Source organism: Gallinula chloropus (assembly GCF_964237585.1).
Source record: "Gallinula chloropus genome assembly, chromosome: 12".
Lineage (NCBI taxonomy): Eukaryota > Metazoa > Chordata > Aves > Gruiformes > Rallidae > Gallinula > Gallinula chloropus.
The window spans coordinates 7,735,446-7,877,258 of NC_140097.1; the positions used below are offsets into that span (position 1 = coordinate 7,735,446).

A 141,813-nucleotide genomic window follows, 5' to 3' on the forward strand; every position below is an offset into this window, starting at 1 on the left:
CTCCCTCCCCCTCCCCACCCAAAATGAGACAGTTAAACTGCTGGTTAAAACCGTGTTTAAAACCCTTGGCATTGTATTAAATAAGAGTTATCAGTGGGATTGTTCTGACACATGGTGATCTAATTAAAAGATTTTACAAAAAAAGTTACCAGCATCATTAGCTTTCTTTTGTCAACCCATCTCGTTAATTCCAGCAAATTCTATCTATGTATATGTATGTGCACATATATACACACACACCCATACATATACATACGCAGAGAGGTGGAAAAAGCAAGCTCCAACATTTCAACTGAACATTCAAGTCTTTTAAGGAGAAGCTGTCTGAACAGTCCAAGCTTAAAACTAGTTATATCAGGCACTTTCAGTTTTTTCCGTTAGTTTTAAACCACGTGAGACCCACACAGATGCGCACGCACACACACGCACACAAACACTAATAAAACAGAAAATACCCCCCCCCCCCTCCAAAAAAAACAAAAGAGAAGCAGTGTGTCACTTAACTAAACATAGTCTTCTGGGAATCAGGCAACTGATAAGCAATGCCGTTATCCACCACTCCAGCCCCGATCCTGCGCTCGGATCCCAGCAGCAGAACCCGAGCGCAGGATGCAGGCGACAGGTTCCGTGTGTATCCACTCCCGAGACGTGAAAAGGGACACAGCTTTTATTTCTCACAAAACAGAGGCATCCCTTAAGTTGCAAAGTAGGCATGTTAGCTATTGGCTTGGCAGTGAACCACTTCAAATTATAAAAAGGTATTTGCTTTTTTTTTTTTTAATTAATTAATAAATAAATACTAGATGATCTCAATTGTACCAAAACTGGATATAAGAAAAAAAGACCTGTGCAAAAATACATATTTAAATATGTACAATCAATTAACAAAATATGTCTTCTGAAATAGGGATACTTCAATATTTATAATAGAACAAGAAATTCCAAAATAAAGATACAAAAGTATGTTTTTTTTTTTCCTTGTATAATTCTTTGTTCATCATTGCAGCAATTTTTTAGGTTAAGAAAACTGCAGGAGTCATAACGAGAAGTTGGAAAGACTATAAAAACTGTATCTCTTAAATTAATACCAAAATCTGTCTAGAAACAACCCAGCCACTGCAAATTCAATTTTGCGAGGAAAATTAATTTTAAGCTTCCTTAATATTTACAGTAAGAACTACGCGACGGTAAAAGCTTCAGGAACGATGCTCTGCCTAGGACCAGGATCTAAGGAGTAGTAGTACTGAAGCGGGTCTACGCTCGAGGGCAGACAGAACTGAGGATGCTCTAACTCTTTACTCCCCGTGGCTTACAACCACTGCGCAGGACACCGCGGGTGCCGGCTCTGTATGAGCAGCGGTCGGGAAGTCACTTTTTAAGCCCGAGGGAGCACGGGTTTGCCATTTATGCTTTCAGGTCAACAGAACCTCGTTCGATCCTGCCCGATTTTTCTTTCCTTTTAACCTTTGTGTCTACCAAGAGTCAAATTGCACTTGTGGCTGACGCTATCCCGGAGTGGAAGCTCTGCCCCGGGGACTTCATCGGAGCGCGGGTTTCCCTCCGAGCGTGCAGGACCTCGTACGCTTTGATTGCTCTTTGTGGCATTTCACTTTGGTTCCTTTTACGTTAAAACCAATGGCAGTTCTAACAATCCTTTCAACAGGGCATCTTATTAAATACGAATCCTTTTGTTCCTGAAAAGTTGTCTTTTTTTTTTTCCTTTTTTCTTTTTAAAATGACATTTAAAGTTTGCATAATAAGTGTCTCTAGTACGTTGCTTTCTCAACGAGATCTTTCGTATCGACTCAAAGCTAAAGTGTCTGCATAGAGGCTTCTTGTTGTTTTGCTGTAGAACAACGATTACGTAGCAAGTTCAGGTTAAACTGAAAGCATCGGTAGGTAAACAACTAAGCAACTGCTACTCAGAGTGGCTTTGGATTCCCTGATGTACAACTTGCCACCAGAACTGGGGAGAAGGCTGGGCTACGCAAACAGTTGGACAGGCTCAGATTGTCTCTTCTCAGCAATAGCTGGTGCCCCTTTAAGGCAGAAAATAAATCCTATCTTCTTGGTTAGGAATTGGTTTTCCTTTGCTTTGCCCCTTAATAAAAGTTTAGTCAGTTTTGAGGCTTTACCTGATGTTTAAAAACTTAACAAAAACATCCAGACAAATCAAACCCTAGTACAACGAGCCCTTTAGCAGAATTCACCTCTGAGGTGTTTTCAAGCAGGACAAAATATTTCATAAAAATTGACTGGACTATATATAAAACTGTGTAAAGCTCCCATTATTCATAAAGCCTGGATGGGTGTGGGACAACTATGATGCACATATCTGTGCTTCATGGTGAACTCTGCTGTCCAATTGGTGTTTATTCCAGAATTTAAGAAAAATAACTTATCTTACTGAGCTGTTGGAAGTGTAACATCTTAACAATTTAGTTATACAAACAAGGCATAAAGAAATTGAATTTTAGGGTTGTTTTTTTTTTTTAAGAAATAATTTAAATACTTAGCTTTAAAAAGGCTATTTTTAAAGCCTTACCTGCTGGAAGGCAAATCCAGCCTAATTTAACCAATACAGTTATTTATTTTTAAATAACAGAGGCCTATGGTACACAGCACAGGGCAATAAATACGTTCTTTGGGTGTAGAGATTTAGAGGTTATTTGCCTTTTCTGTTTGATGTCCTTGAATTTTTAAAAATAACAAAAGTAACTTTGCTTCTGCAATCAAATCTCTTTCAAAAGAATAGAAAACAGGCTTTGTATCATGCAAGTACAACATTTTTATACTTGTTTTCTGAGCGATGGCCTCAAACAAGTTTTTTCTGGGTTTTTTTTTTTGTCGGGTTTGTTTTGTTGTTTATTTTTTAAACTCCTGATAGCTTCTTATCCCAAATTACTTGCAAAAGGCTGGGCAAAATACAGACTGATTTTTTTTTTTTTTTTGAATTGTGCTATTTTTATATTCCATTAAAGGAACATTGCTATAAAAACACTAAAGCCATATTTCCCTTCTTGAGGGCTTCTTTCCATTGTGCCTCACACATTTTTTTTCCCCCCTCGTCGCGGGGTCCTCTCCATTGAGGGTGTCTGTCTGGTTAGCTATCACCTACAAAAGACACCATCAGTATAAAAATAAGTCCACAGTAACGTTTATTTCCCCCCCCAAGAAAACATTCGTTTGCCCAGCCAATCTATGTCAGATAGTGGCAAGATGATGTACTCCTGTGAGGAAAATCTCACAGGTTCGTAGCGAACAGTCCAGACCACCGTTAACACTGATAAAGAGCAATTATGTGGCTGAACTTCATCCAGTGTCCATTTCTAGTATATTCACTGCTACAGACATGGCTTCAGGGAAATTCCTTGTTTAAGTGACAGTCCAGTAGATTTCCACACCTGAGGACCATGGGAAGTTGGGAAAAACTCAAGGCATCTTGGAGTCCAGAAATCCAGATGGAGGTTTTGCTTGTAGTGAAAATTGTCCAGTTCGTTTCTCACCGTGGTGCATTCAGCCATCAGGGACGTGCCTTTGGCTTTTGAGCAAGTGAAAGAAAGAGAAGGATGAGTGAGCCAGGCTGCTAGAACAGAAACCCTTAGAAGACATTTTCTGGATAACAAGGGGGTATTCTGGGGAAATCAGCAGGCACAACGTGACACTGCTAACATGAGGTTGGCTTCTCCAAGCCTCAACAATTCTCAAGCTAAAGCTCTCTAAAGTTATTTTAGACAATATTTTCTTCTTCTTAATTCACTCACTTGTATTTCTCCAATATTTACATTGCTTAGTTGAAATAACTAAGAAATTGAAAATTAAGAAGCCATTCTGGAAAAGCTCTTCCCGATCTCCCAGCTCTCCAGGTACACAGATTTCAGGTTATTAACACCACAGGAAACAAAAAGTTTCTTGGATTTTCCATCTTGAAAAAAATCTAGTTCTAAAGCTGTTCTCTATACTCTCATTGAGCTGCAGTAAATTATTTTTACCCCTCCAAGTCAATTTGCACAGTATAATTAAGGAGTCTGAGCTACCAGTCTCTAAATTATCACTCTCATTAACTTACCAAGAACTTTTGATGCTGACACACTACTTGTCCAGTGCAATTTATTAAAAAAAACCAAAACCCCAAACTAATTTTTAAAATGCTATCTGCTTCCTTTATATTAAATCTGTTTGCTTTACCAGCTAAAAAGGTTTATATCTTATTTATTTAATCTCATTATTACTTAGAAGTTAGTCAATGGCACCTTGGGATAATAGGCTTATTTTATCACGGTATCACAGGTCTGTTATCAGCATCGTATGTTCCACTTTGTAGAATGCTTACTACTGACACAGAAACAAGAAGTCAGGCTCAGACATACAGCTCAGTTCTGTGGCTGGCTGAAGGATTAGTTTAAATGTGAGGTCTGAATTTCATTTGAGAGCAATTCACTGGCAACACCTGGGGAACTCACAACGTCATATTTAAGGTTACTTTTTTAAACAAAGAGATTGTTTCTAAAAACCTTGTGTAAATATACTGTAAAAACACTCAAAGTGAGTAACAGACAAATAAGAGAACTGTCTTTTACCTGAACTGCATCTGGAATTGGCTAGCAAATAATAAAGAGAACACAGGTAACACAAGCATGTGAAGAGACACGTTCCTGTTGGCTTAGTTTGAGATAAAATTTCGTACCTGATGAAACAGCGAGTTGTTCATCAGCCCTTGTGTCCCTGGGATTGCACCAGTGTGTTTTGCATGAACATTGTTCACCGATGTCAATTTGGCAACTTTGTTTGATTTGCTGCTGCTGCTGCTGCTGTTGATGCTGCTTGAACCAGGTGAGCACTTTCTTTTCTTTCCTATTAATTTGTCAAGGGACGTATGCGAATGGGAAAACCCGCTGTGGGAATTCACAGTCAGCTCGCTGGACTGATGAACAAAGGGCCCTAAGGAGAGCGTGGAGTCGCTGCTGTTCATCATCACACTCATTCTCTTTATCGATTCTGCAGGGCTTCCAGTCGGAGGACCCCTCCCTGATTGGTCATGTTTGAGGCTAACAGAGTTAGCTTTGCTAGTCATACAGTTGAGGCCAACGCTGTGGGACGAAGCTGTCACCGACGGATGATAGGAGGTCCCAGAGTTTCCAGAGTTAACCACACAGTTTTTCCTAAAGGACTCTGTGGAATGAGAAGGTGCTAGCAGTGCGGAACTGTTTTTACGCTTCTTTCCTGAGCCGCCGCTGCTACTGACGCCGCCGGTGCTGTTACAGGTGCCACTGCCAGCAGAAGATTCCTTGGGTTTAAAAGATTTGCTGGATTTCATTTTCTGAGGTTTGCTGGGCATAGGTGAAGGTACAGAGGAAAGCACTGTAGGTGTTGAAGGGGATGAAGACACTTGTCTCGATTGCATACTGCAGACAGGATCCACTGCACCCAGAGTAGCAGGATTGGCATTTAGTGTCGTTCCATGTGATGGTACCGATTTGTTATTCAGGGACACGCAGGAAGGAGACACCAACGCTGGCGATGACATAACCATGGTGGTTAAGGGGAAACCTGCTGCACTGACGCCGTACTGCGAAGCAGGCATTGAGTTTGTCCGATGCGGTGCACGAACTGATGCTGTGCTACTAGATGCTGGAGGAATTTTCCTGCAGGTGAACAGAAAGACAAAACAAAACCCTACATACCTCCCATTCTTCAGAATAACACCCGCGCTCGTAACGCTATGTTGAAGCGATTATCTTGAGGGTGATTAATGCCACTAAAATGTTTTAGTCAATCAACAGTTAATTGTTGTAAACAAACTTAAAAGCATAGACTACTGACTTTGGATCCAACTACTCTGAACACAAGATTCCCGTTCTTTAACTTGACTCACACGCTTCATGTATTTCCACAAACACCATGAATAAGAACTCTGGCTTCTACTCACTTCCACATCTGTGAGTTAAGATGCTTCTCCAACATGAAGTCAAGTGCACATCGAATATGGTTCCATCGCTTGTCAAACACGTAATAACCTCTTCCAATTTGCCGACTACCAAATGTGCAAAACTGAAAAGACAGATTTTTACTGGTGTTTATACTGGTATTTATAAATAAACACTGCAAAATTAACAGGCCTTTAGGTTTTAAATCAATGATAAAAAACCCCAGAATGTTTATTTCTATGGTCTAAGTACTACTTTAAACTTTGGGCCTTGGTATATTGGAATCATTGTCTTCCCATCTGATACTGCCCTACTTATTGCCAAAAGCAGCAGCCACATTTAAAATCCTGCAATTAAACAGGGAAGGACAACAGTGCACATGTGTATATAAAAAAACCTATATATGTGTATGTTCATATATACATATTTGTAACGTACTTCTGAGGAGCTGTGAGCTATCCATTCAGAGTCTTCTTTAAAAAAAAAAAGAGAAATTTCATCTACAGGCTAGGCAATAAGGCTTGTGCTTTTTTGTTAGCCTAAATCTGTAAATCTTGACAAAAGGAAGACAACATATCACTGCTACTTTTGCTGTGATGATTTGCACTCAAGTGAAAAAAAGATTTCATATATGTAAGAGAAAGTGAAATGACAAAATTTCATCCAAAAGGCACTGTTTACATGTCCTTATTCTGAAACCACAGCCCTTCAGAGTAGGTACCGATTTCATCTTCTGTATTTTGGCATTTTGATTGGGGAAGTGAGCTCCAAACCAATTACTTTAGCACCTTTACTCTGCAACTACAATTAAACCTTCACTGCCTACTAGGCAACAAAACAATTATCTTAAAATCTAGGAGAAATAAACACCCAAAGCCACATACCCAATAGGAAATCACCCCTAAACCCCCCCCCCCCCCCCAAGTAATTTGTTTCCCAGTTCAGAGCCAGAGAGAGACCAAGGTTAACCTTTACTTAGAACGTACAGCGGCTGGTTGAGGATGATGACCTGAATAATGACAATCCAGTTTTTCAACAGGCTCTTCTTTTTCGTCACATTCTCCCTCATCGCTGGATAACCGAGATGCTGGCTCAGCTGCAGGCAAGGGAGGGTGCGGAGACTCGTGGACAGAAGGAGTCTCGCTAGGGGCATTTCCACTGTGCTGGGCTGGACAGCCTGGAGGCCTGGGCAAGGCAAGGGGTAAAGCTGTTATTCAACTATGTCTGCTTACAAAGCTTAACTTACTGACAGAAGGAAATCCACATTAGCAGATTTCTGGTATTTTCCATAGTCTGGTAACACATCTGCTGAGAGGAAGGATGGGAGGTCTGGTTTCCCTGGAAAAGGAGCGTTGCCTAATCGTTGCCAAACTGCTTTCATTGCTGCCAGTCAGCTTTTAGTGCTTCAAACACCAAGCCCTCCTCACTAGGAATTACAGCTCGGCACGTAACTGCTAATTGCAGACAGTCAGTCACCAGGCCTAGAGCAAAACTACTGCCCCATCCAACAGATCCATATCGCTCTTAAAACCCACCCCATGAAGCTACCAGTAATAAATCCATACCACTGGATCTGTAGATTTTCCTTTACCTTGGAAGACTGGGGGGATGAGGTTTGGGTTTATTAGGTAATAAAGGCTTTGATTCTGTAAGAGTAACTCCATGAGAATTTTGGTGCAGCTCCTGGGAAGTTTTAGTAGGTGAGGGATGTGGTTCCCTGAGAGGGGGCATCTGCTGATGATGATCCGAATGTCGAAGAAGTTCCTTTTCCCTGGTTTTGCTTTTGTGCTCAGCTAGTAACACATCAAATCGTTTTCTTCGACCCTGTACAGCCCTCCGCTGGGTTAAGGAATGTGTCTGCAACACCAAGAATAGATCATTAATCCCAGGCTATCAGATTTGTGGAAATCAAACGCTCAAAACACGTCCAGAGCTCTAAAACAGGGAAAATCATCACCACATTCACAGTTAGTAGACAAATGGATGACTGAGAAAAACTTTTCGACCCATTGGTGGATGATTATATCCCTGTCTGACACAAAATAACAAAACACAGAAACTGAGTAAAAGGCATCTTTCAAATTTCTTACTTAAAAAGAAACTGCCAAAGTTATTATAAGGTTAAGACTAGAATTAAAAAAAATCTTCTTGACATCACTATTTGAGTTGCCAACTAGTGCACAACCAAAAATACTAAATATTTTATTTCAATTATGAAAATATTTATCACAAGGATGTTTAAAATCAGACTTATAATGGGAGACACGAAAATATTTATAAATACTGCGTTGCTTCTTTCTGTAAACTAGTATCTGCCTTGAAAACTCGTGTAATCAAAGAGATATTAACAAATGCAAAAAACCCAGCAGAATCCAGTCAGAGACAACTCAGTTCTTTGAGCATCCTGAACGCTACACGTAGCAAGATGTACACATGTACATATGGCACAAATTCTAGGTACAGTGAAACAGATGGATATTGTTTTTCTGAATTGTTAAAGTTGCATACCAGACCTTTTTGCATGTGGCATAGAAGGTTTGACTGGCTTCATTTTAGTAGGTAAAAGTTTCTATCACATAATTCAGACAAATAGCAACTAAAAAAATTATTTTGTAAGTAGGTATGATATAAGGAATTGATGAGAAACATTTCTTTCTCTTTTTCACTTTTGATTTGCCTAGTTGTCTTGTAAAATCTTGAAGCTTTTCCCTCCTCTATTAGCAAAACAATTGCCTCCCCCCTTTAATTCCAAAAGGGCAATATGTTCAAGTTCAGTTCCCTTGGGTCATTAGTATCAGCTTCATTTACCTTTGTTCTGTAGGTGGTTTATTTACCAGATGCTTCCCCTACCGACAGTTCAGCTCTTTGCAAGGAAGTAGCTAAATATTACACAATTGCAGGGGATCTGGATTTTTGGTTCCTTGGAACTAAGCGATACCCCTGTGTCCACCAATATGTTTGAGCCAGAGAATACATTTCATCTGACTAAAAGTTTTTAAAGACTGTTTAATTTAGAGTTTGACATATGGTTTTTTTTCAGAAGACTTATTTTTGAGTTGGCCACAGCTGTGCATCAAGCAGCATATCCACCGATACCTCCTAGGTACCTGCTGCAGGCTGCTGCAGGGAAAGGTGGGGCTGTGAGAGGGGAGCAGCTTGATTTACTGAAATCCTGTATCAACAAATAATACTTTTAATGCTTATTAGGGATTTTAAAATTCATGATCCGTGACCCAAAGATTATCTCCCAAAAGATGAACACGCTGGCCCCCTGCTACCTACATGAGGAGTAACACAATCCGTTCCATCATGTTTAAAGGGCTTATACAAAAACACAAATCTCCAGGTTACTTTAAGAAATATGGTTTTGAATAAATAATTGACTGAACTTTGAAAACAATTCCTTTCCTGGTTCTAGGCAACATGTTTTGAGAGGTACCATTTACAGCAGTAAAAATCTGCAGTTTTGTTTTCCATCATATACCTCAGTAAGATGAATTAAAATTTAGAGAATCTTATTCTGATTAAGATACCTTACCTTGCATGTCAAAGACCTAGTACAAGGTTTCCTGGTTTCCACATCAATGACACCACAGTATATATCAGGATCAAATTCTCTCTCTGTCAAAAGGTACACATAGTGTTGACAAGTTATCAAGAGACATCTTGAAATACAAAAGTTTATTTTAATTATAAAAATTAACCATATTAGAGACTGTTTTCAACTGCTACTCTGGCAAATGTACAGATAGAAACACACAAGAACATTGTACAAATAAAAATTGTCTACGCTCTCAGCAAGCTTATGGGTGTGCTGAAATACAGATCTTAAGTCTACACACAGAATGGAGACATTTTGAGCTGTAAGGGACCCCGAAGAAGGAGCAGATCCTGCACATTAGGATTAAAAGTCACCATCAACAGGAACCGTGACAAACAAATGACGCCTTTTGCTGTTGGTTTTGATGTAAAGAACTTTTATACCATTATACACAGTAACTTTGTTAGGAGAAAAAGCATGAAGAGCAGACTAGATTTACATTTTTGAGTTTATGAGGTGCTGGTTGTTCCATTTTCTATGCCTATTTGGACCTTCTATACAGAAGGAAGGAAAATAAAATCTTTAAAGGCAGCAAAAGTGCATACATTTAAAACAGTAAGAACTGACAGCCTTTGATGTCTGGATGGCTTCTGAGAGCAATAGCCATGTTCCAAGGTGTCTGCATCCTTTAAGACTATGTCAAGCTATAGATTTAAATTCTAGTACATAAAACCTACCTAACTATGAGTTACAGTGTGAAAAAAGTGTTTAATTTACTTCTGAAACTTATTTTTATATATTCTATATATGTATTTCTATAGATACACTAAGAGGAATACAGCAAACAGTAATGAAAAACAATTACCTGACAATCTTTTATGTAAAAATTTCCTATTATTTGTATTTTCTTCAGATTTCTTTTCCAAAAATGGAGGCACAGAGAGACCTTTACCATTCAGTATCTGTCCAGGGGAAGGCAAGGGTGGCTTTGGTATTGAGGGACAATTAAGGCCAGTCTTTATTGAGGAACTCACAGTAGTAGAACAAGTTGGACCAACAGCAGCTTTCAGTTGGGCACCATCTATCTTTGGATGAATCTTTTCCACTTTGACAGATGGAGTCATACTATTATTTATGAAAAACAAAGGGGGGGAGGAATTGAAAATTATAGTCATAAATTGTAAGTAGTACTTAAAATGTTATTATTCAGCAACAGTCTCCTCTATTCACAATGCAAATGTAGACCTTCCTCTTTATTACCAGTTTTCTTTTTTTCATAATTTTTATGATGCCCATAATCTCTCCTGTCCTCTCTTCCCCTTTTCCTTCACAGTATTTCAGAGAATCATCAGGGACTGCAGAAGCTGCTATTTGTATTTGCAGGCACAGCCTATCACCAAAACAACTGGAATGGGCCTGTTCTATCCAGTGAGAAATTCCCAGCTCTGTGCCAGTAAACTGTATTATTTAAGGTGCAGCTTTACAAGAGTTCTTGTTTAACACAGTCATGAGTAGTGTCTGTAATCTTCGACTAGGCTGCTGGAAAAGATCTGAAGGAGTTTAAACTGATTATCTCTTAAACCAAAACCCCTCTGAAACAAAAGAAAATTCTACTGGTACAGTGGTGTCAATGTAAGTAAATAACATGAATTCTTTGTCAGAACAATACTCACATTTTATCATGGGGAACTTTGCTATGCTGTACCGAATGCATTAACCTGTTGTTTCCGCTGATCTGCAGCTTGTCTTTGGGTGATTTCAACAACTTGGAATTTGATGATGATGCACTAGTACCTCCACTGGATGAACGATTGCTCCCACTTCCACTGCTACCTTTGTTTTTTGAAGGGAAAGATGAAATGAGGGAAAATACTGAAGAGGAAGGTGGAGTCAAAGGCGGCTTGCTGGAGGAGCTGTGTCTTCTTTCTGAAAAGGAGGGAAGAAAAAGAGGTTTTAAGCTCCCACATAGGAAAAATTCTTAAATACTACATGTTGTCAGGTACTTGGTTAAACATTTTTCCTTTATTGGCATGGGAAGTCCCTTGCCACACGCCGAGCTAAAGGGTACAAGCTCCACTGTAATCCATGAGGCTCCACTCATTGCTGGTCCCCAGTTCATTACTGGAGTTTCAAATACAAGCTTAGGTTTTAGAAACACTCCCCTCTCTGTCCACCTCCAAGAACAAGAAAGTGAGATTCAGACCCAGACCTCAGACCAAGCAGAGACCCCCTAAGCTCAGGCCAAGCAAGCTTAAATATCCTATTTTCTCAAAGGCTAACAATTACCTGTATGTATGGCTCCTAATGGTCAAAATTGTATTGGAGTCAACACTTTAACTTTCTCTTCATAACAATCTTCAGGTATGGCCTACACCAGAAGTCTACTACCTCAACATGGAATGCCTCTGAGAACAGCAGCTCGAGTATGGACCCACACTGTTTTTTGGGGTGTTGTGGGACTTCGTTTTGTTTTGTTTTCCACTAATTTACTCTATAGGAATTTTATTTAGGAACAACATCAAAAGGGACAACAGCTATTCTTCAAAAAAACCCACCCCAAAACCCAAAAAACGAAACCGAAAGAAACCCCACCCCAGAACATTTTAACTGAGTATTCCAAGTTCTGTCCATGAATGTGTTGGCAAAAATGATTTGATTAACATGAAACCATTAATGGGAATACATTGTTAGAACCATTTCAGTTCAAACAGCATATATTTCAAAGGATAGTTTTTTTGAACAGTGAATTCTCTGTCACAAAACACCCACCAGCTTCAGGGTGTACCCAGCACTGCCTACACACGGACACGTTACTTGACCGTTTGCTGGACTGATACTTGGACACCTGTGGTTCCTCGATGATCGGTGTAATCAACACCTGCTTCAGAGACATGTCTGGCAATCAAGTGCACACAAACCACAGATTTAAGAGAGGAGGAAGAATGAGCAGGTTTTTCAGGGAGCGGAAAGGCACCTTCCTCCTCCACAGTGGTAACACTCTTTCTCAGCCAAGTATTGCTAAAGGTGCCCAAATCCACCACTGACCAACCCCAGGATCAGCTTACAGATTTCGACTTAGGTACTTAAACTGTGAAAGATGCAGGCTACTCATGAAGTTACCAAATCTACAGCCAAGAGTGAAAGTCAAGTCCAGTGTGCAGCCTGTAACGCTCTGCAAAGTGTAAATTAATACATCCATGTTCTCCTTATATGACCTATTCTCACCCCAACCCTAAATACAGCAGTCATATGTCATTCAGATGATGACCAACCAGGACTCCATTCATAGCTGGAAGCTGTCAAACAAGATGGCACCAAACCTGCATGGATGTCATCAGGCACGTCACATTGTCAGGCATGGCTCCTGCAAGCAAGCCTGTAACATCCTGCAGCAGCAATAACCCAGGGAAAAACCTCACACTGCTCCAGCAGTGCAAGAGAAAGGCACAGGAGTCTAACACCTGGCAGGCTGAATTCTTATAGAGGTGGGGAAGCTGCATTTTAAATACATTAATTAGCTCAGGAGGAAAAAAAAAAACACAACTATACCAAAACCCAAACAACCCAAAAGATAATGAAAAGGCATAGAGATTAGACTAGGAAGCTCCAAGCAAGAACTTATATCTGACACTGAACCAAGTGATGTGTGTTTCTCTGTTTAACAAAATGGGTACCTAATGAACCTTCTGCAAAAGAGTCATCGCTTATTTTTACCAAAAAGCTCTGAGATATATGGTGAAATGCCCAACAGGAGCACGTGATGAACGCAGTAATTAATGACCCAGCTCAAGAAACAGCTGCTTTAAAAATGGGGTATTTAGAACAACTAGTTATCTGTGATGTTCAAATCCACCTATTTCACTTTCTAGAACCAGATGCCATCGAAGAGTTTGTAAGTGAAGTATGTTGGTGTATTTATGTTCTAGTAAGCGGCTGTGCTTCTAAGATGACATACTGCTTATTGCCAAATGTCTTTTTATAGCAATGGCAAGAACCCCCGAGCAGCTCTGATAAGTCACTATTTGAGGGCCATTAGTTCAGCAATGCTACACCCTGTGAGATTACCCTGCGAGATAGGAAGAAAAATTGCTCAATCCTCTTCCACCTTCTGTATATTTAGAAAATTCAAAGTCCAAGTTCTTATCACAGTTGCATATAATCTCTAATAAACCAGCAGGTGACTAATGCAGTCTTTGGGAGTTTGTTTTGATTTATTATTTTGAAGGAAGAGTGGGTGTTACTTCCTTGGAGAAACCCTGGCAGAGGAGAAGAGAAAGGGACGAGAAGAAGACTGAGTACTTTCTCGCATCACATGATGAGGAATAAACTAAACAAACTCTGAATCTGAGCTATCAATCCAAATGATATGAACACTCCTTTTCTGGTAACTTAAACTGGTACTGTACTGGTGCTGAACAGAGATGTCGCTGACTATTATTTGCACGATTGTTTCATAGCAGCAGTCCCAATACCAGTGAGGTAATATAATGTGTGTTAAACACCTGATAATAATAAAAGAAATAGAAGGAAGGTTAATGGCTGATCACACACCAACATCTCCGTCTACCTGTCAGAGAGATATATGATTTGGAAATCACAAAAAAAAGCCAAACAAGCTTTTTCTAGAATTTTGGGACAATTTCTGAAAGAGATATTCTAACACTAGAAGTCTGTGAAACCTTTACTCACTCCATGTGTAAGTAAACATGACTTGTATAGTTTATTAACAAAATGAGATGACTTTCCAGCTAACTTTTTGTAACCTGCCTGGACCTGTTTTGTGGTGACTTATGTACAAGTAGAGGTAGGGCTGCTACTTGGACTTGCTCCTAGGATTTTGCTTAATGCCTCTGTCTTTTTGTAAATTCATGATTTTAAGTGAAATCTGCTTAAAGGTCTGTTCTGCAAAGAACATGAAGACTACCAATGGTCTCCTCTTCTTGGAGAAAGCTAATATAATTTTTGAAACAAGGTATGTGTTCAGCATGGCATACTTTAACAAACTTATTTACTGACAGACTGCATAGCCTTCTAATGGAAAAATTACTACACAAACTATCACCAAATAATCAGGACAGCCATGCTTACTATGTGTATTATAATGACAGATTCTACTAATCATCTCCCAATCTAACAAGGTTCCCATTTTGCCATTAACTCTGACTTGGCTTGAAAACATTTTAAAATATAATTACCTCCAGGTGTTCAGTTTTCAAATGATAAAAGTTCATACTCACATCCCATCCCATAACTCTCCGAACTGTTGTTTTGTGTCGTGATTGCTTCTATAACACATCAGTGTAGTACTGCAAACCCTGCCCCTGTGTAACACAGTTCTGAACTCTAGAATTTTGGGGAGGATTTTGTTTGTCTGTTTGGGGTTCTTTGTGTTGTTTGGCTCTTGGGGTTTTGGTTTGTTTGGTTGTTGTTGGTTGGTTGGGGTTTTTTATACCCTGGAAAGTTTTTAGCTTTGGCCCAAGGAACCACTGGGTAGAATCTGACCTCAAATGAAAACTGCTTTCAGTGCTGAACCTGAACAGAAAAAACTCCTTAAATATCTTTGCATTTATGTAGCAGCTTTGTGACCCCCTAAGAGAAAAGCTGTACAGAGTTAGAAAGCAGCATCCCAGCAAAGGCTGTTTCTGCTCGGTGACCAGGGTATCTGTTAATTATCAATTTGGAAAAATACAGTGATAGTTTGTGTGCTACCAGACTTAGGTTGAGCAAGAATTACATCCGCATGCTGCCAAAGCACACAAGACTTCCTGATAAAATAGATATTGATAACTTAAATCTCTTCAAGAGCTTTAAAAAAAAAGGATTAAACAGCATCACTTGGCCTTTTAGTCTGACTGCCAATTTTCTTGGGTTTAATAAAAAAAAATATGTAAAAATAATCTTGGTTTTGATTGTATAATTCCTACTAAACAAACAGTAATTTCTGACAAAATGCAGAAAAGTAGTCTGGAAAGAAAAAAGGGGAAAGAATGGAAGAGCTTCTCACCATGTTTGGCTTCTTATTCCTCAATCAATGGGTAAATGTGATTTATACCCTTATTTCTGTATTAAAATATACATTTTTTTAGAAAAAAACACCCTGTTTTTCATTAAATGCTACATTCTTTGCTGTATGCTTAACAAAAAAAAAAGTTAAGAGCAACAATACTCCTAAGTTTCTTCAAAATGTTCCTCCCAAGTCTATGCTTAGTTCTGAAAATTTAGGAAGTGGTTTATGCTGTTCACTCTCTGTGGGCATCAATTAATAGCTTCAGGCATCAAACACAAGATGTACAGCTCAAATTTCATAAACCCTTTTTTTTAATACTGACTTCTTACGTAAGAGCTGGGCAAAAAGTCAAACTGACCTGTGTCAGTGCTAGCAGAGCTGTCAGCAGAAGTGAAGCACATCCACTGGAACACACCAAGTTTATGTTACCACCTCAGTTACCATTAAAACCAGCAGTTTTAACACAGGTTGGCCTAGGCATAAGCATTGTGATTGGACCTCAGAATGTGTATACTGAAGCAAAGCATGAAGGTAAGTGTATGTGTAAGAAATTATTATTTCATATATCTATCTCACTGAAACTGTAAGCACAATAGAAGAGCTACGTAAACCAAACTCACCTTTTTTTCCAATCACACTGTGCTACTGTTTGACTTGTCATTTGAGAAATGCTTTAGTACAGCCATATTAAACCAAACATCTTTTACCTGAGGAGAAAATTTATTTTCTCTTGGAATGAGTATTGCATTTCTGGTTTACTTGGTCTTCTAATTTTTCCATAAGGATCAGACCTGTGACAGGACACTGCTCTGGAAGGACATCTCACTGTAACTATAGGCTTTACTCAGCAGCAACCAACTAAAATCCCTTTTGGAGCTCTCACCCAAATGCCTGTGTTGGTGTCTCATCCACCATCACTCTGACCTCCCCACGACAAAGAAAAAGGTTAGATCCGTGAGGATTTTGTAGGGGAAACTGAGCAGCTAAAAAAATCATGGGCATAGCAGGCAAATTACTCTTCCTGCGATGTCACCCTGGAGCGGTGCAGCTGCTTGGGAGGGATGTCCTGTGCGGGATCCTGACCTGCTGCTCACTCACTCATTGCTGCTTGATTATCCCGCTCTAATCACGGGACCCAGATACCAAGGATCCCGCCTTAATCTTCCACTGATGTCCCTTTAATCACCCCATCAGTTCTGCTTGTGCTGTAAGTCGGGAAGAGGTCACTCCGTCTTCCATTGTGTGGTGTTTAAACTTACACTGTGAGCTGAACAGACAGCATCTAAACAACCATGCATTTCTCACTCCAGCAAGAAAGTTACAGGGAAAAAGTATTTCTGGAGTCCAAGTTATCAGCATGACAGACGGCCAAGGCCTGACTGACCCTGGTACAATCTGTCATGTCTCTACAGAGATTTCTTCTTGCTATTTCATAATAAAAAAAACCAAATTGCTTTGCAACCAGCAGATGATATTCTTGTTTATCACTCAGTGTTAGCAAAGCCCTGAAGAGAATCTGACTGATATATGTGCGTGCTTACAGCACTCCACAGAAAAACACCACTTTGGGAGAAAGAAAGAAAGAAAGAAAGGAAAGGCTTAAAATTAAGATTGCAGCATACCAAATGCAAGGCAGGGCAGCACACACCTAAGTGTTACGTTGCTTTATGCATTTACATCACTTACTAAAATGGTTTTCCTTATCTTGACCAGAGTTAAACAATATTATAAATAAATGGCCATAGGTACAAACTATTTATCTCACAGGTTTATGTAATATCTTCTCTGGCCAGGGTAGCAATACTGATGTAACTGCACGTCCTGCACTTCATCACTTCGCAAACATTCAGCACATTTGCAGTACAGAATGTTTCTGCTGCCTGTGTAGAACCCACCACTAAAGAGGCAGTTAAGCTACAATGATAAAACTTTACTTAATATTAGTTTCTTCTCAAGAATCCACTAAAAAGCAACACCTAGCCCATTTTGAAGAGTGCATTTTAGAACCCAGAGAAGTTGAGATGTCTATCCCATTTGCTTTGCCTAGCAGAGAATTAAAACGTGACGCTTCATACTTTTGCATTACACCTTTGCCACTGTTCAAAGACAGTCTTGCACTTCCACTAAGAAGGTTGATACCCAAAATAAGAAAATTACCCTCTCAGGGGCAAAATCCAGAATTTAAATCGAGGTCATACGTTACAGAGCAAAACACTACAGAGATCAATGATTTTTTAAAATCCCTTAAAAAACGTTCTTTCACATTAAAGCAATCTGTGGAGGCTTCAGCTTGGCAAGCACTATGTTCTCCCACAATGAGAACTCAGAAAATGACCTTCCTCTCAGAAAATCCTTTGCTGAAACCAACAGACAAATAAAGGAAACACATCAAGACCTTTCTATCTGCTGACTGGGTATGCTGCAAAATTGTATGTCAGTTCCTAGGACATTTGTACTGCTCAGATGAGGGCCGTATTGCCACTAAGTATTACATCTGCTTTCTGCATCTTTGTTTAATGGCAGAGTTGGTGTATTAAATGTCCCGCTCTGCTGCCCAGCGGTCCTCATCATGGCAAAGGTCCCACTCACTCTTCCAGGTACGAATTCCTGCACCATTCCCTCGGCCATGACCTCCAATACACACACTAGAGGTTCCATAAAAAGCATATAAAATCTGGCTGTGCTTTAACTAGGGTGCACTGATTTATTAACAATACTCATAATTTTTCCTAAGATACGCTTTGGTTACAAATGCTCAATTCAGAACCCAAAGCTCTCACATACACCAGTATTGAGTTTAAGTGCAACGTTCCAGCTCCAAAACCCCCTCCACAGTGATTCACACTGATCAAAGACATCAATAAAACACACCCAATGATGGCCCAGCACACTTAGCTAAGCTTCCTCATGAAACCCAACTTCCAATGCAACCAGACGCCACTGACCATTTGGGGCGACGCATTTGTAACAGGCAACTTTAACTGAAGATTTCACATAAGCTACATCCTGTGAGTGGCCCAGAGTGACAGATTTTAGCTGAACCCTTACTGTGGTTTGTAGAAAAGCAGGTTTACCCCAGCACTTGACATAGGAAATGTGAACAAAGTTGGGAATTGGAAAATGTTTGCTGAGAAGCATTCTGGTTTTTGTCTTCACTGCTCTGCATTGTGCCACTTCAACCCTCTGAAGCTTGCCAACATTTAAATTTGAATATATATGCTCAACTCCCAAGAGGTGTTATGGGGGGGTTAGGTTAACCACATCCGTTTGAACAGAAGCAGAACCCAATCATTAGCTGTCGTTATTTACGGCAGCCAAAGAGAAGCGCTGGCTACTTTTAAAACTGTACAGCAAATTATTCGACTTCTGATTTCTAAATAGGTGTGTTCATTATGTTCCTAGATATTTACTTTAGAGAACTGAAATCCACTCACAAGCAATCACCGTGCAAAACCTGTTAAATAAAGGAGTGTGAAATTCAGGGTAAGCAGGGTCACAGTTTTGCTGCTGCCACAGGAGGAAAGGGGGAAGAGTGGAAAGAGGTAATTTTCACTGTCAGGATTCTGAATTCCAACTTCTATACTTTCAAATTGTGTTTCAGAACGGGTATGATCCTGTAACTATGATTTAGGGTGTCTAAATGATGCTTTTCAAAACGGTACGACCACAGCACAGTCAGCACGGTGTTGTAATTCTCTAATAGCCTAACACGAATTGGGCAGGAATAGCCACTCCAGTAACTGCTGCAGACAGCCCCAGACACAGCACACCTCCCTTATCTCTCAAGATTACCACCCTGGAAAGGGGAGCAAGGAGCAGACTGCAAACACAGTTAAGAAAGTAACAAAAACCCATAAAATAGCAACACTAACAAGTATTTAAATAACCTTCAAGTAATTCCCTTTCCCCACTGCTGCCTCTCAACAACCCTCTGGACATCACTAAAGCTAGTTTTTCTGTATCTTTTACTAATCCTTTCAAAACCCATTGTATTCAGCACACAGGAGTAGTTTTGCAATCAATTTCCACAGGATTTAACATTCCTGTTTAAAAGCACACGGTGTCTGCCCCCCAAGAGATGTAAAATAACCTTTGAAGCACCCAGCAATACACACTGTCACCTCAAGCCTGTAGACAGACCAGCATTTCACTGTGCTGTGCAGCAGCAAACTGGAATTAGGGATGTTCCCATCAGGTTTGTTTCATCTGTTGAGATCCCTGTGAAGCCCAGTAAAACTCTCAAGAGCAGCATGGGAAGAACTGTCAGAGGCAGGACATTAAATTACTCATGGAGCAGAACCACAAGCAAAGTGGAGCCAGGGGGACCAACTGTTGTTCCCCTTGTCACCCAGAGGAGGATGCTTCCCATATCTTTCTCCATCCCCTTCTTTTCCCCAGTGAACACAAATGCAAGGGCTTTAACATCTCAGGAAGATTCCAGCATCATATCCAAGACCAGACACCTGGTACACACTTTTCCAACCCGCTTGCCAAGAGGTGAAGGGCGCTTTTCTCACCGGGGAACTGGTCCCAGACCTTTTGGTCAGTAGCTGTCTTGTATTCCAGCACCTGACTGAGTTATAAATTGCCATGTTATTACAGAAGGACAGTAGAGTGTCTGAGATGGTAATCGGGCCACGGAGAGATTATAACATCCACATTATGAGCACTAATCTCTGTGTAGCCTGTTGATGACATGTCAGTACCTGCACTGCCTGATTAAAAAGCAGGTATTGTATAAATCATTTTTTTGCTATTAAAAAAGTCATTATTTGGGAAAAAAAAATTTGGAGAAACCACAGTGATGAAAAACAAAGGTAACGGGTACAGATGAGCAGCGTGCCAAGATGCACCCTCTGTCAGCTTCCTCAAAAATACAACTGGAAAACTGTTGTCTCATACAGGCTTGCCCTGAATGACATTAAAGAAACATTTCCATTTTTCAAAAGAAGCATAAAGCAAATTAAAAAAAAAACCCACAAACATTATACCAAAGTTTAATAAAAAGTTGAGTAAACTTAATAGTGAACTATGCATTGAAAGCAAGGGAATAACGAATTAAGGGAGGAATCACCACCTGATCTTCTCACTCTCTGCCCATTTTCTCCCCAGAAATTGGGTTTACACATTTAATACCATGTTCTTCCCCTTCAGCATCAAAATTACTCCGTACAAGACCATATCACATAACAACACTGCAATGTATTCAGATGAGATCACATATCCAAGTGCCTGTCTAGCTTTCATCTTGCTAACATTTTTATTCACGCCATAATCAGGAATTTTAATGTCTTCCCCTGTAGCTATTTCTTTTACACATAACAAACTTTAATTGTTGTACCTTGACTGTCAGACTCGACTCTGCTACAAAAAACTCCAAATGCTGCTGATGAAAACTTGCTTAAAAGCACATGGGGTTATGGCCTAACTGGTGAAGTTTTGGAGATGAAAGTTAAAAAAAAAAAGCACCTTGAAATTAAAAGATCTCAGTATTGATAGACATCAAGAAGAGTGAATTGACTTTGTTTTGAGCAGGAGAGTAAGAGGAAATACCACAGGATATACAAAAATAGCGGTGTCAGCGAAGTAAATCACAGTCTTTGATTTTGTCATTAAGAAACGACAGGATAAAAAGACGTTGAGCACATATCTTACGTGCTGCACGATTAACTAGTGACATCCACAGCCACACGATACGAAGGCTTTGTAAGATTAACAAGAGATAAACGTGTACAGGGCTACTTAAAATTAGCCACAGCAGAGAAACGAGAGCGGTGTGAGGGATCCGGGCTGGGGTTCTGCCTGTGTGGCTAACACCCTGTTTCCTGTCCAAGTCTCTCAACACTGAAATGTTCAACTTTTTTCAGCATGGAAAATGAAGATGAGAAGCAAAACCTGTGGTGGGGTGAATTACAGTATTTTTAGAAGATGTTTCAAGAGTCAAATAACTTCCCAAAATTTGAAATCTTTTGGAACATAAAACAACTCAATCTGCAACATCAATGGAAAACAGAAAATACTTTGGTTTCTTTTACTCCAAGATTTAAGGATTTTAGGCATTAGTAATTTTCAAGTTATAGAAGAAAACTCATTACAGCTTATTTTATTAGCACTGGTCAATCACAATTGGCATGAAACAACCATTTCCATGTTTAAAAACACTGACCACGTTAACTATACACTAATTAAAATTTTACAGCAGTGTTAGCACAGCAAAGTCTCCCAGAAATCACTAATGCAGTCAAACAAGGGCATGAACCTACCCTGCTTGCACAGTAATGTCTTTCAAATTAAATAAACCAGCCTTTACACATTTCACTTGCAAAGAACCAAGCAATGCCATAATTAGGATGCGCTAACTAGAATGTTTGTGCAAGTTTAACCTTTTAAATAAAAACACAACTACACTTGACACATCCAGGCTGTCTTTGCATTTCCTACGTCCTCCAAAACAGAGACATAACAACACAGAACATCCTGCCCACAGCCAGCCACAAAGCCGTACCAAGGAATGTATCTGCCCTCTGATTTAGAAATTACACGGATGAGCACACTCAGGAAAACAAGCTAAAATCAACACGCTCTTAATACTTTCTTTCTTTAATTAACACTTTGATTAACAGCCACCAATTTATCCAGAAGCCTGACAGCTATGCTTTTACCCCTGTAGCTTCTGAGCACTTTGAGGGGGATTTTCATTTCTGCAGGGAAACAACTGGGGAGCAGAGGCTGCTCCTGCGGCCTCCCCAGCAGGTACTGCCTCTGCTCGGGAGGGAGAGCCCTCAGCAGGGAATGTGCAGCACAGAGCAGAGCTCATGGCTTTCCCTCCGCTCCTGGTAAACTCACAACTCGCTTGCTTTTGGAGCTGGGCCAGCCTGCTCCGGTGACATTTCAGAAGGGCTCACGCCGGCTGCTTGCAGCGCGGAATCCCCGGCTGGGAGATTATCCGCCTCGCTCGTCAAACTCTGTCAAGGCCCCGCGACACCCATGGGCAATGTCACCATCCACACCCGGCTGCTTTACCACTGCTGCTGGGGCTCCAGGCAGGCATCCTGTGGCAAACAGCTGCCCTGGGGCTTCTGGCCAGCCTCAGCTTTACCTACCAGCCTCCTGCTGACCACAGGAGCCACCGAGGTGGCATTGGTGCTGGTCGGATATGGCCATAGCAGCAGGCCGCATGGATGGAGGTTAATCCTCTCCATGATTCCTGTGGCAAGCTGCCAGGCCTGGCAGCACTAGGAGGGTTCCTCTGGTGAACATGCTTGTCACCCGCTGCCCCATGTTGGGATGGTTCCCCTGCAGCTGCACTGCCCAGCCTGGGGCACCCTGCACCCCCAGAGCTGCAGCACCCTTGGCTGTTGGTGGCCCTGAGGGACACGGACCCTGCTGCCCCAGCAGAGTGCTGAGGCCACTGGTGTGCTACTCCTGCAGTGCAAATTCACTACAGTATTTACTATTTACTCTCCTGAACTTTCAGATAGGTCTCAACATCCTAAATTTCCATATTCTAAGATGTCAGGGTCTGATTTCCATCCAAAGTCAGCACGTGGACTCTAAAATCTTACTTTTATTAAATTGCTAATTTCTGGACCATTTCTTAAGTATTCGCTCAAAAATTACAGTGTATCTGTTGACAAAAAGAGAGTAGTAAAAAACAGCTTGTGGCTTTTGCTCTTGCTCTGGATTACCATTATCAAAGCTGAAATTCCTGGCCTTTCCTCACCTATCAAATTCCTTTTAAGAAACAAGTAATGTTTTCACTATAATAAAAAGTTTGCCAAGAGGAGACAGTTGGCTTGTACAAGTATTGTGTATTACTATCAGTTAGCTTATTACTTTCTTTTCATTAAGAACCATTTCAGCAGACTGGGTTTTGTGTGGGTTGGGAGGTTTTTCTTTCTGTTTTTAAAGGAACATATAGAAATCTGGAGACTACTGCTCCTGTTAACAAGCTCACAAACGAACACTAAATCCTAAACCACAAATGCTAAATATAAACTTTCCTGTGTCTGTGCTCTCATAATGCAAGACAGCAACCAGTTCCTCTTTTGCTCTCTTGTTGAATTTCATGAGAAGTTGACAGCTCTTGTCACCTACTCATTAATTGTTAAGGACTCAGGAATACAAAGACATTTCCTTGGATTATGCTGTTTTTAAAACACATCTCCTTCCATCGCTAAAATTAGTACCAGGGGCACGCATGCTTTTGGAAGACTTGTTTCTATTGTACACTCTTCTACTTGACACCCGTAATTAAAACTGGGTAAGTCTCCAACAGATTTTAGTGGTTCAGAAAATTCTTTACTTTAAACTACTACGTGGGGAACCAGCACTGATGTATTTCTCTTCTTAAAAACTAGAATTTATCCTTCTTTAGTCTTTGATTTGGCCTCCTCTCATTTTAGGACCAAGAGGGCACGTAATTTCTATTTTGTTGCTTGTTCCACAAATAAACTGACCAAGACCAGGCAATTTAATGCCCATGTGGAACAATACAGAGAGCTGTCTTCCTTCTAAGTAGGAGAGAGGACAAAGAACCCAACCCCTCAGAAACCTCGGCAGCTGGGCATCAAGGCAGGAGCTGGAATGGAAGGGAGAGGCATGACAGCACATTCACCCAGGGAGAAAACAGCAACGGCCCATGGGAAGACACACAATGGCCAGGAGAGAATGCCACAGGATTTTATGCTTGCTTACAACAGCATGTTTATCAAGTGCTTCAATCTCTGCCTTTGTTTTTATTTACTATTTTCTAATGACTAAAGGCTTCCAACTAACTTTATACAGTAAATATTCACCTTGAAATGAATTGATGCATGTGCCACAGTTAAATCACATGCTGCCAGTATACTGACAAATGCAGAAACAATTTTACTTGAAATAGTAAGAACAACCTCTTACATAAGGCAAAGAAATTCTGAAGTTCTTTTCCTGGTACTAAATATCGCAACAAGATTTATTTCCTATCAACATTACTTAAAAGTAATTTTTACACTCCCCCGCAAATGTCCAACAGTGTTAGATTGAATAAAACAACCTATATCCTCAGTAAATACCTGAGTTGAGATGCCAAAACTAGCTCTGCAAGCACGGGTAGAGCAGATGGGTGAGCAGCAGTTCAATACACATCCCTGTGTCAAAGACTATCCAAAAAGGACAACTTGAATCGCGTTGAAACCACTGTAATGGAAGAAAGTGTGCTTCCCACTACTCAAGATAACGTAAAGAACAGTATCAACCCCTTCCTTTGTTCATTTCCTGACTGAATGCCTGCAACATGAAAAGGTATTTATATCATGTGTGATGCTATCGGTACGCACACACGTACAGTAGCACCCCAGCATGAATGAGTACTGCAGAACATTACAAAACGCAAAAAAACACCCTCACCAAAACAAAAATCCCCACACTGTTCTCCAACCTGAAGTATTTGGCATGTTTTGCATTGCAGAGAGAATTGGTTTTAAGATTAGCTGGAGAATTTTTACTCTTTGATTTACATTATGTTTCCCTGTCTGGTTTTGTGAAGAGAGATGAACGCAGCTCTACCATGTCTCCCTCCATCTGTCTACATTTTAGTGTTGCATATTTTGAAACAGCAGGTTAATTTTAAGTAAGCATGAGAGCTGGATTTGAGGTGGAGGGCCCTCCTGCCCCCCAACAGAGGTCCTGAAGATACCAGGGTTTATCTTTAGCATTAAAATCAGCATTCAGACAGCAAAGGTAGGACCTCTCAGTGCTCTTATGGAAGGCAGGCAGGAGGATCTTCACAGGCCAGTCAACACACACACACTCCAGCCTAGCTGTGGCATGTGGATGTCTTATTAAACTTGCAGGGAGAAAAAAAAACAAAAAAAAGGGCAAAAAATGATCTGAAACCTGAAACTACATATATGCACAGAGCGGAAGGCGCTGCAATGGGAGGGCGGTGGCAAAGCGCGCAGAATGAAGCCACAACCAACCACAGTACAGTATCTCCACGTTACATGAAACAACTTATTTATCCTTTCTCGAAATCCAACAATCTCAGGCACCTATTTCACAATCCCTTTAAGCTGGCTGGTGCGAGCTCACATTGCCACAGCAAAGAGCATTCCTGCCCTCTCCCCCAATCCTGACCGCCCCGTTCGAGCCCTCGCGCCATCTGCTCTCTCTGTAACAAAGAGCAAAACCGTCCCTTCAAAGACCTGACAGTCTCACAAACCACAAGCCTTCTCCTGCTAAAGCCAGCAATTAACAAAGCCAGGCCTAGGAAGAATTAATGTGTGACTCGATCCCGGGGAACAGGCTGGAGACCTAAGCAACTGGGGATGACAAAGACCTGGGTTGTGAGCTGCAGTAATGCTTCGTTTGCCAGTTCTTAGATGTTCTGAGGGGTACATAAAAAAAATTGAGGCTTCCAAGGAATTTAATCTGATTGGTATCAACACTACATAAACTGGGCTTGCTTACACTGCAGCCTGCTTATGTTTACATTTAGTACTGTCTAAAATGATTTTGTTGTAAATATTTTGCTTTAAAGAGATTGTTTGGTTACTGGCTACTATTATTATTCTTCCTGGAAGGAAGAGAATGATGGGCCATGAGCCAACACCAAACTTCTTAAAGTTGATCAATCATGAACTCCAGCGTGGCCACTTGGAAAGCTGACTTTGCTGCTTTGGGGGTGCACAGACACAACCCTGCCATGTGCTGTGATACCACAAAACCAGCCTTAGTGAAGGGAGCAGCAAAATCATATAAAAAGCAGCACTACTGACTTGTGTTTAAAGCCTTGTGTGTCTTTTTCTGCTCCCCAAAACTGGAAATCAGTGCCCCAAAGTACCATCCTGAATGAAATTCCCAAAACCTCCAGAACCACAGGGCAGTGGAATTTTAAATCGGTGGATTTTCCTCTCCAGCAGCTGGCAGTCTGGAGAGTTATGTGCTACAGAAAGCACAAATATATCAGGCAGGATTTCTGGTTTTGGTGTTTTCTTTTCCAAGCTGGCACACTTAGAAGCTCCTCGGGTTTCAGAAAAGTAAAGAGTATCCAAAACAAAATGGATGGCTGAGACCAGAGGAACAACTTGACAGGCTTGCTGGTGCACAATCAAGTGACAGCACTGAATGCCATAGTATCTACTCCACTTACCCAACGTGCTTGTTTATACTAGCACTTATAAGACTAGCTTGTTTATACAGTTATATACAAAATATAACTGCTACCCATATACAACCAGAGAGCCAAGGCCATGTGGACTCCTGCCATTTTCAGGGACTACAATCAGAAAAAGACATTTAGCACATTAGATTTCAAGCGTACCAGCACAGCTATTGTGGACCACTGCCACCTGGACAACTGGGACACGCAGAGGAAATAGCAAGCTGGCCAGGAGCTCGTCAGGGCTTTCAGCACGTCCTAACTACCTAGCAAGCTTCCAGCCTCCCTGGGTACATTCTTGTGATCACAGGAAAAGGTGATGGGTTTGCTCCTGGAGCTCAGTACCCATCCTCACTCTGAACGCCCATCGATGAGTGGGCTGGACTGAGAAAGGAACCAGCCACAATCAGAATTAAATGACACTAGCTGTCATTCTGAATCTGTGACAAGATGTGAGCATCAAGCCTTGCAATACCATGCATGTATATAAGTTTATATCATTTCTAAGGCTATCGAAGGAGTCACAGGTATTTTTAGAAGCTGGCTGGTGGGACCCACATGGTGACCTTTGGTCAAAAAGTACATGGCACTATGACGGGGAGGGGACTGGACTGTGGCAGTTAAAAAACCTTTCCTTTGACCTTAGAGGCCAGGAGAGGGCTGTCATGGCGTGCTTCCAGGCACATACATGGTTGCATGTGGCTTGTCAGTGGCTGTAAGCCAAAATGAAACCGAAGAAAATGAGTGCTAGCTAGCCCCATGCCAATGACAAGAAGGGCCAGAGTCTTACAGAGTACTGTAAGCCTTCTCATTGTGAGCTAGAAGGGTGAAAGAAATGAAAACAGTGACTTAGCTAAGTGCACCCAAAACAGCAGAACACCAAAATGCTTAGCCTGCAAACTCAAATAAGGCTTCAGCCATGTAGTAACAAAGGACACACAGCCAATTTTCCTCTTAGCAAGAAGAGGAGCCATGAATTCCATGTGAATATGGACAATAACAAACAGCTCTTAAAACTACCAAAGTTTATCACACAGAACTTCTGATCAGCTCGAATCCAGCTCTACAAATAATCCACAAACATCTGAATATTTCAGGCTCAAAGGTTGAAGGGAGCATGGAAAAAGGGGTACACTTTTACCTAACCCAGGGAATTAGCTGCAATGCACCACAGAAACCAGGGCTTCCCCACTGCCAGACATGACAAACAGGTTCTCTGCAACCCGCCGGGTCACACACAAGAGGACACGGCACAATATGGTCCCTGCTCAGCCAAGGAAGAAAATCCTATGGGGTAAAAACATAAGAAGGCTAAAAGTGAAGGCTTCCTTTTGAAAAGCTACTCTATATAGAATTGTGAGTTAAAGATTTTCTTACAATCTTGCCAAACAACAAGGCAAAACTTGGTTCTGTAGGACCTGCTTCAACTCTCCAGGAGCCGAGTCTAATTGCATCCTTTCCAAACCAGTATAAAGACTGCGAGTTTCATACCAACACGGGTAACTCATTATTTGGGGAACAGAGAACAGAAAAGAGAACAAGATTCTCTTGATGATGGCTCTTCTTTCTCTAATACAACCCGAGGGAACAAGCTCAAATGTAATTGCAACCTTTGTGGGCAGCAGCGCTCTTGGGTTGTATGAGGCAGCAGAATAGACAAAGATTATTAGTTTACATATCAGGCACACTGATGGCTTCTTCTCCTACATCATTTTGCTATTGTTCAAGGATTAACCTGTTGCCCTACTGCACGACAACTGGAGGAACATCTACTACATTCCTAAAAATACTGATTTTCTATACAAGCACTATATTATGGTTTTGTTTCAGCAACAGCAACTAATAGGGTTTGGAAGTTTTTTGCCTGAGATATAGCTAATGGCGGCCTATTTAGTCAGTATCACAGACTTATGCAAAATTTCGTATCCTATTTATCTAATTGTTTGCCATTTTCCACATTTTTAAAAGATATTTGTAATTGCTTTCAAGTTTCACACTGTTATAGGTACTGCTGGGTATTGCAGGAGCTAATCCAGGACTGGTATTGAAAAGCCGTTTGAATTTTTGTTAAGGTCAATGCAACATTTAAGAATCTGAATTGACTTCAAGGCCATTTACATTACTTGGATGTAATTATTTAGTGTTCAACTGAATTAAGCCTAATAATCTTAACAAGCTGGCATTAATTGTGCTCTTTTGAAAGTGACTTTCATCCTGTATTTATTCCTTTTTTCTTTTCAACTTACTGAAGTGTATCATGCAGTTACTGATTGCTATTCATCAATAAACTTAAAGGTTTGGTTGCATACAAAGTGTTATACACTCCCTCTTCTGGCAATATCTTAAAAACACAGTTTCTAGACTTTCTGTGTAGCAAATGTTAAATTTGAAATGTATTGCCTGGGAGAAAAAAAAAATAAGAACAGAAAAACAACAAAACATTTTCATGTCAGTGCCTGGAAGTTTGCTTTTAAAAAGGCAGCAAACAGACCATCAAAAATTACTAATTAACAGGTGAAAATTACTTGACATGATGCCTCAGTAGGAAGCAGCTTACCTACTTTGTAGCTGTGCTGAAAAACAAACTGTTAATTTTTATGAGAACAGTGTCATCTCGAGTTTTCCCAAAAGCATGACCTGAGGTCACCACGGGATGCACTACTGCTGCCAGTGAGAATCCAGCGTTCAGAGCACTGCCTGCTTTTCCTGAGGCAGCAGATGCTGAAGTTCCTATAAAACACGGTTTCTATGTAGGTCCAGCGTGGGTAACTTTTCTCCATCTAGTACACTGCCTCCTTTCCTCTCCATTTGCAGAGAACTGGTGGGCATTTATCTTCCTGCTCTGCTGCAAAAGCTGTGTGCACATCCTATGCATGTCCTAGCCTCTAAAAAAAGAACAACCCCAAAACTATTTAGAGCACTGAAAATGAGGAATTTTAAACTAAAGATGTCCAGAAAGAAACAGTAGAGGGGATGTACAGGAAAACAGAAGATGACCTATTGGTATGTGCACTCGCACGCACGTGCTGATCTCTTTCTCTATCAGTGCCTGATAAAGCTGGCAGAGGTGTCTCTAGGACACCCTGCTGTTCCCCTCCACCCCCCATCAAAATGTGCAAGACCTAGGAACGCCATGACCTTATACAAACCACACTAACAGCATTGCTGGGAAAACATTAAGAGAGGAAGAACTAAGGAAAAAGCTTTTGTTTGCTTTGCCCTATTAAACCTCTCCTCCTTTCTTTCACTTTTCTCCCTCAACACAGAGCAATAAAAACCAGACCCATACCTACTTCATTCTCCCTCCTGCAAGGTCGTTTTCTCCTGCCTTCCTTATTTAGCTTCCTCCTCAGCATCTTCATCTATTTCTTTTTAAAATGTATTTCACTTACATTCTTTCTTTTTGGTTTCCCTTTTTAGCTATTCCCCCCTCCCACCCGTGCCCTCTCTTTCCCCTCCTCGGACACATACCCGCCCAGACTGCCAACCACTCAACTCTGGCTGCGCTGAGCCAGCCCTGCCAAAGCTGCCATTCTCCTGCCTGCACTGGCTGGCTGCTGCTGCCCCAGCTGGGTGGTGCACAGCTCTGCAACAGGTATCTTTGGCAAAAAAAAATCATGGAATTGATGGTTACCGATGAGATTTCCTATCTTCCCTCTGTGGTTGTCCTCACAGAGAGAGACGATGTGCATAGCCTCTCTCTTCTGAATGCATCAGTTGTTCAAAGAGTTGGTTGACAGGATGAGAGCAACTTGAAACTATGGGCTTCCATGAAAAAAATACCCCAAAACACCAAATCCACAAAATCTGAAACACAGCAGAAAAACACCCGAACTCTTTTATTCCTAACAGTTCATTAGTCAACACAATTTTACAAGCTTCCCAGAAGACCTCTCCCTGGAATCACAAGGAGCTGTGATGTTTGAGGTTTGCATTTCTTGGAACAATCTGCAGAGTTCATGAGAACACACATTTCTCCCCCCAAAAATAAATGAGGAAGTCCTTAGAAATAATTGATCTGCGTGTGGTTAGCTTTGGAAATTATTTCTAACCCCACCCTCTGATGCTCACTGACACATTCCCAGCTCTCCTCTACGACAGCAGAAATCCTGCCCTTTTTTTTTTTCCCTACTCTGATTCAGGCTTCTCCCACCTCCCCAGCTCTTAAACAGGTTGCAGCTTCATTCTTCCGCACTCAGCTCAGGGCTGCGTGCCAAGCCCGGCGTGCCCATGGCCTGCCCTCACAACGCGTGCCACCTCCTCTGGCCCAGCTCCAGCCAGAAGGAGTGGCTTAGTCATTAGAAAGAGCCCTTTTAGCTGGGAAGGAAAACTTCCAAGGATGTGGAGCATGTAGAACAGCCTTCCCTGAACCTGCAGAAAACCTGAAGCGATGGTTACGAGAGCTGTGAGCTGCTCCACGTGCCATTTCATCACTCAAGATGGATTTTGAGCAGTGAAACCCATCAGTGACTTTAGACTGGTTAGCGCTCACTTGTCAATCATTTTTAATCACAGACCTGATGCGACTCCTCCAGCTGGCTTCTTCCGAAGTGAAGCTGTAGTCAAATATAATCAACAGCCACTTTTTATCAGAACTACTACTTCTTTTTAGGTCTTACTTAAATCTGTTGATCAGCACACTAACTTTCTCCCTCTCACTGAACAGCTATTTCTGTAAGTGACAGTGAACGTGGCTCTGCTTCCTCTTTTCCCACAAAGATAAAAATCTTTGTTTTCTTTCTTTCCACTTGTTCTTCCCCCATTGATGCTGACTTCAAAAAGGGGGCTGCAGAACCCAGTCTCCAAATACCTTGCAAGGAGATCACTATAAAAGAAGAGAGGTTTCATGAACCCTTGCATAATTTTTTGTTAGCTGGGTTTCAAAGTACTTCAGCATTTTAGTAAGAATGGAATAAAAAATACCCCAAAACATATTCTCAATCCAGCTAGTAATAAATCACTACCAGGTAGGTCTTCTGCTGTGACAGAACAACACCAAATTCGATTCACACTAACCAAAGGTTAAAAGCATGTTAGTTTATATTATTTTAGCACACACACATGCTGTAGGTAGAGTAACATGAGTTACAGGATAAGCAGTAAACTGAACAGGTAATTTCTTTTTTAAATCTGAAGCCAAACATTGGTTAGCTTGACAAATCCATGTACCCACAAAAAAGGAGGAAGCTTTACTAGAGATCTGCCATCAGCTTCTCAGACTCCCTACACTTTCATGTAACAAAGACCACAGCCATGACTTTTACAAAAATAACCTCCTGCACGTGAAGCATTTGCAATGTGTGGTAGTTTGAGCCTGGCTGGAGGCCAGATGCCCACCAAAGTTGCTCTATCACTCCCCTTTTCAGCTGGACAGGGGGGAAAAATATATACTGAGAGGCTTAGGAGTCAAGATAAGGACAGGGAGAGATCATTCCACAACTGTCGCAGACAAAACAGACTCAACACAGAATAAAGGAAAGAAAACTCTCTAATTTATTACACTACACACAGTGAAACCAGCCAGATAATGAGAAGTGTGACCAGACCTTAAAACACCTCCCTCCATCCTTCCCTTCTTAGCAGACTTCAGTCATGATTTTGCTCCCTTCTTCCCCCGCATTGTGGCATGGGGAGGGGCAGAGAATGGGGGAATGGGGATTTGGGTCAGTTCCTTATGAGTTGTTTTCCTTCTTGGCAGGGAGGAGGGGCCATTCCTCACACCCTTCACCTGCTGCACCATGGGGTCCCACCCACAAGAGACAGTCCTTCATGAACTTCTTGAATGCGAGTCCTTTCCCATAGGGCTTCAGCTCTTCACCAGCTGCCCCAGTGTGAGTCACTTCTATGTGGTGCAGTCATAAATCACAGAATGTCTCTCAAGCCCAGACTGCTCCAGCCTGGTCCTCCATGGAGTTACAAGCCCCCCCCAGCATACCTGTTCCACTGTGCGTGTGTGTGTCTTCATCTCTCTCTGTCTCTCTCCACGGGATGTAGGTTTTCCCAGGAGCTTGCTCCAACATGGGTCCCAGCATCTTCCATGTGTCTCCACCTGCTTGCTCCTGCATGGGGTCTCCACACTGGCTGTAGATGGGATCTCTGCTGCCTGTCATCTGCCATGGGCTGCGAGCAGACAACTCACTCCACCATGGTTTTCTCCACAGGCTGCAGGAGAATCCTTCTCTCTGGTGCCTGGAGCACCTCCTGCCCATCCCACCCCTTCTTCACTGACCTCTGTGTCTGTGGAGTTTCTTACATCTCCTCACTCCCTTCTCTGGTAGCAAAAAGCAACCACTTGCTTTTTTTTTTTTTCCCCTCCAAAACGTGATTCCCAGAGGCCCTGTGACCATCGCTGATGGGCTTGGCCTTGGTCAGCAATGGGTCCAGCCTTAAGCCCAGCTGGTGTTTATTGTCAGGCCTGAGGGAAGCTTCTGGCTGCTTCTTGCAGAAGCCACCTCTGCAGCACCCCTCCTCCACCAGAACCCTGCCACACAAAACCACAACACGGCACCACCGATAACCACAGCACCTAACTACATCGCTCCTTAAAATGTGTGTGGCAGAACCTGCGACTTTAAATCCCAACAAGCACACTTAGGGTTCAGCTAGTGGCTTTGGGGTACACATTTCAAAGCGTAAAATACATTTAGAGCTGCATTCCAGGGGGTAATAGTTTCCTGTTTAATGATGCACCATTTAAACACAACTAAATAATCTGATTTTATTTTCTCCTTGTTTTTTTTTTTCCCTGAAGTGAATCCTGTGCCGACCTCTGAGCCCATTCCCTTCTGGGAATAAGCCAAGATGATTCTTGCAAAAGCTACAGAATTTCTCAACTCTCTGCCAAGAAGAAATTAAAACTAGCTGTTGTTGGACCGGACACTAAGATCCAACTGCTGGAATCTGGACTGTGCGAACTACGGCGAGAGGATGGTTTATTTAAACAGAAGCTGCTGAAGCTGCCAATGATAATTTGTTAAATCATATACATTAACTCGAGCCATAACATGCCAAATGCCACCTGTGCACATTTGGCAATAGGCTTGGCAGATTACTCCAGCACATCTGTGACACAACATAAAATATCCAAGTTTTATTTCTGTTATTAGACTACTACAGAAGATTACTGATACCCAGGAAAATTCCTGCAATTTATAGAAAAGGTTTTCATACTACTTTAGTGAATAGTGGACACTCAATTACTGAAACAAATTGCTTGCTGCGAGAAGTGTGCAGGCCATAATGAAGGCTTATTCCTGCAAAACACAGATGAGCTCGAGCAACCTCCTACAAGGAAAAAAAACCCCAAACCCCACCAAATAAAAAACCCCACCAAACAACACTCCCCTCCCCCTCCATCCTCAGGTCCAATGGCTTTGGAACAAGATTCAGTACATTCCTTTCTCTTCCTATCTGCTTCAAAAGCTGTCTTGTACAGACACTTTAACTTTGCAATTCATGCTAAGCACTTTATTCTGTTCTAAGCAAGCAATATCTGCAGAACTTTAAAAAAAACCCCAACAAACCCAAAGGCTCAAAAACTTAAAAACACTAACTACTGACGTCAGGTTTTCCAGAACAATTAGTTGCTGTCAAATTTGAGGTAACAGAAAGAGGGTAGGGCAAATTTATATTCAATTCGTACTATGTCAGAAGAAACTAAGCTGCAGGAGCTTAATACTTGAACTACAGATGATATCCAAAATACAACAGCATATTGTCAGGGATAGTTAACAGATCGTTTATCCCAATTAAAATCACAACAAGGATCACATGTTCTCTCCCAATCCAAGCACTTAACACCAACACCAAAACCCCCTTACGACCAGCCAAAGCAGTAAAGCTGCTAACTAGAGGTGGGCGTGAGAACTGGCTGAGGGAGGAAGGAGTAGGGTTTTACAATTAGGTGAAGGAGATTCACGAGAGACCTCCCACTGACTTGCAGGATGGACCCAAGTAAGTACCACAAGTGAACACGTCTCTCTACTGCCAGGATTTGCCCTCAGAGTCTCTCCAGGCTGAGGATAGGGTGGTGTGATGACATTCTCTACTCCAATCTGAAGCCTCAAAAAGCTGGAATATGTTAAAGCTATATTAATTAATTGTCTCTTAAGCTACTTTTATATCAATCTACTCAGCATTATTACACATCATTGAATCAAATCTCACAACCTCTGAGGAATCACAAAAGGTGGGTAAGTCCATAGCATTACCCCTGCTCTGCAGCTTACCCATCGGAAACCAAACCCCTTAAGCGATGCCCCACCTGCACTCAGAGCAGCAGCAAGCAAAGCTGACAGTACTGCTCACCTTTGCCACCCCATGCCAAACCGGTGGAAGTTAATCAAAACACTGGGCATAGCTTTTCAATGACTCAACAGTCTGACACACCATTATCATCTCTTTCCAATACCTACTGTATTAATGGTTTTCACAATTACCCCATGACTCACAAGCACCTCTCAGGTTACGTTTCACAGGTAGCCTTCCTTATTCCTGCTGAGAGTTTAACCCTACTCAATATTTACAGAAAACAAGGCACAGAGGAAACAACTCTGCAATGACCCTAGGAAAAATTGGAAGGAAGAAACCCCAACACCTCTACGCTGCTGCTACTTCCATTCTGCTGAGCTACCACCTCCCCTCCGAGCCACAGAGCAGCCCGGATGGTGCAGAGAAGCAGCTCTCCTCAGACAGGAGGCTGATAACCACAGGGAGATGCGATAAACCCGGGGTGGAAGGGCTGACACACCAGCAAAAGGTCGTACAGCCTGAAAACCACATCACTTCAGGGTTTCCACAAACAACCTGAAGTAACTGTCACAATGGCTTCCTCAAAACGCCTCGGTGCGGCACAGAACCGTACCTGGCACCTGGGGATGACACAGGCACAGCCTGCTGCCTGCGGAGGGGGCATTCTTGAGTAGCACAACTGTTAGCAATTTAACAGGCAGAAAAGTACTTTTTACTGTAAGAACTGACTTACTAAAGGGAGAAACTGTGCAGACACTTAAAAACTGTACCTGGTTTAAATACAGAGGGAGGGTCTACAAAGACTCTGGAGATGCTGTTACATGATCACCAAATACTTTGTATTCTCAGAAGAGGTCATCACAGTAAGCCATCTCAGGTGCTTCACCCATGAGGCTGAAGGCCTGAATGTTACACCTTTTTCCTGTTTTTCACCTCTGAATTGATCTTGAGCCATCCAAGAAAGATGCTGATACCATGCAAGTGTAACAATTCATAAACCAGCAACAATAATAATAGCAATAAAGGACTTAAATCCCTTGTCCAGCCCTACAAATGAAGCAGCTGAGATCTGACAGAGCACAGAGGGTTTATCCTGAAACAACTCCTATGCAGCTGGCCAGCCTGCTCCTGTGCCTCCAGAATCCCAGCATCACAGCTGCCCTACACCAATGGGTAACACCCTTCCAGTGTACTGACAGTCAGCTGCTGTACATAAGCCAAAGACCACAAGCAGACTTCAGATATCTCATTCTATCAGACTTTAAAATCTAACCCACACACAGTCTTGTGCATCACAAGCACGTCACCAACTTTTACAAGCCAGTGACAGTATATATACCAGCAATACAGAATAAATTATTAAAATGCTAATTCATATACCAAAGGGTTCTTAGATTGCCTCAGAAAGTAGGATTTAGTTTTGAATGTCTCTTCTAGTCAAACCCACGAAATACATCCATTACATACATCAGAAATATGTGATTTGTATCAATATTTTACTAAAAAGGTAAAACACTCTGAAGAAAAAGGTTACATTTTAATGATTTCTGACTACTTGCGGTCCAGGGGAAAAAAAAGCCAGGATGTATTCTGCAATGCACTTTCAGCCTACCTAGTTTATCACAAACATGCTTTGGAAGAAATTAATTAGCTCATTAGGTTTAGTTAATAGTTTGTTTGGCCTTCCTTTGACCAAAGTGACATTTTGAAAGAGAGCATTCTACTTCAGAAAACAAAATCCCACGTGGCAAATTTCAAAGAACACCAAGTACAAGCGACACACACCACCAGGAGTTGTACAGTATTTTAAGAGATCATTATTTCTCTGGCAACAATTAAAAATAACTTTAAAAGACCCTAAACACATCACAAAGGTACAGCTTCATAGATGCACTACAATTTCTCAGAACTTGAAGTAACCTCTCCTTTATCAGTCCCTGAAATAATGCTTCCTATAAAAGAGCTAATTCAAGGAAAACGGTGTTGAATCCAGAGTGTTTTATTTTCTTGTTATTGTGATGGCTTACTTTTTGTTTTAAAAGAACTGGATGTTTGAGGCAATTTCTTTCTCCCCAAGTATGCTGTGTTAAAAATAAGAACACACCATCGCCTGGTAATCAATCTCCTGCTATATTTATCAGCTTTCAGATTCAATTTGCTAAAATGAGGGAGAACGACATAAGGATTTCAAGAATGTGAAGGCTGATAAGCAGCGAGGAGAGCACTAGCTCTACACAAAATCACCCAGCCAGCCTTCTTACCTTTCTGAGGCTTGAGAAACTAAGGTCCTTTAATGACGTTCACCCCACCCAAGCCTGTTTTTCTCATCAGAATGTCCCCGCCTGTTTCCTCTGCACACTGCAGCGTCTTCATTGTTCAGAATGGGCTTAAGAAATACTAACAACCACCTCATCATTTCCATCCCCTCCTACATTTATCTCAAAGTATCAATCTGCCATTGATGTAAGGTTAAATTAAGAGAAAGCTTCATGTTTAGAGATCACACTCCTGCACTGTGATGCAGAATAGGAACACTTATTTTTAAAAATGCTTATTAAAGCACTTTTGAAAAGTGCTTATTTTTAAAAATGTTTTCCATACCTTCAGTCTGTAGTTCTCTCTTCAATCCATCCTTTTAGGTTGCAAGTAGTGCTTACAAAAGAGTCTGCATTAACTTCTCATAACACGTTTAGGTCTGGTACAAGCAGCATTACAACACCCCAGGTTTTCACGTCCACGGCCAAGAAGCAGCACCGTAACTATTCAGTTCTCCAATCACCCACCAGGCTGTCATGCCCACAGCTATGACACTGGTTCCTACAGTATGGATGCCCAGTTGTCAGACAGTATGTGAAGATCACCACCTACTTTTACAAAGGCAATCCAAGGTACCTGCAGATACCCACAGCTCTCCATCACCACCAACCTCAGTCAGTTCCCTATTACTGACCTTGGACAGGAGATTCAACATGCCAACACCCAGAACTGGGAACCATCCAGTCCTCCCACATAAATTTATTTTTAACTGTCAGAATCAATTTAACATGATATTTTAGAAGGACTTATTGGACATCCCAACCTGATACTCAGCGACAGGTGAGAAATCATGCTGGCAAGGGATGGACTTGCTCTCAGTTAATACAAAGGCAACCAGAGTAAGAAAAGCTGACACCCTTCTGCTCTCCTGCTTCCCTACAGCTCTGGAGATTTACGTCCACAAAACTGTGGAGTTTTAAAAATAATTATTACTACTGCCATCCACAGAATCACAACCAAGCCAGTAAGAACTATGTCACAAAACCTATGGGATTATTCTCCAAGACATTCTGTGTGACATGACTGCAGCAATCAAGCAGCACGGACAGGGGTATAATTCACAAGGCACTGTAACACCAAAAAAACCCAAACCCAAGTGAGAGGTGGAAAACATAAGAAGTTCACACTCTGCATGGTGCAGAAGACCCTTTCCTATTCTCAAGACAGCAGCAGAAGCAAGCATGCCATTTCTTGCCAAGGGGCTGGAATATTTAAGATGCAAGAAAAGTCATCCTTTGCTCTCAATGCTAGAAGAGCCTCCCCACCCATACCCTGCATTTTCTATCCTAAACACAGAGGCAGTTGGTAGGTGCACTGGGAAAAGAGGGAACAAATACAAACACACACACACAGCGGGAGGAACGAGTAGCACAGAAGATGCTTTGTCCATCTTTTATTGGCATTTGGTTAGAAAACACCTCCTGAATTTCTCAAGAAACAAGAAGTGGAACCCCCGAAACCTCCTATCCAAATATTGGCATGAAATTGTTTGAGATTAGTTTCTAGACCTGAGAGGAGTATGAAAAAGAAGAACTGCCAACCTCCCCCAGTTCGGTTTGTAGGAAGTAACTGAGGACTTGAACTTGCACAGCACTTCACATTTTCTCAGTCTTCTATCAACACTGGCTAACACCAACCAACACAACAAGAGCTTCCTAGCAGAGTTTATATACAAAACCATCGGACCAGTAAAACAAATACAAATTGATACTTCTGAAAATAAACAAATAAGCTTGCTTGCCAGTGGAAGGGAACTGTGTTTTACAACAGAATCTCTAAATTAATCTTTTAGCTCAACGTTACACTGTAACAGAATAATCTGTGTAAATACACAAGGAGAAATGACACACACAGACACAAACACACTACCCGAACCGTCTGTGAAAGACACTACAGAAATGTCATTTCAGAATTCAACTGTACGTATGCAGCATTATGAGAAGGCATTAAAATTTAAAAAGGAACAAGATCTTTACATAACTGCATTATAACATATATAAAATGATTAAACATTGGTTATAATCTTTGACATTATTTATAGTGTAATGATCTATGTACCATCAATTTAAAAAAAAAAAATTGCCAGGCTTAATCCTGATTTAACCTCACCCTTAATTATTAAAAATAGTTAAGCACTTACCATAATGTGATTGAAATGCCTGTGGTTTTACGACCTGATTACAGTGGTTACACATCACCAAATAGAAATCATCATGTGCCGGGCAAAGACCAAATATTGGCATATCTAAAAACAAAAAGACAAAATGGCATCTCTCAGCTGCTGACAATTATTGAAAAACAGTTTAATTACAGAGCCATGACACTAGTGCTGAATCATAATTTTAATACATTTGTATCAAATTTGAAAATGAGGAAAAAAAGAGCGTATAATGCAATAGATAATTTTGTGCTGGAGTATTACAAAAGCAAAAAAAATAATCTTCCTACACAGATAAATGTAAAATGAATGATTATGTTTAGAAAACATCTATTAGAAAACTGATTTAGGGCTGATTATCTTATACCAGATGCAAGAATGTAATAAAAAAAGACTGACTTCAAATGACAAACACAACAGAAGAGGGGACAGTTTATGCATTCTGGAAGGGGTTTGGATTTTATTCCAATTTCATTAAATGAATTTTTTAAATGAACATTATTTCCTATTTAATTTTTTTAAACCATTTTAAACACAGTCTTTTACCAGGCAGTATTACATGCCTAATGGTTTTATTTGTTTAACAGTGCATTATAGTTCAGCCATCTGCTGCCAGAGATCTGTGTAACAGCTATGTAAGAGAGAGAAATAGAGATAACACTATGTCAGAGCATGTGTGGATTTCAGAGATAACACACATACTTGCAGACTTTTACTAATAAAATTAGTTTCTACAATTTTGCTTCTAAGAATACAGTTTAAGAACATATTTTAACAGTTAAAACTGCATTCAGAGACCACTAGAGCATCAAATACAACATCTACTGTACAACTCAAAGATATATTGCATCTATATAACTAAAAACGTTATTCAGTCATTAAAGACATAAACCAGCAAACTGCAAACATAACAGTATAGATTCATTACTGCCCAACACGTGGCTAAGGGATCTAAAACTCTATTTAAAGGTTTAAAACTGATATAAGAAAACTTATTTTAAAAAACCCAAACTCAAGTAATAGTTTTATCTTTATGGTAACTTAGAAATGAAGTTAAACTTATTTACCTTTGTGCTAGAGCTGACCCCAGAGATTTGCTTTAAAGCTACTACTTTGCCTACATATATTTTTAACAACATCCATTATTTGTTCACTAGTGAAACACCAATTATGAAGCAAACTGAGGGGGCTGCATTTTAAGAGCGAACGTGATGTGACCCAAAGTACGGGGCAAAGTTGTCAGCCCTGTAGAGCCCCACAGACTCCACTTCGTTTCTCGCAGACAAAAGAACATATCCACACAAACAGCTTCCAGAGTAAAGGATCCTTCTGTAGTATCTTTATAATAAAAAATGAATTACCTTTCTTCTCAAAATAAGGTCTATGACATGTCTTCCAAAAACCTTATCAGTGCTATGTCAAGCAAGATACCTGCAGGAACAGCTGCAACTGGATTTTGCAGTTGGATGCAAATACCACAACCACAGACATCTGACATGGCTGTGACATCAGGGCTACACTTGTCTAAATCACAGGCACCTTTTCACAACTGAGGTTACATGAAATAAATAAATAAATTATAACCCGATTTGCACTTCATTAAGTAATGACTCTAGCATATTTATTTATTTATAGGCTGTTTATTAAAAAAGAAAATAAAAATGTATTAAGATCTCAGGCCCACGTAGCACAGCAAACAAGCAAAGCTGGGTAAACATGTTGGGGGGGGCGGGGTTCAGCTAGGAATAGTAAACTCCTATTTCTCAATATCTACTTTCTGTGACGGAATATTAAGCTAGTTAAGGAGAAAAGTACAAACTTAAACGTCTCTGCTAATATTTCATGCAGGAGCTCTTTGGGTATGGCTGCATAAAGAAAGTTTCCACACGGCAAGCAAATACTCCAGGGTCACTTCCATTTGACTACTAATACACCATGATGAATGGGACAATAACAGCGCACGCTGCCTGCTATTTACACTGTTAATAGCACACAGACAGGCTACTACTGTATAATGCCTAACGAACTGCAAATCCACACCCTGGAACCTGTTCTCATACCGTACCTTTCAGAGAACATTGGATTCACAGACTTTACACCAGCTTGTACAGAAAGCAAGGGGGGATCATTAGCAGGTGGAAAGGATTGCCTACTCCTCTACCTCATGCAAGACACTGGCCCAAGGCATCACTATCGCTCCATTTAAGTACCCTTTTATGAATATTTGCTGGCGATGCAGAGCTGCAATTTTAAATTACAAGTGAAACAAATTGGCAGAAATCAATGTAAACAAAAAGTAAGTTCCTATTCTAGCTTGGGAATCCCAAAAAACCTGAATAATTTACGAGCATCCTTTACACTGTGAAGCACATCTTGAGTTTTAAAACCGAAGCTCCGAGTGACAGGAGGCAATGCCAAAACACCAGGAAACAAACAAACTCAGAAAGAATCATTCTAAGAGCAAAACCAGCTGACACAGGGAAAAAAATAAAAAAAGATTCACTGGACACCCAAAATCACAACCATGATTCCAAAGGAAGTCACGCACAGGACTCCAGCCAGACCACACCAATGAGCGTAAGAGATCTAACAGAGAAGCACCTAAATGCAACCAGTGAAGGTCAGAGTCCTAAATGCGATTCCTTTTGTTGCCTCATATGAAATAAAAGCTATAACTTCATATTATCAAAGCCTTTATTTAAAATAGAAACAATCAAACCCTTTGTTAAGAGTAACCCACAGGGTCCCCAGGAAGATTGGAACCCAACTGTGCTGAGCACCACATGAGCACAGAGACCAGCCCAAAAGTGCCACAGACTAGATACCAGCAGGCAAAAAGTAATATCGATACTTTGCAGAGTCCTGAACTTCAGTTTTAATGACAGGTTTGAAGCTGCAGGGAGTGTGACCCAACCAAATCAGTTAAAACAACAGAAAGAGACCTGAATCCACACTTCCCAACCTGGGAAGAGCCCATCTTATTTCTGTGTTCCAGCAGGGCAAACCCTTATGCAGCACCACTATGAGAATGGGAGATCAGACCACGCAGGCGTTAAGGAACAACATACAGGACAGTTTAATAGAACTTACATAAGAAGTACGTACCAAGAGTAGGAGATGGATGTATAATTTTTCTCTTCCCCTCCCTCAAGCGCTTATGAAAGTTCACAAGTCTCGCAGCCGATATTCTAACGTCTAAACCTTTATACCTATTTCATTTAATGACATGCAAATGCTCAATTTAAAAGTCTAATGAAGTTTATAGTATTTCACCAGTGTCATTCCCAACGCACTGTTCCTCTGAGTTTAAAGATTACTTTCTGAAATACTTCAGTGCAAATGTAAAGCCCGTGCCTCTGAAGGAAGAGCCTAGCAACCGTGATTCATATGTTCCTCTTTCAAAGCTGCGCTCAGTTAACTCTCTCCATCTGGGAATGTTTTTCAAGGTCAAACTCAAAATTTAAACCAAGACCTCAAACTTACCATTTATTTGTTCCATAAATGCAGTATTTACAAGGTATCAGCGTACAAATGCTGTTGTAGGAGCTGCTAATTACATTAATTCCATTAGCACCAGAAATAAAACCAACTCCATTTTCCTCCACAGTATGAAACTTGGGACCATTGGGACCTCCAGAGCTGTTCTCCTCTCTCTCAAATGTAACTTAGTTGCAGCATTTTTAAAAAGGTAACTTTAACTGGTATATTGCTGTACTGTTCACCAAGACTAGAGCAAGCCTGTGATGTCTTAGCTGTATTTTTTCTTGAACATGTAATAAGAAAAATGTTTCTTATTCTGAGAAGACCTATATAACATCTTTTCTAATAAAAAAGGAAAAACAACAACGGACAATCTGGCCATACTGCACATCAAGAAACACGGAGCTCAGCACGTCTACCCTGAAAAACTTTCTTAAGCTGAGCTGCCATCTCCTCCGGAGGGATGTAGCAGCACATAAATCATCTAGCCATTTCTTAGTATTCCCAGCATTCTCCTTCAGGAGAATTCTCCTCATTCTCCTTCGTGCTTGCTGTCATCAAAAGTAACTGTGGCTGTGTCCTCTCAATTCTGTTATTTAACATCTGGGACAACAGAACAAATAAAAGTGGCTAAAAATCACGCAGACAGAGCACAGGGCAGCAGTTTGTTTTTACTGAGCCACTAGATTCAGTGACTGACACAGCTCCACTGCTTATTTTTATTGGATTTGGTGGGTTTTTTGACACAGTCCCCCAAATTTATCAAATTTCCTACAATTCTTCTTGTCCCTTTTCAGCCTGAGACCCCTGCACAGTCTGTCAAGACAACTTCCCTTCTAGAAACTAAGTATCACCAAAAAAAGTGAGGTCAAGATCTTCTCTGGGACAGCAAACTCTAGAGGAAGAGGGTAAAAGAAGACACGATCCTGACTGCTTGCAGAGACCAGAACACAAGTTTCCTATTTTTACAGAAGTCTGCTCACCGCAACTGAAAAAACAAGGAGAGTGAAAACTGAAACAGAGGAAGAGAAAGCAAAACTAGCAGTGGCAGAAGCGAAAGGGCAAAGAACAAACTCTATTAGAGGCAGGGGAAAAGAGTAAAAAAAACCTCATTAAATCAAGCGATAAGACTATGTGAAGTACTGCAGAAATGTTTTAAGCCAGAACACTGTAAATGCTCACTTCTTCCCTATCCCTTCTCAGCATAAGCATCTGCTTATTAAGGTTATTTTTAAAAGACTGATTTATCACAATAATGTTCATACTGCTCGCCATTTACTGTAATCTGACAATGGGCATTTCATGCTGATGCCCAACACGAGCAGTAAAATGTTTTGAGACCCCTCCAGCACAGTATAACATAGCATGCCTTCAGCACACCACCGACCTGACATATTCCATAATATTTTTAATCACTACAGTTAATATTAGAGGTGTTAAAACACAATGCTCTAGACTACTAATTTTACACTTGGAACAGATAAAACTTGCTGTTATCTTTACAACTCCATACACGGAGAATTTATTTATTTTTTTCCTGGGGCCTGATCCAAATCCACCCTAAGTAAATGTACCAACTTTTATCGATTCACTAGGCTTTCCATTAAAACATCAGGGAGCTGTTTTGGAGGCACTATATAAGGAAATTGTAAATACATCACATAATTCTGAAATAATGCCAACTCTGGATTATTTGAACTATTTACTTCTTGCAACAACTATGTTCAAATAGTGTCCACATGAGCTGTCTCGAAAACATTTGCTTCTTACCAGCAATGTTTTCTCTTCTCTTTAGAAAAGAATTAGTCTTGATCATACTAAGGTAAAAAATATGTGAGTACACCTTGTTTTAACTTGCAGTAGCTGGTAAATCTTTCTTTACAGGCATGCTTTTAGGAGAACTTTGCTTTAAGGTAACAGAACTCTTTGCTAACATCTGAAAAAAAAATTTGAAAAAGGGAAGAAAAAACACAGCTGCTGTAACTTCAAACCAGTTGACATCTTAAAGGAAAACACTTTGTGCCATCTCCAGTAATCTGCTTATAACACTTGTCCCATCTAATGTCAGATCCTGTTAATATTTCTATTTTTTTACCCTTATGGTTGTGGAAAACATGAATGTCATTTTACTACCTGAAAGTAGACAAAAACCCCCAAAACTACTATTTTTAAGAGCCTGTGATTTGGGGGGAGGAGGAAGGAGGTGCGAGGAGGAAGGAGGAAGGTGACTAACCAGCATTTAGGACCACATGAAACAGCCTGCACCAAACCCGGGCAGGTTGCAGGCAGAAAGCTGAGCTTGGTTACAACTCGACTAACGGCTCACAGGCAGCCCCAAAAGCTACAACTCTGACAAGAAAGCTGCACACCGAGCGAGACCTGCTGATCTATTGCTGACCAAAGTGTCAACAACAAGAATTTTCAGGAACAAGGATGATCTTAGATGTAAGCATGAGGAAGCAAGCTTTGCATCCAGCCTGTACTACAAGTTATCTTAGTTACCCTAAGCATAGTTCCCACCAAGAGTCACACAGACCCTTATTTTAATTGATGTGAGGTTGGGTGGCTTGGGTTATTTTTTTTTAAGTGTTTGGTCTAAGTTATCCTCTCAAAACTTACCTTTCATATACAAATACTTCACTTTCTGAAATGAAATTATTATTTTCTACACAATATTTTTCCAAATTATTTTCCAGAAAACCTCCAGTGCTTATCACTCATGAACACGTGTGTATTTTTGTATACTTATCAATGTTGAAATTAAACCACTGGCAAGTTGTACTGCCAAATTGCACTGTGCAAGATGATAATAATAATAGTAATAATAATAAAAAGAGTATTCCTAAACAGATATTGTGAAGAAAATAACTAAACCCACACAACATTCAAAATGTTCTGGTTTACACAAGTTTTAAATCAAAATACAGTAAAATACACATAGTTGGTAGTTTCCTGCAAAATCTCAAGTAACAAACACTTATTAATAGAACACAAGTATTTTACGAACCATGTGTGCAGGCATAACAAATCTGTGCCTGCAAAGAACATATGCATAACCCAACAAGCTGAACATGCAACAATCACATTTACATAGATAAACACTTAAAAATAATAATCTGCCCCACAAGGTTTGTGTTCACGTTGCCTCAGACACAAAAGAACTTTTTAACACAAAATAAAGCAAAACAAACGGACATTCCCATCCCTGAGACATTTCATTTAGGCTCAGAGGGAAGCACTGCTCAAATATTTTCTGCAAGGCTACCTGTTCCTTAAATTTCTTGCCAACTCTGCTCTGTACATTAAGCAACTTACTTCTTTTTTTGCACAGGCAGCTCTGAAAGCCCAGCTATTCGATGACACGTTCGAGAGGCGTAGCTCTCCTTGGGCTCTGAACACAAGTAAGTGCATGAACCTTGTTTCACCAGGCAGATGCTGATTGATTAGATGAAGGAAGGAACAGCTGAAGACTTGATTAAATGTTTATACTGCATTTTCCACTTTGGCAAACACAGCAATTACACAGCATTTTAATAAAGTCCTAAGAATACCTCCAAGTTTTGGCTCAGAGAAATTACTTTCACTTCAAGGCCAAATACCCCCCCCCCCAACCTAGTTTATCTAGGCACAGGCACTGCATTGCAAGATTTGATCGCTGTCCTAAATCTTTACTAGTGCTAGAACACTCTATCTGTACAAGCAGAGCCCTCTCTGTCCAGTCTGTTCTTCCAAAGAGACAATTCTGTAGTTTTCATTTCCTTTACCCAAATTCAAGGCAGAATCTTGCCCGGTGAAACCTGAAAGGGTGAAGGAGGACCTACCTCTCCCTGCTCATGTCTTCTGTGGGTTCAGCCATGCTGCATTTCCAAAAATCCCATTCCCTGCACCTCCAGCACAAAGGTTTCCCCCGTGCTGTGGGCAGTAACACTCCTCCACACATACCCAAGCAGCAAACCCAAACACCAGTCCTTCTGCAAGGCTACGAGCGTATGATCCCTCCAAGCCTCCCACAGCCTCTTCTCCTCCGCTCTGTGAGGATGCAGAACGCAACACTGACAGTTGCTACATCTCCTGTTCTCTGAAATTTAACAGTCTTGGGAAATTTCTGTGCCGTGCCCACCGCTAAGAACTGAGCAGCAGACACTGGAGGGAAGCGTGTCATGCACACGTGCACCTGCAGCCCAGCGTGCAGCTGGGAGAGCTAATTTTAGGCTCCCAAGATTTGAATGTTCCTGTAATTATATATCAAACACATATGAAAGCAGACATCGAAGTATTTAGTTAAATTCTTTGTATACCAATTCAGCTACACGCAATTAAATCTTTCAGAAAATGTAACACAAAACGTGTGTCAAATCGTTCATTCAAAGCTATTGAACAAGGGGTTTTTTTTTAAAGTTTATTATACAGAATAATACAAAATGTCAGTGAGCAAGTTGGTCGTTAGAAAGACTGATTAATGAATTTCTCAATGAAACACAAGTAGTCTATTTCAAGCTTTACACCAGATGAAAGAGACTCCCCACACACACTGTATTCCGTTACATCAGGTTTTCATCAACAACCTGAATGAAGTCAGTCATCTGCAAAAACTATTCCCATTTACTCATTCATTAGTTTTCAGAGCTGAAAATATTCTCAATTTCTCCAGCCAATTTTTATATTGCTATATAAATGCTGAACATACAATATGTCATATAAGAAATCTTTGAAGCCATGCATTATTTTTAGATGATATGATCTCATTGTGCCACTGCTGCATTTTAGCCAAAAAATTATTATTTCTGGTTTTCTGGCCACAAGCAACCCTATTTGTTACATACCTAATCCTAAAGTACCTTAAGGAACCCCAAACACTGAGTTTAATTTTGCTATTACAACACAAAAAAGAATTCAGGAAATAAATTCAGGGTTTACACAGTAGTATAAAAATCTAGTGTAATTTAATATGAAAGGGTAAACAGAAACACTGCAATTATTATGCAGAAAGACAGTCTACAGTAGGGAGGGGGTGTGTGAGGGGAAGTTTGGGCCAAGCAAGTAGTCACAATCCCACCCTCAATTAAAATTAACTATATCATCCAGAGGTTATTCTGGATTATATCTCAAATCACACACCCCAAAGCATGGGAGTGTTACGAATTGTTTTAACGGGTTTGGTACTTTTCTCCTCTTCCACACACAGCACCCTGCACTTTGCAGCAGCTGTACTTCTATAGTAGCAAAAAGGATGTTTGTTTTATTTAAACCTAAACTCAGGGTTTACACAACACTGCTCACGGCAGAAGTATTTTGATACATTGTGGCTGCACACAGTGAAAGTGTTCCAGACCCTTTCCCATCACTTATAGAGGCTTCTGAGGGGAAACTGACACATATAGTTCTTGCCACCTTTCCCTACCTAATCATCCCAATCACAGCAACACCACTGGGTGCTGGCTGTAGCCAAGAAAGTAGAGCAGTAGCAACTATTTGCTTTTAGATGTACACATTTCCTTACTACCTGAAAGCTGGAGGAATACAATGTACTGATGGCTATGTATCTTTTGCAATGGAAGAATAAACAAGATAACATTAAAAAAGAATGAAGAAAAAAAGACATCAGAACCACCACAGTCAATAGTCTTTAAAATGCTTCAAGTAGAACTGTAAGTAAGAACTTTTTCAAGTAGAAAGAACTAGAGACAGGCCTCTCCTGCAGGACAGCCTTACTGCAATCCTATTAAAAGCATCACAGGTTAGCACAAAATTTTCCTTGCTACACAGCACACACCTAATGCTCATCTCTGAACCTCTCCTACCCTCTTCCCCGCTGACCACAGCCCCAACTCCTGCGCAACAGCACTGCAACAGTGTTCTGTAGTTGTGCAAAGACGAAGCATCTTTGCACCAGGAGCACCCTGCAAACACTGAGCATCACGCACCTGGTACCCGAGGCAGCGAAGCAGCACACGCAAAAAAAATGAAGGAAAAATCCTAAGGGTGATCTGTCAACTGAATTCTATTGCAGTATTTTCTTTTATTAGGCAACCCAAGTACCTAAAACCACCCCACCCCTGCCACTCCCATCCTCCATGCACTGGAACATCCATTTAAAAAATAAGACTGTTTCAATCATGTCTAACATAGCTGTAAGGAAACATGCCTGTCCATTTCCACATACCAATTTACACTCTGCACCCCTCTCAATTTGGCAGGCACTCTTAGCTCTTCCATCAAAATTTACTTCCTTTGCTTTGCAGACTTACTAGCAGTTGATTTAATACAATAAAAAAAAACCCCAAACATTAAGTCATGCAGCAACTGGCATATAGATGTATTATAGCAAAAACCCCCTCCAAGAGTACTGTGATATTTAATGAGATTAAAAGATAAAGGGAAAAATAAAGCAATGGTTTTGTTGTCATGGTGCAGTAAAAAAACTAACCCACTTCTCATGTATTTGAACACACAAGTAGTGTCACCAAGCATTCTAAATTTGGCCACTGCATACCTTCAGACAAATAGATATTACTGAATATTTAAATTATATAGCTGAGGAACCAGCAAACCCAAAGTCTTTACTTCATACAAATGATATATCCCAGCACATACAGAGCTACTGTTGTCAGAGCTTCCTTCCAAGAGGGAATCTATCTATGCACACCAGTACTAGCTGTCCTCTGAGATGGTTATATTAACTAAATAGATAAGCACTGAAGAAAATCACACTACGTGCTCACAGTATTCAGTCAGTAATTCCACTGCTGGCTGTTTGTGACACAATACAAACCTGAAAACTCTTTACAGAAGTGCAATTTTTTTTTTCTTGCTATGGAATTTCAAATTTTTCTAAAGAAATTTCAGTTTTGCCTTTGTGTGTCATCTCCCTTTTAGAACAAGCCCATCACTATCCTCACTTCAAAACGTGTTTCTTCGCTGTTGTGAGCTATTTGCCTTATTTCATTATACATAAAACACACTGTGTCTGTTACAGAGTTAAAAACAACTCTGAAAACACTGGGTGAACAAATCCATACCCAGTATTATCCTTCCACATCCAGCACTTCTCTGCTACTGAAAGAGCCCGTTTCACTCTGAGAACAGAAGGAGGTTGGGAAGGACTGCAGCTTTTAATATTTTTAAATTTAAATATATTATATTAAAAAATTAAGATCACTGAAGAACATATTATCCATGCAGAAGATTCAAAAGAGCTGACATGCTTTAAAGTAATTTTTCTGCTCTTTCACGGTCTGGGCCTCTCTAACAGAACCAGAAGACCAGCCCACTTGTGATGCACATGGGAGGTAATATCTGTAACAAAAGGGAAGGAGAAAAGAATTTGCTCTGGCTACTTACTGGTGCTATGGTCTAACTCACATTTCTGACAGACACTTCTAAGACTAGTACTCTTCCACAGCTAACAGCACTTGTCACGCTGGGAAGATGATGCATGAATACACAGGGGGAGGGGGGAAAAAGGAACTTTCCTCCCTTTTGTAGGCCTGCTAGGAAGCAAAATGCTCTGCTCGTCAGGGGGTGAGGGGGTGGGGAGGGTGGGGGGAGTACTGAACCAAGCATAAATTTTAGGTTTTGGGCATCTCATGTCAAAAAGGACATAAGAATAAAACTAATTGCACAAGTGGCAAGACAGGAAGTCATCTTTACGCTGACAGAAGATGAGACATACTCTGTGTATGACTGTGCAATGACACACGGGCAAGTGGTGTCCTGCACCCCTGAGAACCCCACAAACCTCAAACAGTGGTCACAGAATCATAGGATGGTCTAGGTTGGAAGGGACCCCCAAGGATCAAAGAGTTCCACCCCCCCTGGCCATAGGCAGGGCCACCAACCTCTAGGCCTGGATCCAACAAGGTTGCCCAAGGCCCCATCCAACCTGGCCTTGAACACCTCCAGGGACAGGGCATCCACCACCTCTCTGGGCAGCCTGTTCCAGCCCCTCACCACTCTCTCTGTGAAAAACTTCCCCCTAATATCTAATTTAAAACCTTCCTTCCTTTAGCTTCAATCCATTCCCCCTTGTCCTGCCATTGTCTACCCTTTAAAATAATTGATTCCCCTCCTGTTTATAAGCTCCCTTCAGGTACTGGAAGGCTGCAATGATGTCCCCCTGCAGCTTTCTCTTCTCCAGGCTGAACAAGCCCAGCTCCCTCAGCCTCTCTTTGTAGGGGAATAAAGAGTGGAGAAGGCAGGCACATTGTGCGGGGTCCCGGCACAGCGTGACAGGACTAGGACTGTTCACAAGGGTCTGTAGAGGAGATGTCACAGAAGACATATGGAGTCAGTAGTAGGCAAGAGGCACTGCAAAGAACATACTGAGTTGGTATTTTAAAAAAAACACATGGAAGAGAACATTTCAGAGCACCAGTTAACTGTCCCTAGATGACTCAGGATGACAGCAGTAAGTACGACTAACTAGGTAACAGAAAATTGAAAGGTAAACAGAATCCTCTGATATTTTGACAAATTTGTACAGTTTACCACCCTCCAGCACACTGAAAACAAAGAGCACATCCACCTTCCTAAGGCAGACAAAAGAGAACTACTGCAAACACATCCAGGATAACAAAACTGTGGTTTACAACAGCAGCAGATCCTTCGCCAGCCGCAGCAGTTGCAGGCGCACGATGAATTTCAGGACCTGTGCTGAGGTCTTGGGTGCAAACCCGCCCCAAGACTAAGGCAATCTCTACTGGTGCCTATCCAGGGTAGGCAGGAAGCCAAAGCCACTGCTGCCAAACTTGTTGAGCCAGTCTTCCCAGTGCTGGCCCACAATGCACCGCTTTGTGTTTGGAAATTGCTCAAAAGCTTTTGCTTCCAGCAACAGTGCGGAGCACTTGGGGAAAGATGCCAGAGGAGTCCATGAAAGGGTATCACAGGGCCACCAGAACAGTACGGACAGCCCAAATGCTCCTGTCAGTTGGTGACATCAGCCTGAATCACTGTGATGACGAATGACACCGTGCTTCCTGTGAAGCCTTCATCTGACACCACCACTCACAAGAGTGCAGGGGAACTCTCAGCACGATTAAGCTATAAATAAACCCGCTGATGCTGCACCTTCCCATTTTACAATGCAGAGCACCACCTATCCAGACTGTGATTTTGGTCCTGGGGCCTTCCTTCACATGGCCAAGGTTATCCACGATGGCTCTTCATGGTGTCAGCAGGATGACAGAGAATTGCAGAGCTGCAGAGAACCCCTTTCTCATCCCAAGCAGTTGTAAACAAGCCTCAGATGAGACACACTGACAGCACACTGAAGATTTTACTCCTGTGCTCTACCTACTCCGCAGTTAAAAATAGCATTCTTATCTCTGAGACTATCAAGCCAACACTTCAGATCATTAAATTCAGGCCACAAAAACAACAGAAGAGCCTTGCAAGTTTTATTCTAGCAACGGCAGAGTGGTCTGTGCCCCTACATTTCAGGGCACAGGCTTGACAGACAGGCAGAATGAGAAGGATATTTCTGATGCATTTTGGATGACTTCTCCAAACACCCCATGGAAATAGCGGTGTAGTAACAGCCAGGCAAAGCAAACCAAGTCATCTGGCTATTAAAGCAAGTCCTACAGAAGGAATGACAGATAAGGAGAGGGCTCTGCCCAGCCTACAAACAAGACACAATCAAAGTGTATCAGGTATGGTTCAGACACCAGTGTTTCTCCCCAAGCCCCAGAACACAGCTGGTAGTAGAAGTTTTCCTTCAGTCGCTTTAGCCACAGAAAAAGAGAATTTAGGACAGAGTTTTGCAATCCATTACACAAGGATGTATCACACTAGCTTTGGTAGGCAACACAGACACATTGAATTTGGCTCAAAACTTTTCCTCTGTAAATTACAAGCGACAACATGGAACAGAAGCTCCTTAACAAGTGTGATTTCTAGACAGTCGCTTTGTGTAACACAACTTACACACAAATGAAACCCAAAATTCCTTTCTGGGATTCATCTTTAAGTACTTTTATGAACTAAATGCTGCCAATCAGGATATTCATTTAAGTCTTTCCTCTCAAACACTTCCATTTAGTACCAGTGAGAACAGGATGGCTGCCATCTCTTCTGAGCAGAACAGATGCATTCAAACAGAGATTATACATATTTAACAAACAGATGAAGGAGACACCCTAAAACCCCAAAGTATATTCCTCACAAACCAAAACCTTCCAGTTGTCAGAGGCAAGTTAAATTCCATTAGTACGTTTCTAGAGTCACCCTATTCAAACTGGAGTGAAACAGAATTTCAACATTTCCTGGGAAAGGTGTGAAAATTTATTATTTTGAAAGCTGCTTTCCAAATGATTTCACAGACCTGTCTCAATAACCCAACACCCCCAGCATCTGACTATTGGGAACAATTCTGCTCCTTTGAAACATCCAGCAAACACACAGCCAGGTAACCCAAATATTTTTTGCAGAGTTTGAGGCCTCTGGATATCCCACACTACTACAGATTTTTTTGTGAAGGGGTAAGAATAATATTTGGTATGGTTCACATTTAGGTATGCTGTATAGATGATGCCTCTTACTCCTTTTGGCATCATCTGCAACAGCCCCCAATAAGAGATAAAAATAAATTATGCTGTAACTCTTCCTCAGCAGCGTAAGCCAGATACAAATGGTGTTGTCTGCAGTTCACAGAGATACTGGGAACCACCTCAGGAATTTCAGTCAAACAAACTTTTCATTTTTATTACCTAGTTTTCTAACACAGCTAATTGCTGAAATTTTTAAATTAATATGTTAAAATATATAAACTAATTCTTACTTGCTGTTACCTTTCAATACACACTTACATATCATAACTGATTCTGACTTAAAACACAGTTGGTCATGGACATGATGTTTATAACACTCTCAGAATTAACCAAGATACAGGAGCTACTGTACCACACAATCACATCAGTAGCCATGTAAAAATCAGATCAGATTCATTCTCAATACATAAGCAAGCATGGCCCAATGGATCAAAGGGTTACCAGACCAAATACATACTGGAAATTTTGTTATCTTCTTTAAACCACCCTCACCTTGTTTTGAAAACAGCTTTGAAGTTAGAACGTGACCATTATTTCACAAATGTTTCCCTCAGCAGAGATGGAGGAGTTGCTTAATCCAGCATTACTGGGAGGAAGCAGAAAAGATCATAGAACCTCACCCTAGGTGTAAACCAATACAGATTTTCTTCTGCATTTTAGCCTGAAACAATAGCCACAGGGTGTCATTTAGGCTACACACACCTTGACAGAGCAATGGCTACAATATCTAGGGACCAACAAAATGCTTGTCTAGCACAACACTTTCCTGCAGGCTGTCTGATCACGGGGTTGGAGTGAGCCTGGCTGTCTCGCCCATGCAAACCCTCTCGCCTGAGCCCCATGACCTGGTCCTGTATCTTCCCGAGTCACCACCAAAACCCTCGTTGACTTGAGGCTCACGACAAGAATTCACATCCCCAGACACCACTTAATAAACTGGCAGAACTCCAATTTTCCCACTGACATCATCTACTACGTCATTTATGTGGTCAGTGAAAAAAAGCTGTAGGCAGAAAACTGAATTTATGAAGGGTAAAATACCACAGAATTTTACGTTAAAGCAAAACAAGCATCCAATTTACTGTGCATTCAGTGTATTATTTACTGTTCAAATTTAACTCATTAAAGCTCCTACACTTCATTTAAATGTAAGCTGCTCTAGGACTTTTAGGCAACTATATCAGCATGAAATTGTCCAACAAACTTCCTTGCAAATAAAACTGTGAGAGCTCTATATTTCAGAACAACCTCAAAGCTGGTCCCTATTGGATTCTAGCCCTTCAGCTGCTTTGTATACATTTTTTCAGTGTCAGTTGAGAACACTGCATTTTCTGTTACACTACAAACAGCTGATGAAAGATGCAAGTCCTGCTTAGCCCCAGAAAGCACATCAAGAACACTGCGTAAGTTTTCTGGCTCTGATGATCCTACCTGAAGAGTGGAAAGGCATAGCCAGTTACCCCTTTCACCTTTAATTTATTATCAGTGAAACTTGTCTATGGGCTCCATTGAAGCTATTGAAAGCTGAAATGAGGACAAGGGTGAGCTTGTAAATAAGCAATCGTTCTCATGGGAAAACAGGTTACCACAAAATGGCTTATTCTACAAGGGCTGACAAGCAGCGTTTATACACAAATAACCGTGTGTTTGAGTATTTATCATCTACTTGAGCCAATAACCTAAAATATTTATCCTCACAGTGACCACTTCCAAAGCTAGCAATCGTGACTCCCAGTGACGTGGGAGCAGCTGCGTGTGCAGTTTACTTTGATGAAGTCATACCCTGTAGCATCTGGGGTTACCACGAGTATCTGACTGACCACGAGAGTCAGCTTGAGAGCCACAGCACCACCGGTCCTGGCTCGCAGCTGCACACAGCCTGCACAAGCAGGGAGACCTTCTGACTGTGCAAAGCCTTCTAACAACAGCAACACCAATTACAGCAAATTCGTTGCCCCCTGACAACTGCTTTTACAGGCATGCTGCTCTGCTCCCTTACACTTTCAATTCCCTTTGCCAGAGTTTAACACTTGCTGCTGAAAACTTAAGGTGTAAGTACAAAGCTGTACTCATCTCTGTCTTGTTACCTACACTGCAAGAATGTCTACGAAATAACGTGGAGTATCTCATATACAGGCAACTTCCACAGCAGTGGTAATTTTCTTCATTAACAGGGAAAAGAAAGAGCAATTTTTAAGCATCTTACAGACTATTTAGAATACTTTACAAATGAAATATTCTAATGATTTGGGAAAGAAGAAATCCTCTCTGTCTTGTAAGTGATATCAGATCACATGTATCCCAGCCAGCCTTTGGCAGGTACAGCCACAGGCTAGGCATAGCCAGTCGAGGTGCAAGAACTGTGTGCTGCTTCTTTTATAGCCCCACTGCAATAGAAGAAATAGCTTTTAAAATAGTTACCTCAGAGAAAGTAATCTGCATCCTCTTAACCCAATTTATTTGAAAGTACCCTTCACTAAGCCGTCTTCTCTTTCCTGCTCTATTTAGATGATAGTGTTATCAACTCATGTGAAAGGCATATTTCTACATCATTTTTACTGCATTGTTATTCTCCTACTGAGCATTTGTTCTTAAATGTGGAACAGAAACTACAAAAAAAGCAGTATTTAATCAAGTATTATCAAGACATCACCTCTTCTGCACAGGGATAACCTAGCTAATCATACATACCACTTAAGAAGCATTAGGTAACAGTGAATTCCTGACTGCTATGTATGTGTATAGACAAATATTTAAAAGGTTCTTGTCAAAAAAACCCCAAACAACCCACAAATCCTATTTCCTCATCTATTATAGATTGAATTTTGGGACTGCAGTTCCAGTGAAGTCCCAAAGGCCTTGCAATATCACACTAATAATACAATAACATCCAAAACGTGTAAAGTATCTTTAAAGCATAAAAGATGACAGTTCTAACTCACAGTCTAACATCACAATATTCTATTTATAACATGTGACTCATCTCTCCAGAAATAATTAAATATTGTAAACAGAACTTGGATTTAAAGGGGAAAAAAAAATAACAAGAAGAAAATGAGGGCTACTCACTGCAGATAATCTCAGAAGTAGCTTGAAAAACATCCAGTTTGAAAGGATGCTCTCTCATATAATCTCCACAGTTTTCTTAAAACAGTTCAACACACTTAAAAGTCTCCTTGTAATTGTTTTATGATAACCAGTCCACAAATCCTTAAAACACTCTGTGTAAATAGCCAATTAAAATGCAATGAAACGAAGAGGAGATTCATCTGATAAGACTGAGAATAGCTATGCAGAATGTCAAAAAAGAAGCATGGCACTCTGTGCTGCTACCTTAAATATTTATTTCATTCTATTAAAAATTCTCACAGAGTACTTGCAAGGCAGTCTAGGACTATAGAACCCTCTGAGCATCTTTGACATGATTTAACACAATGAAAATCAACTCAATTGAGCACCTCCCAAGGCTGAATAAAAACAAATTTAAATTTGAAATAAGATGCTGTCTCTTACTTGTATTTACAACTTAATATTGGAACAAATGTTTCAGCGATGCTTTAATTATTTATTGAACCTGCTGCTGGAAAAATTCTAGACCTTAGGTCTATGGACTTGGCTGCTCAACCCTGCCTAGCACGGGATCAAGAAGGTTTCATGGCATAGCTCTCAGTATGCTCAGTGCTCCGATAACTTCTATTAATAACAACTAATATAATTAAATCTCAAAGATTCTGCTGATTGCCCCAAGAGCTTCATGGAGTCTCCTTTTTCCACACACCCCCCCTACCCCAAGGACATGCTAACTCTCCAAGACCAGAAGTTCAGCTGCTATCAGGTGACACGGTGCTGAACGGAATTTGCTCCCACCTGCTCTCCTGATAGATTCCTACGGTCATAAAGTCACTGGCAGACTGTAGGGATGCTGTAAAGGTGGCAGAGACCTCCTTTTAGCCAAGATTCAATAATCTTGATCAACAACAATTGATCAAATTGAGCTGGAGGCTCAGGTTACAAATGTTCTGCCTTCTGTCTATATTTTGTTGCCAGTTAGCTATAAACTACGGTGACAGAACTAGTGAAGTGCTTGAAACAGGCAGTACCAGGGGATTCACCTCTCAGAGGATCCAACACACACCAAAAAAAAAAAGCTGCACATGTAACTAAAAAGATGAGATGCTCAAGCAAAGACACCCCATGGTTTCAGCACGCTCTCAAGCTATCAAACCCAAATATTCAAGCAATTTTAAGCTGTCAAACCAAATCTCTCTATTCCCCACACTTTTATTTGTCATTCTGAGATGCAACAGATTCCTTTGCATATTATTACACATATTTGAAAATTATTATTTCTTGAGTCAATATAAGAATCTAACAGACTTTCACCCCAACCACATCAAAAGGCTTGCACACATTAACAAGCATTACTGCATGTAAGGATGATCTTTGTTAAGAGCAGATAGGCTCTTTCTCACCAGTACAGCCCTGGGAGTCGTGGTGGTGTATCTGGTAACAACTAGCAATTTACTATGGTGAGAATCACAGTTTCTAGGAGGTGACGGAGGGTCAAACCCCAAATTCCAGTGAAGAGTTTAGGGCCTCATCATTTCTACTCTGAGCATTTCTACTCAAGAACTTGTCTGCTCTTGCAGAGAGAGAAACAAGCTGACCTGTTGTCTAATTTTGTAAGAAGCAAAAGTTACTATGAACGAACTCTACGCTTACAAGCACAGTTCTGTTTAGAGATCATCACCAACAATAATGGGCTAGAAAGGTTTTTAAAAGCAAACCAAATTCAACACAGGTTAGCTAGAATCACCTAAAAAATGAACTTATTTGCCAAAATGTTTCCAGGAACTGATTACAAAGTTTGACACTAAGAATTATTTTCTTCAAATGAAAATGATACTACAGACACATCAACCTCCTTCCCAGACCTACTGCATGAACTGAGTGTAGGTGAGAACACTGGCTGTATCTGCTGAAACACACTCCCACTATCACACAAACAAGTTGGAAAGATGCATTTCAGCAAAGTTTCGTTTTAAAATATAAGAAAAACGCTTCTTATACAGGGAGGACTAGATTTTTTCCCTTGCTGTTTTAGAAGGCATTTACAGATTTTAATGCAATATGCTACACTTGCTTCATCACAGCAAAAGCCGTGTGGCAGGGGAATTGCTCCTTTTGCTGGTTCACAAGCAATACACAATTAAGTGACTCTGTGAGCTAAAAGATTCTGTCATATGAACTACATATGAAGAGAACCACCTCAACTGCTTGTAACATGCTCTGACATTGATATTGCTCGTCACAAGAAGACTTCAATGTACCCAGTGGATTTTAAAGGGTACTTTATTTTAGAGTCTTCCCATGGTGAAGGATGCGCCTTTCTCATTTCCATCTGTCAGGGATTTTCCGTACCAAAAGTGAGCCAAGTCCACTGGGCTTGTACCTTATTCCTGCAGCTCGAATTTCTACATCAAAGCTCAGCACGGACTGTTAGTGCCTCAAAAAGCCACATGCAGGAAAACATCCAGCGAGACTCTCGCTGTGGTGAAGGTCTGCGAGGATCCCAGCAGGAACGATTGCACATTATGGATTAGCAGAATAGAAAGCTTATAAGAACAGTAAAAAAGAAACAGGGAAGTATGAGACACAAACACTGGGGGTTTGGGAAGCCCATATTCAATTTCTAGTTCTTAACTTTGATGTGAGCTTGCTCGTGTCAAGAAGGGTTAGATACTGAGAAAAGTGTTTGAGACTACGAACTAATTTTAGTTTCCTGATCCCTACATGGAACTAGCATCACTGACAGGTATTAAGGACTCATCAGGCTTCACAACCACCAGCGTGCTCAGAGAGGAGCTGCCTGATCAGCAAATAGGAAGTGCCTGTGACAAAGGTGTGTCTGAAATCCTGCCTCTCTCCCCAGCTTCCAAATGTTGTCCTGAATCATACATTTATGTCCTTTATTTCTTTAAGGGAGCAATAGGCATCACTCTTTTCCTTTAAAGCATAACAAAGGGCAAAGTTGGTCATATTAAGTCCCTTTTTAACAGTGTTACAGCAATGGGAATGCTTGCTCTTCATTCAGGAGACGCAGACTCTAGTGTCTGCAAGTCTCTCAACACCAGGCAGGCTGATGATGAAGCAGCTATTCCCACTAGAAGCCACAGAGAAACAGCATCTGGGAAAGGAAAGAACTACAACCCAGAACCCAGTGGGTAAGGGGCTGTGGGAGCCTGACCTCACAACTGACAAATAAAGAAAACAGTTTTTGATTTTGAACCCAGTTCTATTAAGTGGGCTGTAAAGTCACGTTTCCTCCTTCGCTCCCTCTCCAGGCCATGAATATTTAATTCTTTTATGCAAACTGGAAGAGTTGCAATGCAAGGTTAAATTAGCTTAAATAACCTTGAAATCCTTTTGTGGAGTTCGGCCTCTCAGTCAACTCCCAGTCTGTAGAGAAAGAACTGTCTTACATGACCAGTTTGGCTGTTATCTGTGTTTGAAGTACTGTGTGGTATCATAACAAAAATCTTGAGGTTCAAGTTGATTTGACACAATTTCTATCTATGGTTCACCTTTCTGTGATAAGTTCCACGGTTTAGACAGTCCAATTATCTAATAAACATTTGGTCCCCAGTTTTGAATGCAAAATTCTTCCTGGGAAAAGGTATCAGTTACACTGTTCTCCAAATCTTATTTGATAACACAGAAATACATCCTGGCATGTTTTGCTACTCTCCTTGTTCTTTAAGTGCAAACTTAATTAACACCACTTTTTCTTTTGGTCCCTTTTGCAGAAGGCTGAGCTCCCTACAGAACAGCTACAGGTACATGTGAAGTCACCATCTCATCCATATGTCATAAAGCAACTAAAATAAATAAACCTCTGGAAGCCTGAGAGAGCTACTAACTTTCACTTTTAATTTGCAGTGTTTTATGAACTTCCTTCAACTCATAACCCTATAAATCATTCACATAGTTGGGAGTTGGTGCAGAGAAGCTGTGTTTCAGTGGTCAGCCCATGCAAAAAAAAAAAAGAGAGTTTCATGATCTCTCTCCCGAGGAAAAAGAAAAAAAGAGATTATTCTCACCCTGCCAGCTAATCTTTAAAATCTGGAAACTTTAGATGCTTGCCTTTTAAGAGGTAGACATAAGAAAGAATGTTTGAAAATCCTTATTAGTAAAATCTTTACTGGAATAATGTGTATGCTTATTGTTAGAAATACTGTTTTAGCCCATGAATCATTTGCCTACTCAGAAATATATCAAACACACAACTATTAGATTGGAACTTGGCAATGAAGTAATGAAGTGATTTTTCAAATTCCTAAATTAATACATACACGCTGAAGATGCCAAAATGGCACAAGTGATTCTGAGCACCCCAGCATCACTGCCTATCACATCTTTCTGATAGGTCAGTGACCGCCAACTCTGGTCCTAGAAATTGATTTTTTTCCCAACTTTTCCCAACACTGGGAATCCCACAATAAATATATGTTTTGGTTCCACCTCAACATGGATCACTGCCTTCCAGTCTTACTCCCCGTGCCACCCCTGCTTTAGGTTTCATTTGCTGTTCACAGCTGAGTAGGTAAGAGCTGAATCAGATCATCTTGTAAGGTCCTGGCAAGTCCTGCCTGCTGTGATTGTAAACTAAGTTTACAAACTCAGTCTTGTCAAATAAATTACTCAGGTCTAGCTGATGCAGTATTTAAAACAAGGCCTGTTCTATTGCATGCTTCTCAGGAAGTCGGACAGAACCAAGTCAGCACCAACAACATTAAAGTTTTAGAACATTTGCCTGCTGTAAAACAACTGTAAAAGTGGAAAAACAAACAAACTGAACATCAGGAATGAGACTCGTCACTGTTTTTTCCCCACTTCCTGTTACAAAGTTACCAATAATCTATAATGTTCATTCATCATTCTGGTACAACTGGAAGTAGCATTGTCACTCTTGAAAGGAACTGGGCCATTAACTGGCTTTTGCTGATCACAGATGAAAGGTCACTCTCGTTCGACAGTACGCGAAGAAACACACATAACACTGACATGACAGAGAAAGGGATCAGTGTTCAAAGGCTGACATGGATGATATTCAGAATCAAAATATTTTAGCTGAAGAAGATATTATTGGTGCTGGTCACACAGCTTTCTTACGACTATCTGTAGCCTTGAATAAAAAAAAAAGGGCCAAGAAACACTATAAAGACAGTAAGTAACCTATGCCCTACCTTGTAGTTTTGAGATTATATATTAATGCAATAATAAGGCACATAACAGCACTCACTGACAGACAGCAAGTCCCAAATCCAAAGCCACCTTTTTCTCTCTCTCCTGCAGGTCCTCTCTGTGACTAGTGACAAGTAGGAAAACTCCTCTGCGTACTTTTCTTCAAGACCGAATCGCACTCACCTTCTCGGCAGAGTCGCATCGCTTCTCGGTTCCTTCCATATTCCTTGAAACTTTCTTCTAATGCTGTTCCTGAAACCCAAAAGCCACAAGATTTCAATCAACGCCGAAGGAGGGTAACGCTGACCCCCTGCTACTGACCTGTGACCTGTTCCCCTACGAGAACAAACCAGCACACTGGGGACAGGCGCTCCCATCGCTGCGGCAGTAAATGCAGCTCAGAGGAGAGCGATCCGCCGCCCCGTCCCCCGGAGCGTGTGCGGGGCTGCCCGAGGCGCTGACAGCGCCGGGGGCCGCCTCACCTGAAGCGGGAGCTTCCCCCCCCGCCCCCCGCCGGCGGAATCGAGGGCAGGAGGTGCCGGCCTCCGGGGACTGGCTCAGACCTCCTCGCACCGTGTCCCGGATTACAGGAACTGGGGCAAACGCCGCTCCGAGTCCCCGGCTGGGGAGCGCCGCCGCCTCGGGAACCGCGAACCGGACAACGAACTCGGCCGCGACGTCGGAGGAGGCTGAACGGACCCTACGTCCTCAGCGGGCCCGGGACCCGCGGCGCCCTCCTGCCGGGCACCCTGCCGTGTCGTATCGGCGCCTCCCCCGGTCCCTCCCGCGGCGGGGCCGCGCCCGGGGCACCCCCAGCCCGGCGGGGAGCGGGGGCCGAGCCGGTAGAGGGGGCTAGGGGGGGGGTGGGGGGGGGAGGCGGAAGGGGGGTGGCCGCTCACCGTCGTTCCCGTGAAGTTTAGCAGCATCGACCCAGTGGCTCCAGGGCTGCCCCAGCATCGCCTCGGGGCTGGGCAGGGACCTGCGCTCCCCGACGGCCGCCATTGCCGCTGCGGTGGCGGCGGGGCCGGCGCCGCTCCCGCCTCCTCCGCCTCCGCCTCCTTCGCCGTGGCGGGGCCGCCGCTGCCGCTGCCTGGCCGCCGCCGCGCTGCGCTGCTCCTTTCTGACGTCACCCACGGCCCGCGCCGACATTCTTTCCGCTGCTATAATGTAACGAGAAAAAGTCATCGGGCGCTTAAGGTGGCGCCGCGCTTTTAAGGAAGCGCCGCGGCGCTGTCAGCCCGCTCGCTCTTCCTCCCCGCGGGGAACCTGCAGCCCTGGGGCGGTGTCGACTCACCTCTGCGGCGGCCCGGGGGGCAGGAGCCGGGTGCCCATTATTGTACGGGGAGAGCTCCCTTCCTCTTCACCGCGTAGGTGAGGCGCGTTTGTGTGTTTGCCCTAACAAAGCAGCGGAAGGGGGGGGTATGGGGGTAGAAGAGCTGGGCTACGCCGCCCGCCAGGCGCTCCCTAGCCCCATGGGCCCCCTTTCTCTCTCTCCGTACCACAGCCTGCGACCCTACAAAAACAACGGCCGCATCACAACCCCGCCTGGCACCCGCTGCCCCGGGAAGGGGGGCGGACCAGCGACGCTACGCGGTGGGGCGGGGCGCGTAAGCCTTGCTCCGCCCCTCCTCACCGCTCCACCTTAAACCCGGCGCCTCCTTAAACGCAGCAGCGAGCAGGAAGCTCGCTCCGGGCAGGGGAGGGGGAACTGAGGGGAGGGGGGGAAGACAGGGACGCCGCCCGCCCGGAGCGAGTTTCCTGCCCGCCGCTGGCTTCGTTATACTCGGAACCTGCCTCCCGGGGGGGTTGTCATTGTTATTCCGCATTTCTTTTTAAAGAGCAGTTTGGGTTTTTTTTTTTTTCCTTTCCTTAAAGTTTGGGGCGGCGCCGAGCGGCGTTCAAACCCAGGGCTGAAGGATGCTGCGGTGCCCGGCGCCTCTTACTAACAAAGTTTGGCAAAGCCAAGTTCTTTGGGGTTAGAATCCTTTTCATCACCGGGCTCTCTGCTCAATCCACTGCCACGTTCAAGTGCCGATGCCCAGTTAAACTCTGGGGCCGGGATCCGCACAGCCTGCCGGCCAAGCGCGCTGCCACTGTCAGTACCGCCATGTACCACCCGCAGGCAGCAGCCACGAACACCCATCAACCCGACCTGCTGCCTCCTCTCCAGGCACCCAGCTCGAGAGCACGGCACTTGCGCCAGCCCCGGGGACCCGCTCGCAGATCCCACACGTGTGTTTGCAAAGCTGGACAGCAGAAGACAGGATGGTAAATAGATGGGTTTAAGCTAACGCCGTCCCAGCGCTGCAGAGGTGTGAGCATGAGCAGGCTCAGGCAGCGCTTCGCCCTTTCCAGTTGAGGTGTGGAACTAGGCAAGCTGAAGATGTTTCTGGCCAAATTTAGGCATGTGGAAGATGTATAAATGCAAACTCATCGGACAACTGTCCTCTGGGATAGGTTGTAATTACAGGAATAGTTTCAGTGCTCCACCCAACTGATAACTTGTGTCACATTCACAATGCATCTTGTAAAATCGTAGATTTACTACAGAAGAGTTAGTGAGATTTTTCTCCCCCTTGATCACACTAAGTCTAATTTAACTGGTTAAAAGAAGGCAAACATCATGGGATTTCAATAAAGACAGCAACAATTACTTCTATGGCAGACACTCGTAGCAGGATTAATAAACAAAGGCTATCAACTTCTTGAGCTGGGCCCTGGTCTTGGAGTTACACAACTTGGTAACACTATTGTAGCTTCCCAGAACAGCAGAACAACTCTTCAATTTAGGTCTGAGAATGAGTAAAGGTGCTTATGCAAGCAGTCTAAGGATAAATGATGAATGGTGGGCATTATTGTTTGAAGAATTATCAAACGGTGTACTTTATAGTATAGAAGAATACTTATTATTAAAGCTAAGAACATCACTGGAAGAAAAGTGTCAGTCAGGTGCTAAACAATTTCTGACAGAACCTGAGGTCCTTCTGTGCTCTGGAAGCCAGATCAGAAAAAAAAATAAAGTGATTTCTTTCAAGCTTAGCTCTCCAAGTGCTCCACAAATGGAGTCTAATACAACATCTGTAGCTGAATTCAGAGTCCAGCCACAGGACAGGGCAAGTTACAGAGATAATTATATTCCCTGTGTCTCATATTCTGCTTTATATTATGAACCCTACTTTGTTCTTAGAGCTTTCCTATGTTCTGGAGGAAGCTGTTGGAAAGCTGCCTCAGCTGCAGTTTTAAAAAGACCCTTGATACATCCAAATGTCAGTTGAATTCATAAAGGCTTTAGCTATTACTTATTTTACATAGGTCATGAAGCAAATATAGTGATGGGTGACCAAACAGAGACACAGAACACCTACGTCACCTACCTTGTAACAGTGCTGATGTAGGTATGTCAAATTAAATAAAATGTCTTAATTTGGCAAAATTACATTGTACTTTCATAAGCCAATTTATTATCAACTTTTCATTTTCTAAGGCTGGCTCTCACCAAGTTATTCAGAAGTACCTCTTGCTTTAGAAGTGCTACCCAAACCAGTTAAAGCACACACCACCTTTATTTCATACATCTTTATCTTCTTTCTTGCTCTTTTTTCCTCTTTCAAACTACTTGTTGCATTTTTCCTCTCCCTCTTTCACAACTTCTCTTTTTCCCCCCTACATATTCCCACTCAAGATCTAATTCTGCAGCCTGGGCCTCAGGCTGTCCTTTAGGAAACCTTCCACTAGTAAAAGATGTTCCCACTACGCCGTGAATACATGGAAATTCCAGCAGAGGGAGGAAAGCGGCAGCAGAAAGACCAGTTCATCAGTTCAGTGCACACGGGCGATTAGTCAGAGAACAGGAATAGGGGCAGATGAGAAACTCATTTTACAAGGACTGGAGGTGGAGAGAATTTTCCCACAAACTCACTAGGCTGAATATGTGGTTGGGTTATTTTAAGCACACAAGGTTCAATTGTCTTAAATTGTTTCCGTAGCGCTACACATGTATGCATTGATGATTTTAGGGAAAAGTAGGGAAAATCCTGAAAATCCATCAAGTTAGAAGGAGATTGTAATTGAAAACACATGTACAAGCTGTAGACTTTGAACAGAGGTGACTATTACAGATCCAAGACATCCAGGTCAGGAGTACAATCATCGTAAGCTCCCTTGGCAATCAGCAGAGAGCCAGGGATACTTTTGGGATCAGTTTGGTCCCTTCTGGTCCAAAGCTTTTTTTGAAGAAGCCCTTCTTTTCCCACTGACCACAGAAGGAGGTAAGGATGACCATGCACATGAAACTAGGCACCTCCATTAGGCACCCAGAATTAAGTGGGATGACTCTGCTCAGGAGCGGGCAGAAAGCTCAAGTGTGGAAAGCGCTGCCCAGAAGCCAACACCCCCTTAAGGGAAGAAGAAGTGGTCCAGAAATGTGACACTTCAAAGAGCTTAACTGAGGAAGCAAAACAGCCCAAGAAGCAGCATCAGGACTGAGATGGTGTGTGAATAGCCACAGAGTGCTTGTATGTGTTTACAGGTATTCACCAAATGGAGGGAAAAAACACGGAGGGGTAAGATAAGCTCAGGTAGAAAGTGGAGAAGGAAAAATATGAGGCAGGAAAACAGCAGAAAACAGTGGATGGTGTAGAGAAACCAGCCAAATAATGGGAAGCATAAACAAGAAATACAGCACAGCCTGCAAAATGAAAGAAAGGAGTCAAGAAGAAGAAACAAATATACAACAAAGGAAAACCAGCGATTTTGAAGCTCACTAAATAGATTTACCAACATATTAACCATGGTTGGTGATCCTATGATTAAATGTATGCCTACAAACAGCATGCAACTGCTTCAAACTGCAGAGGGTTGTTATTTTGTGGCATGACACTGCAGGCATTTTTTCACCTGTACCGGCAGGTTTCACTCCTTTGCCAGGTGGTCTGGGAAAGCTGTTCAAACAGGGAACACCTACCTCAGCTGCTCAGTTAGAATCTGTAAGACAGCCTCCGTATAGGACCTGTGACATGATAATTCTTCACTGGAATGGAAAAGGAAGGATGGATCTGCAGAGGAAATCTTTTAAGAACCGAAGAAGTACAATGACATGTTGCACCAGTGATTTTCCACAATTGAAAGTGAAAGGATGCAAGAACTGATGTGCAAAGGGAGAGACAGGGAGAACCCACAAGGGTCACGTTATCAGTAATAATAAGTTAAGCCACAAAAAAGTCTATCAAGGAAAACATCTGAGGGGCATCACGTACAATGAAGGAAATCAAATAAGTTAATTCTAGCCTAAAGGTATGAAATAATAAAGAAGGGCTTAAAAACTAAGAAGAAACATTATTAGTGAAGACTTTCTGGTAGATGAGATTCAGGATGAAATGACAATTCAAGTAGCTGATACCCTGAAGTGAAGTCCCAACCTTCCCGACAGCTCCTGTTGACAGCAGTGGAACAGGGAATTAATTCTGTGCATTTGAAAATATGTCTCCAGTCTGAGAAGTGTAAGAATATAATTGGGCAAGTAGAGAAGCAAGAGAAAAAAAGTTCATATAAATCAGCATGTCCAAATGATCAGTGAACTATTTAGCCATAACAAAACAGACCATTTCATTTAAGCCCCACTACCAGAAAATATTAATACATCAAGGAAAATGCATTATGGTAATCTGTAGTTCACCCTCACCTCCAGTGAAATCAAACAACTTCTCCCTTTGTAGCTATACACAGGACCATGATCCTGCAGAATAATAATCCTGAGCAGAACACAATAAAAAATTACACAACAAACCATGCCAGCCAATTATCCTTTTCCCACAGATCCTGGAAACAGGTTGATGTGTATAATTTTATTTATGAGAAACACTTCAAAGGGGGAGCTGAAGATGCTCAGAAGTGCTACTTTAAATATTGGAATACAAAATTATTGTGGATACCTACTATAAACTACCTGTTCCAGGGGAAAGAGCAATATTCTTAAGATTAGAAGACTGCTTTAAAGTATCCTTTTCTGATGAGAAGGAACGGGGGAAGGGAAGCTAACAAATGGCAGCAAATCTGCAAAGAATGGTGCATTAGGATGAGAATGCAACAGATACTTTTTACACCCAAATTATAAACCTGTGTCAGAACCATGTTTTAGGAAAATATACCACATCTAACAAAAAACTGCAACCACTTCCTTCTTTATTTAACAAGTATGTCTTAAATACAAGTCAAATTTCTGCAAGAATTGATGACATAGCAATCTAAGCAGAATAAGAAGCCCAAAGAACACGGGAACATGGATCCTTGCCCTGTTCAGCTGTCACTAAATACTGTCTGTCAATCCTTGAAGAGACTTTTATAGAGAAAACACCAAATAGTGACACAATTTTTTCAAGTGTTAAATAGGTGAAAGTACACAAAATGCATCCAGTGAAAGATTTGGAAATTGAACTAATCTTTATTTATGTTCCATAAGGTATTGAAATCACCTTTTGAATCTGGAAATGTTAAAACAATTTTGGCATGCTAACTATACAGATTAACCATTTTAATCAGAGGAATCAGAAATAGGTTTGACCTTTTAAATTCTCATTTATACACAGAGAATCTGATATTACAATTTAGAATGATTAATTCTAAATTACGCAGCCATTCAGCATCAACTGTAACAAAACATTTCCCCTTGTTGAAATCAAAGCACTTAACAGGGACAGTTTGATGTCAACCATCTTCTGATGGAACCTAGCTACCACACAAGATTTCATAACCCTGCCTGGTTCCTTGTCAGCTTGTCTACTTGGCTTCTTGGCAATTCATTGAGGCAGAAGACTCTGGGTCCAAGCACAGCTCTCAGGACTTAAGAGTTACTTGAGACTACAATGATGCCTACCTACAATGTGAAGCTGCCCAAGTCCTTATACCCCCAGAAGTTTGACATGCTGATTAACATCAAATCAAGGATCCTGAAAAGCATGGCAGAAGGAAATTTAAATTGATACCATTCTGCTCATGTGTGATTGCTGCTTGCTCATGTTACCTGCACTGACCACATGCTTAGCAAGTTAGCAACAAAATACCATACAAGTAGGACATGGACAGATCCATGTGACTTGACAAGATGCATGCAAGGGTGCTAAGGTGCCCTTTTGGAACAACAAAGGGAGCTAGTTTGAAAGGTCATGAATGTAGACCATGAGATTGGTGGCAAACTGGCTGAAGTGCTGTGCTCACAAGGTGGTAATGGCTCAAAATCGAACTGGCAATTAGTCACAAATGGAACTCCTCAGTAGCCAATATCCTCTCAATATCAACAGGTCAATATCCTATCCTAGTTCAATCCTATTCAGTATCTTTTAAAATTATCTGGATGATAGGAGTAAATGCATCCTCACCAAGTCTGCAGATGACACAAAACTTGAAGACAGGTAGACAGACTGGAAGGAAGTGTCACTATATACAGTGACTGTGACAGGCTGGAACACTGGGTAAGTTCAAGACACATTAAAAAGCTGGATAGGGTCCAGGAGGGTGCCACCAACCTGCCTAGAAGGTTGAAAGACCTACTGTAGAAAGAAGAAAGCATAGGGTTTGTTAGGCCTAAAGAAGAGCAGGCTTGGGGTATGTGTGTGGGGGGGGGTGTAAATGCAGTCTTACAGCAAGTGAAAGATAGTTACAGAGAAGATGGAGGTTTACTCTTTGTGAGAAACACAGTGACAGGGCAAGAGGCAACAGGCACAAGTTGTTTCAGAAGTTCTGTCTGATACAAGTAAAAATATTCACTCTTAAGAAAAAAATCAATATTGGAACAGGTTGCCCAGAGAAATGCTGGACTTTCCTTGCTGGAAATACTTAACACTTGCCTTGACCAGGCCTCAGATAACATGTTTTCAACAGAAGGCTGGACCAGATGATGTCCAGAGGATTCTTCCGATCTAGAGCCTTCCTATGTTTATATGGCTGTCTGATAGATGTTGTGGCCCTATTTAGTGACAAGGAGCAAGGAAGTAGATCAGAACAATGCCAATTTCAGTTTGCAGCCCCCCACTCTCTGAGTTCACTAACACAGCCACTTCTCAGGCTGCTGGAAAATCCTGGGGAAGCATTTTTCAAGAAAAACCTCGGATATTAAAGTTTCCAGTGTTACATATAGCAAGAGCCACACCATGACAAACATTCCTCTCTCTTCTTGAGCCCAGATTAACTCTGCCACTTAAATACATTCTGCAGACCAGCTCCATGCTAACTGTAACGGCCTTTTCTTCTGCAATCTATTTTAAGGTATATTAAAAGATGATTTGCACAGCAAATACTAGCCAGGCTGTTAACAGACTGGATTGTTCAAGTCTGTCCATAAGAAAAATGCAAACTGAGAGTGAAGTTTTTCCTTTCGTGATGTGAAGCAAAAATATACAGAATGGTGAAATGCATGGGATAATAAAGAGTAGAGATAAATGTAAAGGAAACAGAGAAAGAAACAGATATTATTTCAATTAATTAGGACTTGATAAAACACTCTGCACTAGCAACTTTTCAGCCATATTTTCCATTTATTATCATAATTTTCTTTTTCCCAACGTTCTGCCAAAAATGCTAGTCACAGAGAACCCCACTGCGTTAAGCACCTGTATAGGCTTTTCCTTAGTTTACAATTCTACTTTCTAAACTTGTAAAATAAAAAGTATGATATATACCAGAGCCTAACAGCCTCTGAAAGTTTGTTTATGTTTTCTAAAATATAATAATTAAAAATCTACCTGACTGCCACATCCCACTTGTCCAAATCACTTTTTCTAAGCGATTGAGCTAGATAATCCAACTTTAATCTTTTTGACCATTCCATGCATTTGACCACTTCCTTTAAGTTGATAGTAAGGTCACCTTATTTCCCACTGAAACGTATATTAAACACCTGCATTAAAACCAAAAAGTCTCCCCACAGCATCTGGTAACACTTCAGCCTTGCTTTGCAACCCTGCTAATATCCTGTTCTCCACGCTTCTCACATCTAAAGTATGTAGGTATTATGCTTAAGGAAAATATTTGGGTAAGCGTGTCACAGTACCTTGAAAGTATGGTGAATCGCTGGGTTGATTTATCAATTGATCTTCATCTGTTCAGATTTTGGAAGCTTTTTCTGACTTGTACCTGATTAATTCTGAAAGAAAACAAAAAAGGGTGCAGCAATAAGGTATTTGGAACGATAAGTGTATCCATTTAAAAACTAATAGGAAGCATTTTATCAATTTGATTAAATACAGTTTCTGCAATGGATTTAAAATTGAAAGGTAAGCAGGGAGCTGTTATGCACTCTTATGTACAGAGCAGCTCTTTAAATGGCAGCCTGACATTACCAGAAAGGTATGCATTGGATGAAATCTCAATCTTCAGCCCCGTTACTGCACTTACATTGACTATTACCGACCGGATTTCCAAGCAGAGGGTTGTGTCTGTATCACAAGCTAGGAACACCACAGCACTGGATTTTCTACACAGGATTTTTCTAGAATATAGCATGACTCCAACAACAGGGGCTCTGGCTACGCAGTCATTGACATTTTTACCACCATGTCGTAGAACGCGGATAGCTAAAAATGATCCCTCACGTAACAGTCATTAGTGACTATTACTGTATCGCTGATGAAGAATTTAACAGAAAACAGAGAGATCTACAGATTGAGGCCATTCCCACAAAAGGAACTTCTATCATCTCAAGCTCAGGTTTTTAAAAGCCTTTCATTTAATGCTTATAAACTTATTATTTATATAAACCAAATTTAAGCAGGGTTTGCTTCGGTTTAGCATAAATCAATGCCTAATTGGTTAAATCTAATGCAAAGTCCAGTTAAAAAAAAATAAAATTCACTCATCCTGTGCACAGATTATAGTAAAGATCAAATAACTGATCTCTGCAAGTGCTTTGAAATTAAACTGGTGATTTTTTTTTTACATCTACTAAAAAGTCATGAAGATAGATATAAATAAGCCAATCTAACATGGGGACCAGATGACACTTCAGAGAAAACTATTTTTTTCCCCTCCAAGGATTAAAGTCCAGACAAAAGGAATGCAGTCCAAGAGGGCATCCAAGCTGTCCCACAGCCTGTAGGGCTCTGTCCCAGTGGAAGGTGCAGAACGAAGCTTTTCCTGGCTTCTCTTGGAAGCTGTCTGCAAACTGAGCTCCTGTCTTTAAATTCGTCTTATGCACTGAGGATAAAACCCCCCCTTTTTTTTTTTTTAAACTGCAGCTTAGCAGCTGACACTATCTTGACTGAGATCACCTACAGATATATTTATATTCCTAAGCTTTACTCTGCTCAATGACATACTTGATCCCAAGAAGCACATCCAAGCTTAATTATATTCTAGTTACTCCATAAAATGCAGAATTTCCTTCTTTTCAGTGGACAACACTTAAGGACAAGTCCAGGTATTATTTTCTCTTTTTCCTCTGCAGTCATTGTTCTGCATAAAGCATTGTTCTGCTTTATGGTAATAAAAAGATGATTAACAAATCTCTACACTAGCATAAGTGTCAGAAAAACACTGAATTTCCCTGTTACACATACAAATCTAATTGAATGCTGCACTATAAAGTTTTCTATTCAACTCTTGCTGCTGCTTACTGGCAAAGGCAATGCAGTGTTTGTCAAAAGTACTTTTTTTTCCTTCATCTGTTCAGGACAGGAGACTCTGAGCTTGTACTAACCATCATTTTTACAGAAGATCATTCAGTGTTTAGCCACCTAGTCCCTTCAAGTATATGTCCTCCCTGGTGGAAGTAACTCGCTCCATCTCCAACCCAATTTCTTCAGGGGATACAGGAGCTCTGCATGCAAAATGCCATTTCTTTTATCCTGATGTAAATTTTATTAGTTGCATAAAACCCAAGAACTATGTATAGAACAGAAGACTTCTCCCAATACTTAAAAATCTAGGAATAGGGCAGCAAGTGTTAAGTACAAAAAAAAAAAGGACCAGATGAGGGTGAAGGAAGGAACAGCAAAGAATTTATTCCTAGATAGGAGAGATCAGAGCACAATATGTCACCACCTGCGAATTTTGCTGTAGGGATTACATCTGGAGCTGAGTTTGAAGGAAGTTAAGAGTCTAAGTTTCAAAAGAGTAAAGTGACAGCTTAACGACCCTTTAAAGAGAAGTCTTTCTCTGGATAATGGGAGGCAAAGAACAGGTATGATTCTTGTTGAGAATTTACAGCAGGTCAATTACAGCCACAACTGACAGCAGAGAGTAATGCAAGGAGGGATGGGATGATTGAGAATAAACCAGGAGGAGCTCTCTCTCCAGAAGGTAAGCACTTTGGTACCCTGGGAAAGGGCAAGCTAGTTGAAAGATGGGAAGATGACAAAAGTAGTCAAAGCAGCAATCCAAGAAAATGGGAAAGGCCTGCAGTTTCAAACCAGCGAGGCAGACTCAGCATCCTGTCACTCTTGATGCCTGACTATCAAAAGAAACTTGGTCACAATTGCTGTTTAATAGTTTGAGGAGATACTGATAGGCAAGACAGGAAACCACAGCCTGGCAGAGCAAAAGCTGTATCCCAGTCAAAATTTTATCTCCAGAGATGTACATAATAAAGGCATACTGATGGTGACTAATGCGTATTATCCTTTTAATGCAAACAGAGGAAAATTGTAATTGCAAAGCAACTCATTAAAATATAGGGAATGTAAATGCATGTGATAATGCATCCCTAACTTTTGAAAGTATCAAAACTAATGCCTCAGCTATCCAAACTCCTTTAGCTGTTTTTCTTTTCAGCTGTCAGAAACAGGCACCAAAGAATGTGTGGAAATTTTGGAACATTCTCCTTTGCTATTTACTAAGTACCCAACTTGCGATAAAATACAATGCCTACACATACAAAGCAAAGATTTGGATGTGCCAGGTATGATCACCCCAACACTGGGCTTCATTTAGGCATTTTCTTTATGGGAGTAACCTCATGAGGTCTGAATTCAGCCCCTTGGGAAAACGGCTGCGGGAGGTGTGTGTTGCTGGAACACCAGCTGGCCACAGAAAGCTTGGGCTGCTAGGAGGAGTAAATCAGAACAATTCTCAGGCTAATCTCATTTCATTTGGGTCCTGATTGACTCAGGACCCCCCAACTACACAGTCTCAGAGGGTCAAAGATGGTGTAGGAACCGTAAGCTCTACCAATTACATAACTGGCCCCCTATTCCCTGCAGGAGACATAATTCTTTACAGCTTCAGGGATTAAAAATTAAATATGAGCTACATCCTCCAAAATAGAGATTAGATACTGAACTTCTGTAAATAACAATCACTAAATTGCTACATCTCAGGATTTCATATACTTTCTATGTGTAATGATACAAAGTATTTCTGGAAAATATCTAAATATTTACTATTACTTGTACACACACAAATGCAACAGAACACTAAGGGCAAACTATGATAATGATACAACCTGTCCTGAAACTGCTTCAGACATGCACAGGTATCTTCAGAGATAATGACAAAGATCCAGCTTAAATAGCTAATATCTTAGTTACTACATAACGAATATCTTAGTCAACAGAGAAGCAACAACACCTTTCTGATAATTCTAAAGAAGCTGATAAAAACTGTGAAATAATTAGGCACAGCAAAGTGCACTTGAGGGCTCTTAACTTTGACTACTGTCATTTTCTTTTGTCTAACAGCAACAGGAACAGATTTGCATTCATTATTTTCCTCAACAAGCCACATTACCACTAATTTTAGTTTTATCTTCCAAGTATTTCTCCTTTAACTTGGAAGCCTTCCCCAGCAGTAAGACTAACAAAGCCGTAAGAAGCCTCTGCATATTTCACTTCAACTGTTTAAGTACAACCACACAAAGCACAGAACAGAAAGGTTAAGACCCACTTGGTTTCAGATATAATGAAAGATATTCTATGAGTATCTTGTCTTGTATTTCAAAACACCTGCACCTTGCAGTATGATTTATACCACCATTTGAAAGTTTAATCCATAAAACACATTAGCTTGCTGCAGCAAGCTAAGATTAATAAGGACAGGTGAAATTATATTTATGCATTTCTTTAAAAATGGTATTTATATGCATCTGTGGAGAGGAAAAAGATACGTTCTGCATTTTATACCATAGGAATATTTCACAGCAATTACAACTTGTATTACATCAGAAACACAAACAACAAAAGACTGGTAGCAAGCAATAAGACACTGGACACCAGAATTTCCTTTTTTAAAAATAAATTAAATCCTGATTGGCTCACTTAAAAGGGTGCATGAAGTAAAGCAGTCATGTTTAAAAGAATATATAAACATATAATATAAATATACTTTTCAAGACAGAAAGGCACAGCTAAGCAAGGCAATGCAGACTACATGATTAACAAGATTTGCAAAATTTATTACTGAGCTTCTCTGTTAAAGGTAACATTATTCAAACTACACCGGCACGGTTATTACAGATTAAAGATTTCAAATTAGCTCCTCATGTATATCATTACTGCAAGTGGTTGCATTTTTATCTGTCTAATTTTAAATTACTGCAGGCAGATGAAAGTCATCTTAAAATCTGACTCATAATTTAGGTACCATACCACTAACCTTAACAGAGATGCTGGTTCTTACACAGGTACAACACTATTCTCAATGTAAACAAAGGACACTGCCATGCACCCCAGGCTAAGGATGTCAGCATTTTTCAAACACCTTTCTGACTGTTCCATTTTATGGTGATGCAATATGACCTACATTTTCAATGGCCAAAGAGAGACAGAGAGATAGAAAGGGAGGAGATAGAGAAAAGAAAGACAGACAGACCTTTGCTGTCCTTATCCTCCATTAACTACAGCTTTAACTGTCCCTCATGGGGATGGGAATGGGCAAGAATAAAAGCAGAATAACCTTATGGCAAATTCTGAGTAAGATGCTGAAAGATAGGCTAGCATCAGAAATAGCAAGATTTTTTTTCCTACAATCCTGTGAACAAGGACATAGTAATACCCACAACAGGAAAGAACAGTAGAATCAATAATTTTATAATCACTTGCCAGTACAAAGCTGTCTGTAATACAGATGCTTATTTTATCACCTCATATTTCCCATCATGTTCTACCAGTTCAGTTCTATGTATTCCCCTTAGATCTTAAAACGAAACACAAAATAATCCACATCATTATCCTCATTTTTACAGACAGAGAAATCGAGGAAGGAGGAGTGATTTGCCCACAGTCACCTACCAGGCCCAAGGCAGGGTCGGGAGCAGAAAGCATCACTCTTCATTATCCCTGTACCGTGCGATCTATTAGGGACTGTGATACCTGTCATCCTAATATACAATCTTGACATAATACCAGAATTATCTCTATCTTGTCTTCACGCACACGAACTTCACACAGAAAACTGTACTGAATGACTGCTAACTCTCTGAAAGCTCTCCCTCACCAACAACAGTCCACACTTCCCAGACTGGCTCTGGACATGCACTTGACTCTGAATTGTAAAACCTGGCATAAAATGTCAGTGGTGTTTTTCATTATAAACATGTAAAAAATAAAGATGTAACTTAAGCTTTGGTTGCTATTTTCATTCTTCTACAACTAGAGCACATTTCCTTTTAAAAAAAACTCAGTAGTTTTTTTCACAGTTAAACTAATACATTAAGAAATTAAAAGCTTGTTTCCAGCAAAAACAAAAATCAAGATCATCTGATTTTCAGTTACACTTTTTTTAGTGCCAAAACGTCCTGCAGAATATTTACAAAGCATTTAAAAGTTCACAGTCCCTTTACTACTGCAGGTAGTTAATACAACGTGCAATGTAACAGCAAATCATCTTCTTATTATTGGAACTGAAGGCCTAAACTTGATCTTAAGTATACCTCTGTAAATCCAGAATGACTCCAGCCCTTTCCAATGAGTTTCTTGGGATTTACACACATGTAAACAAGACTGTAATTTGGCACTGCGTTTCAAAGCAGAGATCAATAAAATGTATAGATTAATTCCTGGTTTTGAACTGTATTTATTATATCAATCACTTTCTTATCAAGCAATATTCATCTCATGAAGTGCAATCATCCCTCCACAGCAAGGGCTGAGAAACTGTCATTCCTCTGCTCCAGTGCTGCTGCCCTTTCTAACTGCAACAGTACATCAATCTAGTTAGTAGTGAGGAGTGAGGAAGACAAACAGCACCTATTCAAAGAAAGGGAGAGAAAAAACTCACAGCCCATCCTACTTTGAAGAGAGGAGACAGAGTGGAGAGTCAAGAGACAGACTGCTAATAAGTATGAGTATGAAGGAATTACCTGCAATATAATAGGAAGGAGTTTGGAAATTAAAAGAGTATGCATATAGCAAAAGGAGGATGTGGAGGCAGGAGAGTGGTAGAAGACACAATGTCTTAAGCAAAAAGAGAGCTGTTTCTCCAGTAACATGTGTCTATGAGCCTGTGAGAAAATATTTAATATTACAATACTAAGAACATGCTAAGATTAGAATCACACATGACTCATATTATCCCTGGCTGCACCTTGGTCAATCTATTTTACTCTCTGAAATGGAACTTAGTGAGAAACTGGTATTTCTCACATTATAAATATATTTATTTTTGTCAATCTGGGTCAAAGTCTTGCTGATATAAAAGAACTCTCTTCACAACTATCAGCGTTACTAAAGCTCTCTCCTATGAATGCTTCACAGCAACATTTTGCCAGTTTCTTTTATTTTTTGGCCTTTTTTTTTTCCCTTTTACTTTCTTCATAGTACCTGTGTTGCAGTTCAGAAGGGGGAGAAGCTGAGACGACACTTTTATTGTTGTCCAACACCATAAACATTCCAACTAGAGGAGCCAAGAGATGCAGAGACTGGCAGGGTCCAAGCCAAGCAACCCAGCACGCTCCTTCCCTTTGCCTACCAGTGACTGCCACCTAGGGACAGAGCTCACCGCCTCACAGCAACACAGTGCTGGTAAGGAGGAGAAAAAACCTTACAGCAAGGACAGAACTGTTAATCCCAAGGACTCACATTCTGGGAAGTTATAACTAGCTTTAAAGCAATTATTTGTGTTTCTCTCCTTGAGGTGCCTTCTGAGTATGGAGCACCTGGCCCATGTCTCCCTGCTCCTCCCTGAAAACCACAATCCCATTTTGTTGTGAACATCCCAGTTGCAGGTGTTGGGGGAGCCTTGCAAAACAGCCCCATACTGTTTCTCCAGGAAATCCTGTGCTCCAGATGGAGTGGGAAGAAACCTGCTAGGTCATGCAAAGGCAAAACTTCACCCTGAACTGAAGGGGCAACATTCACCTTTGAAAGGCCACCTGTGGGAAAGGGCCCCCAAAGCTTTAACGTTACTGACATCAGCAGTACTAATGAGATCAAACATGTCTTTCCAGTGGGATCAAACTTAATCTAAAGACTTTCATATTTTCATGTACATTCACACTGGACCCAAATACACTAGTGGCTTAACAGTCTACAAAAGCCCACTCTGGCCACCAATATTTCTTACACACTGCAAACTTGACACATGTTTATATACTAAATTGTCAGCTGTTTATTATACTGTATTAAAATAATATCTTTTTCTAACAACTACTATTTATGTAGCTATTAATAGGGCACTCAATAGTCAAGTATTAATCAACCAACCACTAGATATTCCCTGACTGAATACAAGGAAGGAATTTCTTTTTTTTGTTATTATTTATTTGGATAATGTAGTAATTTGCATTCCAACATATTCCCAGTAGCAATAACCTTCTTTGCAAACCATGGACAGCCATGAAGCCACAGCTGCATAAGCATCAGCATACCCTTTAGCTATTAAAAGCATTTATTAGCTATGGCTAATAATGTCTAGAGAAGAAATCAATTCTCCAGTTCCCTCACTCTTCTGCTCATGGTCAAGAAGATCTGGAATGAAGCATTATAAGAACACACATTTTCTTCTTAGATTTATAATTTTAAATGATATGCAACCTCCAGGTCACATGGTAGGTACACCTCCTCGTACTGCCAGTCCCACTAAAAACTAATTTTTCCTAAGGGAATGCATATTCACAGATAAAATGAAATTAAGTGGGATTACAAAGCTTGTTGTTGAACCTGGCTACCTACACATGAACCAAATGTCAAGTTGTCGTCTACTGAAACCACCAGTTTCTACCTCGTGCATGCACACAGCCAGCTGGAACAATTGCTCATTCAGATCCACACTTGGGCCACACTTCCTCCCCACAAAACACTCCACGAATCCTCTTAGTTTTTCCAAGTAGCATAACGATTCTGTAACTAGCCTGGAAGCAACATTACAGCAGAGCAGAGTATTTAACCAGGACAAGGACACCTGCTCGCTATAGCGCTGTCCTGGAGGATGACATGCAAGAAACACCACCCAAAAAACCAAACCCATTGAAAATATGAACTTTACTTGACAACTTCTATAGACTTTCCTACAGATATGACAAACTCCAGTTGAAACAGGACTGATAAAAAGGTCATAGAGGTGGAAAATTGAGAATTACTGTAATAGTTGACCACAACAGACCTGTACCCTACCCATACCTAGTAGAAGCTGCCTGTGCTAGGACTACCCATTAGGTATTTTTCCCCAAGCAATGTCTGTATTGCAGCTGCTTATAAGACCCCACCTGCACAGAAGCCAACAGAGAACCACTGCTTACTTAAAGACCACTATACTTGCTGAAGGCCTCTTCAAGGGAGCAACACATTCTCAAAGCATCCATCTCCACAGAAGAGCAACAAGAAGAACCACTACCAGAAAAAAAAAAAGATGCAGAATAGCAATTACACTCACTGATACTAGCAGAATGAGAAGAAAATGTAGGTTGCAAAATCACTGTCTGCCAAATTTACTGGACTGGTCCTGGAAAGACATGATAGGGAACATACTCTGTGAAGTACCAGTTACAAATAAAGAAGATTTTATAAGAATAATCCAGTCATTAAGTAACTTGTAACCCATATTATTATCATGTTCAAGTCTATGCCAACATTTGAGAGGACTAGCGAAGTTTGAAATCCTTTCAAGAGCTTGCAAGACCAGGACAGACTTCTTTAACAGGTACATTTGAAAACACCAGCTCTTGAGCCATTTCCTTCCATTTGTTTGATGACATAAACTACAGTTACAGGCTGTTGCTCCTGTTTGTGCAAGTCTTTCATGTAACAACAAGAACGAAAAGTTTCACTGGAAAACCTGAGTGAAAATACCCTCCCATTCCAATTCCAGCAAAGCAGCTGTAGCTCAAGAGCAATTTAGGTATTTTTAAGATTAAGTTTCAAATTAATGTAATTTAAAAAAAAAAGTTCTATATGTTTCAATGTACATGCACAGAATTTTATTCCAGGGTATCATCCTAACTTTACTTATACATACATACACACACACATCAAAAACCACAGGCAGATCTCAAAAATAAAAAACCCAACCCACCAGACCATAACTGCCAAAGCGACACTGAAATGAAACTGGAGTGAAAATACTGACAAGGAACCACAGAAATCACAGGTGCATACTTATTATTAGAACAGCTTTGCTCTGCTCTCATCTCTTACAAGCCAATCTTTATTCATTTAAGTTATAAAATCCAATTTACCTGACTCGCCTCTTTTATTAGTTCAATTCTCTCCATGTATAATCAACATTCAAATTTTTATTAAAATAAAGGCAGAGGGCCAAAAAGTATGCCTTGGGGGTTTCAAGCATTCTGTTCTAATGTTTGCAGAAAAGGCCCCCAAAAAACCCCAAGCAAACTTGAATGCTTGCTTATACCAAGTCTTTACTAAAACATTATTACAAGACCAGTTACCTTGGGAGTTTTGTAAATACTATTAAGAGTAATAACATTTTGGGCTTAATGTTTTGGGAACACATATAACCAGTTGAAAATGTGTATGTATATATAAACACACACTTATATACACGTTTTATATATAACATTTTGTGTCCCTCTCTTTTTTGCCAACATTTGGCACTGATTTTTCCATTTCCCTTTTGAAATCCACCAAAACAGTTTAGGAATCAGACTATTTCATGTTACAATTTGTTTTCTTCTGTTTGCCCAAACTTTTCAAGGCCAAATGCTATCCTTGCTTGCACATAAAATTTGGAAATCAGCAGGAAGGCGTTCATACAAGAATCTGATCTTCAGTCAAAATGTAATCTTTACCCACACTTGCATGTTTTTCTCTTGAACTTCCAAAACTACTGGTTTGCTTTTATGGGTTATTTTCTTAAATGCTTTATTCCTCAGTTGTCTAGTGTCTTCTGCATTGGGTTTCACTGTTGCATTCAGCCTTTCTGACAGCAACACCACCTCATACTAGTCAACAGCCTGGTGATTAGAAAATTCACTCTGATGGAAAGAATTATGGGCATTAATCCCCTCAGGAAGGAGGGTAGCTGGGTTGAAGTCTCCCACACATGTGGCGAGCAGTCTAGCGGATAACAGCTCTGCTAATGACAAAAAGGGAACCAGAACCATTGCCACCTCCTGGGTTTTGAAAGCAAAGACTGACCTTTGCTCTCTTTTTGAAAGAAAAGGCTTATGATCCTAATTTCAAGAGAGCATGAATCCAAAATGCTCCCCAGAGAAAGGTGCTTAGCCCTGGATATAGGCGGGATTTAAGCACATTCTTACTTCAGCTACTGCATCAAAAATGTGCAGATTCATCACCTCCTTCAAGCTGCTATGGCTGGTGTAATATTAATGAAACACCAGCAAATACTAAAGCATCTGGCTCCCTCCATCCACCTTCATGGCAACACGACCCATCTGATCTCAGCCAGACTAACCCTCATTTAGTGGAACCAACCTGAGGAAGGTAAGGAAAAGCCATAACCTGGATCTGCTCCTTCTGGATCTGAGTGTCTCCTGGAAAAGACCTGTTAACCATCTCATCATACATCTCCTGCAGTGCTCTGATAGCATCTGAGACAATAATTTACAAGCTACATCTGTCTAACTCAAAAAAGCAAAGAGAAACTGAGGAGAGCATGACTGCTAAGAAGGCTACAACTTCTCTTTGGGGTTTTAGCCTGCTTCCAATCACTACTAGTGGGCCAATGATGGTCAGAAACAAAGTTCAGTGTTTTCCTTCAACATATGACATATTAAAACATAAAAGTGAGCAAGCATCACCAAAGCACGTGACCATGCCTTTGATTATTTCTGTTTCACTGCTCAGGCTTGTACTTCACTTAGAAACTAGGGGTGAGAACATGCTTCAGCGTATCATATTTTATGGGAACTGTAAATTGTAGCTGGGCTTAAACACTACCCACTAACAGAGTTACTCTATTAAAAGAAAATAAAACCATAAAATAATCCAAAGCAAAATATAAACCCAATTTAAAATGAGAAACATATGTTTATCTGTAGAGACCTGATACTCTCTCTCTTCATCTTCTGAGATGCATTTTTTCCAACGTCTCTCCATGGCAAGGCCAAGCTCAAGGTATTTAAAATTTCTTGGTCTTCTTTTACAGATTTGGACTGCTTTTAAAAACAATAATAAATCCAACCAACCAACTTCTATTAAAGTTTGAAAAGCTGACTCAGAAGCTGCGCAATAGCTCTGATTCAGCTTTCTTAGCCGAGTCAAAGCATCTGAACACGTGATTCAGAAAATGCCGACCTGAACTCAGGGCAAGAGCTGCTTTCCAAAGGAGGAAATGACTGTTTTCCCTTGTGATCTTTGGGCAAAATTTCCTCAGTAGTGCTAACACTTATTTATTCAAACATGATATGAGTAAATATGATATTCACAACTCTCTCATTGTTCATCCAGTGTTTCAAGCCGCAGTTAAATACAAACATTTACCATATGGCCTGATGCCAACAAAGACAAATTCTTCTTAAAACCTCATTCAACATCCACCTCTTTCTCTGAAAACACTGTCACGCCACTGATGATCTTCAGGGCACAACGTAAATGCTACCAAAGCAATGAACTGAAGCACTGGGGAAGGCAAAATAAAAATACACTTGTTTTTTCTTAGAAAAATAAAGAAAACATCCTGCCGACAAACTAAGAGGCTGCTAGATAACCGACTAATCCTGCTGAAAACAATTCCAAAAGAATACATGGCTGCTTCCTTACAGAACTCACAAAACACTACCCAAGGGTCATTTTAAATCACAGAATGCAGACACCATGTGGGAACTCTGGGGCATCGCACAAGCAGCCAAAGTCTACAGCACTAACAATTTCTAGTTTGAAAGAAAAATCTAACCACGTTATCCATCCTGCAGCAGTTTCATGACACTGAGTTTTATGAGATGCCTGCTAAAAAGCCTTGGATTTCCTTGCCAAGGGGGAACTACCGAGTCCCTTGGAATAGGTATCATGACCCAGCATATCACTTCCAACTTCTCCTAATTGCACTGCCTCAGTTAAAGCACCTTATGGCATGCACACAAGGCATGCTTTCATTTGCTGCTTGCATCCCTGCACCTGTAAACTCAGATTTCTACACCAAATACCTAAATTTCCAGTATTGTGTAGTCTCAACTTCAGTTTGACAAGCTTTAATAAATTAGTGACAGATCATCTTAAAATGTACAATAATTGATCTTCAAGCTTCATAAATATTCAGTAGGATCCAGATACGAAATGCAGAGAGCTGTTACATAATTCCTCTGAAGATATCTAAAAAGGGCAATATCACACTGTCACCTGTATAATCTGGAATAACAGAGAGACAGAGACTTTACATAGGAAAAAGTTATTTAAAAGCATCGTACAGCATTTCTTTTAATTACCAAGGTAAACTTTGTCTCCCATCGTAAGAAAATTAATAGTCTTTATAACAAACCCAGATTTCTAGTACTTGGATTTTTCAAACTGTGTCTGTCAAAAATTCTGGATTTTTACACGCTTCTTTCAGTTAGTGAAAAATAAGAAATAAAACCAATCCTTTGCCCCACAACTTGTGGTTACGTTATTACCTGACAGGAGCCTGCTTTTTAAAGTCCGGTTATTAACACTGCATTTAATCAATCTTGCTAGCACAGGCAGGAGACAGCAAAATTGATGACTGTTCAGAGAATAAAATGTTGTATTTTTAAATTGTTGTTGTTCCTACACTTGCAACAAGTATTTTCACTCTCCCTTCTCTCGTTATGTTGTAATTCTGTGAAAATGTGCTAGCTCTGCAGAAACACAAGGGTCCATGTTAGGAAAGCTTTTTACAAGGCTAAGAACCACATTGCTCAGGATCTTAAAAAAAAAAAAAGACACAAGAAAAAACCCTACTACTTTTTTTTTTTCACCCCAATCACTGGGTTGAAAAAATTCAGGTTTCTGCCAAAAGCAACTATTTTAATATCTGCAGAACTAGACAGCCAGAATTTCTACAGAGCGAGATGACAAGCTCTTGAAACACTGATGCTAGTTTTCAGGCTAGAGAAGACTGCAAAGAAAATCCAACACTCTTAAACATAATTTAAAATGAGAAAGCAGAGTGACACCAATAGGTTAGTTTCATATCCATCTTGCACAAAATCATGGCACGCAATCAACAAAGAAAGAAAGGCCAGTGGTAAAAAGCAATGCTAAACATAGGCTCACAGAAAATAGGGCTCGCTAAATAAATTTGGTGTGGCTTTCTGACATGAATATAGGTTGGACTGGATAAAAATACCTTGTAGTTTCTGACCTACTATACTTAGATCTCTGTAAGATTTAGTGCCACACAACAGTCTGATTTAGAAGTTATTCAACACGAAGTAAACCTGGAATCTAAAACCACCTCATAAATTATTAGGGCGGCTTAGGAAAAATATTTTAAATCCACCTCATCAATAGTTAAAGCTGTTTTCTTAGCTCTAAAAATCATAGCTCATTAGAGCCTGGAATACTATAAAAAGCTTCTTCCCCTCTAACATTTTCTGCAGTTGGAAAAAAATAATATATACAGGTAAAGAAAAGGTGGTATAAAGTAACTTTAAACTTTGCTTTTTATAGATTTTTTTTTTCCAGGAAAGAAAATTTCAACATTAACAGATTTCCTCAATTAAAAAAAAATAAATCTGATGTACTTAAAAGCCATTTTTCAGCAAAGAAGGGATACTGATCTAAGCCAGTTCCACACACATGTAACATCTTGCAGTACTACACTTACCTAACTTAGAATTCTTGCACCCAGAGTTACCTGGACGCATTACAGGGGATCATTTAACACTTTTGACAAGGCCAATTGTGCAATAAATTATTGTATATTACCCGCTTCAGGGTCTTACCATATGGCACAGAGAAAGGAACTCAAGGAAAGAGGGAAAACAACATCATATTTAGCTTAGTGGAAAGCTTGCACATGCAGGTCCCTTCCAAAGGGGCTGGCACAGAGTAAGGTGGTACCCTGTGCAAGGCATTTTTTCCTATAGCATGAATCTCCAATGCTGACGCCTTAAGGAAGATCCAGTGCTACCCAGGATCTGCCAGTCAGCTGAAGGGTTATATAAAAGACTGTGACTGACAGAATCTGCACAGAAAATACCAACTCGTGAAGGACAAATAAATAAGGGTAGGTCAACCCTGCTCCAGAGAGCTACATCATACATGACACCAAACTAATGGGAAAAAACCATGTTCCTACACAGTCCAGTGCAATACATACTCCATACATGTGAAACCAGGGCTGTTTCATAGGAACAAGTCAAAGAGCTGTATTTGGAGAAAATGGGTACAAAACTCCAAAGACACTGTGAATACTCAAACATGTATAGAAACCTAGCAAGGTGGAACTGGGTTTTTCCTGGGCAAAACCATCTTGTGGCGGTACGGGAACAACAGGACACCATCACCTCGCCTTAGTGAGATTCTTCATGATGTATTTACCAAGTTCTACTTCCCATTCTAAAAGAGAAAAGTTAATGAACATGGATGATGCCTGAAAGGCCTGTCTTAAAAAGGAAAATAATGGCTTTGTTCTCTAAATTGTTCTTATGAGCCTAAGACCTAGAACAGAGAATTTGTAAGAATCTTGTAATTAGTAACACATATGAAGACAAGAATGGCCAAAAGTCATTAAATATTATGAACTAATCATACAGACTGCTGTATTCTAAATTAATTACTCAATGACTTTCTATTTGTCATTGTGGAGAGTTTAATTAGACTATCAGACCAACACTGGAATGCTAAACAAAAAGTGAGAAAAGATTATACTGGATTAAATTACAGAAAATAACTGAAAAATATTCTAACAAGATTAAATAATTGTGGCTTTTCACCTACAACAGTCTTCAGTTCAGACCAACTCTCTGTAGTAGAAATGGAAAGGGCTCAGAAAATATAAAAAGCTCAGAGAAAGACAAGAAAAACATTAAATCTTGGTGAGACTAGATGCTTCAAGATGCTTAAAGACTTCAAGAGATGATCATTGGGTAAAGAGGGAAAGGCAGTGACAAACCACACTGAGAAGTTCAGCCATGTCTTTATCTACCCAGTGCCAAAACACAGGGCTGTATCCAAGTGACTAAAGCCTTAGGAAAAAAAAAGGTTTTTGTCAAAGCAACTATATGAAGTGGCAACAAATTCAGAGTTCATAAAAGTGAGAGGGTTTTTAATAGCACATACCTAACTGACAAATTCATGGCCTGTTCTTTGGCTCAAACTTTGTATAAGCGAATAGAGAGTTAGGTCTTCACATAAAATTGTATCACAAATCACATAATGATACACAAAAATTTCAAGAACAGAAATCACTTTTCCAGGTTTTCTGTGTTGGAAACACTTTACCCTCAAAAGTTAAGGCGGAGTTTTGACTGTTCCCTGCAATGCTTTCCCACTAGCACCTTCCAAAGAATCTGACCAGTTGGGTATGGAAGACAAAGTACTGGCTTGAAACAATCTCCAAATCCGTAACTAGCTGTTAAATGCCGCTATCCCCCAACAAAAAAAAAAACCCGCCTCCTGATCACTCACAGCTCTAAAACCAGGGAAGCACAGATTACAGCACACACCTACTTTTGTTCTTTTCCTACCTTGATTTTCTCCGGACCCTAACAAGCTACTCAAGTATCCAAAGCAAAATGAAGAGGGGATTTGAGGGTGTTTGGCCCTGGACCATGCATCATGACATGTACTGCAGCAACACTGCCAGCTTTAGCTCTGCCCAAGTGTCTAAGTCTGCAGACCAAAAGCCTAAAACTCAACACTCGGTATCGGTAACACCTTAATATCTCCTTTCTCCAGACACATCTAGCCTTTTCACGCCAGGGCCAGCTTAAGTTTTTCAGAGCAGGAAGGAACAGCTTTTGTTTCTATCCACTTGTGATAGCCAAACTCTACAGGAAGCTTAACAGAATAATGACTTTTTGCACACCCCAGGCCCTGCTGCTTTTCTCCCCAGCATTGAGTGGGGATGAGCCCAAAGGTGGCTGAGGGGAGGCCAGTCCGGCTCCCTCACGCCTGCTCCACGGGCATGTCTCCACCCTCACTGGGGGTGAGCACCAAGGGGCAAGCGCTCCCACTCCCGCCAGCCACCAGGACCGGCCAGCCACTGCAGTGGGTCCCACCACCCTCACAGTGCCATTGCCTCGGCACTGGCCACTGTGGCGTAACCCTCCGCCTGCTCCCCTGTGCCACTGCCCCTGTCCTCACAGGGCCGAGGCCGTGCAGGAGCTGTGCACGGGTAGGATGGGTAGCCAAGGGGGATGGCGACAGTGGCCCCAAGAGGACGCTCAGAGGTTAGAGAGTGGCAGGAGGGTGACCGAGGCGCACCCCGACCCGGCAGCCGCCCCGCTGCGGCGCGTCGTGGGCGAGGGAGCATGTGCCGGGGGCATGGCGGGGCGGCCCGGGCGGGGGGCGGCGGGGCCGGGGGCGCGGTGGCGGGGGCGGGGAGGTGGAGCCTGGCTGCGGGCGCGGGGACCGCCGCTTCCCTCCCCCGTCGGCCCCTCACCTGGCGGGGCCGCCCCTCGCCAGGGGGCCGGTTCCACACGGGGCGCAGGCCTCGCCCGCCGGCCCTCCCCACCGCAGCCGCCGCCGGGCCGCGTGTCCGCCGCCAGCCGGCTCAGGCCCCAGCCGCCGCCGCCGCCGCCTCCCCCTCCATGGCCGCCGCTCTCGCCGGCTGCATTGTGGGAAGCTGACCTCACTCGCTGCTGCCGCCGCCCCGCCGGCTCCGGCACTCGCCGCCATGGGGGCCGTGACCGACGGTGAGACCTCCCTCCTTCCTCCCTTCCTTCCTTCCCTCTCGTGCCCGCTTCCCCGCCACCCGACCCCTGCCTGGCCCGTTCGGCTTCGGCTCCCCTCAGCCCCGGGCCCGCATCGCCTCCCGCCCGCCGCGCTGCTCGAGCCGCCCTCCGGGAAAGAAGAGCTCCCCGCGCCCCGGCTTTAGGCCTCGCCCCGCGGCCCCTCGAGCCCGACCCCCGGCCTCTCACCCCGCAGACGGGCCTCCATCCTGGCCGCAGCCCCGCTCCCGGCCCTTCATGCCGGCGCACGCCCGGGCCTTGGGCGCCCCCCACCCCCAGGCCACTCTGCCCAGGCCCCAGGGTCCTTCAGCCCCGCGCTCCGGCGCGGCGCTTGGGACGCCGCCTGTTCAGCAGATCCTCCCGCGTTAGCCTCGGGAGTCGCTCCCTGAAGGCCTGGGGTGAAATCCGCACTCGGCTCGGGGACTCCGCTGCCATTAAACAGGAGTTTTTCCTCAGATGAAGTTATCCGCAAGCGACTTCTGATCGATGGCGATGGTGCTGGTGACGACAGGCGGATCAATTTGTTGGTGAAGAGTTTAATTAAGTGGTGTAATTCCGGATCTCAAGAGGAAGGGTATTTGTTTTCTGTTGTGTTTTGGTTTTAGCCTTGAAACTTGCATTTCAGCGGGAAACTGGGCTTGATCCACTTTGAAAAGATCCATGTTAAAATGGACACGTCTGCTCTTCGGTAGGGCTCTGTGATATTTCCAGTGCAGATGCCAAACACTGTGGAGGGAGCTGACGGCTAGAGATGGGTCAGAAATTTCTGAAGGCTGCAGGTTGTGTCATGAAATCTGCCAGCACCGCTTGAATGCCCTCAGGATTGTCACACCGCTGTGATCCATCCAGGAGTCCCGCTGTTATAACACGATCGTGGCTGAATATTTTAGTTAGCAGCCCTGCATTTGTTCTGCTAGGGAAGGGTTCCCTTCTGTAGTACTTCTGGTGCTTTTTATGCTGTATTTTTTTTTCTTCTTAAAAAAAAAAAAGGCTGAAGTGGTGAGGGATAAGCAACAACCAGGTGTTGTGCTGTGGGGTGCTGGTTCTAGATACAAATTCACAGAAGACACAGTGTTGGGATTGAGTGTGCAGAGAAGTGCAGCAGTATTAAAATACTTACCTCAGTGATCACAGAGCCAGGCTTACTTGGGAAGTTTATAAACCTTGGACCACTCTGCCCATTGCTTTAACACTCGCTTTGCACCTTTAAGGTGCAGTGTTTCTGCATGCACTCTCAAACAATTATACGTTGATTCATTAAAATTTATTTATGTAATAACTGTCATTTGCCTGTTCCTTATGCTACACCAGGCTTTGTTTTCTTGTTGGGGGTATTTTTGTGCTGTTTAGGAACATATATCTTCTCTCTTTTCAGTTACAGCCAGTATCAACGAATGCTGAGTACTTTATCACAGTGTGAATTTTCAATGGGAAAAACTCTTCTGGTGTATGATATGAACTTGAGAGAAATGGAAAATTATGAAAAAATCTATAAGGATATAGGTAAAGATGATAAAACATTATTGTTTTCTGTTTGATGATTTATCTTATCAACAAGGTTGAGCCAGTTCTGGTGAATATATATTATGTCATGTATGAATATTTATGTATGAATATATATTATAAATATATATGGTGAGTGGTTTAGGTTTTTTGTTTTTTCTTAACAGATAACACTCATGCTGATGCTGTGAGCATCTTATCAATATATAAAATAAATACAAACAAAAGTTCTTTTAAGCAACTGAAATATGTGCAGTTTTGATGCTAATGGAGCTATCAATCAGGTCACCATGTCAGAGATTACTCTTTGTAGTTTTATAGTTCAGCAAAATAGCTTCTTTACATGTGTTGTTTGATTTCAATAGAACTGCATATTTTTCTTTTAAAGAAAACAGCATAACTGCAGCACATGAGAAGATTTCTGAATGCAAAAAGCAAATCCTGCAAGCAAAAAGGATTCGAAAAAATCGCCAGGGTAAGGAGCTGGACCTGTGTTTACACTGTTTGGTTCCATGTTCAGTTTAATTATTTTGTTATCTTTTGAAATACACTGTATGGAAAATACATGCCACATATTTGGAAGTGCAAGGGAATATGCTGGCATCATGAATGCTATATAGAATCATAGAATGCTTAGGGTTGGAAAGACCTTAAAGATCATCAAGTTCCAACCCCCCTGCCATGTGCAGGGACACCTCTCACCGTGCCAGACTGCTCAAGGCCCCATCCAACCTGGCCTTGAACACCTCTGGGGAGGAGGCAGCCGCCACCACCTCCCTGGGCACCCTTTTTTCCTAATATCCAATCTAAATCTACCCCCTTCCGATTTAAAACCATTCCCCCTCATCCAGTCACTACACACCCTTCTAAAAAGTCCTTCCACAGCTTTCTTGTGGGCCCCTTCAGGTACTGGATGTCTGGTGGGTTCCACACCCACTACTGAAAGTTTTCTGTGGACGAGGCAGGCAAGGTTGAACCAGTAGATGTCAATGACAAGTGACACCAGGAAAACATAAAGCAGCAATTCAGACTTGTTTTCAGGCCAAAAAACCCCGAAACAACCCCTAAAACATTCAATTCAGATGACTTGAGAAGAGCTACAGCACATTATTAACAGCAAGACAAGAGTTGAATAGACATACACCCAGCACTGGTGATTATGCAAGTCTGTTTCATCAGATCTTAAGAGAAGGTGATGTCTTGGTATAGGTAGAGACAGTGGTACCAGTTACACACCTAACAACTCTGTATGTGTCCTTGCTGAATACTTGGTATGAGACATGTCATTTTTCCCTGCTCTTAAAAGTATGTGCTGATAATTTCAATTGAAATTTAAAGCATTTCCTAGATTAACAATTGAGGAGAAGCAAGAATTTGGGGGGTGGGGCTGGCCTTGTGGGGTTTTTTTGTAAATTGGCAAAAAAATTGTTTAAAAATGTAACAGATAAAAGGTTTTAAATGCAACTGATCAACTCTTTGGATAATTTTGGACTCAAATGGAAATTAAAAGAACCTTAGCCAGTAGAAATGTAGACTTCTTACATCTACACAAGCATGGGTCTGAAGTTGGCTTTTCGATATGTTCTGTCCAGCCTGCAGCACAGATTTTTTTCCATGTGAATGAGGTAGTTTACATATGAACAGTCTTACTCTAAGGAAATGGCTGTTAGCTGCCTATGTAATCATAACATTGTCCTTAATGTACCACACAGTTTAAAAAAACAATACCCTGTTGTTTCTCAGGCAGCATTTTATACTTCTTCCCACAAGTCTTTGATTCAGTTATTCAAGGCTTCATCTTAAATGCTTATATGTAACATCTTATCAGCACTGTTCTCTGTACGTATTCATTCGATTGTAACCAGTGCTTATGAATCATGAGCAAAAAAAGACCAAGTGTGCAGCAGTGCAGAGCTATCTAAAGGTCATGTTTTCTGGCCTCATCCTTTATGAGTCACTAGCACTGGATAAGTTTTGAGTACATAATGGCCTAAAATCATATCTCAAGTTCACAATTTTTTGGATACAATCATCTACTTTGAAATGTTATAGCATGGTATAAATTATACAGATTTTTAAAAATTTATATATGGATATTTGCAGTCACATTTTTATGTACATGTTATGTACAAATTTGAAAAACAATAAAACAGTTTTTTCAAGAAGAAGAAAGAATCTGTGCCAGTTTATGGTAGCTGCTTTGAGGTTCTTGAATCTATAACTCCAGAATTATTTAGACTAACTATTTAAATTTCTTTCAGAATATGATGCATTGGCCAAAGTCATACAACACCATCCAGACAGGCATGAAACTTTGAAGTAAGTATGAGACATTAAATTATAATAAGCCACTAAGCTAGAAGTCACCAGATTTGACATTAAATTGGTTTCAGTTTGACCTTTCCTCACTTCTATATAATTTCTTTTGACACAGGAAAAACGGGTTTCATCTTAAAATTATGCCCTTATCAGCTTGCTTTAATTAATCTCCATTTGCCTGGGTTCAGAAGCATTGCTAACCATTTGGTATTTGAAGTTTTCCAATTGTTAAGGTGAATAAGTGAACCCAGATGTAAACGCACATCTAATGTCAGTTTACCAGGGGTGAGTGGCTCAGAAAAGAGAGATAGTGGAGAACTGCTGTAAAATGTGCCAGCACACAAAATACATAACACACAAGCAAATAACATGGAATGAGAGAAGGCAGGAGAAAGCTCTTGGGTTTTTTATGCTTTGCTGGTGGTAGTTGTTCCTGCATGCCTGGTTATAAATTACTACACCGTGTACCACAGTATAACCTGCCCTGACATGCAGGGAAGACCTGCTTGTTATCCCACTCGTCTTGCATGTAGCTTACAGCATTGCCTGTGTTGGATGTGGATCACTGTCTTTTGGGTCATTCTGGGCAGTTGTGGGGAGATAACATTTTTAACTCCTACCAAGCCACAGAAACATTCCAGAACTCATTCCATCTACGAGTTTGTTTGTCTTACCCTGATCAAAGATGTGGCATAGAGTTACTGTTATTTAAATGCAGCTTGTGCCTATCCTGTTGCCTGCTTTCAGGGAGACTGTAAAGGGAGTCTGTCTTTTCACATTCCATGGTCTTCTGTAGCAAAAGGAAGGTTTCATTTTTTTTTATTATATTACTCTAATAATAGCATTTTTGTAGCTATAAGCCACTGGGAATGTTTCACACAGTTCTTTCTTGTACGTTGTTTTCTTGTGTGCCTTGATTTCATTACCACAACTTTGATTATTACATGCAATTCTCATGAGGCTTGGCTATTTCTTACTTCATTAGCATATAATAGAGAATTATCTAAAGTGACGTTTTTTCAGATTGAGAATGGAAACAACTACATGCTAATACTTTTTTTTTTTTTCTTAGAGGGTGACAGGTTGTTGAGATTTGGAGAGGTTGTTCTAATTTTCCTAACACCTCCAAGCATAAGTTTCTTGAGCAAATCTGGAAATGGTGGTAAATTACAACTAGTAAAGTTGACATTTTGTCTTTTCTTAAACGATTTTATCATCTTATTTAGGAGAGTACATGACAGTTAGAAATACCAGTGTGTTCCTCTACTGGAAGAATGGCTACAGTCTGTGCCCTTTTGTCTTTAGTCCTTTCTATCTGTAGCCAGACTTGAGCTATAATAGAGTATGATCCCTAATTTTACAGATGGGGAGATAGGACAGAGTAAGAGAATGGAGCATTTCTAAAAGGACCTTGGTTCATAGGTGGTTTAGCTGTAATCACTCTCTCCAAGTGAACAGACTTTAAGTTTAGGAACTAGATGGAAGTTTTCATCCCATGTTTTAATTACAAGCCTTCCTAGCTCTCTAGTTTGAGTAAAATATACTGAAAACTGTACTATGAACCACCCTTAAATCAGAATGGAAGAAGCTTCACTAATGACATCACACTTTTCACAGAACTTTTAATCACTAAAACCACTTTAGGAAACTTCCTGAGGAGAAATGTCACAGTTTATTGTGAGAGTTACATTAAAAAAAATTCACAGGCCATATGGGACAATAGGACAAAGTTCAGAAAAATACTTGATGCTTTTAAGAGACTTTCTTGGAACAACTAGTCATGCAGCACAAAAGAAGCTGTTATCGGCTTAGTCACAAGTAATACACAGCAGCCAATTCAGGAAGTGGCAGGAGCTGAACTACTAAATGGCAGTGCCCACAGTGTAATTAGATACAGTATCAGAAGAGCTGTTAAGAGGAACAAGAAATGACACCAAATCTTTGAAAAGGAGATAAAAAAAATGAGAAGGCTAGGCAAAGGAAAGTGTAACTCGAAAGGAAAGTATAACTAGTAAAAATCCAGAGGTATGGAAAAAACCCCCATGTCTTTTCACAGACTGCTTCCACCTGACAGCACGGTGTCAACAGCAAGATTTGGCCAAATGGAAGTCTTTCAGAAACTAGAAACCAAATACTAGCAAAATGGTTTAGGAGCCTATAAGCTGCTGTTAGCCTGCTTCCATTGTAAGAGGAAAGAATAATATCACACCCAACCCTCTTTCAGGCATTCCCTTCAAGGTAGCTGGCATCCTGGCTCAGAAAAAGACAACGCCCTCAGGTAGCACTAAGAAAGACCTTTTTCCCAGCCATTGTGAGTTACTTGGAACTGGAGGCCTTTTTGTGATTCCCTGCCTAGATTAGTTCTAGTAGCTGTCAGTGCTTCAGAGGAAAAAACAAACCTTCTCTTCCCTTGGTAATTGAGATATGGTTCTGCCAGGGATGGTCAGCCTCCATCCACTTCACCTTTAAAGAAACAGATTGTTCTCATTACATGGAGCATAAATTGCTGTAGGCATTAGAGGAAAAGTAGAAGGGGCAAACTGGAGGTTTGACTTTAAGAGTTGGTGCACTGTCCTTGTTTGAAAGCTAGTGTACATTATGGTACCTGTTACTCCTTGCCCTACCATGAAAAGGGTTGTTGTGGTCCACAATGGGTCCAAATGAGAAGAGAAAACAAACAGATGCTTGCAGAAAGATCCCAAAGTGGTGTTGAGAGATTATGTATTTCAAAAGGATATAATAGTGAAGATTATAGGTGTTATGTGTTTCCTTTATCTCTTAATGCCAGAGGCAATCAATGAAAACAGAAGCTGGCATTTGAGAAGGAAATGAGTACTTATATGGATCACAGTGCTGAAGTGTGTGTACAGGGGCATGGGCTGTATCAGGTATAGTTTGATGTGTTCATCACCACTCTGGTCAGGCCACTGTTAGAAATAAGTTACTTAACCGTGTGTTTGGTCAGTTGTAGTGCCTGGGAATTGTTGTGTATGTAGGTTATAGAATATTACTAAATATTCTCCATGCTGATGCTATGTTCTTATTGAATGTACTCATGTCAACAAAAAGAAATCTGTGAAGTAGTGAAACCTATGAAAATTTCATGGGTGCTTAGTGTACCCCACTTCTTTAACTTTCATTGTATGGTCAAGTAACACGTTTGTGGTAGGACTGAATTGTTACAGTCCAAATGCCCAGTGTACAACTGGATTCAAGCTTAGAGGCCTTGTTTTCTGTAGAAGTCCTGAACTTACAAGTTTATGAAATAGCACAGAGACATAATGTTAAAATGTTATGCTTTGCTTACCTTTGCTGTTTATTTGATGGTTCTTTTTCCTCCACTTAGTTAAAATCTATTTTTTCAAGCATTTTACAGAACTTTAAAAAAAATATTATGACAATTTCTTTTCAGGCAGCTAGAAGCTTTGGGAAAAGAACTGCAACATCTTTCTCACACTAAAGAAAATGTTGAAGATAAGGTAGGTTTTTGATAGAAATTGTTATGTAATAATAAATTAGGAACATAATTAATGGAGAGTCTGCTACAGGTTGTTTGGCTGTATGTGCTCTGCATTTCCTGAAATACATAAAAGATATGTATATTATTATTCCAGTTGGAGCTGAGAAGAAAGCAGTTTCATGTTCTCCTGAGCACCATCCATGAACTTCAGCAAACCCTGGAAAGTAAGTGTTGTTCTTACATAATATAACTAGGTTGAGTTTCAGCAGGTCAGAAGGAACGATAGCTTCCAGCAGTGGACTAGCTCTGCACAAGCAAGGTTGGTGACCTCTTGTATCACCAGCACTTTTTTCCCCCCTAGTAGTAGTCCAGAGCTAGAGACTGGCCACAGATACTATTGTAATTTCCTGACTAGCTTCAGATTAATCTGTAGGCAACAGACTTCATTCAAGTGTGGGGCTGGAGAGTAGCAATTTGAGATTGTGTGTTTGTTTGGGAGGGCTTTGGGGTTTTTTTAAACAGCAAAAGTATTTCTTACAGAAAAGTATTATTATGCAGTTTCCAAGCTTAATTTTGTGATTCCTGTTTCAGTAGTGTTGGACATGTCTCTGCCATCATGGTATCATTTGAGGCTTCACTAAAAAGAAATTGGAATACAGGAAAGCTAAATGACTTGCCTACTCTGTGAGGCTGTAATAGAGCAGGAACTAAAACTGTCATACACAACAGCTAAATCATACAGATACTTAATATTTTCAAATCAGCACTTACTTTTCATACCTTAACAGGGATAGTATTGCTTTAAATGTTATTTTCTGGGTATTTACAGTATCTTTCAGTGACAGTAATTGGCCTAGCCTTTAAGCATGACCTGATTAACATACATAGATGGCTAGAAGAGCAGACTTTCATTCACTGAGGCCGTCTAGATCTTCTTAACCATAATGAACTGTTAATCCTAGGTGCAACTTTAGCAGAAGGTTATTGTTATTATGTGTTACTAACACTTGCTTAAGTGTTAGTCTCTAAAATACATTTTCATAGGAATTGTATAGGTTACCTTTCAGCTCCTAGGATTTTGTAAAGAAGTAACATTTTAGAGGAAGGCACCACTTCAGTTTGAAATCTACCATTAACAGGAAAAGAGAAGGCATGTGATTTGAAGCAATCTAATACTGTTTGCTTTAATTGATACTAGAAAGATTTACCTGGTGTTTCTGGTAATTGCTGTTACAGATAACAGCTTGAAAACTTTGAAAGATTTTGTTTGTTTGAACATTGTGTTTTGTGTAACAAGATACACAGCTACACATTTAAAGCAATCAGTGTAAACCAAGTGGGACACAGCTCTGCAGTAGAATCTCTTAAGTACAACCAAGCACGTGTGACTAACAGTAGTATTGAATTTTAGATGATGAAAAACTTTCAGAAGCTGAAGAATGTCAAGAAACTCAGATGGAAACAGAGACCAAACAGTAGATGTAAGATGAAGACTGACTACTGAAGAGTGTCCAAGTGTCTTCACTTTGTATTGAAACCAACAGTAAGAGACAGTGCTGAAAAACAGTTTTCTATTGCTTCTGTGAATTTTTATACAAAAAGAATCATTTTGCTTATGCTTTTGGGGTAGTCAGGTCCAGATCTGTACAGACAGGTGCTTTGTGTTAGTCCATAACATTTGGAAATTGTGACAATAAACATATCTTGGTTTACAAAGGATGAAGCTTATGCACAGTACTTGTGAACTGTGTTGTTTGCAAGCCTTTGCCAATAAAATGTGATTAAAAAGAGTTTCCTGATTTTTGTAATAGGTATTGAGCCTAATGGTGAGGACTCCATTTCTTACTTGACATGAGGGCAGTGCATCTCTGCATGAGTCCCAGCTTCCATACCCTAGTCCAGATGGGACCTACAGCTGAACAAAGTAGGGTCTTAATTTTTCGCAATAGCTGCCACTGTAGAACTTACATGTGACTAGACTAGAATTTGCTAGTTTTATATTCATAAAACAAATTACTTCTGCAGAAATAGTGCTTGTCAAGGGGCATAAAACAACAAAAAACCCACACTGTACTAGCTTTGGGGTTTTTTTTTTTCCTTACAGTGTTCCAAAGAACAGCAGTGATCTGAGCCTTGCCTATGCTGTGTTCTGTGCAACCACATCAAAAGTCATTTTGAAGTGGCACGTTTAAAACTGCAATATAAAAGATTTACTCTCATAGAACCAGGAATCTCATCCTGATACCATTTCTATTCTGCCTCTGGATTTTATCTGTCAGTTAACTATTATGAAATGCATCATAGTTCCTGAAAGAACCCTGCCTTTCTTATGATGACAAACCGAAGCAGTGGAATGGCAATCGTAATGTTAAAGACTCTCAGGTAATAGCAATAGGGAGGCTGGAATCTCTCCACCTGGATCATCCTGCAGTCTGAGCAGTCTGTTGGGATGCAGCCTCAAAGATCACTGAATCAGGCAGGTAGAATATGCAGATTTCAACCTTTCCTAACAAGAGAAGAGAGCTGAGTATGCTCTAAGCTTTTGTAAGGCAGGGAGGAATAAACACAGGGCAGTAGGAGGTCGTGTCAATACCTGTTAGCCACGTTCTAAAACCATCTGTTAAATCAAGCTTTCCAGTGGTTTGGGTAGAGGAACGTGTTTTGGATCTCACGCAGACTGAGTTATAAGCATACATGGTTGAAGTTAAATGATAATGCTGTACATACTAGAACCTTCTTCTCAAACTAGGTAGCAGCTGAGGGGGATTTCCAGAGTTGTGACTTTGGACTTTTACAGTCCAAATGCTGTATGATTCTTACCCTCAGTGGCGGTGGATCTGTGTGCGTTGGGCTGAACAGACATCTCTGAGCTTGCTTTGCTTGCATTCCAAGTTTGCTAAAGGCAAGCCAGCTCAAGGAGAAGTCACACAGCTTCTGTAGCTCAGTGCAGCCCTGGACTAACAAGCTGTCAGAAGTCTTACAGTTCACAGCTGCTCAATTCAGAACACAGGGGAAGCTCAGGTTTGCATGATAGAGCCTGTGTAGACTTGCAGTACTTCTTGTGCACTACAGATTTTGCAGGCTGGGGGAGGTTGTGAGCAAATAAAAGGGATTTATTATGAAAAATACACTGTCAAAAAGTATTTACTCTTCTGTGTTTTTCCCCCCCTCCTAACAGCAGTGAATAGTAAGATATTTTGTAAAGCAGCAACACTAAATTATTGCCAAATCAGGGAGGCGTCACTTTCATGAATGTATGAATTACAAAATCATAAATGAAAAAGTCTCAAGACACTTTTAAAGCATATTAATATTTTCTGTATGTGATTGGAAGGTCCTCTGAGTTAGCTGGATTGTATTTTGGTGAAGAGGTGGATGACATTTACCAGCTAAAAATGGTCTCTAACAGCACCTTCATGAAAATCTCAATTTTTTCCTATTTGTTTTACTCAGTACTTTGATCACTCAAGTATCTTACCTCAGAACTTGTGCTAGTCCATATAGAACCTGACCCGAAGCCTGACCAACGCGTGAGTCTGTCCTTCTAGTAAGGAAAATATATGCAGAAACAAAACTTGTACTGAAGAGAAGCAGTAAAAACACACAACAAAGCAAGGAGTATATTTAGTTTGAATTACAATGATACAATCTTGAAAAGAAATTAATGTCCTAGAAAATGAAGTTGCCCTAGCACTGTGTGGCAGCAAGAGGGTGATGTCACCTTACTGCCTTGGAGAGCAACCAAAACCGTGACATTCATGCATTGCAAGTGCAGCCTCAGTGGGACACCTAAAGTCCCAGGTCCCATATTATTTCAGTATTTATACCTCTAACCTTCTGAGCATCAGATTTGTACCAAGAGGGAAACAAAACTGAATTAAATACAGAACAACTTTTAACCTGCAGTGCTATGAAGCTGCAAGTTCCAGGTTCTAATCTGCAGTGCACATGTTGAGAACAGATACCTGCATCTCCTTTATTCTTCTCTTGAAGTTTTTTTGTGTCATATTTCCAAGGCATAGATGATAGTTACTGTTTCATCCATGCCTGGAAAGCTGTCCTGCTGTGATGCTGCTTACCTATGTTGGCTCTAAATGTACACACAGAAAAATCTCTAAAAACATAAACTCAGGCTCTCAACAACCACGCTGCTTAAATATTTCCTGATCTTAGGATTTGCCTTGTCACTATCTCAGCTGAAAGATTATTACATGCTCCATCTTAGTGCTATTGCCATGTGGATGCAAAAATTAAAGCAGTGTGATGTTGAAACAGTACTCTTGACATTTTGTATGCCAGGACTTGTTTTCCTGTCCTCTCCAAACAAGACAGCAGTAGAGAGAGAGTGGAAAATGAGAAGAATTGGTAACTGGGACAGAATTTTTTAAGGGAGATTCAGCGAGCTCCATGGAAGGATGGAGGAAGGGGGAGAAAGAAGGTCATGGTGACACACTGCCAAGGGATGGATCTCTCTGAAACTGTGGTAATTTGAAGACAGCTGCTGCCAGCAAAGAAAATTGTGAAAAGATTTATGAGAGAAAAATTATGAATTACTGTAGATACTTGTCATTAAGCTTTCCAGCTGTCACAGCTGACTTGTACCATCCTTTCCTCCACTCCTCTCAGATGTTAGAAGGATCTCCTTATTATGAGTTAAAAAACCCAAACCATCTAAAATTCAGAAATACAGGCAAGTACTGTTAGAATTGCTCTGAGAACCTGTGTGATTTTTATTTTCTAGAGTATGTGCATTAGGGAAATACTGTATTATTGTATGAACCACTTAAAATACATACGTACACACACCCTCCAGACCCTGGGGAAAGCAAGTTAGCACTAGAGAAGTGCTCTGCCTTTCATGCTTCATCCTGATTGTCAAACGTGTTCTTGGGTTACCTCAGCCTTCATTTCCCAAGTCTATTTTAATAAGCATTATTATCTGTGTTGCAGAACTCCCTAGAAGCACAACTGGTAGCCCAGGGCCTGTGCACTGCCTGGCATCGTGCAAAGGCAGAACAAAAAGGCTGGTCCTGGGCAGCACCACAACAGCCAGAAGGCAGAGCCAGGCTCAGAGCTGTGCATCCTGAGCAGAGCGTGCACCACAGCCTGCCCACAGCCCCCTGATGTTCACCCTGCCCTGGCGTGATTCACCCGTGTGCTGGCAGCGGGTGAGAAGGCATCAAGGAGCCCGCCCAGCAGGGCTGCATCGGCTGCTCAGTCACACCCTGAATGAAGGTGCTTGGGGAATGGGACCCAGCACAGCCCCGCTGACAGGACTCAGCATCCTCATGTGGAGGAACGAGTAATCCTAAAGCCAGGGATGCAGTATGCCTCTGTCCTGGCTAGCAGGGTCCTGAAGGGAAGGATGAGGGGCCTGACAGTCTCTATGCAGGGAGAAAGGATGGAGAGCTTATTTCATAGGAGGAGCTGTAGGTCTGCCCTTGCTGGGAGCAGGGAGGTGGCTGTGTTGGGCAGTTGCTGCTGTTGCTGGCCACACGGCAGGAGCTGGTGGTAACTGAGGAACCTGTGAGGGCAGAACTTTGGAGAAAACTTGGTTTTCTCCACTAGTTCCGTTACCGTTCTGTAAACCTTTTATGCAGGACCACACGTTTGGATTCCACAAACTATGGCAGCTCTGGGAGCCGGGCAAGCTGGAGCTGCCCGCGAGGTGCTGCGCTGACCTGCACCACCCGTGGCCTTACTGACAGCTCTGAACACAGAGAGCGTCCGGCTGCGCAGGCAAGCGACGGCTGAAGAGCAACAGAGACATGACTTGGGGAGCATTTACCTTCCACCCCGGGGCCGGCGGTGGGCGGCAGCGGGAGGCAGGGCAGGCAGGGAGCATCAGCGGCAGGCGGGGGGCAGGTGGGAGCAGGCAGGGAGCGGGGGGGCAGCCGAGGCCCGGCAGGGCCATCAGGGCCCGGCAGGGGGCGGCCGCGCCGCGCTCGCAGCGTGGCGGGAGGGGCTGCCCGGCGGCCGTGGCTGCGCTTTGGGCTCTTCCCGCTCGGCCCTACGAACCTTCCGCAGTTGCTCAACGTCCCGGTGTCCCTGCACGCACAGCCCCGCCACGTCCGGAGCGGTTAAAACCCACCGGCGGCTTTCTCTCTTCTCCCCCCGCGCTCAGTTTCCAGGGTCTCACCTGACCCACCCGCAGCCCCAGCACACATGGAGCACCAAAGGCTCGCAGCCCGAAACCGCGGCGCTTAGCGACGCCCACGGCGTGACACGCCAGCTGATGGCAGCCGACACTTCGTTTTCCTACCGAGGCTACCCAAACTTCTCCCACGCAAGGCTGGGAAAAGCGGAGCCTGGCAGGGGCCGAGCACCCCCGGCACCCCAGGCTCTCCTGCCCCAGCAGCCCAAGGCGGCAGCCGATCGGGCTCACTGAGTACCAGGATGCTCAGAATTTGCAGTGAGAAACTTGGCTAAAGTTCACTGAAGGCGTGATGCTGCCTGAGAAACCCTCTGACAGACAACAGCCCAGGCACACACATTTCTAAAGTGCTCTCACATTAAGGTAAAACACAACCCAAACCAACTAAACATTTTTAAGCTCTTGCCCGGTTTGCTCACCAGGAAAAAGTCACCAGAGAGAATTCGAACTGGCGGTTTATCTCCAAGGAGGAGAGGGTCATGCTCTTGTCAGCAAAGAAGTGGTTTCATCATAAGTACACGCAGGCAGCAAACAGGCGCCACTAGAAGCCCTTTTGGAACAAACCCCAACATATAATTTCCGAGTTATCCAGGCAAACTGTCTGCAGCCACCTTCCCAGTGACTCTCACATAAAGCATTATTACACTTAAATCTCCTCGTAGGAACCGAGGGGAAATCCATCTTTACATTGCACTTGCTGTACCAAACTCCCCAGGCATTAGCTCCTATTCCAAACAAAATATTTCCCCTGAAGCATGGCACTGTTGCTGAAAAACACCCCTTCTAAACGACACTAAGCTTCAAAGCCAAAACCCAAGGCCTCCGGTCGCTTACCAAGTACAAGAGGCAAGTTCAGGCGCAGCACATGGAAACAACCACCGCTGTCCAGAGCGGCTCTGTACAGTTACATCTGGGAAACCTTTACACCCCGATGGGAATTTGAAGGGGGAGATGTTTTAACTTAGTTGAGAGGAAACCTGAAAAAAATAATCAATGCTTTGATTTCTTTCTTAGTGCCCATTAGCGATGGAACCTTTTGACTTGTTCTGTGTGAATTCATAGAAAGCTTTTGGATAAGCTCTGCTTTGTTCTGTTATCATGACTGTTGGAAAAGGGAAGGGCCATGCAGCCCTGGGGCCATCACCCCCACCATCCATCTCATTTTTGTCCCCAGCACCCCGCAAGGTGCAGAATTGCACCAGGAACATCTCCTGTAACGGGAGCATCCACTACTGGACACACCTCTGCGAATGCCCCGGTGTTGGGAGACAGGTTATGCTGGAGATTTTCCCTGGGTTGGCCAAGACGTGCTGGTTATTTTTTAAAGCTGTGTGAGATCTCTGTCCTTCTGACACACCGGTGTGGGGTTCCACTGAGATGACCTGAGCAGTGACTGAAGGCAAACCGATGGACTTGAGGAGAGAAACTGTCCCTCAGAGACCTGTGCCTCAGTCAAAGAAAATATGAGCATCAAAAGGATTTGGTGGTATATAATGATAGCAGGATTCTCTGAAAGAATGAGGCAGCTTCTGCATCGGAGGACTCACCCTGTCAGGGGCACATATTCAGTCAGTTTCCCTTATATTAAATGTTCTTTCCAGCACTTGGTGACACACTGAGGGAGAAAACAAAATCACCAGGTTGGTCCTGGCCCTGTAAAATCCATCAGGGCCAAGGGAAGATTTCTTCCCATCCATTGAGCAGACTCTGGCAGTGCCTGTGGGCCCCATTTGTGTCCATGGGGTGACAGTGAGATGGGATGGGGAGCCGGGCTGGGCACAAGACCTGTGGGACCTGCCTGGGTGTGAAGGCTGTGCCAAAGAGCTGGGGGAGCGGAGCAGTGTATTTAGGGTGTGTTTGGGTTTGACTTCTCATTACTAGTCCTTCAGGAGGATGCTGTAAGAGACAGCAAATCCCTCTTTGAATAGGCAGATTATGTTTGTATTTAACTTGTGCTTAAGTTCTCTCCCTTTCTCCTCCCTACTGCCTAACCCATCAAACCTGCCAGCTGCTTTGCTAAGAACACCAAGCAGTGACAAAGGATCTCAAGGCACACCGGGGGGAAAAAACCCGTGTAATCTCCTTGCTCCAGTACAGTAAATAGCCAGCATAATGCAAAGAATGTATGTAGAGAGATGTAAGAAGGGGATTTGTGTTCCACTGCAGCATCTCTCAAGATGCAGATAGAGACATTCCCTAAGAATTAAACCCAGACCTCAGTCCTACAAGTGCATGAGCTAATGCTGGTATATCTGGCGTAGGGTGGTATAGGTAATGTAATACGTGATAAAACAAATCAGATCACCTGTACTTCAGTCCTCTCACGTGACACTGATTCGCTAGACGCCATGTAACAGCTGCAGCTAGCACCCAACAAACACTTCTGGAGGACAGAGCAGTCTGTCAAGAACAAAGTCTTGCAGGTCTTAAGAAGGAAACAGCACTGCTCCCGTGATCTGGGTGAGGACCTGTGCTAAAAACGATGCAGGGACGTTGCAAAACAACTCAAAATGAAAAACCAAGTGAGAGAGAACAGCATCAAGGCATGGTTTGTAGGCAAAACCCTAAGGAAAGCAAAAGGGCTGTTTAGCAGCACAGCATCTCCATCATCCAACTGCCAGACCAGCAGAAAGCCTGTGCTGTGCAAGCCCAGCCCTGGCCATGCAGTGAGGGACCACAGGGTCTGTGCAGAGCTGCCTGCTCCCCGCTCCCACAGGCTTGGGCTTCACCAGTGTTTACTTGGCCTGTGGATGCTTTTTAATCCGATGTCATGGGTTTTTCAAGTGTGCCAATTCCCGCTGTAGCCTCCTGCCAACTGATTGATGGTTTATGCCATTAAGAGCGCCTGAGGATGAGAATTGCTAAAGAGCAGTGGGAATATTTACTTTCTCCTGCTAATGCAAGTAGCGAGCAGAGGACTTCAAAAACCTTGCAACCTGCGTGCAGCCAGCTGCAAACCAAGCCTGGCTGAGGGCAAAAAGCAGCTGTGGGACACGGCTCCCTAGGGAGAAACAGCTAAAATATAACAAATCCTCAGGACAGAGTGCTCTAAGGATGGCTGTAGCATTAAACCACTGCTTTGCCTGCAGGGCATGGCCATGTAAAACATGCAAGCAGGTGGACTTAATTACTTAGAAGAGGTGAAATAAGCAAAAAAAAACAACCTAGCAAAAAAGAAAGGAAAAGCAAGGAAAATTAACTGAGCTGACTCTCCCTGCTTTATTGTCTCCCAGAGTAGAGCTTTATCCTCTGTACGTGTATGTATGTGCACACGTGTGCTCCCACACACACATCCCTGCCACTGGAAACCTCGCAGACAGCCAGGTAGTCTGTGCAAAAGCGCTTCTGGAAGCTCAAGCTGATTAAATCAAACACACACATCTCAGTGGCTCCTTTTTTTTCTGACCATGGCTGAAAGCCTCACACCCATCACTATCACAGCTCCTCACTCGAGCCAGCCCCGAGCCCCATCCGCTTCTTCCACTCCCACGCCTCCGCCAGCGATGCAAACACAGAGCAGCAGTGGAGGAGTAAACACTCGTTATTCCTTGTCTTGGCACTCGGGGAAGCACTGGAAAGTTCGGCTACCTTGCTATTTCCCATTGTCCTGTTATTACCCATTGTCAAACTTCCTCCGCTTGTTTTGCTTTCCAATTACTCATCTCTCAGGGGAACAGCGGGGGAAGAGACCGGGCCCGCGGAGCAGAGAGCAGCAATTTCACAGAGAAATAACAGTAACAGACCAAAATGAACTGATTACATGGATACGTCAGTGCAAATGAGACAAGAAAGATTCCCAGTTGCGTTATCTACAAATTGCTACCTGCCCGTGGCTGTGCCTGCGATTAGCTGTGTCAGCTGCAGCGGGACGGGTTCAGCACCCAGTCTGTCTCCTGCTCATTGATTTCAGCAGCGATTCCCAGTGAGTGTGACAGGAGCAGGCTGTGTGTGTTCACTCAAAGGCTGTGAAGCTCCTCGGACCACGCGCTCAGCCCAATCACGAATCACTCTGCAGCGTCTGTCACTGGGGCTCCACAGCAGGGTAGCAAGGGAGCTGGCACGCCTGGGTGCACTGCGTGGATGCTGTACATCCTTCCTGGCCCCTTCTGCACACCCACTCAGCCCTTCATCTTTTCTTAGCTCACAGGTAAATGTAAGGTACCCGGACTGGCCATGCAGGACCAAGCAATTTAGGTTGCAGAGGATCTTTGGGGCTCTCTAGCCCAACCACCCACTCAGAGCAGGGCCACCTTCAGATGGCCCTGAGGTTGCTCAGGTTGAGGTTTGCTTGGAGCCTGGACCCACATATCTGAGGGTCCCCAGAAACAGAGACCCCACAGCCCTGCTGGGCCCCAGTTCCAATGCCTAACTATTCCCATTGGGAAAATTTTATTCCTTGATGTCCAACTGTCATTCCCCTCCCTGCCATTGTGCTGTTGCCCAGGTCCTTGTGGCCACGGGACAAGCTGGGCTCTATCACACAGCTGAGTAGCATCACCGGGACATGATGTCCCTTGGCAGCCCCTCCCCAGCCATGCTCTCCAAGGCTTCATGTGCCAGGATCTGGCCACCAAAGTCAGTGCACAATTCTGCTGCTGCTCCTTCAGAGAAAGCATCAAACAGGTTAAAAAAAAGCTCCTCTATTGATGGCACTATTCTTTTTCCAGCAAAATAGGAGATAAAGAGGTAGGGTTTCACATGAGACAGGAACTGAGCTCTCAGACAGTGTTATTACCTCCCTGCCATCAGCGCAGCCACCCCACCTTTCCAGCAGCCAAGAGGAGAGAGCAACCCCAGCATTTACCATGACAGATCCTACTCCGTCATCAGCCTGGGTGGCTGAAAGCCTCACCCCAAAACATTTCTTTCTAGAAGCAGTTTTGCCTGCAGAGTCACCTGCTGAGCACTCACACCATGCATCACACCAACACAGTACCTTCCACCCGCCAGCAGACTGACACCATGCCCGTAGCCTTTCCAGTAACGTTTTATTTGAAAAGCCCAAAGAAAAATAATTACCCATGCTCCTCATCAGAAAGCCAAACAATTGCAGCAGTGAATGATATTGTAGCAATGCCTATAATTAAGGAACTGCCAGCATTTTAATTATAAACTAATATCTTCAGTGGCTGACAATCCAGCTCTACAGCAGACCTGTTAAAAGCAAGACTGACAGCTCCAGAGTTATAGACCAGCAATTAAAGTTTTAGGTGGGTTGGGGTGGGGTTTTTTTACTTCTTGCTTATTAAGATGTGTTTCTTGCCTATTAAAAGCTTTGGGGAAATTTCAGTGAAGTCCTTATGTTAATGAGTAGTGGGCTTTCCTCTCACTTTCAATGATTACTCTGCCACGGCATGATGTGAGGACATGCTGAGGCCAACAAGTGTCTCCCTGGACTTCCTCCCAGTGCACCAAAGCTGTAACAGATGCTGTAACATCTTCAGCCTTCAAAGCACTGGGCCAGTTATTGCTCAGTGCCACCAAGCAGCTTTGCTGAACCCTGCTTAGAAGATGCCCTACGTACCAGTGGGGATTTATTTAGTTATTACCTAAATTTTGAAAATACATTTATAAACAATAAAATTTCATTAAGCATAAAGAGGCTGCTAAGAACTCAGCAGTTTGCAATATCCAGAATATTAAAAAGAAGATTAAACTTGTCCCTTCTCCAGCTTCTGCAGAACCAAACTGTGGCTGGCTTTATTTTATCTTCATTCAGGAATGCAGAAAAAGCATTGAGACTCTGCACACACAGAATCCCCCCAGGACTGCCTGTCCCTGCAAAGGGACACTCCAAGCCCCCACTCAACCCAGTAGTGGAGCAGGTGGAGAGCAGAGAGCACCCAGCAGCACACAGCAACGGGCCCCAAGAACACGGGTGCCAAACACACCAGCATCACCTTCTTGGTGAGTTTTCTGCTGAAACCTTTCCTACCCTGCAGAAGCTGCTGTGCATCCCAGCGCTGATGGAAATGCCCCCAAGGAAGTGATGCTGTTAGGGGAAGCTGCCTCAAGCCAAGTCCAGGCTGAGAAAAAGGATAACAAAAATTACAAACTCTGCAACATCCTGCACGGGCTGTGGCCATTCTGCTGGCACAGCAGTGACCATCCAGACATGCTTGTGCTGACTTGGAGCTTGCTGGCTGGTCCCTGGGCAGATAGGCTGCAGCAGAAGATGCCCAGGGCAGGTGGTGTTGCCCACCTGTGAGGTAAGAGTGTGCAACTCCTGATCACCAGAGACCCAAGAGTTTAAGCCATGCTGCCTGGCTTATGCAGCAAGCTTTGCCTTCACTGCAGTTGGGACAAAACCCAAGCTGACACACAGCCCCCCCTTCTCCAGGGCCACACAGGGATGCTCAGGCTTTGCTCAGAGACATTCATTGCCTGGAAAGGCACCTGCACTGGCATCCATTTCTGAGAACATATTTCCACCCTTCAGGCCTGGCTGGAGGGAAAGGTCCCTGCAGAGTTCAGCGGAAGCAACACTTGGGAATAGAAACCTGCTGAACAAGTCACACTGCATCTTAATTACAGAGAGCCGGCATTCCCTGGCATCACAGGCATTTGTGCTGGAAGGTAAGAGCTGAAGCCTGTCAAGTAGGGCACTCCCTGCACAGGGATCCCTTGGGCAGGTAAGCTTCGGAGTCCCCGCTCTCTGCCACAGCCTGCTGCCCACAGCCCTGGGCATCGCTCACCCCAGCAACCCGCAACATCAGTCTGGGGGGCAAGAGAAGAGCCGTGACTTGGCAGGCAAGGGCAAGGCATTCACCCAGCTACCAGGGCAGCAAGTTCACCTGGCTGACTCTTTCCCACTCCTCCAACCCCTGGGTCTTGGCTTCGTCCCTGCACCGCTGCTCCTGGGATGGGTTCACCTGCCCTCTCCAGGCACCGTGCTGCCTTTCCCTCCAGCAGCCTGCTCATAAAGCAGAAGAAACAAAGACTGTTTGCAGCCATCTCTCAGCCTCCACAGGCTCAGAGGGCAGATCTTCAAAGCTTTTAGATGCTTATGCACAGGGAGCGCAGCACTTGCCAGGGCTTTCAGAGACGTCTTGAGAAAACCATGAGGCTGACTTCCCTCTGTCCTTGACCACGCTGAAAATCCTGCTCAGGGCTCCATCTGCCTCTGCACTCTGGCACTCAAGGGTCTTTTAAAAATTTGGGCTCGTAGGACTAAGGCCACATCCTGACACCAACAGGGCCCATGGCAGGTCAGGAGGAATCACCTCAGAAAGGGGGGGGATGGCCCTTTGCAGGAGCAGATGTTGCTGCCTGGAATGTGATTGTAAATGCCACAGATATACTTGGTTTCATTACTTACCTTTTGCATATATATTTTACTAAACCTCAGGTTATTAGCCACGATTTGCTGTGCAGGAGAGCTCAAAGTACCTGAACACACTGGGGCACGCCGTAGCACTCGCCACCATGCAGACACCCCTGTTTAATCCAGGCACAACTGAGACCCTGCTGTTAGGGTTGTGCCCAGCACAGGGACAGCATGGCACACACGTGGTGCAGTTACCTGCTGTCCTTGGGCAAAGCCAACCTCAGGGCTTGGGGCTGGACCTTCCCAGGAGAGAGTCCACCTCCCTCCCACAGAAGGATGCAAGCACTGAATGCATTACAGACACAAGCTTCTAGAGGCACCAGGGACATTTAAGCAATGATAAAATACTTTTGTTTCCTGCTTAAACCCTATGAACCATGATTTGACACCTTTTCCATAAGCTTTTGAGGAGCTGTGCTGAAGGAGAGAGGCTTAGCCTCGGGGCAGGGCATGAGCAAGGACAGAAACTGGGGCTTGTTCATCACTCAGACGATCACTCCTCATTCCAGGGGTAGTCACATGAGATGCTAATTTGAACTGGCAGTGGATTTTGCATAAAGACATCTCAGCACACCAGTCAGCCCCCATGTTTGCTGTGGAATTTAGTTTTCATATTACTAAAACCTTATAATGAAGTTTTCCAACATAGATCTTGCTTTAAGCTTTGCTGCAGTGATATTCAATGCTCAGAGAGCACATTCACTCCAAAGGGTAAAGGGAGGAATATTATTACTGTTAAGTGTCCTGTGCTTGGCTTCAACCTCCTCAGTGTAGGATGCTAAGAACCATTGGGGTTACGTCTGTAGGATTTACAGCATCTTTTCTTTGACAGAACAACCTAGAAACTTTATGCAGGAGCAACACTTTCACTGTTGATGATACCAGCACTATTTCTATGATATCTGCTTTCAGTCTAGAATGGATTTACTTCATGCCTAGTGACAAGCATTTCAGTTAGCTCACTCTTTTATAAAGACCTTTCCACCACTCTTCAGAGATTCCTCCCTGGACAGGTTGTGTTTCCCTTCTGATCCCATAGGCAACCATTGAAAACAACTTCTGCCCATTTTTTTCTAACTGGAAAAAAACCCCAACCCTCTTGGACCCTGAAGTTGCATCTTTAGATGACTGGTGGCAAACTGAATTCATGCACTTGTTTGGCACATAGAGCTCTCCAAGAATCACATGGTTCCTAACTACTTATTTTCAGCTCTATGTACAAGTGTACTATTTAATATTTTAAAAACAATAAAAAATACAACAACTATGAAAGGACTGGTTTTCCCTCTGCTTGTGCCCCTGCTGTGCACATCAGGATGCCTCACAAACAAGCCTGACCTTGGCCACCTCTTCTCCACTTACATCTCTGCAGAGTTTGGAGCAGAGCTCCCCTAGCTTTGCTTCCCAGCCAGGAGAGAGAAATCCTCAGCTGTAGTCTGGCAGGGTCCTGTACTTGCTGCGAGGTGACCCACAGTCCTGAGAGTGAAAGGACAGCAAAAATCCCTGAGAAGCACAGCTGTTCACTGCTTGCTGTCTAGTAACAGGTAGTGCTTCTACACACAGGCACGAAATGTTAATGTCTGTCCTGATTTTCCCTTACTTATTCTGCACCCACAGGATACAGGGAAGTGTTTCTCTGTATCATGAACCTCATGCAGGTTCTATGTATCTGTAGATATGCGTGAGGGATTTTTAACAGAAAGAGGATGACAGTTGCCACAGGAAATTATGAATACATGCATACATACACAGAGTCAAACACGCCCCCTGAGCCTTGGAGAGCTTTCAATTTCTTGAAGGAAACACTTGTAAAGAAGGGTGATGCCCCTCTGTTAGCTCCTGCTCAAACCAAGAGCTCAGCAGCGAAGGAAGGAGTGAGTACCCTCCTCACGAGCTCTGATCTAAGGCAACACATCATTTTGTGACGTGGGCATGTAAGTTGTCTTTGAGTAAGTCACAGCACAGCTACTCTATTAAGTATGGATATACCCTCCAGTTACTGTGAAGTATTACATCTGGAGGGGTAACTACTTCACGTGGCAATTGTGAGGATCACAGCTTTGCTCTACAGGAGGGAAGAGTGGGGTGTCAGTTCTACTCCACCCTAAATGTAGCTACCAAAGAAAGGAGGCAGCTTCACCTGAGATCCAGTCACTGACAAAATACATTAAGACCCTTGAGCTTTTGTTTTCCTCTCAAACCCCTGTAATTGCTACATAAATAATCAGTTCAGTGCAGGATGGTTCAATCTGGCCCTGGGAAAACGTAAAGTAATAACAGTTTTGTGCAAGCTGCAGACTAGTGTCTTTATTAAAAACCTACATCAAAGCCCATGCCTAGTCCAGTCTATTTATTAAAAACCTACATCAAAGCTCGTGCCTAGTCCAGTCTATTCATGCCACCACTCTCATTTTAACCATGCTCATACACAGAAGAATCCTGACGGATTGGAGCTGTAGGAGGTAAACCAGCAGATTGAAGAGGTTAAATGTATTTCTTTACTAATGGGACTGATGCTGTTCAAAGCTCCCATAAAAATTCAGCATGAAGAGCTTCCTAAGCTCAGGGGTTTTATAGCCTTCATAATCATTCAACCTTTAAGCAGATACAAAGAAAATTTTTTTTCTCTGCCTCTCTGAATATACCCATCTCCTCAGGAGCAAGCAAAGGACTTCTATAGAGAACTTGATAAAATTCCTGAGACAGCTCATTAATTCTAGTCACTTCGGCAGTGACTTCCCCACCACTTGTGGCATTCAAAGAGGTTATAGATTGCCTTAGTAAGAACAAATCCTATTCATTAGCCATTTCCCTGCACTTGCATATTAATATTGTCTGGCCTCGTTAAATATAGAAACCTATTCTCTTTTAATGCATTTCTAACAGGCATTTTTTTTCCTAGGGGTAGCCACACAATAACTGATAGTGAGTTATCTCACCTTCAGAAAGTTGGTGGCAGTCCCCAGATGGCCTCCCATCGCTGCTGGGGAGCTGGGGCAGGCCAGTAGCTCTGTGGATGTTGTGCTTGCACCACTGTTTTGATGGGAAACGTAAAAACTTTTGCACCATGCACCCTCTTTTTGTGGAGACATAATTTAATCAGCAGAACTTTTCTCTGTTACACATGTGCTTATAAACAGGATCCAGCGGTGAGAATAAAAAATAACGACCACAAACAGTGCAAGGGGGAAATGTGAAGGGCCTTGCAGCCCCTTAGCCTCTCTACAGCTCAGCTTCACACAGCACAACCCAACCAAACACCACTGATGCTCTCACATAACTCAAAACCAGAAAGACTGGGCAGCATCCACAGCAGGTAACTTGCTACCAAAGAAATCTTTAGTCTACAGAGTAAAGAGTGATCTGTTAATTTACTTGATTTAAACGAAAGCTGGTTGAAATCTCTCAACTGTGTTGCATTGAATAAGGTTTTCCATGTAAACAGAAGCTTTGAAGGACCTCAGGGACAGGAGGTGTTCTGAAGAGAGCGTTGCTTTCTTGGCAACCAAAAACTTAAAAACTGTGGAGGTTTCCATGAAAACAAGGACTCTTGTGCTCTTAACTACATAAGGAACAGTGTTATACCCTGAAATGGGAAATGGGATTTTCCATCTTTTTTTATCAGCTTCCAAGATTAATAGCTTTACAAGAATCTAATCCTTTCAGAAATCCCACACAAGTATTTCCCTCTTGCTTCTTGCAACAGCAAACTATTCAGCCAAAGCGGATACACAAAAACCTGGCAACTAATTTGAGCTACTGCGGTCACTCTGACAAGGCTGCAGGGAAAGAATTGGAGACAGAAGAATTACAGGGAAACTCTGAGATATTAAACAGCAGCCAAAACCTCCCCTTGGTACTGGCAGCTCACCATAAACCAAGAGTACTTCAAACCCAGGGCTGCTGCAAGCTCCTGGTTGTTCGTGTGGCAGCGTTTTCCCAATATTCACTATAATGAGGGGTTTCTGATGAGCTCTCCGTGCTGCTTATAGCACAAGCCCAGGTATACCTCATTTTCCAAGAATAACTTTGGAAAAAAAAAAAATCAGGATCTGTTGCAGCTTTCTGACAACTTATAATTACGGTTAAAACTGCAGTCAAGCAATTTCAAACAGGAGAGTAAGTAATTTCCCAGGGTTATCCCCTGGGCAGCACCCTCCCCATCTGAACACCCATGGAGATGACAGCATTCCCACTGTTCACATTCCTGCAGAGCATGTGCATGAGGGGAAAATGTCTTTTAAGGAAAAAAAGCACTTCCACCTTTCTATCCCTTACAATCTCTAGTGATTTTCTCTATGCTAAAAATACAGCAATAATCCCCACTCTCAAGCAGTGCTCCTGCACAGCACCGTTCCAGCTCTGAAACCTGGAGTCCCTCGTGCCCACTGCGGTGTGCTGGAGCCCCAGTGTGAGCACTGCTCTAAGCATGGAATTCTGCACTGTGAGTGACCTCTACTACCTGTATATTGACTCGATGCATGACACAAGCATGACCAAAGTCTGTTTCCTGCTCTTTTAGGGCCTGACTTGCTTCCCACCCTCAGTACCCATGCTGGGTACTTGATTCACTCCAGAGATGGTTCAAGCACCATCAACAGTGGACCAGTTCCTCTGTGTTGTCAGGACCCAGCCATTTGTGGGGCTGCACAGACAGATCTGGGACAGCAGAGGTTGATCCAGCATCCTTTAAATCAGTGCTGACTTCAGCATCGGTACAGCTGAACCTACCCCCAACAAATCTCACCACTACGTTGATGCAACATCGATGAGATCAGAAATGTGATTCATCACTTTTAGAAGCCACTTTGCTGTCTTTTTCAAGAATCATGACACTCTCTTAGCTGATTTTTACCAAGAAATCAATTACCTACTAGTGATTACATTTCTCAAAACAGGTTTCCAGTGATGTAAATCATCGTCACCTCACCGAAGCCGGTAGCACCAAGCCCATCTGCACGAGTAGCCTATCTCCTATTAGGATGGATGGCAATATATGAACCTTGTACAGCTGACAGACATTTATGGAGGATAATTACGGAGACTGCAACAGTATCAGTTTCTTTGACATGTTAATGGCTTCTTTTTAATTAGATACACAGGCACGGACGTGATTGCAAATAATTCAGATGTTGCTGAGCTAACACGTCTTTACCAGGACAGGTCCCCAGATGTGCTTCATTCTGCACCAAAGAGCAATACATCAAGTATTGGGAAGCTCTTCAAGCAAGACCAAGGCTGGGAACACCATCTGGGAAGTAAAAACTGAGCCCAAGTGCCTTGCGTGCCACAAACTGGCCTGGTCGTGGTGGTATCTAGCCCAACCCAAGCCCATCCCTAGCTGGAAGCAAGGCTGATGTGTCACAAAGCAACCAGTGCTACGGGGTCTGGGTGCACACAAACTGCAGCAGGGGAAGGAGATGAGATACTTGGGTGCTGGTGAGCCCTTGGCAGATCACAGTGAGCCAATTAACCTTCCACCCCCCCAGGACACGTAGTTGTGCAGGGTGCACTGTGGGCCTGGGAGCTGCAGCAGTCACACCTTTAATTATTTAAACCAGAACAAACAGCAACATACTTTGATTTAATGAAGCTGTGGGATACCTGTCAGCATTTGGTAGGGCTGGAAAAGGCTGCCAGGAACAGCTTTTGGCAAGGAGCCTGCAGGCACAGCCTCATCCCCAAGGGGACGGGGTCCCAGGTCTCTGGTGCTCACAGGGCAGGCAGGCCTCTTGCCCTTGGACCTGCCGCTCTTGCCTTGGGGCTGCTGAGGATGGAGGTGGCTTTGAAGGGGAGATTATCACCTCTTGCATACCTTTTTCAGAATGCAATTACAAAAATAAATAAATGCTCTAGCTTTCAAGCTCATATATGAATAAGTCAAAGAAATACCTTGTCATTACACAGAATATATGATTCCAACAGTGTATATTTTTAATAACTACCTAGCATTACTAGCATGGCTTGCTTTGTCAAGCTTTCAAGGTCACTGAGGAGTTAGTTTATGAGGAACCAGCTGAAGCTGCAGGTGTCAGTGTACATGAAATGCTGCTTTCTGTACATGGTGGCACTGAGCCTTTCCACACAGGAATATTTTTTATGTTAATGTCTTATTTAAAGTCCTTCCCACAGACTCATCTTATTTTCCTATCCTGTAAGCTACGTTTCACAAACATTTCAATCCATTTCCTAGAAAACTGGACAGCAAAGCAGTTTCCACTTCTCTCTCCAGACACTACAGCTGCGATACTGTGACTGACTGTCTTCCCCATACTCCCTTTCCCCAGGAATTTCTTCCTGGCAGTCTGCAGTGAATGTGACTCTGCAAAAGAGAGCAGCAAGCTGTGGACTGGTATTTAATCCCTTGTTTCTAGGAGTAGGATGCAAAGTTGGACGGATTTCCTGAATGGATGCTGGCTCAATTAGTTTTTCCAGCATCCCATAGCAATCCCATTGGCATCATTATCCACTACACAGACACCACAAGTGCACCTATGTGTGTGAGTGCAAAACCTCCACATGTTCAGCTTCTCTTTAGGATAAATAAGGATAACGGAGCATGATATGGAAGATGAGGTGTGGCCTCGCTGGGATTTAAGGAAAGAAAAAACTCCCCTCATCCCCCGCCTGCCTCCAGCAGTCTCCACAAGAAGGGGAGACGCTTTGTTTAGCATCAGCCATCCTAGCTCAGAAAGACAAATTTTCTTCCAGCAAGACATACAATTACTGCACGCAGCGTTCATAAAAACAATGCCCTATTTAGCAATTTGTAGCATTAAAGGTGGAAAGAAATCTTCTCTGATGGAGTTTGACAACTCTGTCCAGAAAAGAAAAAAATAAATTAGATTTCTTTAAGCTGGGAATAGTCCTTAGTGGAAGCAGATTTAAATACAAACTAAAGTTCCCTCGCACTGTGCTGTAAATCACAAGGGAAACATAATTCATTTGCAGCAGTTTTCAACATGAAAACTTGGCAGTCTTTCAGCGAGTTTCATAATTGCTCTATTTTAAACTTCAGCTTGGAAATGCTCAAGATAGCTTTTTAGTTTTATTGAAAGGTTAATTTCACACCTACAGAAAAATATCAGCTTTCCATTAGACCTAACGGAGTGTTAAATGTGAAAATTACAGTCCCCTCATATAAATGTGCAAAGTTTGTTGTGGTTTTAACCCTTTTTGCTTTTTCCCCTGTGATTTCCCAGGGGAGCTGAGGCACAATAGGCAGGTGCAGAGCCTCTGTGGGCACAGCACCCGCCTGCCACAACAGCACCCACCACACACGCTCGGGTATTATTGCTGAAAGACAACACCAGCCATGGTAGTCTAGGTGGGGCGGTGGGTCTTAGTGGCCTCTGCTTGAAACCCACCCAGTGAGGAGGGTGAATGGGGACGCATCCCTGGGACAGGCTTTGAATAAAAACACTGGTACTTTACAGGTTTATGTCAACGTGTCTCTAAGTCAATAATCACCATCGCATCACTGGGTTTGCCTTGCTAGAAGAGTGCAAAAAAAGGGGTAGGAGAACAACAGGTTTGCCAGTCTCCCTTCTCATAACCTGAATTTTCTGTTGGGGTAGGAGGTGACATCAGGGCTCAGTCTGCCCCTGTGGCCCTCCTCCCATGACCACGTCAGTACAGCCCCTCTCCCACTGGACAAACCAGGGCTCAGAATTAAGAAAAAGCAATAAAATATTTCCTGTGCACTTGTTGCAACGTCCCATCCCACCGAGGTGCACAGAGTCCACCCATTCAGGGTGGGGGATGTCTCCCTGAAGCCACCCCTGCATACCCAGAAGAGCCCCAGGAGGGCACTTTAAGCTCCTAGGGCTAAATACCTTGCTGCAGTTTTGTGACACAGCCTGAACTCAGCCTACCACACTCTAGACCAGGGGGTTGAGAAAAATCCCTGCAAACACAATGCTTTCCCAATCTGCGCCTCGCAATCCCCGCTTCCTCAAAACCAGTGCTTCCCCCTGCCTCTCAACTCAGCTTTTCCCGGCAACTTAACACAGACAGCACTTGTAGCAGTAGTTTCAGTCACCCCTGATGGATACAGGCACTTCACGGCTCCCAAAACCATCATTCCCCCCAAGCAACAAGTGTGCTTGTGAGCGTTGGTGTGCACACTGCTGGAGGGGGTGGAGGAGAGGCAGATCCAGAGGAGTGAGCTTGTGTAGCCATATGTGCAGGAATGCCATTCGGAAAAAACATAGCTTTTGCCTTCAAGAAAACTATGATTCAGACACTATGTGGTGGAAAAAGAAGTCACACTGAATTTCATTTGGGTATTTTAAGTTCAATCCCACCAGAAACTCTTAGCTGAGAGAAGAGGGAAAGGGTGGGGGGTAATCAATCCCAGTGCCACGGCTCTGTGCAAGGCGTGTTTACCATTGCACGGTGCTCCTTTGGGCACAAAGTGTGACCCTGACATTGCCAGGGGCTCCTGCCTGAGGAAGGTGCTGCTTAGGGCAGAGGGATCATCCGCAGGGCTCAGAGGATGTGCGGAGGTGCCATCTCCCCTCATCCAAGGTGAGACGCTGTGCATGGCCACTGGCACACCAGGGTGCTGAGCTGCAGCTCTGCTGGGATTACAGTGCACACGTGGTCTGCTGCGTCCCAGGTTTCCTGGGAAGAATTTAATCACCACTTGCAGACAAAGGACTAATGCAACATCAAAAAACAGGTTTATTGATTGCAAGGTACATCCCCTGTGTGTGTGCCTCTTGATGCCAGCGCAGGGCTGCATGGGGGGAGGCAGTGTGGCACAGCCCAGAGCCAACCCCCAAAGCACCTTCTCCCTGAGGCATCCGGTTCCTATCTTGCTGGGGTGGAATTCTCAGGTTTCTGGCATTTTGGCAAGCAGTGGTAATTTCTGTTGATCTACAGCCCCTTGAGAAATAACCATCTCATGCTCCAGAGCCCTGGCCTCAAAGCCAGTCAAATATTCCTCCCTGCTCTAGCAAAGCAGTCCTCATGCATGGCAGAGACAACTAGGCCTGCAAATATCTTGGTCTGGACTCCTCACAGAGCAGAGGGAATTGGAAAACAGCTTAGAGAAGGAGCCTTGAACCAGGTGCCAGGCTGGGAGCCACCAGAACTGCAGCCCCGTTTCCTAAACCGTGCTCCAGGCAAGGTGGCACCTTGCCTTTTTAAGGTTGGCACATCTGAGAAGTGAGGTACAGCCCTGATAAGGAACTGCCAGAGAAGATATAGTAAAATAACTGGTCTTTCTTTAGCTGCTTCCTGTCTTTCAAAAACAGGTCTCCAGTTTCTCCCCATAATTATGAAAACCAGTAACTCAGATGTCTCAGATTCTCTTGTCTAGAGCAGCAGGAAAAGCATAGCTTATGAAAGAAGCTGCTGTCTTTTTAAAAATAAGCTCCATTTTAACATTTGCAAGTTATCAGCATTGCAAGGAACCTGGCAGCGGGTGAGCCATCCTGCAGGAGATGGATGGGCAATCGGGGAACAAAGGCTTGTGCAATTTGGCTGAGTTAGTGGGAAGTTAAAATGAAATGATAAAAAAAAAAAGTTCAGTCATCAGTAAGAGCACCTCCAGGCAGCCCTCTCAGCCTTCCAGGTGAGCACCATCCCTCATCCAAAAGTCAGATAACCTTTACACTGCACTCTACATTCAGTTTCTGGCCTTTAGAATCGCTGCTCTTCCGATCTTCCCCATGTAAATCATCACACTTCCCCTTTTTATGATATTCTAATTAAGAAAACTGTGATAACAGTAACTAATTATGTCCATAACACATTTTGAAGCGCTCTCTCCGCCTGTCAACACTCAGAATGGGAGTCTAAACTTTGGCAAGGGTCCCAGAGCCAAAAAAGGGTCTGGAGCAAGATGCCACTAACCTCCTGTCATTAATCTTAGATAAAGAAGTTCCTATCAACAACCAGAGATTCGTTTGCCATCAGTCTCCAGGATCCTTGCACAGCTTTTCTGATACAGCTCAGTTACACTCTCTTAATCGCTTGCTCTCCAGCATGCAGTCACTGCCATCTTAATGTCCCATTTTCCTGAACAGATGATGCCTGTTTGGAAGGACTGGGTATTTGGGTGGACTGCAAGGAGTGTTTTAACTTTTAGGAGATGCTGAAGTACACCAGTCTTTAAAAAAAACCTACTAGCAGGTGAGTGCAACTGAAAAGCTTCCCCAAATACACACAAAACCACCAAGTTTTGTCACCTCGCTGTTTCAGCTGCAAGGTCTTTCTCAGCACAGAGAGATAACATGGGCTGGGGAGCCTTTCACGCTGCAGTCAGAAGGGAAAGCTTCCCAGAGCCCCAGGAGAGGTCAAGACACAGGAAGCTTGGGGGAATACCATCACATTTTGGCATCACGAGAAGGCAAAACTCTGCAGCCTGTTTAACAAGTTGATAAACCAATCACACAAACTTAAATTTCAGAATTTCTTGCAACTAACAGAGACTCTCATGTGTGCTTTGTTGGGACATCATGAGAGAAGTGGTGGCCAGGAGGCACCTCGAGCTGTCACCATTACCAGCAAGCCTCCTCCATCTCCAACTCCTCCACCAGCAGCACATCCAGTCTGGAGCTGTAACTCCAGCCTCCCCACCTTGGTTCCAGCCCAGACATCTGCCCCTGCTTACCACAGCCTCACCTACACCCCCATCAAGCACTGAAGCTTTGCAGGCATCTCTGACTGTCTGCACAGGGGACTTTTGTATTTAAAGTTACGGAGAACAGACTCCTGAATGCCAATCAGTAGCAAATTGAGGGGGGTGGGGGAGGGTGGTGTGTTCAATTCTCCCTATAGCATCTTTGGCCATCTTGTTTAAACCATCCCCCCATTTTAATCCCTGAGAAAAATCATCTAACACGCTGGATTTCATATTGCAAAAAGAGAGGTAAGCTGTTTGAATGTCACAGCCCTGGGCTGTACCTGCAATGTCAAAGGAAACCCATCACCTTGACAAATAATGGGTGCAGTTGGCAGGTATCTGGCTGTCTAGATGGCAGGGAGTGCCCCTCTGGGGAGTTTTAATATTTTACCCATGTCAGGCCTGTGAGTTACAGCTTTTTGCAGCCAGTAGATTGATTCTGTAGATTCACATGGTCTACAGAATACGTGCTGGGCACAAAAGGTAGTGTAAATATATGTTACAGTGCCAACAGCTTGGTTTGTTTCGGTGCCTGACAGGTTACACCAGATGATGAAGAGAACAGTGATGAGCAGCCACTTTGCAAGCCCTCTCTGTAAAAGAGAACTGTATCTGGCAGTGGTACTGGTGGGACAAACATCAATAGCTCTCAGCTGCTCAGAGGGACCTGAGCAGCTCTGCAGCATGGTTTCAGATAGTACTTGGTAATGTCCTTTGCACTCTCCTGAGCTAGATGAGTTACTGGTCATTTCTTTTGGATGGACTTATGTCTGCGTAGCACAGCAGAGTCCTGCTTGCCATTGAGAAGCAAAGCATGTTTAGATAATGATCCTATTAACAGTGCAAGTTTCACTTGTATTATCAGGGTTAAATAAACCACACACAGCTACTGCCAAGCCGACGGGTGCAATCGATGGCTGAGAAGCAGCGAGGAGGAATCAGGCCACAGCGAAGAGCAGCGGCTGGGCTGCTGATCAGGGCACTGGGGGTGGCTGGGGTGGGGGGGAGCAGGTACTTCCCCACGTCTCTCACAACATGCTTTCAGAAGAAATGAAACCCTGTCCATCTGTGACACACGATAGACCATGAAGAGCTTCAAACTCAGCACCCAAACAGCCTGGTTGGATCCAAGCGTGTTGCAGTCAAGCCATCAGCACTGTGCATGAACCAGACTAATCCAGGCACATCACACAGCCTGGGACTGAACTGCTGCTCTGCAGTATGTGCCCCTGGGCTATAGTGTCTGCATGTAAAAGGGAGACAACATTGGGGTGCAGACTGCCCAAAGCAAGCTTGCAAAGCAGCAGTGAAAGAATACTAGCCAGTGCAAAACTGAGTAGTTACTTCCTTCTGATCCCACTTTGCACACACAATCAGCTGCTGTGGGAGCTGTTTGGATTTGTTTATGCCAGCCAGAAATGAAAAGAAAACATTGCCAGGCTAGAACATTAGTCCCTTTACAGAATCACAGAATTATAGGTGTAAGAAAGGACCTCTAAGACATCGAGCCCAACCACCCTGCCAAAGCAGGTTCCCTAGAACAGGTGGCACAGATGGGTCTTGAGTATCTCCAGAGAAGGAGACACCCTTGCTCCCACAACATGCACAAGCAGAGAGGGTTACACCTATGCCTGAGAGGTTTGCAACAGCAGCAGTGGAGATGCTGGACAAAACCTGGCATCAGGTTTGAAGGTTAAACCCTGGCTCCCATGGGACAGTTTGGCATGGCCAGCAGGCTACAAAAGCTCATCTGTTACTACACAACATGCCTCGAGGGGCTTCACCTTCTGATCCCAGGCAACAAGAACAGGGATGACCAGGGGGGGTCTCTCCCAGGGCAATGTTGCACTAAAACACAGGTTTCTTCTATGGTAATGTGGGTGGAGGGTTAGTGGCTTGGATGGAATAGAAAAAGTGAAGGAAAAATTAAGAAGACCCCACCCCCAAGTTTCAAATGAACTGTATTTAACGATTAAGGCAAGCTAAAGAAAAAAAACCTATTTTCCCTTGTTAAAAAAGTTCAGAACATTTTCATTTCACAGCCAGAAAGTATCGCCTGACTTCCTGTGGTCTCTGCTTTTTACTGATGAGCTAGAAGTTTGCAGAATGAAACAACTCTGGAAAGTATCACTTCGTGGAAAAGTACAATTTTTGCTGAGAAGCCATTTCTGAGAGTTTTAACCATACAATGGGGTGCAACACAGCATCTGCTCCTTTGGCAAACTATTGCCTCACATTTGTTTTGGGACATCAACAGCTTTATTCATTATTAAAGATTATTCACATGCCAATGAAAGATTGGCATTTCTGAGAGATGCTCACAAAATTTCCATGAGTTTTAGCACATGCCTCCTTATTCAAAGTTTACATCAGAAATATGGCATCCACCATCCTCTTGTCCTTAAAAATATTTCTCTCATTCATCAGTGCATGGTTTAGATCAAAACCAGAAGGCAGGAACAATTCCAGTCAACAATCCCTGGTGTGAAGGATACACATCCAGAAGTAATGAGCTGTTGATCCCTCAGACAAAAAAGAAAACAAAACCAACCCAACAAACAACAGAAAATTCTTTGTTAATTAAATGCTTATTGAGAAAGAGATCCAATTTGCAGCTCATCACCTGACTGCATCAGCTCTACATCAATCACCGCTACCATGTGTCTGATGGATTCTCACCGTGGTGCTTCCTGAGGCTGTGGTGCTGTATGTGATGGTCCCACTGCTTGCTGTGGCTGAGGCACACATGCTGGAGGTGCTCCCCCAGCTTTGTGTGCATGAGGGCAAGGTAACAGGCAGAAAGAGCATCAAATCATAGATAAAACCAGACTGGCCCCGGGCAGTGAAGAACTAACTGTACATGGAATATGGGAATTTCTCTACACAGATGCCCCTCAAACTCTTCCATTGTATCCAAAGGAAATCCCAGGTCCTCTGTGCACCAGCCCATGGCTGCCCCTCAGGGTTTTACCCACAGCAGAGTTGGACAGGCACAGAGAGGTTTTACCCAACCATCATCCCCATGCCTGGCAAAACCCGCAACACAGCACTGGTGTCCATAGGGAAACCCGGCCAAAACCTCAGCAGAGTGGAAGAGGTAACTCTTCCCAAGGCAAAAAGCAGCTGAGCTCCATAAAAGTCAGAACTGATTCAGAAAAGGCAAGGAGAGACGTTTCATGAGCAAAACACAGAGCTGACCCCTTCCACACAGGGTCCCAGAAGGTCCCATCAGGTCCCATCTGCCATAACCCCACCCCAAGAATCCCTTTTAAGCCACAATTTCACGGATCTGTTAAAAGCATATATTTGAATATTTCCATGCTTATAGATCTGCTCTACCCTTTCAGGATAATCCACGTTGACCGATAACCTCTGCCTCCTGGCTGTGGCAAGCACCAGGACATGAGCAGAACCAAGGCAGCACGAGGGTACGTCTGCACAAAGAGGCAGAAGCCTGTGTTTGTACCCCCCACCCAGCTCTTACCTATGGAAGCAGCCCCTTTGGAACAAGTGCAGCAGTCATGCTCTGCTCCTCACACCATTCCTGTGGATGCTGCTGTACACCTTGGGCATCTGTCAAGTGGCCACAGCTCCCAGCTCAGCCAACAGAGCCAACTCGCATCCGCTGTGCTTCAGCGTGCACATCTGTGTGGTGTGGGGCTCAGCAGCTGCTGTACGGCTGATTGAGATGTCTCTGCCACTGGCAGAGGGAAGAAGCAGCCCTACAAAGGGAGGAGCCCAAGCCCATGCTTGTGTCAGGCTTTAGCTCACTTCACCCACTAAGCCAGCAAGGACAATATTCTCCCCCTGCACACCTGTAGCCATGTTACGTGTCTCCTACTTACAAGGACGCTCTGAATCCCTCACCCTAGGACATACCTTTAGCCAAGTGACACCATTTATCAAGCAGGGCACTCTGCCTCTTCCTTTGGTTCAGGAGCTAGTATTTATAGGCTTTCACAGGCCTTAAATATCTTTGTGTTACTATATACAGAACTGAAGTCTTTTCCAGTTTGGAGCAGAGCCAGTCGTAGTGTGGCTCCTGCATCCAGCAGGCTGAAACCTCTGTGCTCAACCCTGCAGCCAGCGATGCCAAGAGCTGAGACCCAGTGGGAGTGGAGGAAGACCACTTAACTGTTAAGTCCCTAGAGATGCTCTCCTCAGCCTTGGTGACCACCGGTTATGTGCATAAAGGTGGAGCAGTGCTATGATATTTGCACATGTGCTTTGTTTAGACTGTTACCCCAGTATTGCAGTGCAGACAGAAGCTCAGGACATGCCAGAGTGCCAGGTGTTTGAAGCCCCCAGGTAGAGATGTCCTGTTTGCACGTCCTATCCCAAAGTAGCTCCATTTTAAACTCCAGGAGCCTGAGATTTTATAAACTAAGATACTGCATCTAAAGTTACAGGGTGCCTTCTGCATTTTCTAGTAGATGTCTTACAGTGAGTTATTTGAGCATACCAAACTGCAGAGCCTAGGTTATTCCTGTTTATATTTGGGAACATTTACCCTTCCGAAAAAGCTGTAATACAAGACATGGGGGGAAAAAATGTCATATATAAGGTGGGGGTAGAATCTGTTGTGCATAAGAGACAGATTTCTGCAATGATTCGCCTGGGTAAAGGTTATTTAATTTAGTGAGATATGTTGTACTCAAGTGTTTAAATTAGAAACCTGCTCTCAGCTGAGGATCTTTGATTAGACAAAGAGGAGAACAGTAATCACTTGGAGCACTGCACACAAGGGGCGAGCAGCCTCTTAGAATCCCTAATTTGTAATTTATTTATGCACTGAAAAGCCCACACACCTTAATGGTTTAGATATTCTGCTTTCTGCCAGATACTCCTTGTGCAAGCAGCCTGCCACTCGCAGTCAGGTCATTTATCTTGCAAAATAGCGACAGAGCAATCTTGTCCTCTCTGGTTGGAGGTCTCTCTCTCTCTCTAGGCACAGGCATCTCGAGGTGGCTCCATTTCAACATGCATCATTTGAGAACCCGCTGTGGGCAAGTTCAAGCAGACAGCCACGTTGTAAAGTTGCTTCTTAATTTGCAAACTGTGATGGTTATTGTATGCTGTGAAAGTACCAACGTGTCACTGTGCACAGTGACCGCAGGAGAGATGCTTCTAGAAACAGTAAGAGTTTCCAGCAGACAGACAGACCTCTGTTCATATAGATTACATACAGGAAGCCTGAGCCAACAAACTACCTGTTTAAATACATCAGGATCATGCTAGGACCCCTCCTTAAGCACTTTGGCCTGGCCCCTTCCAAGCCCAGCAACAGGAGCACAGGGCTTCCCAACTTGTCTTCAAGCCTAGATCATTCTCTGGGGTTGAATTGCAGATGTAGGATCTGGGAGCTTCTTTCCTCAGGTGCCAGCACCAGACAGTCACAGCTGCTTGCTGCAGGACCAGAGACCTTGCAGCAGGGAGGATAGACTTCTGGGGCAACCAGAGCGGGAGGGTCACAGCATGAGGCAGGCTGTAGGATGGAGTTCACTCTCCACACCTTTAAAATAAACTCTCTGGAGGGGAATAGAGTCACCACTCAGGGACTGATAACGAGCAGACTAGTATAGTTGGAGCAAAATAGCTCTGCACCTATCACTTCAGGCTGGGGTCTGGAGCTGGATGAGCTGGTAGGACACACCTCTGCCCTGTGCATTTGGGAGCAGATCCCCACCAGTCTGCCCCATCTCAAAAATGATAGCTAACAGTCCTATCACGGGGAGAAATGAAAAGCCACAAGCATCCTCCGAGGCAACCAGATACTGCTGTTATCTCTATGGCAATTTTTAGTGACATCAGCATGCACCAAGCTCAGCAGTTGAAGTCTGTCATGTCTGGGATCAGCAGACAGATCTTTCCCTGCTGTCTTTGCCGGTACATTAGCATGTCTTACATTAATTCATCAAATTAAGAGCCCTGCAGTAAAGCAGAGGAAAACTTGTTGGAAAAAAAGCTTGCTAAATATTCCATGAAATTTTGTTTTCAATACTTTGGCCAACAGTGCCCACACCCTGCGGCGCAGCAGGCACACACAGAGTCCCTTGGCTAAAGACTGGGCTTGGCAGGGAAGCTGAGAAGGCTCTGTTACACAGTGATCACAAACAGCCAGGCTTGTGTGTCCTGAAGAAGATGGTCCTGTGCAACAGCTTCAAGGAGAGGTGATGCTACACTTGATGAAGGATGTTTTTTCCAAATAACAGGTGATGAGGCAATTCTGCAGCTTGCATTGTTAATGCAGGCAAGGACCTGAGCAGAGCCCTGGGAGCTGGGATTTCCCTGGGCTCACATATTTAAGGCAAGCACATGGTATTGTGCTATATATCTCAGTGTGCGAGTAACTCCAGTTACCCCAGTATGGGCACCATTTGTCACCAGTCTGTCTCCTAGAGCTCCAGCAGCACCATGGCAGTCCAAGGAAGGTTGCTTCCCAGGGAGCCCTGCTCACCCTTCCTCACCCCACAGCACAGGTTTGGGGGTTCAGCTGGCTTGAGTTGGTCCACCACCAAAGGGGAGGATTTAGGGTTGTGCCCCACCTTGAAACCAGGCTCACACAGAGCATCACCAGGACTGCTGTTATTGTAAATAAATATAACCCCCTTGTGGGTTTTCTCTTGTCTTTCTAGGCAGGCTCCCAAGTCCCAGCCTTCCTCATGTCCCCAAGGAGCCATTAACTAATGAATAATGGAGACCTGATTTTAGAGGAGGCATCTCAGAGCTCACTTGAGCGCACATCACGTGGGACCCGGCGCTTGGCTCCCACCACGTGCACCTGTGAAAGGGGCTCTCTGGAGAACAACCCCACGGCTTCCCTGCAGTAATTACCTTCAGCAAGATGCAGCTACAACACAGCAGCGTGTTACACACACGGAACAGCACGTCCCTGCTGTCATCATGAGTGTGTGTGTGTGTGTATCCCCCCATCACCTCCCCATAAACTGAGGGGCAATATTAAAGTGCAGGAGCTTCTGAACAGTCAGATTGAAAACAAAGCAAAAAGTGACTCATGCCAGGAAAAAAAACGAGCCTTCATGAAATACTTGGCACCTTTTGGATGCTGATTGGTGGGGGAAGAGAGAAGAGAGATATTAAGCTCTGAGAAAGGCTGGCTTTGTGCTCTTTACACTCTTACTGCCAATAAACTAGTCTTCTGCTCACAGGAGAGAAAAGGTGCAGGGGTTTTGGGTGGTTTTGGGTTTTTTTAACATCTTCAGCCCCAGATGGTAGCCACAACTCCTGGGATGGACAACTCCTCTCCCATTAACATCAGCACCGGGGGCATGAGAAACAACATAGTAGCGGATACAGAGAGTGCCTTGGGACAGGGTTGGGTGTCCCAGACCTGTTCACTTCAGTACCTGGCAAACTGAGGAGAAGTTTCATCAAGAGCATCATCAGCAGGGAGGGAGGATGGCTCCTGCCACAGGAAGGCATGCTGCACCAGCGGTGACCAGCAGAGTGATCGCCTGCTCTATTAGCAGCATTTTAATGCCAAAAGGCTTTTGACAAAGCCCCTTTCCAAGGCACGTAAAGCTGCTGGGATGTCACAGGATGAGAGAGAGGATCTTTTAATGCATTAGTAACTAGAGGAATAAAACCCCCCAAACCCACAAGGATAGGAATAAGCCCCAGTTTCTCTCCAGAGGAGGGAGGTAGCCAGGGTACTGTACTGTTCACTGCAGCCATAAGTGGCATGGAAATTAGTTCAGCAGCAAGACAGAGTTTCTAGGTGAGATAATTCAAGGTAGTGGAAACCACAGGAAGTTTTATATGTATACACCCACAGAGATATAGTAAACACACTCATTGCTATGTATTACAGAGATTATATATCTAACATATATTTTCTATATATACAAGCTTATAGCCATCCCCTTTGCTACAGACTGTGCCTGGATACCAGGCAGCCTCCCAGGGAGGATGCAGGGGGAGGCAGTTAGCAATCACAAACGCAACACAACAGCACTCAGGGCTCTGACAGCAGAAACATCTTAGCAGCAGGTTAAACGCATTCCCTCAGAGAAAACTAAATGCCAAACCCTGAGCCTGGCCACCAATACAGTCCCAGAGGCCAAACCCTCCTATTCTCCCCTGGGGCAGCACTCACAGCCAGGCCACATCAGCCAGTTCCCATCCCAGTGGGTCAGACAACCAGGACAGCTGCTCCCCACCAAGAGCCACACAAACAGCTTCCAGAAGAGTCCATAAGGGCAGAGTCTGGTTTTATGAGTCACTACAGAAACCCAAGGTGTCACAGCATTTGGTACCCCAGAGCTTATAAACATTACCATTTCAGTTCATTTGCTCATTAGGTGATCATTCAGGTGCTAGTCTGTAACAAACAGGTTGGATACTTCAACTTAAAGCACCTATTGGCCCCTCTTAGCTCACAGCACTCATTTGGACGCACACATCTCAGCAGAAATCCTGCTATGAAATAATTATCAATAACAGAATGGTCCCAGGAGAGCACACAGACTGTTCACATGCCTTGCAGAGCAAGGGAACAATCCCACTTCTCCAAGGTCTTTGTGCTTACAAAAAAGAGAAGCAAGGCCAGACTGGTCCTTCCCAAAGCTACCAGGATGCAAGCTTTGCACACAAGACAGCTTCACAGACAAGTTAAGTCAAGGGCACCAACAAACTCCCCACTCTGATTAATACCAAAAATTACTTTCTCACATATAACAACCCTCTGATGCAAGGAGACACTTTACATACCTGTACAGCAGTGCAAAACAGCTCTTCAGCCCAGGAAGCAAAGCCCAGCACCCTGACCTCTCCCCCAAGGGCCCTGCAGAAGAGGAACAGTTTCCCTTTATCAGAATTTCTGAGCTGATTTGAAACACTCTGCAGCTGAAAGCTTCCAGTTAAATGCCTAAGAAAAAGCTGCTAAACATTTTTCTGGGCTAGGGAAAAAAAAAGAGGGAGAACCAGAGCCAAAAATGTTCTGTTTTGAAGCCTCTGGCTATAACAACTTGGGGGGGAGGGGGGGAAGGGGGCATCAGGCATGTCTGGAGCATGGCTACTACCCAATAAAGTTAAAAGCCAGTTTCCTCAGGAGATGTTTTTCTGCTGTTCTAGATGCTCACATGCAGCATCTTAAAAAAACCCCAGTCATTTCAGATTTCCAAAGCCTCCAGATCCAGCGTTGGGCTTCCTTCAAGTTCAAAGCTCATTCTCCTCTTCCACCAGCAACCTCATTACTCCTGCAGAAGATGTAAATCTCCCTGGACCATGCCCAGAGCAACAGAGACTTGCCTCCTCCACCACACCTCCAAGCACTCCCCAGCTGTCCCAGAGCATCACATGCACCCCAGACCTCCAACACATACCTAGCCACACTTTGCACCCACTGCCCAAGCTGTGAGGCTGGGACAGCCTCTGTCTTTGGGGGTAGCTGGACTGGGGCTCTGCAGTACCATTGCTCCTCAGGCAGAGCTGGGCATCCCAAGCTTGACATAGCCTGGGATTTGCTGGGTGAATTTGGGTACATGTGGAAGAGGTTTCCTCTTACCCCAACTCAGGGGCAGCTCTTGTCACCCTCTAACAGAGGTAAAAAGCCCAAGGTTCTCCTGTGGTCTCAAGGGTTATAACAATATTGGAGAAGAGTCAAGCTCTGCTCTTTTATTCAGTATGCTTACCCATCCTTCCCTCACACATACTTGAGCACTCCCAGCATTGCTTCACCTCCGGATGCATTCAGCAGAAGGCTTTAGGTGCTCATTAATTAATGCCTAATTTGTGTGGGCCTCTGCTTACAATTCTTATGCAAATTGCTCTCAAATTGCGTTCTGTTTTCAGCTGAGCTGAATCGAAGCACTAAAAAGCCAAAAGAGGAAAGACAAATTGAGGAGTGTGTGTGCAGGTAATAAAGCTTTTCTGGTCCTCAGAGGCTTTGCAATAACCTTGGGTCATGTGTACTACAAGCATACATTTAGAGTAGAGATAAAGAGTCCTGTAATGTCTGAGTTTTGCAGAACATGCAAGTTAAGAGCTGCTGTTGGAAAGAAGCTACTGATAAATGCTCACTGGTGTTTTGGTTATTAATGGGGTGTTTTTGTGTAAACTCTTCTTCCTCCAGGAACATGATAGATTTTTTACCAGGGGAGGAAAAAAAGAGCTTTTCCATATCACTTCATCACCAAGTGTGCTGCCCAGCATTAGCACAGCGTTTGACAAAGCCACATCTAGTGTGATCTCCTTCTAATTTGTGTTCTTTATTACAGTTTGTTGTAGCTGCCTAATTAAAGTTTGTCAGGGAAGTAATCAACCTTATTTCCATAGTGAGATCAGTTTAATAAGAAGGTAATTTTGCAATTTGTTTTCATTAATTAATTAGGCAAAACCCTATGAAATCCACACAGTGGGGTACAAAGCCAGGGAAGCTGTGACACCAGCTCCGGTGTCCAAGTCAAAAGGGTGGTTACCCCTTGGCAGTCTGCCCCCAATGTGGTTTTTGCCCCTGCCAGCTTTAGAGAAGCAAACTCCATCACAGAATGCTTAACCTGGATGTCTCTATTAGTGCATGTTGTCTTCAAACAAACCCCAAAAGAGCATCATGTGGGGATGGAGGCGGAACAATTAAATCAAGAAAAATCCACCAGCAGATGTAGGAATGGGTCAACATCTGTGCACAAGCTTCCTCCAACAGCCCCAGCTGTCAAAGGAAACCAATATCACACACCTGGGAAAAGGGACCAAAGAAATGGTGGGACAACTCCCTGGGCCACAGCTGGAGCAGAAGGAAAGGTCTCAGGCTGGTGTTGTGGATCTTTCTACTTGTCTCCATTGTAAGAATACTTAAACAATTTCCAGTACTAGCCAGCTTTATTTTACAAACTCCAGCAGAGACCCAGCATGCATCAATTTACCCAGTCAGAGAGTTGTCCTAGCTTTAGCTGTCTTTCCAGAGAGCTCATATTTCGTTTTGTAACACTGAACAATACTTAAGGAGACACACAGTAATCACATGCAGCAGAGCAAGACTTCCACTGAAGATCATTTACTGGGATGCTTGTTCTCTGCTCAGGTCACAGTAGGGTGCCTGGTGGCCAACAAACTGCTGTGTGCAGGAGGTCACAAGGGTGAAAGAGCTCCTGGTATCCTGTCCATCATTTATTTACCATCTCTGGAGAAGCAAGGTCTTGATTTTGCCCACTGGTGAACTTCTGCATCCATTTGGGCTGCTGGTTTTGCTGGAGGGTTAGAAACACATCCACTTGAGGAGCTGCTTCCTCCACCCAAGAGGTCCTGGACTTCAGGAACAGCTTCACAGGAACATGTTCTGCTGCTTGTGTTTCTCTATCCACCGGAGAGCAACTGAGAAGACTGGATCATGGCAAGGGGAATAAAATGAAGAGGAAATCACAAGTGCGAACTGGTGTCTTGTCTCCAGAGGCTGCACTGGGGGTGTCAGAAATGCAAAGGTGCCCCCTGTCCCTGCAAGGCACTGCAGCTCATGCCACTGTCGTGTGAGGAGCACGGTGGCTGACCCAGAGGCCCCCAGGACTCCAGGTCCTGGTGGAGTGTCACTGGCTCTTTGGTCAGCCATTACATGCTCATTCACTATAAAACCCAATTAGTGTTTTGGCACAGAAGAACCAAGCATCACCTGTGATTTTCTGTGCAGGACATCCCTTACAAGTTGGCCTTCTGGGGAGCTTTGAATGGGAGGAACAATAACCAAGGCACTAGACCACATAGGCACAACCAGCCTCTACTACAGACACCCAGGGGGGGCTTGGGCTGATCTCACGAGTTTCTTTATGTACAGTTTGGGGGACCAGTTTCACCTCCTCTGCACATCCTGGGTGCAGGACTGATTCTCGTTAGGGCTGTGCATAGCATAAGCTATTTCCTGCCATAACAATGAATAAAAGGTAAGTCCCATGGCTGTGAATCTATCTGTGTCTAATGGCTGGTTTGTGCGGTTGGGGACTCGAGACACAGCCTGATATATCTGGCTGCTGAACATCATCTGCTGTTTACCTCTGCTGGAGGAGGGCTATAAACACGTGCAGAGTTAGGGAACGGCAGATGAACAAAGCAAAGTGAGAAGATGCAGCTTCACTGGAAACCTTGTAAACCACTGGCTGCAGTAAAAGTCAACGCAGGAAATAAAAGCTGTCAGTTTGGAAAGCCACAAAAACCACCAGCTCTTCTTTATTTAGCTTCCCTGGCTGAGCTTGAAACACAGATATTTTCTTTTTTTCCAGGAGGTGTTTCAGACAGTTCCTTTGTGGCTCACAAACTATTACACTTTGGAGAGAGTATAATTCTGGGACAAAGCTTTTCATCTGCTCTGTAGCAAGCTCCTAAGAGGATGCACCACATAGCATCTTTCTGAGTCATTCCCAGACTCCTGAAGAAGGTTTTCCTACCACGTAGCCAAATTTAACTGCTACTGAGGTGGACTGTGAGTCAAACTTCTACCTCTCTCTGCAAAGTGACCTGCTGCAATAACCACTTGAGTGGATGTAGTAAGCAGCTGACAAGAAGTTTCCATGGGCCTCATCACATGGCAGTCCAAGGCTGTGCATCGCACACATGCTTGCGAAGTGTGTGCAACCAAGGCAAGTTTTATTCTACGTGAAAAAGTAACACAAGACTTGCTTTGAGGGAGGAGGAGGCAGGTAGAATGTGTCTCAGATGGCAAGGCTTCCTCAGCATCCAGGCTGCGGTGCCCCAGACAAGAGGTCTTACTGAATGTACAGTAGCAGCACAGGAGTTGGGGACCATATGTCTCTTTCCTGAAAGATTTATACAAAATTGCATACATGGTGCACATGGCCCTAGGCTCCTGTGGCTTAACCCCTGCAAGTCGGTGGACTGGATGCAAGAGCTCCCCTGTGACCTGGGAGAGCCTACTGTAGAGGTCAGACTAAAGCTGGGTTTTCAAAACATTCCAAGTCCAGTATGCCATAGAGTTAAGGCAAGATATGAAGTAAGAATTTTTGGGAGAAGCTGTAGGTGTGCTGATTAAAGTATGAGAATGAAGCTGCCTTTCTGAGCTGATACTTGGAAGCTGAAAATCTGAGGCTGAAGCTCTCCCTGACCCCCATTTCTCCTCTGGCAGTCATTTGAAAGACCACGTAACTGCAGATGTGACTCAGGCTTTTCAGAACAGGACTTTAAACTAGATCAAAAGTCTGCAGAACTTCCCAGGGTGGCTGTTCACACCTGGACAGTGTAGCTACACAAGTCCCAACCCAACCCCGTGCCCACAGAGGTCAGGTTTTGACTAGCTGCTCTTCGTGCTCCCTTCACTTCTAAGGGGGTATCAGGTATTGATAGGATGTTCACACTTGCTGAAGCAGAGGAGGCTGCAGATTTCATCAGTTTAGCTGCCTGTTCAACTCCTCAGCACTTGTGTGGGTTCTGCTACAAGCAATCGATGATGAACTCCCATTGCTTCCAATAGGAGCGAGCGAGGAACAAAATAAAACACAACAGTAGCCTTTAAAGCAAGCTTTTAGCCAGCTCCCTGAGGATGCAGCCAGACATGCTGTCTATGCCAGATCAGCTTCAAAGCCGTTAGCTGAGAGTGCTCAGGGCAGCCACAAATAGTCTGAGCTAATAAAAGAGCATCTTCCACAGCCGAGCTGCAAACTTCTGCCTACTCCTGACTATAAGAAGATGCTGGGACTCTTCCAAGTGCATCCTTCTGCTTTTGAGCAGGACTTTCCTTCTGCTTTTGACAGGACTTTCAAGATGTAGATCAAGCCTTGCACATCCCATTCACTTTGTTCAGAAACTCTTGCAGAAACAATTGTGGTGCTTCTTGGAAAGATGTGGTCTTCTGTGAGAGGAGCCCAGCATAGACTGGCATCCAGTTCCAGCTCTTCTACACAGATTGTGCAAGCCACCTGGTTTATCTGTGCTTCTGGTTCCTTCCCTACCATTTGATTAACTTCACTATTGAAATGTTCCAGAACTGCTTCTTACCTTGGATTTTTGCTGTGAGTAGCACAAGGGGCTTTTGATTGAAGCCAGGGATTCAGGATGCTAGCTTACACCACACTGCACTGGAATAAAACAGGTTTGCATACGATGAGATGACAGGCTGAATTGATCTGATAAAAGGCTCTTAAGTCATTAATTCAAGTCATGCAAGATTAAGAAACATTTCAGCAATAACAGAAACTGTGTTAGGGCCTTAGTGATTTCAAAGAAATCTTTCTTAATTGGCTTCACAAAATATTACTCCTTTCAGCTTTTTGATGTAACAGTGATATTAAGAAATTTATGCTTTCAAAGTCACCAAACAAGCTTTCCAGGGCTGTGCTGTGTTTTCTTTACTTTAATAATAGGAAAACCTTCTAGGGAGTCTCACATTCAGGCTATCTTTTTACCCCAGAAAAGGAGTATCAGCTGATTTTTTTTAAGCTTTTACAGATGTTCTACCTGGCCAAAATCCAAGAGGAGAGGGGAAGAGACTGAGCAGCACCAGGGCTACAGCAACATGAAGCTGTGATGGCAGCATAGATGAGGCTATCAGATTAAGTCCTTGTATTGATCCACGCTTCTTGGTCAAAGTCCACATCCTCAAAGGAGACAAGACCAGAAAGGATGGTCTCCAGGAGAGGTTTGCCCCTCCTCATCCATCCCTGTGCTCCCTTATCCCATCTCCGGGAGAACTGATGTGCACCCCACGGGGACAGTCACCCTTGCAGCACAGGGCCACCAGTCCCTCAGCAGGAGGTGTATAGCAGGGGCATCTCCCAGAGCAAGCAAATGGGACAGACCTCCAGGCCAGACCACGTCCAGGCTGAGGTTCAAACCCCACAGAGCAGTAACTTACCTGCTGTGCTTCATTTCATACCCCTCTACATCCATTTGTGCCTTCTCTTTCAGCTCTATCCCACACTGCACAGACACACAGATCTTCCCTCTCAAAACACCTGTCTGTCAGCCTCCTACTGCAACGTGTCTTTCCTTCACACCAAAATCCACTACAAAACATCCTCGTAGCCTCTGGAAACAGTAAGAGCCTTTTTATGTCAAGGAGTTAAATCTTGTTACTCAGCTGGCATGGCTTTCCCTCTTCTAACACCAAAGGCTTTAATCCCTTCCTGTTTAAAAAATAATGTGCCAAAACTAAATCATTCTTGTCTTCACCTTTCCAGAGAAGGAAGAAGAGAAAATCACAAGGGGTTGTGATGCTTTGCGAGTATGCTCATTGTAACTGTCCCAGGGGAGGCTTGTTAAATCAGTACAGACCATAGTCGGTTCCTGGGGTGTGAGACTGCTTATTGTGCTCCAAAAGGGATGTCACAGTGGACCAGATGTTGGCTCTGAGCCAGGAATGAAAACAAAGATTAGGATGGCGGGCATCTACTACTGAGGCTCTGCCCCTCACCAAGTCCATGGCTGGGTGGCCAGTATCCCTCAGCTCCAAGACACACACTTTGTTGACCACCCTTTTTCCCCACCATCCCTAGCCTAGTCCACCTCTTAGCTTATCTGTTTTCTCCTCTTCAGAGTTTCGCAAAACACAAGACTCAGCTGATCAACATGTTTAACTGAGTCACCCCTTTGGTCACACAAGCACAGCACTGCCAAAGATGCACTGCAAACGTTGGGCTTGAAGCTCCTTTCACAGCGATCGCTCAATGAACAGGTCAGCTGGAGGAGGAAATAAAAAAGAAATAAATGCTCCTTTCAGAAGGGTTGATGGTGGGTTGGAAACCACACAGGATAACATAAACATTTACCAAAGGCTGCAACAGATTTTTGTGGTCACTGCCAATTGTGAAACCCATCCCTGGCATCACCCTGCTCAGGGCTGGAGTGACTGGGAGAGCCCTGGGGACCCAAAGAGACACTCCACGTGTGCAGCTGCCCCAAAGGGAGACAGGGCTGTGTGCTCTTCCTACAGCGCAGGAGGTGAGGGCGAGGTATGGGAGAGCATGGGCTGCCTTCCCCTGGCACAGAGCTGGGCTGGGGGCTGTGCACAGCTGCTAACTGGTGTTGGGGCCTCAGAACCCATGAGAACCCATCAGTACACCCTCCCAAAGCATGGATGTAGCAGACATGAGGTCCCGAGCACCAGCATTTCACTCCATGGACACAGGAGCGAGTTCAGCCACACTTGGATGAGACTTTATTTCATTTAAAAGGGAGCAGCACAGGGTATCCAGGCATTATCTCTGTGTGGTTAACTCCTGGTTTCCTTACAAAGCACCAAACCATTTCATCTTCTAAAGCACTGGTCATTTTGTCATTTTCACGTTTTTGATCTCCTGCAGCAGGTCAGACATTAGAGTGAGACTGACTAATAAGATCATGAAGTCTTCAAAATCAATTTTGTTCTCAGACTCCTCATCCAGGGCAGAAATTATTTCCTGGTATTTTGGTTTGTTTTCTTGGCCCTGTGGAGAATTTTAGATTGGGGGAAAAAAAAAGAAGAAAAAAACCACAATTAAAGCCCGAAGTTCCTTTTATATTGCATCACACACACACACACAAAGACACCTATATAAAAATGAATGTATCTTCTGTCTTTCCATCCAGGTTTTTGTGTATGGATTCATATTGTCTTTTCTAAAGATATCCCAAGAAACCAAAGCAGAAATATTATTGCCATCAGACAGAACAACCAGTCCCCAAATTTTCCCTGGAATCCAAAATACATCTTTTAAAAGATACCTAATAACGACTGAAAATCTGGCAGCAACTAATGTAGCTGGTGACTGCTGCAAAAAAAAATAATATTCTGCCACAAGTTTGCAGCCACAAGCATTGATTAATGTGTTTTTCACCATACCTGGCTGCCACTGGCATTGGGAGTGGGTGACCAAAGGAGAGGTGCAATGTCCCAAGCAGCCCAGCAGTGCCCACAGCTCTGTGGAACAGCCCTGGCTGTCCCAGTACAGGGTCAGTGCTCTGGCAGACTACCAAACACTTAATAAAATGGGTTTCTTCTCTCCCTAAATGCCATGTCTTGTTTTTTTTGTTGCTGTTGTGGGGGGTTTTTTTCTGGTTTGTTTTTGGTTTGGGGAAGTTTTTTGCAATTGCCCTACTTTGTTAACAAAAACACAAGCAGGCACATGGACACTGATTTAATCCTGTCCCTCCTCCTTTAGCCCTCAACATAAAGCAACTAATTCCCATTTGTACCTTGGGAATACTGTGCTGATTGATGCCCACCCAGTGGCAAGGCGGAGCCCAAGGTGCCAATCCTGCACCCAAAACACCTGGCCGGTGCCAGCCCAGCACCACCCGCCCACCCAAACCCCCTCACCTGTATGAAAGCCCCAAACTGGGTTTGCAGCAGGTTTTTGGTTTCAGCTTTGCTGAGCTTGCCCCCAGGGTCAGCAGCGTTGTTGTACACCAAAGCTGCAGTAGCAAAAGCTTTTTCAAGGTCTGAGCCTTTTCCTAGAGCTGTGAAGAGGAGGTGGGGGCAGGGGGAAAGTAACCAGCCTATCAGAAAAATGTGGCATTTAAGACATGATTGACTCAGTCAGAACCACCCTGAGTGTGTGGAAATTGGTGTAGTTTCGTTAAAGTTAATGAGACTGAAACTGTTTATATCCACAGAGGACCTGGCCCAGATTCTATTTGGAGCGGGACAGCACCATGCCTCACGTCCCATGGAAACACACCCCAAAAGGAAGCTTTTGCTTGGCGTTGGGGCAGTAATACAGGGTGACATGTGAGACCCATCTGGTCTGCCCCCACCCTGGACATCCAGCAAGGACCTGCCATGCCATGGGGACAGGTCATGCTGGCTGTCTCCTGGGTGCGACTGGAGTGCTAGAATCCCATATCCAGGAAAACATGGCCTATTGGGGAAGCCCAGCTGAACAGAAACACCCATGTCTGAGCATCAGTGCTGCACTTCAGCATTTCAGCAAACAGGGACTTTGGTTGGGTCCATTCCCCTCGCCGCTGAGCCTCAGCCTAAAGGCTGCACACTCACAGCCCTCAGGTAGCATCAGGTACCACAGACAATTTGGGTTATGATTTTTAATGGAAAAGCAAGCAGAAGAGGAGACATGGATCAATGTAAGAGCATGTTGGACTGGGACCCACGAGACCCTCTGGTCTTGCAGGGGCCGGGGGTCTGCACAGCCTCCACAACCCTATGAAATCACCAGGATTTACTGCACACATGCGCTGTGGCCTCCACAGACCCAAACCCCCAAGGGGCAATAAATGTGTCCCCTTACCTTTTATTGATGCCAGCTGCTTGGCTATGGGTATGCTGGTAGTGAGAGAGAAGAGGCACAGTTATCACCCGGGGAACTGTGTGTGTAAATACAGTTTGCCATGAGTGAGCTTACCCATTCCTCTTTCATTTAACCCCCCCAGAACCCAGAGTTTCCCAAGGAAGACTGATTTTCCTTCACAGCACAAAGGAAAACTGCCTTTACAAGCAGCACGCAGCATCACGCAACTCCTAATTCATCACTGAAGCAAGTAGCCTGGAGCTGTTAGCAAAGGTGCTTATTAAATAATTTTGAGGGGTGTTGCAACGTCCTCCAAGTAATTTCTTCAGAACATGAAAGGGGTCCAGAGAGTTTCACAGTTTTAAACCCACCCCCGGGCAAGAACAGAGAGGTCTGTCCTCTCCCACTCACCAGTGCTCCCAGTTTGGATCGGACACATCGCTTTTATTTCCAGCATGACTCACGCTTGCTAAAAGCACCTCCCTGCTTTCTATTGAAACTTAAAGCCTGCTTACTCCTGCTAAAGTGCTGGAAACTAATTACAGAGCAGCCAACATGCAGCAGAAGAGCTTGCTTGTAGATAAAGACACATACATCCAGGTAATGAATTTCCAGACAAACGGCAGATCACCAGCAATGCAAAGAACAAAGAAAGCAATGACTTACTGCTTGGGCATGCCTTCTGCAGCTGAGGGGCTTTTTTTGGTGGAAGCAGGAGCTGGCTGATTGACTGAGTACTGCTTCGTGCTGGGAACACTCGCTCTGCAGCCACACATCTCCAGGTCGGGGTGTTTGTGATCTCTAAGCAACTCAAGTAATAGCAAACAGGTGAATTCAAGCTCTGCCCCGTGAGAGCAGCCCACTTGCAGCCGTGCCCTATCAATAATGTAAATGCTACCTGGTGATCACAGAGCTGGCTAAATATATCAGCCTAGAGCAGCCCCTGTAAGGCAGCACTGCTGGGATGGTGAGTAGCGTGGCTTTCATTTTATGTGAGAAGTTGTTGGAAACAAACTGAACTAATGGAGCCTGAATCCTCTTAGATCTGTAGGGATGTAACTTTGTGTTGGGAATTAACTAAGACACTGAATCCATTCAGCTATGCACATTATCATTTTAATGGAAAGCCTTTCTAGCATGGGCAACGTCACTCGCCCCAAGCTATAAAGTGAGCTGTTCCTGTAGACAGCCAGAAAGCAAGCACCTCCCAAATCCTGACCCAGCACTTATCCCAGGAGAGTTTGCTCCTGCTCTAATATTTATTCCCCCAGTGCAGTGCAAAGAGGAGGTCTGTTCTTCCTCTGAACCGCTCACCAAGCAGCACCCAGCACGGAGCCACTGCTTCGGTTCCTACCCGAACGGGTACTGCCTGCTTCCCGAGGCAGCACGGAGCCATATGGCAGAGCAGTCGCGCATTAGAGGAACTGGAAGGGCTCCGATGAACTTTGTTATTTATTGGCACGGATACCGCTATTAGAAAACACACAGCTTGTCACGCTGCCTGTCTCTGTGCATGGTCTCCTTTCTGCGAATCCTTTGCCTAGAGGTGTCTAGACAGGATAACTTTGACCTAAAAGACCAGGCGGCCGTTTTAACCCCACGGTGGTCTGCTGATAGATAGTGACTTCAGCTACTTCACCCGGCTCATCGTTCCTGGTGAAAGGATACAATGCTGATGTTAAAACTACCCAGAATGAGACTTTATGTAACAGGACACACGCAAAGGAAGACTGCAACAGATGGCCTAGAGAATTAAAATGTTTTCCTCATTTAGTAGAAGCTAAATTACTGAAGGCTAATGAATAAGGATGTTCACCACCTTACTGTTCCTGGATTTTAATTATCTTAAAAAGCATGGGAAAAGAGAACCTTTAATTTTCCATCTAAGAGTGTCATTACTCAAACAATTCAGAGCCTTTTTCTGAGAGGTTTAAGCTGTCTTAGATCTCTAGTGCGTTCTTTAGGACTGGCTCATGAATAAAACAGAGCCTGTAATTGCAATGACGCAGCCAAAACACATATAATCAATGCTCATTATCCCATCAATTAACACACTAAAATTAAACAAGAATTCAGGCTTAGTAATCTGCCATCAGCTAAAAAAAAAAAAGAAAAAAAAAAGTCTTGATATCATGTTGAAGTGATAATTCCTTTTCACATCTGTTGAACCATACAAGAAGGCATGAAAAGCCTTACATCCCAGTTAATCCGCAGAATGGCAACGTTTGGTCTTAGCGTCCAAGGTAAAAAATGAGAGTGAAAACCCGACTCTGCTGCATGTTTATCAGCTACAGGCAGTGCTGTGAGCTGGCTGGCAGAGTCCACCCTCTGCGTTTTGGGCTCTTTCCACCACAGATCAGGTTTCAGCTCACAGTTGGTTTTTTTTTTAATCTAACCCACTTTTGAGAGCCTGAGCTCTGGAACAGGTGATTTGCTTTGCTGGGGTAGTAACAAGTTCAAGCCAGGCTGGGGTACATTATCCCTCCAGGATGTACTAATTAGCAGATGCAGGAGCGTTGCTGCCTAACAGATAAAGGGTAGCACGAGGCTAACCCTTGCCTTTGCAGATGATCAGCTTTAAGATTTTGGCTGTATGTGTTGTTGAAGTATTCTGGTCAGCAAGGTGTGCAGGGAGCCAGGCCATCTGCTCCATATCTATTTTGGTACGCTCTGTTTATGTTTCAAATATCCAGGTGCTTTATCGGTCAATTTTTAGCATGTTCCACACATGAACAACATTGTCTGCACAAAACACACAGCTCAATACTTAAAACCCCAGACCCTGTACAGGCAGTTCACTTACAATTCTTGCCACTGCAAAAGGCCACCGTCTTCACTTCACTTTTGGTATTTTCCCGGAGTTATCCCAAGTTTTTCTGAGCGCCTTCTGCAATCTGAGAAGATTTCTGTTGTGAAACAGTTGCATGTGATGGAGCCCCAGCTCCCTTAGCAATGACCCTACAACACTTGGCAGGGGCAGGTGTGGGCATGCCTGCGTGGGGCTGGCACAGCCGAGGGACGGAGGCACAAGGGAATTCCTAAAGCCGATGATGCATTCACACCATTACCTACTCAGACTGAGTTTCTTCAGTGAATCCTTTAGCTGTAAGAAAAGTGCTGCTAAACTGGTAATAGCTTTATTTCTTTGCAGCCAGAATGTGGTCACTTTGGTCTTACACAGCAGATGTATTGTTACCAAAGAGCCAAGACTGTGAAGCCCCCCCCACCCCTACTCCCTTTCAGCCCAGAGCAGGACTGACAGCCACAGTCTTATACTATTTTCCTCTTGCTCCATCCCTTTGAAATCAATTACTTAATGTGGGAAAAGCTCACAGAAGCAGCAGGTCTAATGTGCTCACCACAGTTGGTCTCAAGATCAGCCACTACCTGTGGTGCCCCCTTGCCCCTTCTACCCTGGCAGGTGGGCTCAGCCCGGCTGGGAAAGGACCTCCTCCTTATCTTCTGCATGCAAAGAGCAGGCACAGCCCAGAGCAGGTTAAGGGGGGATTTGACCAACTCGAGGGATCTGTAGCCGTGCTGCTGCAACAACCAGTCTGCTTTGCACAGATGAAGTTAGCCAACAGCCACTGTGCCCCACTGGTCGCAGAGCCAAACTGTTTCCTGATGATGGGTAGCTGATTTACCTGTGCTAACACACTGCACAACCCCTCCCAAATTTGAACCCCTGTATTTTTTCCAGAAGGTTGGGAACATGGAGGATAAATAAAATTGCAGGGTGATTGTATCTTACCTGTTTGTTCCCCCATCACCATCCCTTTTGGGGTGCTCTTTGCTGCTGCTGCTGCTCCCACCTGGGCTGGAATGGCATAAGTGATGCTCTGTGTATCCCAGGAACATTTGCTTCTTGGCCATCACCATTTTTTAGAAAATACCCCATCTCCCCTACTGCACACACAGGAGATAGCTCAGCTTTGGCTGGAATTTAGCTCTGGGGTCATAAATGGCTAAAATATTTATGAAACCATTGCTGAGACAAGAGCAGGTAAAATGTCATTTAAGAAAAGCTATTAGAAGTGGTCTATCTGCAGGGAAACATCATTTGTCATCTCATGTCCAGGCACTTTTCAGATGTGGGGCAGCACTTGGGCCAAAATATGCTTGTGTCTCCTATGGGAGTTGTCAGGGATCCCCCATGTGCCGGCACCCAGCTCCTTCAGTCTCTCTGGAGATCTAATGAACCCAACATTTTTGATATGGTACTCATTTTCAGGGGGAAACCTGAAAATGCAATTATAAAAAAATTGTATAATTCTCCAGGAAATGTTTTATTATAGGACATTCAGACCTTAAAAAGGCAGCTATATTCATAAAAGCCTAAAATCTTATTAAAGGAGGACACAACACTAAAAGCATAAGGAAAGGAACTGGTAGCTAAATGCAACAAATGGGGTGCTGCCCCACTCAACT

General features: G+C 43.1%; 3 protein-coding genes across 3 annotated transcripts; 1 reads left to right on the top strand and 2 right to left on the bottom strand.

Moving 5' to 3' along the window:
- Nucleotides 1–734: 734 nt before the first annotated feature.
- Nucleotides 735–62,762, bottom strand: ATXN7 (ataxin 7; the record flags this gene model as incomplete). Its single annotated transcript, XM_084269413.1, has 11 exons — nt 735–3,541; nt 4,688–5,645; nt 5,930–6,051; nt 6,914–7,112; nt 7,519–7,784; nt 9,466–9,548; nt 10,334–10,593; nt 11,142–11,394; nt 39,325–39,429; nt 61,797–61,865; nt 62,513–62,762. The coding sequence occupies 11 exons, from the start codon at nt 62,760–62,762 to the stop codon at nt 3,524–3,526; spliced, it is 2,583 nt and encodes an 860-aa protein (XP_084125539.1). The 3' UTR covers nt 735–3,523.
- A 24,697-nt stretch (nt 62,763–87,459) lies between these two features.
- Nucleotides 87,460–96,880, top strand: THOC7 (THO complex subunit 7). Its single transcript, XM_084269714.1, has 8 exons — nt 87,460–87,771; nt 88,264–88,381; nt 89,183–89,310; nt 89,699–89,785; nt 91,572–91,629; nt 95,042–95,108; nt 95,244–95,313; nt 96,501–96,880. The coding sequence occupies exons 1-8, from the start codon at nt 87,753–87,755 to the stop codon at nt 96,566–96,568; spliced, it is 615 nt and encodes a 204-aa protein (XP_084125840.1). The 5' UTR covers nt 87,460–87,752; the 3' UTR covers nt 96,569–96,880.
- Nucleotides 96,881–135,426: 38,546 nt separating this feature from the next.
- SNTN (sentan, cilia apical structure protein) lies at nt 135,427–138,161 on the bottom strand (the record flags this gene model as incomplete). Its single annotated transcript, XM_084269601.1, has 4 exons — nt 135,427–135,585; nt 136,458–136,597; nt 137,386–137,420; nt 138,052–138,161. 4 exons carry the CDS (start codon nt 138,159–138,161, stop codon nt 135,427–135,429), a joined length of 444 nt encoding a protein of 147 aa, XP_084125727.1.
- Between the last annotated feature and the right edge of the window lie 3,652 nt (nt 138,162–141,813).

Coding starts and splice junctions, on each gene's coding strand:
- THOC7 (XM_084269714.1), top strand. Junction 91,630..95,041: donor GACAGGCATGAAACTTTGAA/GTAAGTATGAGA, acceptor ATTTCTTTTCAG/GCAGCTAGAAGCTTTGGGAA. Junction 95,109..95,243: donor AAGAAAATGTTGAAGATAAG/GTAGGTTTTTGA, acceptor TTATTATTCCAG/TTGGAGCTGAGAAGAAAGCA.